Source organism: Amphibalanus amphitrite, unplaced genomic scaffold, assembly GCF_019059575.1.
Source record: "Amphibalanus amphitrite isolate SeventyFive unplaced genomic scaffold, NRLGWU_Aamphi_draft 000052F_arrow, whole genome shotgun sequence".
Lineage (NCBI taxonomy): Eukaryota > Metazoa > Arthropoda > Thecostraca > Balanomorpha > Balanidae > Amphibalanus > Amphibalanus amphitrite.
In genome coordinates, this window is record NW_024881548.1 from 300,597 (window position 1) to 444,651 (window position 144,055).

The 144,055-nt window shown below is 50.7% G+C and overlaps 3 protein-coding genes across 11 annotated transcripts; 1 reads left to right on the forward strand and 2 right to left on the reverse strand.

The window, feature by feature from the left end:
- Nucleotides 1-4,217: 4,217 nt before the first annotated feature.
- LOC122377902 (RNA-binding protein MEX3D-like) lies at nt 4,218-27,812 on the reverse strand. Its single transcript, XM_043358481.1, has 3 exons — nt 26,996-27,812; nt 16,941-17,027; nt 4,218-7,180 (listed from the first exon to the last, which is right to left on the reverse strand). The coding sequence occupies exons 1-3, from the start codon at nt 27,561-27,563 to the stop codon at nt 6,192-6,194; spliced, it is 1,644 nt and encodes a 547-aa protein (XP_043214416.1). The 5' UTR covers nt 27,564-27,812; the 3' UTR covers nt 4,218-6,191.
- A 2,001-nt stretch (nt 27,813-29,813) lies between these two features.
- On the forward strand, nt 29,814-41,739 carry LOC122377904. The gene is made up of 10 exons (XM_043358491.1): nt 29,814-30,031; nt 34,539-34,646; nt 34,985-35,970; nt 36,247-36,411; nt 36,686-37,141; nt 37,348-37,531; nt 37,921-38,108; nt 38,424-38,675; nt 40,262-40,426; nt 40,765-41,739. The coding sequence occupies exons 2-10, from the start codon at nt 34,547-34,549 to the stop codon at nt 41,020-41,022; spliced, it is 2,754 nt and encodes a 917-aa protein (XP_043214426.1). The 5' UTR covers nt 29,814-30,031; nt 34,539-34,546; the 3' UTR covers nt 41,023-41,739.
- Nucleotides 41,730-104,365, reverse strand: LOC122377903 (mucin-5AC-like). Of its 9 annotated transcripts, none has more exons than XM_043358483.1 (20): nt 103,686-104,042; nt 89,299-89,489; nt 56,656-56,830; nt 55,794-55,970; nt 53,931-54,066; nt 52,938-53,017; nt 49,630-51,108; nt 48,781-49,225; nt 48,424-48,473; nt 47,777-47,974; nt 46,606-46,761; nt 45,778-46,293; nt 45,365-45,457; nt 45,005-45,108; nt 44,444-44,669; nt 44,023-44,152; nt 43,631-43,793; nt 43,176-43,320; nt 42,688-42,886; nt 41,730-42,409 (listed from the first exon to the last, which is right to left on the reverse strand). In XM_043358483.1, exons 2-20 carry the CDS (start codon nt 89,339-89,341, stop codon nt 42,275-42,277), a joined length of 4,650 nt encoding a protein of 1,549 aa, XP_043214418.1. In that variant the 5' UTR covers nt 89,342-89,489; nt 103,686-104,042; the 3' UTR covers nt 41,730-42,274. The 9 variants fall into 9 exon arrangements, with proteins under 9 accessions (XP_043214418.1, XP_043214417.1, XP_043214422.1 ...); XM_043358482.1 differs by lacking the exon at nt 103,686-104,042 and adding an exon at nt 90,014-90,119; XM_043358487.1 differs by lacking the exon at nt 49,630-51,108.
- Between the last annotated feature and the right edge of the window lie 39,690 nt (nt 104,366-144,055).

Below are 144,055 nucleotides of genomic sequence, written 5' to 3' on the forward strand. Positions count from 1 at the left end.
TTCGGTTCTTACTATATTCGTCGTCATCAAGTTCATCAAAAGCGTTACGGTCTTCGTCGAGGTTGCCTTTCTTCGCTGGATAAATAACGCCTACCTCTTCTAATTCAGCAATGCCTTTTAGCCGTTTGGTAGACACTGGTACTGTCGGCTTTCTGTCGTCCGTTAATCTTGCTACACGATTCACGAAGTTGTATGGTGCATGTACTGCGCTGATACAGCGGCAGCTTACAAATCTGATACCATACCTCCGCGTGTCATTATATGCTCGTGCTCAAGTAAAACACGAGGATGACAAGACACACTGCTCTTAGGCGTCAGACCAGACCAGCTCTACATGTTTCGCCGTAGTCATTTTTTCACTTTGTTTCATGCTTCTCGTTAGGTGACGACCTCGATTCCTGCAGGGGTTCGGCTTTCGGCAGTGGCCATTCTGAGCAGCGAACACCCAACCCACGCCCATCCCCCGCCGCCGCCGGTGCCAGGTCAGCCGTCGCTGTGGGCCAGCGGCGGCCCGGCGCGTCTCCCGGCCCCCGGCGGCAGACGGCCAAAAAATAGCTCGGCTGCTGCCCTGCCAAGCGGCGCCCACCAGCCGACGACACGAGGGCCTTCTTTGGCGGTGTGCGGCCCTGTGTAGGCCCCGACGGCGCTCGGGCGGAGGGCGGCTACTGGCGGGGGGCTCTAGGTGGCAGCTCAGGTGGCCGGCGGGCGGCTGTAGGGCTGTGACGGCAGCTTCAGACCCGTCCTCTGACCTGGCCTAGCGACTGACCTGGGTGATGACTTTGGGACGCAAGGGCAGAGGGAATGATGGGCAAATGGACCGCCGGATGGCGTCTACCGAAGCGGTCATCGCCGCTGCCGTCAGCAGTCACTGACCCGTTTACCGTGGCTTCTCGACTGGGCTGCGTTTATGTTCTGATCCCTGATGGAGATTTGGAGGGCCATCAGCTATACCCACAAGCATCCTGCTTCTGTATTGGACGGCTGCTTTCGCCAGATAGCGGTCTGATTCATCGATCGAAAAGGACGGTCTGGTATTTCTCCGTTAGAGGCCTGCCTTTTCTCTCTTTGGAGACGAGAGCTAATGAATGTTTCGTGTCCCCTGGTTCTCTGTTAGTCCGTTTAGTGTTACTTGTCATCAGCCACCACTAAGGCGGGCCTCACCACTGATGGTCAAGTTGATGGCTTGGTTGGTTTCAAGCCCTCCGACTACCAGCTCTGACCTTTACCTGGCCTGTGAAGTGGCGTCCGGACGTTCGCATGAGTGAGGATACGCGAGAAGCGACCCCTCGCTATCGTCGTTTCATTTCAGGGTGCATGCGGCTGGATGACCTCGAGTTCTCAGGGTTTATTTAATTCAGTCGGGCTTATTCATTCATTGTCTAACATGTGCCTACACAGTCCCTTACTGAAAGTGCCGTTTCGTCTTCACCTTTTTAAGAAAACCATGCAAATATGAATGAATTCACGACCTCCCAAGTCCCAAGTAACATTAAATGTTTCATTCGTGGGCGAAAATCATAAGATCATAACGTATACATATGTACAAACCCCGGTTGAAGCTTCAGTGGCACCTAATTCGGCATGCGTCATTGGTCAATGAAACCATTAAAAAAAAAAGATGGGTGCCGAAGAGTAGATGAGACCTTTAACCGGGGCTTCAACTTTATGATATGAAATAAGGCGTGCGCGGTGCCAACATCAGTGTTCCACCATCAATCCAACAAAGCTTATCACCAACCAGACCCAGCCCGCGAACTGGTGCAGTGGTTCGACACCTGACCCGCCACCGGTCACCGGTCGCTGGCGCTGTTTTCGGCGGCCGTAACCGAACACCCGGCGGGCCGGGCGGCGGGCGTCCCTCCGTCGGCAGCAGACGCGGAAGTCGGCTCGTCGGGTGCAGCATGCGACGCGGGATCAATATTGGGGCGTGTGCGTGCCCCGCTCCGCCGGCGGCGGCGGCCCCTGACGCCAGTTTCCAGGGTGACCGGTGGCGGCGGCGCGGCGGTGAGGGGTCCTCCGGTCGATACGACCCGGGCGGCGACACTAGCGCCGCCACTCGGCCGCCGCCCGCAGCGCTCCGCAGCGGGGGGGGGGGGGGGGGGACGGCTGCCACGCGAGGCGACGAGAACAAGGGAGGGTTGATAACCAGCGGCGGCGCGCTGCAGCCCACGGCGCCCCTGGAGCTCAGGCCAGAAACGCCGGCTCTGGAACCGCCAGAGCCTATCTTGAGGTAGTCTCGACCTCCACTCTCTTCGCGTGTCGCTCTGTCTCGCGTCGTCGTCGCGTGCCAGGAACCATCAGCAATCGTGCCATTATATAAAACAGATTCACGGCATTATATAACTGAATTAGTTGACATCGTTTTCCACAGCCCCACTCTGCCCCCCCCCCTCACGGCCATCCTGTCGTTCCCTGCTCCGTGCCTCGTTTACCGAGTGGCAGAACACGACTAATGTGGGCTATCCCCGCTGTCGGCGCCGTGAATACAGAGAGAGAGAGACGGTGGGTGTGCGGCACCGTCCTTCTCACTTGACATTCGGCGATGGGTCAGGTCAGGAACCCTTGTCGATAAATCCTGGCGAGCTGTGATCGACATTATGGTTGACATATTTAGTGGACAGTTGCCGTCCCCCAACCGTCTGGGAACGGCAGGGAGTGGCATCGATCGCCGCAATCAACCGGCCGCTGACGTTCACACCGCCCGTCGACCGAGCCTCCAGCGAGTGGGCCCTACCTCACCAGCCGAGCGACGCCCGTACCAAGACGCACTACACGCGCCTTATCCAACCAGCCAGTAACTTAATGCCTCACAGAGCAGCCCACTATCGGTTAGGGCAGATGACACTTGATAATATGCATTGTGAGACGATTACACCGCTCTTGAAGTCCCCCGGTGAGTGTATCACTCTAAAGCAGGCCACGGCTTGGCACACGAGCTGTAGGTTCGAGCGTAATTTGCTTTTGTACTCGGCTTTCTCGCACAGACCCGCACGCAGAAGTTGTTGCAGCGAGCTGGAAAAGTGGGAGGATGAAAATAGCAGAGTTCTTTCAATGCAGTTCAGAGCCCGTGGTTGAAAAAAAAAAAACACCCGAAGATCCTGGCAACATTCAGCGCTTATGCCCACAGAACAGTATGCTGCTGGAACAGGAAAGTTTTCCTTCAGCAACTTCGCAGAATTTTAAAGTCGTTTATTGTTTCACGCTTTGTTGTAGTTCCAACTCTAATCGAAAAACTAGCTACTTCCAAGTTTCTTAATCTTATGCTACCAGTAAAACGCCTTTTGGGCGATGAACGAGCGAGCGAGATAGTGAGCCCTGCACGTGCGGAAGGGCGAGAGGGTGCTTCCAACGGGCTTGCGCAAAGCACCCTTCTAACCGGTCGCTAGCGGTGTGCCAAATTTGAACGCAATCGGCTCAGCCGTTCCTGAGATCTGGAAGCGGCATTCTGCACGTGCGCACGTGCAAACGGGTCCAAAATGACTTTTGCACGGCACCCTACTAACCTGTCCCCAACCGTGTACTAAATTTGAGGGCAATCGCCCCAGCCGTTCTCGAGATCTGGAAACGCCCCCTGCACGTGCGCACGTGCAGTAGCACCCTAACCGCAATACATGGGAATGCATTGCCTGGTGGGTGCCTACTTGTATGCCAAGTTTCAGCGAAATCGCCCCAGTAATTACCGAGTTACTGAAATGGGAACAAATTTGGCACCTCTTATTGTTGTATTTTGCACGTGCACTGGGGGGTGACCCACATGCATCGAGAGTATCCTATTTTGGGAAGAAGAGATGCTGCTACCCTACAAAAATTACCGCAAGTCAATCGCCCAAGCGGCTGCTGAGATATGAGCCTCTCAAAATCACTACTTTTGCAAAACAGCTTGAACACCCTTGACTTTTCACGTGGCACGTGCCACGACGGTGACTGAGATGTATCAAAAGTAGTCAATTACGGGGTAGAAGGGATGGGGCTACCCAACAAAAAAGACCGCAGGCCAATCGGTCCAGCGGTTGCTGAGATATAAGCCTCTCAAAAGCGTTACAGGCCGGGCCGGGCCGGGCCGGGCCGGGCCGGGCCGGGCCGCTCATACTGAGATTTTTCCGTTATATTGAAAAGACTCACTTCGCTCGCTGCGCTCGCTCGCTCGTAACTACTCGTGGTGAGACCCGATACATATGATCGTTTTCTATGTGAACGTTCGTCATAGTAAATCCACGTAGAATTTACATTGTATTATGTCTTGAAAATAAAACAGTAGCAAAATGTGAAAAATCAACACACATTAATATAAGTACACTCGGTTCAAACCGTGTAGTAGATGCTCCAAAATACATTCGACATCAGTAATAAAATATATGCAAGGTTTAACATGGCATGCCTCAAACCCTGCTGTCCAACTGAGCAAGATCTTTTACACCGAAAAGCAAGTTTGTACAACCAAACCTCTCACAACGCACATACCAAGGGCGTTGGTGGCCTCATAGGTTGAAAATGGGATGAAGTTATCATTTATCTAAGTAAGTCACAATGGGTGTTATGTACAAGGTGAGACTCTACGACCAACATCGGTATTGCATTATTATGTAATTTAACATCCTCGGTATAAATATAGATATTTGTTCGATAAATTGTTTTAGAATAGCCATGGAATGTGCATTAATGGCCGCTAGATATAAGTTATAACTACATATAAATATAGTGGAGTATTATGTGGGTCGACATCTCGACACTCAATGGTTAACGATAAATTATTATCAGGTACTAGTTGGGGCCTACAGCGCCTCAACAGCTACACAAGCGTATTACTCGTTGATCATGTGGAAGGGTGACTGGCCACCAACGCCCGCTAACATTCAGTAGACTTTCACATCGACTCTAGCTGTCGGGGAGTATGTACAGGAGCGGCGCGGCCGCGGCCGGGGGGCTGTCCGGTGAGCAGTGAGCGCCGAGCGGTCGGTCGGTGGCCGCGCTGGATCGTGTCGACGCGTCCCCTCGCCGCGGTCGATACGACCCCGCCACCCTGCCCTGTCGGCCGCGACGGCACGGGTGCGGCCCCAGCCGACTCACGGACAGCCCCCCGGACACACGGCCCGCAGACAGACAGACAAGTCACGGCCCGAGGACCGCAGAGGAGAGAGAGGACGCTCACTACCGCACATGCAGAGCTACCGACCTGGCCGCCACGAGACAAACCGCGGTCAGACTGCCACACTTTGATTCCCGGCTGAATTAGACGATATTTGCATATTTTGGGAAGCAATGAAGGCCTAGTTATTGCCGTTTGAGTCCACGGTGGTGCAAAATAACTCCATTGTCGTGCTTTAGGCGTCAACAATGTAAAAAAGTACAAAAGGCGAAGTTACTGGGAGGACCCACGCCACGAACACAGGGCACTGCGTACTATCGTTACTCTAAGATACAAACTCCAATCGTAATGCCACTCTGGACACCTAAACGGACAACACAAAGGTATGCCACACCAATTTTGGAAGACTAAATCTTTCACTGGCAACCAAGCTCGTGTGGAGCAATTATCACAAAAATAAACATCTACATTTCTACACTGACTCACATCCCTGTATGAAAATAATCTCGCCCTTACTCACGACATACGCAACATATACTAGTTTTGTAGGAAAATAAAATAGTTTGTGCTCTACAATACGCACTGGGGCCGCCGTGCCGGCGGCGCGGCGCGGCTCTCGCCGTCCCCGGCACCCCTCCCCCACCTCCGCCCCACGGCGGCGGCGGCGGCGGCGGCGATATGTGGGCCCATCGGGAGCGACGCGACGGCACCGCGGGCCGACCGGCCGCGATCGATGGAAGGGGAGAACGCTGGCCGCCCGCCAGCCGGCCAAGACAGAAATATCGACGCGCCAGACGCCAGCGCGCCCGGCCCCGACGGCAGGGAGGCGCGTGCCGCTGCGTCGCGCCGAGCCGGGGAGGCGCCAGCGGCGGCGGCAGGGGCTGAGGCCACGGTGGTCGATTAACGGGGCGCAGGTCAAGGAGTATTCTACAAACCAGAGTCAAAAGTAAAACTTGTCAGTCCGCCGGACTTCGGTCCGACGTCTTTGTGCGTGGCTCTCGTCGAGCGATCAAACTGCGACGATCTTTGCCGCTAGTGACCCGCGCAGCCGTCTGACCCGAGTCAGGTCAGTCGGTCGGCCGGTCGGCCCAGCGAGCCGGCAGGGTCACTCAGAGCAGCCAGAGAGGCTGGTCGGGCTGGTGCGTTTGGAGCCGATCGGACCGAAGGCGGCGCCGTCGAGCGGCGGAGGCGGGGTGGCCGTCTCCACACCCGAGTCAGAGTTGAGCGTCTCCGAGGATCCCTTGGAGGAGGCGCGGCGCGCCGGCGGCAGCGGCCCGCCCTCCCAGCCCAGCGTCGGCGGCAGGCCGAACAGGAGACCGCCCAGCGCGCGCGGAGCCGCCGCGTCGTCCGAGCGGCGCCGGTCGCCCGGAGCGTCCGCGGGGTCGGCTGCTGGCAGGCTGGCCGTCCGGCCTCGGGCGTCCACGGCCCAGTTCGCCGCCGCCGCCGAGTCAGGCAACGAGAGGCCGCGCAGCGAGGCGCTCAGGCCCGCCAGCGGGTCGGCCGGGCCCGAGAACGGCGGTGGCGGCTGCTTGGGCGGGGGCGGAGGTCCCGGCGGCGGCACGCCGGTCCACGTTCCGCCCAGATTGGCGTCGCCCATGGCTCCGAAGAGCGGCGTCGGCTCGGTGGCCGCCGGCGGTCGGTATGTGGTCGGCTCGCTCATTCCCAGGAAGGAGAGAGCCGACGGGGCGCCGAACGACCCGCCACCACCGCTGCCGCCGCCAGACGCCGCCGTCTCGCTGCGGAACTTGTCGACGCGGCTGCTGATGTGCGCCGTGATGGCCTCCCGCGCAGTCTCCACGTCACACGGCTGCCCGACCACCTCGAAGATGGGCCGGTGGCGGCGCGACGGCGTCGTGATGTACGTGTTGGTGTCCTGCTGGATGCGTTTGATGGTGGCGCCCTTCTGACCCACCACCAGGCCCACAAACTCGTACGGCACCTCCACGGAGACGGTGACATCGCCCTCGCGTTTGGGCGGTCCGAGGGCGGGCGCTGGACCGGCCGGGTTCTGGCGGCGCGCCTCGCGCAGCTGGCTGAAGTGTTCGGCCGCCGCCAGGATCTTCTGCTTGGCGAACGCCACGTCCTCCTTCCGACCTGCGGCAGAGAGAGGGAGGGAGAGAGTGGTCAGAGACGGGGAGAGAGTGGTCAGACACTGAGGGAGAGGGCAGTCAGAGACGGAGGGAGAGAGCGGTTAGAGGGATGGAGCGGCGATAAAAGACGGAGCTCCGATCTGGGGAGAGAAATGGGAGCGAGGGGACGGAGCTGCAGCCATGACCCGAGATCCTCCCCCCCCCTCCCGTCGGTGGGGCGAGACGGGGCTCCATTCCTCTGATGGTGATGGCAGTCGCGGGGTGGGGGGTGGGGGGTGGGAGGGGGAGAGAAATGGGCCGTCGCCGCCAGGCCGTCCCATCATCCAGCGGCCTCGGCTCGCAGTCATCGCCACCGACGAACACGTCATGGCGTCACCGCCGAGATAGAGCCGACGGATGACGTCAGCGACGGATGACGGAGGTGCGAGGCCCGCTGACGCCCCCCCCCCATCCCCTCCTGGACGGGGTCAAAGAGGACGGGCGTTAGTGGCGCAGCGTGCCGCCCTACGTTCCAGACATCGATCGATGTCGGCGTCTCGGCCGAACTCTCCCACCGACCGACGGCAGAGTACGAACTTTCGAGACAAACGGCGAGGTAATAAACTTAATCTGTTGGTGACAAACAGAGCTCTCCGATTGCTCCAGCGGAGTTCAGCCAGCGGGCTGCCGGGGTACCTCGGGGCGTCAGGAGCGCGACAAAACGCTATTTGTGAGCCCCCCGGGTTCAATAATGCCTTATCGTCTAAGTGAATTTCTTGTGCTTGGTAGAGGCCAAACAACGCTTTATCATTTTTTTTTAACTGCCATGTGTTTGGGCGAAAGGCCAATGGAGAAAATTAACTTCGCGATCTTGGATATTGGCTATTCTTGTAGTTAAATTATTGATATCCCGGGCGCCCATGGTTATTTGTAATTCTGAATGACAGCATTAGGTACTATTTTCCAAAACATTCAACCGCGAGATGAAAAAGATGGGCATGATAAAAAACGAAAGATCGACACTTCTGAATTGGCAGGTTTTTGCAGGACATCGAACCCAAACAGTCATCGGGCGCAATCCCTTTAATTTCTGAACTATATATGTACTTCTACTTCAATTTCAGTGTAGCGACTAGCGAGCCTCGTATAAACCCGCCCGCATGTCACATGATTCGCCCGTTCAAGGCCCGCAGCACCAGGTCGGTGCCCGGTGCCCGGGTGGATCAACTGCCAGAGACGGAGTTACAAAGGAAGACAGACTCTCCCGGGCCCCGGCATACAGCTCCCGACCCGGCCACGAGCTGAGCTATCCGAGCCAGCAGCTCCCCTGGGTGGCGACCGCACGACACACGGCTTATTCTAACCTCCTATACAGCAGCGCCAAATGTTTGCCAGTTGTTCAGCCGCGGACATACCAGGTCGCTAGATACATACCGCCCAGAATTTAGATAGTACGTGTAATGAGAAAATCGCAGCGGAGCCAGAAATCAACTACTACATCGCTACTTTGAAGATGTGAGAAGAATATTATTCACCCTCTCCGGCCGCGGGCCGGGGGGCGAGTGTCACTTCCCCTTGACGCTTTTTTCGCGATTGCCCAAAACGCGCTCGCCATAGAGAGCTGAAAGTTAGCAGACGTGACCTTTAATTTAAGCCGGATCTTGTGACATTAACCCACATGTTAAGGTCAGGTCAGGTCACTAACCTATGACGTCATAAGTGAACCTCCGCAATGTCCTAAAATGTCGCGACTTTACAATGCCCCCAGTGACAGGGACTCTTTCGCAGAGATGTGAAACTTAGGTACAACCAGACTACCAAACTTGGTGACCTTTCGGATCCTCGCCCCTCACAACTTGTATGCCTTGGATCTTTATTACGATCACCTGAGATCAGGTCGGTCACGTCACCTCACCATGAGCTAGCGAATCGGGAAAGCCACCAACGGACTTAGATAGATCTGCTGAATCGAATGCTACGCAGCATGGCTTCCTCAATCCAACTTTGTGACCTGAGAAGCTGTTACCCGACTTTGATCTGAAATCAACACCATAAGTAAAACAAAAAATCATTCGACACGCCCGACCATGACGAACACGGTGGCGCTAAAAATCGCGCATATGACTCCATTTTTGGCTAAGCTTTTCACCAAATACCGAACTCATATTTACCTTAGAGCAGATGACCAGACCTCAGAAGTGACCGGTTCGTCTGAGACCTTATTAAACTCGAAAATCAGTCGTTGCATCCCCTAACGGTGCTACTCGATTTTTCCGCGACACAGTAGCTCAATTTGGGGGAAAAACGGCGAAGAAGGTTCCGCTCATGCCTCTCGGCCCCTACCGGTATGAATAAAACCGATAGGAAGGTCCGGTTAGGGGGTTGAATATCATTGAAAGTAACCAGACTGACCCAGCATGTGATAAAAATGAATATTGATTAGAAATGTACAGGAGCTGACGTTTCGCGGTTAAAACTGCAGCACTTTGCGCAGATAAAAAAAGCACATCAACCCATTACGAATAAACGTCTAACGTTTATGTGTTTATTAGACGAAGCACTAAGCAGCTTTGTCCGCTGGATTCCTTACATCCAGGCCAATTCGATGTTCTTCGGGAGGAAATCCCCAGTGTGAGCTATTCTGGGACGCTGCCAATCGGATTGCTGAGCAAATTGGCGGACCTGTATCCCAGTCTATTCGATCAGGCTGCCTCATGTCGTCACCGTGTCCCTTATGCAATATGCATAGCACAGAACATCAGCAACGGGCCGGACATTCAATCAGAATGGTGCGCTTCCTTGAGTTGCAACAATGGACGATTGGCCGACTAGTCGTCCTAAAAATAACATACCCGTGCAAATATCCGGGTACACCTTAGCATGTGACTAGTAAAAGTCATTTATTATCTCCGCTGATGACCATTTTCCTAATGGTTACGATTGTAATGGAAGTTTGGGGAATCTGTTCAGAGACCGTTCGTCTTTTCTACACTATTTGTTACGCACGATCTCAGATTAATTGAAAGTTAAGTTCCCAACATCCGTGCCTTTAAAATAAGTAGCGTATGAATGCCTACTGGATAACTCAGCTCACGAGTCACGATATAAAGTCATCCCTGCCATCGCTATAAATGTCGAGCATTGGAATAGTGAATACGTATTTGATTATGTTCTAAATAGTGTTTTCAACCATTGCTTAAACATTTCCAAATTTATTGCATTGAACCAAACGAAAAAATAATTATCCTATAGGTTCTATTGTCTACAATCCTAAAAAAAACGATTAAGCTTAAAGGAAAAGGGCCACCTTTAACATGGGGATTGAAACTGAGATAGCCATCTTGTAGCCATATTGTAGCCCGTGTCCGAAAACCCATCTGTCTGCCTCCTTACGGCCGATTTCGGCCTCCATTCGTAGTTATCGGCAATTTTAAAAGAAAATACGCCAGGAATGCGTCCTTATCCCAGGAATGCGTTCTTATCCGACAATACAGCCACCCGCGGCGAGGCTTTGGTTTTTTACCAATCAGCTTCAACCAGCTCAGCTTTAACCAATCAGCTTATCTGACACAATCCGACGAGTCTGTCTTCTGAACGCTGATTGGCTTGAGTGTGACGTCATCGCTATGCCATCATACAGTAGGTGCCGTAGAGAGTATCAACATTCAACATAGTACCAATATGTTAAATAGTTTTAAATACTTTTTCGCGAATTGTGCACTTCTGGCACCAGTTTTAAAAAGAAAATGAAAAATAATAATGTCAAAATGAAGAACAACGATATCTTCATATTTCACGAAGGTGGCCCTTTTCCTTTAACCCGCGCCCTGGTGGGGGGAGGGGGGCTATTTTTTGCAACCCCTCTCGTATCTCCGAAACTACTGGATGGATGTGCGAATCTCGAACGGCGTTCGATAGCACTGTTAAAACTGTCGAGACAAGATTAATTTCATTGACCTCGGGGTCACCGATGACATTACAGGACAGGTCAAAGCTAAAATTGTTCACCGTTCGCGGGTCTTCTAAGGAATGCGTTGAATCCAGACATGTGCTTAGATCCGGAAAAATGGATCTGAGATCCGATCCCATGGATCCCGATCCGAGATCCATTCAGATCATAGATCCAACCCCTCAATTTTGTCGAGAGATCTACTGGGATCATAGATCTGACCCTTCAATTTGTCGCTAGATCCACTCGGATCATAGATCTGGCTCCCCAATTTTGTCGTGAGATCCATTGGGATCATAGCTCATAGGTGCTCAAAATGTTAACAACTTTCTTTCATAAGAAGTTATGAATACCAAAGTATGGTTAGAAACAAACAATCTTATACAAAGGCCATATTAGTAAAGGCATCCAGTTACATTATACAGAATACAAAATAAAGGAGGCTCATGACGGTCACAACTTGAGAAAATTGAGTGACATGAAGATTGTTCACAGTTCACATACCAACAGAAAAGTTTGCATTAACCCGCGCACCGACGGGGGGGGCGGATATCCGCCCCCCCTGAGGTTTTTCGCGAATAGCGGGAAAACCGCGGCGCGTAGCGCCGCGAAATTTTGTATGACTATTCCCTTATCAATTTTACACATGGTGTGCAAGTTTGAACCTCCTACCTTTCAAGGTCAGGTCACCAGGTCACTTTGAATGACCCAACCTCAAGTCACTTTTTTGCAACTTTGTCACCGTGCCAGAGCTACAGTAGATGTCGGAGGCCTTTGAAAGTCGCAGGATGTTATTAGGTCATTAGTAGCTACAATTTGTATATCTCGGAATTTTGATATCGGTGACCTAAGGTCAGGTCAATTTCGCGACCTCCCCATTATAAGTCAATGGGGGAAAAATCAACTCCCTGTTTTTACCACTAAAACGGGTCGGAATGGCCCCATATACCATACATGACTTCATATACGATCAACCTTCACTACCTTGAGGTCTGTTTTGCTGTTGGGCAGCTGTGAGGTCATGTGACGTCATCAAAGGTCACCAAAGGTTTTTGGCCAATAACTCCGTACAGGAACAAGATACAGACGCGTGGATGGTCTCATTGTGTTCAGCTCGTCAAGACGCATCGAATGATATCCATGATGACCTCGAGGTCACGTGACCTGAGGTCAACCTTTGACCTTGACCTTTCGAGGTCAACATATATATCATTCGATGCGGATTGACGAGAGGATCACGATGATGCCCTTAGTTTGTTCCTATCATGACTAATTCGAAAGTTATTCGAGAAAAACTCTCTCCATATTTAGCGCCGCCATTTTGACTTTTTCGACCCCTGTGACGTCATCTTTGACCTGACCTGAAAATGACCTTAGTAAAAATTGTAGATCTTGACCGTGCGTATCCGATGCCGTTTACCGCTTGTCGCTATCTTGCTTCGTTCTCGAGATCTCAGGGGGGGCGGTCATCCGCCCCCCCCCCCCCCCCGTCGGTACTAAGTTGGCGCAGACCCCCGTCGGTGCGCGGGTTAACAATTAAAGGTAGTGTGCCACCTTTGAAAGATTTCCCATTTTATTTTTCCTAGGATAAGAAGCTTCTGTTTTTACCTAATATCGCAAAAAAATAAAAAATGGTCCTGGAATAGTGTCTTTTTCGCCTAAAAGTTTTTCGGTTTTTAGATGTGTATAACAACTGTAGTGGGCTCACCTGCAAACAGGCGTCGGGCAACAATCGCGAATGCGGCGCACTTGTGACAATAAGCAAAGGTCATTATAGTGTTACGACCATACGACGTACGGGAATGAGTTATCAGCTGTCTAATCGTAGACAACACAATGTCGAGCCTTAAACTGTAAGCCCGTATTGGTATTGTTTCTTTTATTTGGCTGTCGAACATTATTTATGGTTTGAAATATGATTTTATGTAAAATAATTGATATGAAAAAGCCGTCTCTTAAGTTATGACCCCATTTCACCACACGCAAGTGGCAGAAATGACAATGATCAGCTGACGCATTTTTCTTGGCCGAAGTCAGAGCGCGCGGCCCGACGCACCACGCGTATTTGGAAATTCCGACCTCGACGAGCATCAGAAGCCACCTAACAGGCGTGTTCGAAACCGCAGGAGATGATGATGAACGGGTTTATCGAAACTTGATTGGATGAGCATATCGGTAATAGCGATTTCAGTGTGTGCATTTATTGTTCATAGTGGTGTGAAATGTGGTTGGGGTACGACCGACAACCCGTCGGGGCGAATTTCGCACTGGGGTACTCAAAATTTGAAGAATTTAAGACGTTTCCATGAGTTTTGAAGGTATGGATAAGTTCTAAAAATCCGGTTCTCCTTATCTGGGCCATTAACTCCATACGGTCCAAGAAAGCTGGCACACTACCTTTAACATAGAGGTAAGTCAAAGTAATGACTAATGAACAATGCATAACTAGGTACCTACCACATCACAATTCATGTTAGAATCTACATAATGATATTGATAAGACAAGCTTGCATTAGACAACCATGAGGCTTTCCAGTTTCCAGCTACCACAATTGATTGATAAACAATAAAAGATGATACTAACACATGTGGCTTGGTTAGGTAAAGGTATTTCAATCTACCTATTGAAAGAAAAATTTGATAAAATAAACTGAGATATAAACAAAAGCATAAAAATATTCAACAGCCTGCGGAAGCGATGGGAAGCGAAATACCAATTTGAATTGTAATGGCCTTGGATATTTACCGTAAAATGATAATTCAGTATCTAAATAGAACTCGTGACGTCATTTCAAATAACAAATGAGCTAGGCGTTCTACCTTCAAGTTTAAAGGGACCCTCCCACCTTCAAAAAAGTTAATGAATTGGCATGAAAGTGATGTCGCTCGGTTCAGAAAGAGCAAAAATGAATATCTACCAAATTTCATCGAAAAATATTCACCGGTTTTCAAGATATTAGACTTTTACTTTTGTTTACTTTTTGGGATCTCCGCTGTTCCTAGCGACTTTATTTGAAAGTGTGGCATTTGTTGCGCGCAAAGCAGCATATACCACCGCATGCTGCCAAACGTTTTAGTAAAAGATTTAAAAATCGTTAGATCTCCGCTGACGTCACAAATTCTAAGGGGGCATACCAATGCATTAGCCCCTTAGAATCCGAAAACTGCAAGTTTGAAATTCCATATCTCCGAATTAAAGCATTTATCGATGTTGTGAATGCCCAAACCGGTATTTTCAGGCCATGGCCACCAATTTGGCTATCTCAACTCAAAACTAATGTTAAGGTGGGAGGGTCCCTTTAATGAAAATGAATAAAAAATCAAACTGGAAATTCAAAAGTCTGGATTTTTTTAAGAATGTTCATTTTTTCTGCCTCACATAATTTTACGATACAATTGTTTGTGAATATCATCTTTGTAGCGTTGAATTTAATGACGTAAACGTAAGCTGAAACGGTATTTCATGGCCCTGAGCGGTGTGCGCCTTGCATCTTTATTTTGTTCACTTTTTAAAAGAATATTAATATCTTACGTCATTAGTTTAAAGGGCCTATTACGGGGAATCTTTTGGAATCATTACGGTTTTGGTCAAATTAAGATTTTTCATTGGTCAAACGATAATGACGTCATACAACCATATTACCAAAACGTGAGCTGTGAATTTCGTTTGTCTTTTTTTTTGGGAGGCTCTCTCATAACAAAAGCACAGCATGGTACCACACGTGGCACGATGCCAAAAGTAGGTAATTTGGGTAATCTGAAGAAGTTGGTGCCATTTTTGAACTTGTAATTTTATTAGGAAAGTATTAGAGGTTGGTTGCTAATCTTACTAAATCGAAATTGTGTTGCACATACTAATAGCTCATACGAACATTCTGGATTGGGATTTCATACCTGGCAGAAGTGGATTGCTGGATTATTTTTAACAAAACTGACCTATTTGGCTTCCAGGTTTGATTTCCTAACATCTATCCATAGGCAGCGGAACAGGGGGGGGGGGGGGTGGCACCAGGGTACAGTGCCCCCATAGATTTTGGCATTTTAACATTAGCCCTACTGGCGTTGCATGGAAAGAATGGGACCAAAATGAAAATCTGCAGTGCCCTGCTGCCACTGCATCTGTCTGTACTGTTTGTTCATTGAATTAAAGTGGCTGTAGCTTGTTGATAAGATTGTCATCAGTGCTGTCATGAAAAAGTTACAATTGGTCACAAAAAGTAGCAATATGCATGTTCTTGGTTTATTTTAAATGTAGTACACATGTTGTTTATTTAAATTCAAATTTAATGATGATACCTAATGATTACAAGTGGTCTTAAGTCCAATAACCATGTCCACAAGTGATAATTCTCAATTGTATTGCACTGTAAGGTGTACAATTATGTAGGATAAGGGTTTCATTGGCTACATGTTGTCGTGAGATCCATACAGATCATAGGTCCTCCACAAATTTTTGCCCGCTGGATCCACAGAAATCATAGATCCAACCCCTAAATTTTGTCGAGAGATCCATTCGGATCATAGATCCAACCCCTGAATTTTGTCGAGAGATCCACTCGGAGCATAGATCCAACCCCTCTATTTTGTCGAGAGATCCAGTGAGATCATAGATCCAGCTCTCAGATCCAAGCACATGTCTGGTTGAATCATCGAGTAAAACACATTTTATCGAAAACCATCGATAGGGCGTCGGTGGCCTAATACATATGTTGCTAAAAGAGGTCACTGTTACCAGGTCAGGTCAAAGGGGTCAGGTCACCAAGGGTCCACACATGAACCCAACTTTACTAGGGTCGTGCGATGCATGTTTTATGGCCAATTTTTCATTTCCAACTCAATGGTGTTGGTTAGACGACCATTGGTTTGACGGTTTGACGATTAGACGGCATCCGATAGCTCTTGTAACGCACCTTCTGGAAAAGGCTCTTAGATTTGGCCTAAGATCAACGGGTTAGCCTGTCTCTCTAGGAGGACAAAAACTCTAAAAATAGCCGTTTTTACATGAGATGTTTTCCGGTGATAACTTTTGACTCGAGAACGGTACGACATTTATTATGAAAGCATCGTGTTCTTCTCGTCGAGACACGTGGAATTAACAATAATATGACCATTAAAGGTCATTTTGAAAATTCAACCTTAGGTCAATGTCACGACCAGACCGGAAAAGGTCATGCTGCATATCATTATCAGTCGATCCGTCTCGTCGACCTGAACGCATCTAAGGTGTTTCTATCGCTCTAGCATGTCTCTATCAAGAGGTACTGCCAAAATACTTCTGGGGACCTTCCATGACCTGAGATGACGTCAGGGACATAAGGAAGGTCGCGGGTGGTGTCAATTTTACCTGTATCACGATTCACGATGTTTGAATGTTTAGAATGAGGTTTGTCCAAAAAAGGCGCCTTTCAATTTTCTCCCATCGACCTATGCCTAATGGAGAGATAGCAAAACTGCAAAGGTCAGGTTCTCCGGCCCTAACCCCCGGCCCTGCGCGGGTTAAATCATATGCCATGACAACTAACCAGTGAAAGCATGACGATCCAGGCGCCAAAACTGACCTTTGGCGCTGCACATTGACTAAAATAATTAATAATATGATAAGACTCGATACAACGCTACCCAAGTCATCGCGCTGACGTGAGGATTCACGACATGTGACCGATGAGCAGCAAACAACTGATTGAAAAATTGTTCAAACCTGAACAGATAGGTAATGAACCCGCATATATGATTGAGCTTTTTGTGACTTACCTACGTCTACATTATAGCGACCCCGAGTGCACACTGCTCAAGACTGACCGGTAATGACCTATAGGGCAGGGTCATGCTGACTTACCTGTGATTACGAACACCGGCTCTTCGTCTCGTTTCGGCGTTTTGATGTAGGTGTTCGTTTCGGCACGAATGTTCTTGATCTTCCCACCTGCGACGAGAGAAAGGTTGTAAAAACATAACCAGCGTGAGTAAAGCTCCCACGAGTGGCTATCACAGCAGCACAAACCTGAAATAGCAAACGGCATCGTCCGCTGCGATAACACATCGTCGATAATAGTTGTGTAAGAGACGTGAAGTAATCTAGGATGAGCCGAAGGATTGGTAACGGATTAGAATGGATAGGTAATGGCATTTGAATGCACTGTAGGGACGAGCAAATACCTGAGTTGTACCCACATTTAGTAAAACTGGACGATTCAATGTGCCAGTTGGTATCGAAAAATGCGCAGTATTTTCCCATGTCAAAAAATATCACCCAAAAATAGAAACGGATGCGAGACGCATTATACACTGAACATTTGCCACCCAAAGCAAGAAATTCAGGGTCCCGTGAGACGTGACAATGACGAAACCACTTTGTTGGAGGCTGTTTTACCTAGCGTCCGCTCGGCTCTTCCCCGTCGGAAAAATGGGCTAATGCTCGACATTTCATAACAAACGGCTGCACCAACCCCGTGCTAACACCATCTCCAAAACCAGGGTGTGCAAAAAAGTGGAGTCTGAGGTACGTTAGTGGTCGATTCGTGCTAAAATGAATGCGAGGTAGCTGCCAAGGCCCGTTCGATAATTGGTGACAAACGTAACACTCGCCGTAATTCGATCGTCGATTGGCGACAGGCTACACGCTTAGCTACTGAAAAGGGTCAGCATTGCACACGAATGGCGCTATCTTAGACCACGCTACATCGACGTGTCAACAGGGTACATATTAGAGTTGCAAAATTTCCCTACCGCACTACCGGCATGCCGGTAATTTTTCACTACCGCAGGTTTATTCGTGGTATCTGGCATGTCTTGCCGGTAGCATGCCGGTATTTTTGATTTTGTGCAAAAAAAAATATCAGCAAATGATTCAAACTTTGGACACTAAGAGGCTCTCAAATTGTAGTAACAGCAATATTAGCCACTGAAAGATACATTTTGTGGGAGAAGTTCCATTGCTAAGTGTAGGCGCACATGGACCTCAGCATTTCACACAATTCACAGGCTTGGTTATAATTAGAATTGTCAAGAATCTATTGTGGTCTATAAAAGGAAGAATACTCATTCATGTTGCAAAAGCATGATAAACTAGTAAGTCTAATGCCTAATGGTAGGTAATACGTATATCACAATAAAATAAAATAAATTTTCATGACAACATTCCCTAGGGGAATAGGCAGAATCACAACACCAAAAAAACACAATGTTTGGAAACTGGCCTTGAGTCCTGAGATCCTGAAATGTGGTCTGAGAAACTCTACAAAGAATTTGACACTGAAAATCCAACTGAAAAGGCAGGTGTTAGGTAGCCCTAAGCCTGACTTTGGTCCCATAATTAAATGAAAATGGATTTGAACTGGCATTTTGTCTTATCTTTACAAGAAAACACATCATGCACGCAAAATTGACATAAAGTGGCGCAAACAATTAGACAACCAAGGATTTACTTTTAAGATTCTCTCTCCCCTAATGAATGGATGTAATCTGATGACGTAATATTTATTCATTTACCTTTTTGGTTGAATAACTGAAGAGAAATAAATTTCTTTGTAGTGAATTACACTACAATGTCGATTTCATTATAATATAATATTGGTTGGATAATTTTTATTAATATAATCATTCACGAGGCAGTGGCTTGCAGTCGTTAAAGGGACCCTCCCACCTTCAAAAAAGTTAATGAATTGGCACGAAAGTGATGTCGCTCGGTTCAGAAAGAGCGAAAACGAATATCTACCAAATTTCATCGAAAAATATTCACCGGTTTTCAAGATATTAGACTTTTACTTTTGTTTACTTTTTGGGATCTCCGCTGTTCCTAGCGACTTTATTTGAAAGTGCGGCATTTGTTGCGCGCAAAGCAGCATAGCATATTTACGTCTGGACAACGAGTTGCGTTGGAGAGGCCGGAAATAGTGGCGATTTCAGGACCGCAATAATGGACCGTCATTGGAATGATTCTTTTTTAAACGTGCACGGTTTTTAGCCGAAATTTAGTTCTTACTACAAAATATTTTGTAATTGGATTTTGGTCGAGAATGAATACCATCAGGGCTTATTTTTTACTGTCATTGTATTTTGTCCAGAAGCATATAGTGCTGTTTTATTGCAGTTTTTGCGCGTTTGTTACAAAATATGAAGCGAACCTGCAAAAAAGTTCCAAGGTAACGTTGATGTATATCGCAAAATATCATATTGACCTCAAGTTCATCCGTTCCTTCCATGATTGACTAGACAGTTTTACACATTTCAATTTTATCTTGGATCAATCAGAGGTGTCCGTGTGATCAGTGCCAACTGCCAGAGGTTAACTTGAAGGGGAGCTATGATAATTGCTCTTGTCCATGTCCCTCCACTCACACTAAGAAGAAGTTATTAAATATTTTGGTTTGTGTATTCCAAGAGGAGAGAGAAGTGGGAACTATTTTATTTGTGGCTTCATGTCGAATTGAAGATGGATCATTAAATTTTCAAGGCGTTGATTAACCAAGCATTTAGTCTTTCTCATACATAAGCAGTGGCTAGGAAGAAAAAGTTAATCATACCTTGTCCTGAAGTTCAGTCATCTTACTTCAACTCAAACTTTGCAGCAAGATCCCCAAGGACAGAGGATATATTGTATACCCATCCTGTAAATCAAAGTATTTTTGTGCCTGCAAAGGCTTAAGTTATTTGTTGTGTGCTCGGAGTGAGGCTATGGGCGTTTTGTTGAATGTTTATGCGGAAATTGAATATACCTAACTGTGACCCTGTGATTGTTTGTATATTTACTACAGTCAAACAGCATATTCAAATAATTTACTCACCTAGCTCATCTCATAGCTGTACCCCGCAGGATTTGTACTTATTGATGTCTCGAGCAGGAACAAAGCATTAAACTAGCTTAGTAATCATTTTCCACATTTTTCTGAGCGTCAAACATGGCATACAGCAGTGCAGAGCAGCTTCAGAGAAGAAACACTTAAAATGCACAGACTCGCACCAGCCACCCAATGAGCCAGTTCCTCATTTGGCTGCTGTTACCCTGGATGTGGTTTGGCAAGGTGAGCTAACTGTTGTCAAGTTGAAGGTTAGCAGGTAAGATTGAGTTAGGGTGAGTACTGAGTACCTAGTACCTGTAACTGGGTGCTAATGCTATGCAGGTCTTGGGTAAGTTGCAAATAAGTGTGATGATTGAGGTTAGGTCAGGTTAGTCAGGTATGAATTGATCAGGTCACATTTTTTATGAACACTTGGCAAATTAGAAAAAAAAACTAGCATGACCTAATCTTAGCTAACCCAACTATACCTACATAACTACTAAACTACTGAGCACCTACCTAAATTGTGCCTACATCTCATACCAAGTCAAAATAAAGTTCCTTTCTGGAAGATTACCCTCAGTCCCTCAGTACTTTTTATCCCAGCCCTGTGAAAACTTAATACTTCTAAGTTCTGAGTCCCTTCTGGCCATCCACAGAAAGAAATGCTGACAGCTTTGCTTGTGTATATTAGACCAATAATCACCATCACGAATGACTATGAACACATGACATGATCACATCATTGCATGGATTTTCACATTGACAATTTTACTTAAATCCTTTTTTCAAGAAATGCAAAGTAATGATGAACATCAAATTAAACATTAAGCTGATTTAGTGATCCAAGCTTTCTTCTCCAGTAGCAATAGAATGATCGCATGTTTCATTTGCCAGACACTGAGTACCTAATGCACATTACCATCTGGATCTGCATAGCAAAGTAAAGCTGCCTGGGTTCGTTCATTCTAGAATTTTTCACTTGATAGTTAGCACTCATTGATCTTGCTGCTGTAAGTTATATTTCAATATGGGGGATAATTTTTTCAGTACCTAAATTTCAGTTATTTTGCACTATCATAAGTTCAGTTTGCACTATCGTCTTTTCGCAGGCAATTCCTGTCAAACACAGGTATATCCGGTCATTCTGCACTATTTTAGTTAGTATAGAGGCGATGCCAGATCTGGCATAATAAATGGGTGTGTCGTAGCTCATTTTGCACTAAATCCGGTATGTGAGCACTATTCATGATTTCACTGCCGAGCACGAGCTACTGCTATGACCACAGTATTCTTGAGCCTTGAGGTATTTATTTTTTATGTTGTACGTAAGTTAGACATCAAAGTATGATTCTCCATTCAGCGTATTACTTCCACGATGAAAACTGAATTGGAGCAAGTTTTGTTGCATAGGTCCTGCCCTCTACGCAATACACCACGCCCGGTGCTGCCCCCTAACGACTAATAGGCATGCTGGGTATATATTAGGTAAATTTGTGGACAAAAATGCGCATCGGTTAGGTTCGTGGGACAAAATCATGTACTGTACGCAAATGTACGGTACACGGTCTGCCCACCGGCTTCATCTGGCTCACGATGCAGCGTGACCACTCATGCTCCTCAGCAAAGTACCACCCCTCGAAATGAGAGCTGGCTAGGCGTTAGGCCGCTGAACGATAAAACGCTGCTGCGAAATGCTACAATCAAGATCCATCTAGTTGATGTGCGTCAATGACAGACACGTCCCTTCCACGACACGTACGGAAGGGACGTCGAGCGCTTCCTACTAAGCATGGGAAAATGCCACCGCACATTATAAGCATTTGCTACTGCAATGCTGTACCTACAGCTGCTACAATCTACATGCCCATAGCGCCGTTAGATAACCTGACAGGATAAAGACAGCAGCACTGGCGGACCAGTACGCTTGGGCGGACGGTAGGACCCAACATCCTCGCGGAAATCGTCATCACTCTCCAATCTCCATGCTAAGAACCTCGCTCAGTTCACTCTTGGACAAGAAAAGGCAGGATGATCGGCACACGCTGAGGCTGTACGTAAATCAATCTATCCAAATTCCTTGCCAAATCCGTCCAAGAAGCGCGCCTTGCGTCCTATCGGTCCTCTCAAAACGCATGCGCCGAAACAGACGCTAATCGACCTGGCAACAAGCAATCTGTAGCTAGTACAGACTAGTATTGTAGTTTATTTCTCCATAATATACTAAAATCTTTCTAGATTTAGTAGGGATGCCTAAACATCTACCAAAAATAGTGCGAAATGACTACCATTAGGTGCCATTCAAACTAAAAGTACTGCGAATTAGACTAAAAGTAGTGCTTAAGTCCCTTAAATAGGTGTTATAACTGGTTAGGTGCTAAATGACCCTGTTATACCTCAAATTAACTGGAGATGCCTAGCTTTGCCGAAAATACCACAAAATGACCGGTTTTTAGTGCTGAGAAAATTACCATCCTTTCAATATTCATACCAATACATCAATACGCGTTCATCAGCCAACATTTACTGGCTTGATACTGCGCGTGCTCTTCAGTATTGATCTCCTGCAATACCTATTATAGCTTGTTTTCGGCCAATAAGCTCTTTTAATTTTACTTTTTTTCTTGCTGATAAGTGAGCCAGATCAACTTGCGTTTATCAACCAACATTTCCTAGCTTCAACCTGATATTACTCAGGACTCAGGACTCTTTAGTCTCCTGTATACTTCAACTTCAACTTGGGATTGTTTTCAGTCAACATGCTTCTTTAATATGATATAATTCAGTCACAAGGGATTCAAAACTTCCAACAAAACGACATACTAGAGTTCGAAAATCACCAGATAAACTTGAAAAATGCCTTGGAACGGAGCAGAACGGAGCCAAGTGGTGCTCCATTTGTTTGTTTACAATAATTGTAGTGCTGATGTATTGTTTTAGGACTCTAGCGGTCGGCTTATAAAAAAATGAAACATTTTTACAAAATCTGTATGGCAATTAATATTTTTCTGAAAGAACTAAAATATTCAAGAGCCAAACACTATGAAATACAGGAATCGGAACGAAAAAGTAACCCAAAAATCCAGCCTAATAACCGGCTCCTAAAACTGCGGCAAAATCAGCACTTTTCCCCGCAACTCGTTGTCCAGACGTAAATATGCAGCAGCATATACCACCGCGTGCTACCAAACGTTTTAGTAAAAGATTTAAAAATCGTTAGATCTCCGCTGACGTCACAAATTCTAAGGGGGCATACCAATGCACTAGCCCTTAGAATCCGAAAACTGCAAGTTTGAAATTCCATATCTCCGAATTAAAGCATTTGTCGATGTTGTGAGTGCCCAAACCGGTATTTGCAGGCCATGGCCACCAATTTGGCTATCTCAACTCAAAACTAATGTTAAGGTGGGAGTGTCCCTTTAAACATTTTTTTTTTTTTGCAGCGTTTTAATCAGCTGGTGAAAAGTCTCTGTTATGGCGCATCTGTTTCGAAATCGATAACCTTGTGTTTGTTCCCGCTTGAGGTTGGAGAGGATGGAAGATATCGTTTTTATACATATTATTTGGTGACTATTCTCAGGACCAGTGAGTTATTAACACATTTTTTACATGATTCGTATCTTATTCACGAACCAGCAAGCCATAGTGGATAGGAAAAAGTATATGTTGATCTCGCTTCCTCAGTAAGGCAGATGGCCGAATCTGTACTTGTTTACCTATGTTTTGACCATCTAGATTTTAAACATTTGGCTGGTGCCTGCAACATTTTAGGAGAATATGGAAAAGTAGAACACCTGTGAAATGTAAATGTGATTACTGCTCACTGTCCAGTCTTCAAAAACACATTTCAGTACTTCAAGTCCTTTTTGTCCTCACCTTTTTGATGAATGTAATAGTTTTTTTTGTAGGCAATACTTCTTTGATTACAGGTGATATTTTAACAGCTTTAGACTGGAATTGAGTTTCAAAATTGTGGGTATTTGTGGGGCCAACTTAGCCAAAATCAGCCTGCTGGTATTGGTGGTTGGACAATGGATGGCTGTTGGGTGGGAGGGGTACTGAAACTGCCAAAATGTGGCACTCTTCCAGGGGTAAGCTAGAATCAAGAATGCAGGTTTTTTAGTATGCCGGTAATTTGGCGGTTTTTTTTGCTTGGGGCGTGGTAGCATGCCGGTATCCCAGAAAATTTTTGTGGGGCGGGGCGGTGCCGGTAGCAGCCTTTGGGGAAAACTTTGCAACTCTAGTACATATCAATAAAGTTTCAGACCCAAAGTCGTTCAAGGTCAGGTCACCAGGTCACGTCATCACTAGGACCTTATCTCATGAAAAGTTATCATGCTCGCTATAGCTAAAGCCTATACGGCTATGCGCCGAATCGCTTTGAACCTTTCAGCGATTGGAGGGTAAAGACATGTATATTTAGTAAAAAAAAAAAAAAAACGTATGTCTCTGACATTTCATATTGGTTACCTAAGGTCAGGTCAATTTCGCGACATCCATAATAAATCAATGGGATATAATTGAACTGCACCTCATTTAAACGAACGTCACACTTACCATTGTCACACATAGGGTGACAGGTGAACACTGAATGACTAATTGGAAAATTGCACCCGTGACCCCTCTCTATCCTATACCCCTGAGGTCGTGGCAGGTATTAGTCTCCAGCAGTTTTTCGACAATAACTTTTGATAGAAACATGCTAAAGCGATGAAATAACATTAGCTATATTCACCTAGACGATGCACTACTGGCATTATTGCTACTGGCAAAGCCTATTTCCAACATCCACGGTGCACGCCTTACTATATAGTTACTGTGAACGTTTTTATGCTGATTAGGAAGATCCCAATGACCAATAGGATCCATCGTCCTCTATCCAAATGACCCGATAATTTACATTCAGCATGATGCAACAAACATGTAAGAGCTCAATCGTAAAAACAAGGTGGGATTAAAACTAAAGCAAAAAACCTGCAATAGGTGCGCAGTCATGCAGTAACTGTTCTATGAAGTGTTAGTGATTATCTATTTTTATAACACATTGCCCATTGCACAATGCGCATAGAAAACTTACGCATACCGTCCATAACCTAGGATTCAATTTGTACCTCAAAGCGAGCTCATCAATCAGAGAAATTGCGGTCACACTACAGTTCACTCGAGTCAGATCAAGGCCGCTGAGCGCTGATCCTTTGATCCACCCCCGACCGCTGCTAACACAGACCGGCCGAGCTATCCGGACTGGGCCGCCAAGTGCCGGGTCGCCGGCCCTCTCCCTCCCCCTTCCCGTCTCTGTCTCTGTCTCTGTCTCACGCACCTCCCCGCGGCGCCCGGAGCCCAGACGGTACTCGCCGTCCGGCGTCCGGCGCCCGCGGTGCGATAGGGTTCAAGGGCAACCCAGTGCGGTGTCTGGGCGGCCGGCCGCGGCCACATGGCGTGAACGTGAGACTGCGCACCACCAGGCGGGGGCGGGGGCGGCGGCCCGCACCTGGCCGGCCGCCCGGGACCCGCTGATCGTCTCCCATTACCGTGATGACTCGGTGGGGATTCGGCGGCATTATAGTCCGGGTCACGCCGCCGGGGACCGGTCAAAGTGGCTGGCCGGGAGGCACCACGGACAGTGACACAGGAACTGCCGGACTGGGCCGGGAGGCGGGAGGGCCGGCTGGCGGACCCGGACGGATATCCCGGCCGTATCAATCCGTATCTGACCGCGACGACCGAGAAACTCTGGACCCCGAGTCGGTCTGCGATAAACGGTCACAGGACCCGACCCAAAATAACACCGATAAGAGAAGAACGACGGGACGTCGGTCTTCCTGTATCCTGTAATGGCCTGTATGAAAACTGAGATACCAATCCGTGCGACCGACCACGATCACCAAGTCAAGTGGGACTATGCCCGCGACTGTACAAAGGTTAAGAAGCATGCCACCACAACATTTAAAACAGCACCAGCCTGTTACAAAGTGGTGGAAATAGCTCATGTCTATTTGGCATCCATACAGCTTGCTTACGGGCTACGGCTCCAACCTCAAGTGTAGGTATACCGAATTAATGAGTTTGCATAAAATAAATAATTATCGCCGAACAAGCTAGTGATCAGGGATTGAGAATAATTTCTACCAATTTTGAAAGAGGAAACAGGGACGGAAACAGAAAATATTAAAATAAGCATTCATCACCCCCTTTACTAACCCTGACCCGCACCCCGTAAGAAGAAAGCGGTAGCCGACAGCCGTTTAGAATGTAGGTATGTGGCCTGGAGGCATTCCGGGTCCCCGATAGTCACGTGGTACGAGGTCACCTCTGAGTGACCACGCTGAGCCTCTCGACTCTCAAGTGGGTTGACGATCGCAACTGAGTTTAAGATTGCGCCGGATACCGTGCTGTTAGTGATAGGAGAAGACGGGAGCGCAGAACAGAAGTGATGTGAGAAGACGTGAACGCAGAAGTCGTTTTTACTCTATAGTTCTTCTGAATGCTTGAGACGAGGTGTTAGTATCACTGATGTTAGTTGTCGGACTTTCGTCCCCGTCTTGAGTTGAGATGTTAGTTTCACAACGTTTCGGCCAGTTACTTCTCCGGCCGTCGTCAGGTGTTCTTTGGCCCTTAGAAGGACCTGGATGTTGGTGGCGTTGCGCCGTACGCGTCATACCGTTCGAAAGCTCCTGTAGTCAGCGGGAATCGAACTCGGGTTTCCCCGGTGATAGTCCACGGTTCTAACCACTCCACTGTCGAGGCAGACAGTGGAGTGGTTACCACTCCACTGTCTGCCTCGACAGTGGAGTGGTTAGAACCGTGGACTATCACCGGGGAAACCCGAGTTCGATTCCCGCTGACTACAGGAGCTTTCGAACGGTATGACGCGTACGGCGCAACGCCACCAACATCCAGGTCCTTCTAAGGGCCAAAGAAAACCTGACGACGGCCGGAGAAGTAACTGGCCGAAACGTTGTGAAACTAACATCTCAACTCAAGACGGGGACGAAAGTCCGACAACTAACATCGTTTTTACTCCTTCCAAAGACTGATACGGCACAGCACAGCGGCACACACAACAGCGACCGACGAACAGACGAGGTCAAACAAAAAATGAATCGTTACTCACCCTTTTTCCCGACGATTTCGGCCACGTGTTCAGAAGAAGGCACCGGTACGCATTCGGTCGTGTTTGCTTTCATACGTGAGCCTTGCGGCTGAACACACTCGGAGTAACAGTCAACGTAAAACTGGTTGCGAATCTCATCCAAGTTGCGACCACAAGGTGCTGTAAATTGTCCAAAGTACTTTGAATCATTCCTCAAATCATAGTCACGTTGAACCTCGCGGACTAAACGGGCCGTTTTCTCTTCAAGCCAAATGCCGGGTCCAGCGCCGTTTCGCTCGTTCGGAGGGAGATGTGAATTTAGCACAACGTAATCTTCGTTGTTTGGAGAAATTTTGCCAAACATAATGTCCTTGATGAAGTTGTCCACACCGCTGCACTGGCTATCTCCGTAGAACGACTCGCACTGCTCCGCCAGCCACCGGACGGCGCGCAGGTAGGACCGATAGTACGGCGAGCACGAATCGACAAGGCCGCAGTCCCGCGAGCTTCCTACAGTATCCCTCGAAAAACCGTTAAAAATGTTGCTCTTGAACTGCTCGTTTTTGGCCAGACTCACAAACCCATCCATAGCCCGGTGACGAACAGTTGAGCACGCCGCGACCACTCACACACAGCACACAGACCGCTCGGCCGCCGTTCCGAGCACCGAGTGGCGGGCGTAAATAAAACGCCGAGCGCCCGCGGCGGCGGCCGGCGGGCCCGGCGCTCATTGGCTGAAACGCCGCCGCTGCCGAGAGACGACCAATCAACGAGCTAACGTGTGAGGCACGTGGTTTTCGGCGCAGGTTTCAGATACCTTATGATGCCGAGAATTGTCCTGAGGTCATCTTGGGTGACCCAAGCTGGGTCATGAATTGAAAGGTCACCAGCAGTCATTTTACAATACTTCGAACTAAGCTTCGAACAGCTGCATACTAAAGCGATGCAAATGCTTTGAATGTGTTGAACGGCACGGGTCACGGGTCAATTCACTTGAAATACATATGCATCGTGACCAAGTCATGCATTTGACCTTAGGTCAAACTTTACAGCTGGCCTTTTAAGATTGAAATGCAGTTCACCTGTATTGGACGCGTCTCGACGAGAGAAACGCGATGTCGAATAGAATCAATGCCGTGGTGATGGGATCTGATATATCACCGTGCGCCAAAAAAATGAATAAATAAAATAAAATAAAATAAAATAAAATAAAATAAAATAAAAAAATAAAATAAAATAAAATAAAATAAAAATGAAATCATTCATAATAATAATTTACTTTTCCCATAACTTTTAACGCCCTTTTGAACACCGCGGTGCGTCGCTTGTGGTCCAGGAGCAGGCATAAAACCTTTTTCTATGCATATGTAACTACCAATAACGCCTTACGTACTCCGCCCCCCCCGTCCCTCGCACCGATGTTTACGATCGAAACAACGCCCACAAAGTCGACCCGAGTCTCAGCGTCCATTCCCTGTCAGCTCTCGCCCTTCTCATATTGCATTGGCACGGCGGCGCGGCTGCATTTGGGGAAGAAGGAGGTGTCCTCACGGTCGGGTCGTCTGCACGTGCCACTCAGCCGTCCACCGAAGACTTGGATCGCCTGAACGGTGCAGTGATCGGGTCACCGTCCAGTGCCGCGTGCAACCGTTCGGCATCTGAGTGCTAAAAACTTGAAGATGCGTGACAAGCCCCGGATAAAAACTGAATGAAAAGCTCTGGTGTGTGGGTGGGGCCGGGATGGGACGGATTGAGGAGGTCATGACTCCCAGAAACCCGCCCTAAGTTTGCCTCGAACCTTCCCAAATGAAGTTCAGGCTTAGCTTTCAGACAGCACCTTGGTGTTTTAGTATGAACTCTTTCTCGCTAAACAGCTTATCGTGTAAAAAGTATCGACAGTACACTCGGTGAATTTAAATATGCAGGGTTGAGGGTGGGGAGCATAATCGGGAATAAATATCAAACGTGTTTAATTAGTCATAAATCGAAAAATAGGTATATACAGCTCTAAGCACTATTTTAACAGTATGCCATCAATCGGTCACCTTTTGCCTACTATTCATCCCATATGACCATTGACCACCCTCCGCGTCGATGACCTTCTCAAGACTGGTCCACTAGCACGTGCACGCACGTGCAGTCTCCTGATTGTCCAATAACTATGCATAAATATTCGATAAGCTGGTAATTGCCTAAATATTAAGTACTCTTTATTTGCGTATGATCAGCATGTGGTGCTCTTTTCCTCTTAACGCTCGGAATAGTCACACAATTGATAGTAATTCAAATATTTCAAAGATAAAGCCTAAGTTTTCTAGGATTTTCTCTGGCGGAGGCATGAGAAATAACGTCAGCTAGCGCAATTTTTATTTTAGTGCTGGTGTCCCTTTCCGTTCTCAAAGCTTTTTTTTTTTTTTTTTTTTTTTTTGCTCGGTCGGCCTAGTGCCATACCCGAGCAGGGGGCAGTTACTCCGGCAATTTTCGCCGGGCAGCAAGTCTTACGTTAAACCGGTTTATGTGAACCCGGTAGCAAAAACAACGTGGGATCCTATCTTAATGTGGAATCAAAGCTAAGGGAGGTACTTACGTGTATAGCCAAAGAGCCGAGATGTCTGGAGTCGCAAACACAACAGTGGGAATGACTTTTATTAACAATACATAATAGACATGAACACTTGTGAGCTGGTGTCAGTGTAATGGAGCCGGGAAGCTTTCATCGCACTGACACAAGGTATAAGACCTTCTAGGCTCCAGCCCCCCGGCGGGGCCTTGTTGTGGGGTGTAATGGTCGGGAGAATTTGACCTTGTGATGATTACAAATACTGCGTGCTTGCGACAAGAAAAGCAAATGACCCGTAAGGCTGAAAAGTGTATGTTTTTAAAAGAAATATCGCCCTTGCTGTATTAGCTGACTTTCACTGCCAAAAATCACAAAAGTACGAGTTTAACTTTGATTCGTGTTTGATTCATTCATTGCAATGAATTACGACTCATTGCTGTGAAAACTAGACATTGATATCAATATTGGCTGTTTGGAAAAATCTACATCCTTGCAAGGTAAAAACATCCAAACTTCAGCTTGACTCAAATGGTTTTGGTGATGATATGGCTCGTTGATATGAATGTTGCATTCGATTTTTCAAATAAAATTTGCATAATTGTCTGTACATATTAGTGCAGCTTCCTCTAAGCATCAATGTTTAAGTTTATCTTTATTGTTTCTGTTGCTGGAAATTCATGTTCAGCATTTTCAAATACTTAGGTAGGTAGCTAATTCTTAAATATCCATCTTTTAATTTTTCTATAAATGCCATTTTACCTACGTGTTCATGTCCATCTCCTACCGTGTTTATGTCAATAAATAACATAGCTATCATACGTCGCCAGCTGATTTTATCCAGTTGTTAGAAAGGGTTGGCAAGTGAGTAGTGGTGGTTCAGACCTTTACTTACTAATAGACACATTTCAGTAGGCGGAACTATGGTCAAGCGTACCCATTTTCGGGAACGCATTATCGTTCCCATGTTTGGGAACAATAAACCCAAATATGGGAACGCCATGTAGGCATTATTTAAAACAAGAAAAAGAACCGTTAAATGACGTCCAAAAATATAAAACGATCGTGAACCGCCTGATATTTGTCTCAATATTGTTGGGAAAGAGTTTGATATTGTAAGGCCCATCGTAGTTTCAAATCGTTCCCCTATTTCTAAAGCAGTCCATCATCCGGGCCGCGAGCCCAAATTTGGGAACGCTCTCGTACACTGGCGCTGCAAGCGTTCCTTATTATGGGAACGGCGTACCCAAAATTGGGAACGATTTCACCGACGCCTTTCAGGGGCTCTTTTCATGAACAAGCATCACGTCCAACGCCGCAAATTATTGTTAACGCAACAATCATCAGATGACCTTTCCGGCAAGACCGTCGCATGTTTCGCCCGGTCTTCTGCGCTTTTATTCCCGTCGATCTCGCAGCGGGCACGCCCCCCTCTGCAGAATTACGTAATTCACAACGCTCAGCGATGTTCAACAAGGTCTTCCATACCTATATCCACCGTCCGCGCCGAGGGTGGAGACATGTCAAGCACCTGTCTGTTTATCACCGATAGTTGACGAGCACAAGGAAGTATCCAAAAAATGGGAACGCTGAATATGTTACACCCTCAAAACACCTAGTCCCAATGAAAATCTTTTTTCCTTTCTTGATGAGTGTAAGTGGCAAAAGGCCTGGTAGGATGGGCATGAGGAATGATCGAAATCAGCATAAAAGTTATAAATAAGCCACACAGAGCGACCTATATAAGAGAAATTCCCCCAAAACGATCACGCTTAGAAACACGGAAGACAAAAACCACGCCCATGACGCTCCTTATAAACAACTCTAAACAGCTAGCATCCAAATAAAATATGTCTTTCTGGGATGATAAAATACAGCTGAATAATTTTAAACCACTGAAACTGAGTTTACAACAGTAGTTCGGTAAAATCACTGACGTTCCATGCGGTCGTGCGCCCCGACACCAAATGTCACCAATATTAGGGTAGCCTGGGGCAAGACGCCCCAGATAATTTATTTTGCTACATAAATTTTGTCCCACATCACCTGGGAGGCCAAATTTGTGCTCAATGCGTTTTGGACATTTTACTTTAAATTGCACCCCTCAAATTCATTCACTTATGATCGGACTCCAAGCTAGGAAGTGATTTGTGAAGCAACTGCAAATGGGGCATTTTGCCCCAACCCCAGGGCAAAACGCCCCACGGCCTGGGGCAAGTAGCCCCATACTTAAGATTAAAGATTCAACATGGTAGTTGGCTAAATCTTATGTGAGAGGTCCGTTAGACCTCTGGAGGAACGGCACTGAAGTTAGCACATTCCATCCTGTCAGGTGTTCAGCTATGACACTATTGTATGAGCAGGTTTTTCACCTACCTCATAAGACCAAATAATAAATTATTGCAATGCAAATGTTAACCAATACTTCCTTTGCCATCCAGTTGCTGAGAAAAATACACATGAAGACATAGAAATTTACTGTTCGCCAGCTACCGAACATTAGAAAGTGGGTAGCCCGAACAACACATGAGGTAAAACGCCCCAGGGGCTTTTTGCCCCGCGACCTACTGGGGCGTTTTACCCCATCACGTAGTTCGGTCAGAGAACAACGCCTTGCACTCCAGCAAGACATAATTTAACACGAACCAACCCGGCATGATAAGCGTTAGACAATAGTTGTTCAAAATACATAAAAGTCGTTAACCTGATGTGGACCATAAAAGAACGCCATGATACATAATCTGATGACAAAACATAAAAATCACTCAAAAAACACATTTTTGGCTATATCTGCCGAAAGAGTCGTCACAATTTCTTTCCAGTCTGCTCATATAATGATCATATAGTGCACGTTTTATAGAAGAGATGATGTTCCCCCAGAACTCTGCCAGTTCCGAGAAACATCGGTGAGGCGTTTTACCTCGGCGGGGCGACTTGCCCCGGTCTACCCTACCCCGGACTGTCCGCGTGTTCGCTTGCATATGTCAGCATCTGGTGTCGCTAGTATGAAACTTCATAACCAGGCGAAAATTATTATACTTGACCTCAAAATGTAAAAAACACTTCATTTTCCTTAAAATTGCAAGTTAAATGTAGTATAACCCATGTTTTCACCATTCCGTCATTTCAAAAAATCATTAAAAATATCATTCGACGGTCAATTTCCTTGTGCAACGGTCAGATTAAAGATAATTTTATAGAGACTTAGTAGATACTTAAATTAGCGTGCACTTTTTTGAGACGTGATGCACTAATGAGTTTTAGTGGGCGAACGGCCGAAAAATTACCTTCCGTTCCCATAAATGGGAACGCCCGTTCCCATATTTGGGAACTCCGTTCCCAAAAATGGGAACGTTCCTATATTTGGGTACTCATGACCATAGTTCCACCTACTGATTTCCTTTGGTGTGAATCTAGTTCTTTATGCATTGATTTGCAAGTAACATGGAGACCATCATGAAAATACTGAATGGGCAATTTATTCTGCTATATCACAATTATACCAGGCATATTACAAAGAGTGAAATCGCACTAACAACACCATTTCAATGTTTATGTGCAATATGTCTGAAGTGTGTCATATCTAAATGAAACTGCCAAGTGCCAAATACTGAAGTCATAGCATAAGTGATAAGATAGATATAAGGTACCATATAATTGAATGTATCTTAACCCTAGAACGCCTAGGGGGGGGGGGGTTGTATCAACCCCCCCCCCTGAGGTTTTTTCGAAGTGCACGCTAAACGGCTTGTCGTAGCGGGCTGAAATTTTCAATACCCTCTCGGGCAACCTTTGCACATCTTTTGCCGAAAAAAATTGATCGGGTCATGTCAGGTCACGGAGTTATGACGTCATAAGAGGTACAGCCTCCGGCCGACAGTTACCTACCAAACGTGTGCGCCGAATCCCTAGGTTTTCTGCCGGTGATACCCACATTGTTTGATGGATCATGATGAAACTTCCCATGCATGTTGGGGCAAGCATTGGCTATCGTGTGGTGCAAGAAAATTGACCGGGTCAGGTCAGGTCACGGAGCTATGACGTCACAAGAGGAACAGCGTCCGGTACTATTTTTGAAAAGCGCCCGAACCACTATTTTGCTAATTCTTGTCACCTCAATGGGAATATGCAGCAATATTAGCTTCTATAGGGAGCAATGGACCTCCCAAATCCAAAAATACAATCAGATTTCAAAAATTTAAATTTTTAATTTTTCGAATTTCTGCCGCCGACTGTGACCTTGCCGACTTCCGGCGCTCCCAACGCGCCATTTTTAGAGCTAGGGAAACGAAATACATACCAAACGATAGAGAATTGATCAAGGAACACGATAGTGAAGGTTTCAAGTCGATATCTCCCACCGTTTTGCCGCAATCGTTGCGCAAAGTTGAAAAAGTTTGATTTTTTTCGGAAAATTTGACCTTTGACCGGTCATAAGTAGGTCAAATGTTGACCTAGGACCAAAAAATATACCACCAATCGCGAGATCTCGTTGAGAGCAATCCGTTGGTTTTTTCCGCTAAGCTCTACGACCTTCCGTTTCGAAACGCCAGGGGGGGGGGGTCGTAAACCCCCCCCCGGTCGTTCGTGTTATGAGAAATGGCCTGGTCGTGCGAGGGTTAACATTTTAGTGATCAAGGATCAGAATCACTAATCAGGATTCAGGATCCTCTTGGGTAAGGATTTGTCCGTTTCTGCTCAAAAGAAAGGAGCACCTTGATATGTATCAGTAACTCCACTCCTGACTCCTGAGCCCTATTCAGTCACCTTATTTACCAGCATGATGCAAATCTGGTGAAGTGCTTACACATCTCAGCCCCATGGGTGAATACTGAATATCATGCCTCTGCTATTCACCAATTAAAGGTTGAGAGAGACTTGCAGGCCCAGCTTACATCTATGGAATATGACAAAAACCAGCAGCATGCTGATAACATAGTGCCTGAACACTTAAAACAGTGCTATTGACTGCAATGCAATTTTACAAACACATGCCTTTCTTTGTAGGTTGAAAAATGGACCTAGATGTGGACTTCTGTCCACTTCTTGCCCAGATTCAGGGCTACCTCCTCCAGCATCTTAATGAAGATAAAACAAATTTCAAAGATGATCTTGGTAAGTGCATATTTTGAATGACAACATTTTACATAACTATGTTTGACAATGACATTTATTTCTTGAGAATGACATTTACTTCTGACACATTTTTCTTAATTTGATTGTCTGATTTGCTTAGGTGTTGTTTCACATAATCTCAGTGAAATGACATAAGTTCCATCATGTTGATGCTTTGATGTGTAGAATTCATAATTGAATGACTTAATAACTGAATAGCAGCCATTTCTATTCTTGTCTAGGGTATCTTGCTATATATATTCAAATATGCTTGAAAATGTGTTTTAACTGTCAATGAAGTGTAACATATTCATTATTCGCTGTGCTTTTCATTACAGCTCAATTAGCAGAACCATTTGCAGTCCATGTAAGCCGCTGCCTGTCCAAGGAAGATGCAGACACCAGCTCTGTGCAGAGCCTGCATGACCTGCTGTTGGCCAGCTCCGGCCTGGTGCCACTCGACCCCAGCTGTCCACACGCCCAGTCTGTGCTGGCCAAGCTGCAGGGCGCGCGACTACCGGCCGCCCTGTACCTGTCTGCGCTGCCGGTCGGCCTGGAGCCGGCCCTGCTGCGGCGGCTGAGCCTCACCGAGCGTCCGGCCGAGCTGCGCGCCGCCCTGGTGGCCGCCGTGAGCCGGGAGCCGGTCCGGTGGCCGGCCGTGCCGCCGCTGCTCGCCGCCTGTCTGCAGACTGCCGAGCCGGCCGCCGACGTGGACAGACTACTGACGCTGCTGGTGGCCGCCCCGGTCACCGCCGACGGCCGGCCGGCGCTGGCGCTCACCGCCTGTCTGCTCGTCCTGCTGGAACACCTGCTCGAGTCCCAGCAGCCTCCGGACGCCGGCACGGCCGCAGCGGCCGCGGCGGCCGTCTCAGCTGCCACTGAGCTCTACCGGCGTGTGACGCTCAACGAGTGGCTCGAGTGGGCCGAGCGAGACGCGGCCGTGGTCACCGGCGGCGCCACGGTGCAGGCCGCTCTCTCCGAGACTCTGCATGACGTCACGTCTCTGGTGGAGGACGCCCGCCGTGAGGGGCGCGCCGCGCTGCTGCCGGCCGCCACGGACGCTCTACTGGAGACGGTTCGTCCTTACGCCGGCCAGGAGACTGTATCACGTCAGGAGCGGCTGCGCGTGGTGGCCGAGCGCGGTCGCAGGAGTCGGCGTCACTTCCGCGCGCTGCTGGATGAGTTTGATGTGACTGACGAGGAGTTGGTGCGGTGTCTGGAGAGCTGTCCCGACCTGATCGTCAGTGACGACCTCTGGAGACTGCTGACGGTGCTGGAAGAGTCTGCCGGCCAGCCCTCCGAACTCCGGGACAGGGTGGTCAAGGTAAGACTCCACTTCAGTAGGTCAGTTTTCTGCATTCTGGAGATGTTGATATTGTCTCATTAGCTTTTCACGGAACATCAGTTATTCTTTTTTTGCTGTCAAAGACACTTTTTAAAAAGTCATTTAGTCAAAGCTCAAAAATCAAAGCCGGATTTAGAGTGGATGTAAATCCATGAGCAGGCTGCTGGTAACCTAACAAAAATATCACGTTTATGAGGTGTAGCGAGTCCTGTAATCTGACAGCTCCTTTTGACGCGCTCGTTTCCCGTCTCACAGGTACTGGTCGCTGAGCTGCTGAAGGATGCTGAGGCCGAGCAGCGCCGCCGGCTGGTGGAGCACGTGCTGAGTACAGCTCCTGCGCTGCGCACCTCCTGCTGGGAACAGGAGCTGAGGACTGCGTCGGCCCAGATGGCAGGCGGCGACGGGAACTCCATCAGTGAGGTGAGAACGGCGGGTGGGAATAGCTCAAAGAAAGGGTAAAATGGTGCTAAGGGACCGTCCACTTAATCGCATTACATGCCCAATCACATCCCATAGCATTAATCAGACACTGTAATTTAACTCACCAGATACCCTGGTCAAATTGTTTAGATTCTGTCCTGCTCTCCCTACGTCGAAATCCATGCTGGCATGAGCGAGTTTCGGTTATTTGGTTTTCGGCGCCTATTAATTGACGCGTTCTACTGTCTCACTATCCGTCTGTACGCTCTTCCAGACCTCTGTGGAGCAGGTGTGCGGTCTGCTGCTGCAGTCGCCACGCCCCCTGCTACACTCTCTGGTACAACAGACCGCAGAGAGTGGCGGTAAGGCGACTATAATGGCCGCCCTGCTGCCGGCACTGAACCGCCGCCTGCCGCTGCGGCTGCTGCGCGCCGAGACGGGCGCTGAGAAACCTAAGGAGAACGCTGCTACTGCTGAAACCGACAAAACTAAAGATAACGCCGCTACCACTGCCGACCCTACCAAAGGAACCTCTGAGACATCGCTAGGACTTATAGAGGCGCTGATCATGGACCAGCTGTCTGAGACGTCGGAGCTGAAGCCGTTCCGGCAGCTGACGCAGCTGCTGGTGGCAGCTGTCGGCTGCCAGCTGACAGCTGTGGATGAGCGTCTGGCGGGCCGCGTCACCGCCCTGCCAGTGCCAAAGCGGCTCACGCTGCATCTTGTGCAGGTGAGATAGGTGGGACTGTGTAGTGTCAGTGTGTAATGTGTCTGTATTTGCTGATTCAGGAACTGACACAACGTGGATGACTTGTGTGGCGTGGTGTGGACGTAACGGGTATCTGGCTGAGTCCGGCACAAAATCATTCTGTTTTTTTTTTCGGACATTGGGTGTACCCCTTTTTCATTAATGACTCCCCGCCCTGTTCCCTGTAGGAGCTGCTCGGCAGCGCTGCGCCGCGCTCGGCCGCCTGGTGCTGTCCGCTGGCGCAGTTTGCCGCTGTCGCACTGGACGAGACTCTGGACCTGGACTCTGAGGAGACGGCGCCAGAGGCGGCCGTGGACCAGAGACAGAGAGCGCTGCACTGCTTCAGACTACTGGGCGACGTCGACCAGCTGGGTAAGGTGCTGGAGGGTGGGTGCTAGGTAGGACGTGCTGTATATTGTATAAGAAGTGGGGCTTGTGAGACAGCTTAAATGAAATGCATCAGACACCACTCCATCCGTTTCCGGACAGAATGCAACTTACGCTGCGCGAACAAAACAAAAACCGACATCAAAGTCGTATCAGTAGCACTGGACTTATTGGCCTTGCAATGCAGGCTGTGGCAGCTTTGGTCGCCCTCGACCTCCGTCTGATTGCGGTAGCGCTCTGTGATCTTTGTCTCTGACCTAATCGTCCTGTGCAGCATCCTGCAGTATCTGATATGTGACCCTTCCCTCCCTTTGTCTTCACAGACACCTCTGGCGCGCTGTCGGCCCTCTCTAACCCCTTGACTTCCCCCACAGACGCCACGGGCGCGCTGTCGGCCCTCTCGCGCCGCTGCCACCCGGTCACCCAGCAGTACGTCAGTCGGCTGCTACTCCGCCAGTCGCCGCCGGTCGACCACGATCCACTGCTGCTCTGTTTGACCGAGGAGGCGGCGCCCGCCTGGCACCCCGACCAGCACACGCTCATCAAGGCCACGCTGGCGTCGGTACGGACCGTGGAGGGTTTTGAAGGGGAGGGACTTCAGCTGACGTGGGGCTGGTTGTCCGTTGTACCTTAATCGCAGCTGGACTGTTACCGATGTTTTTTTTATGTCCCCACTAGTCGGTTTCTTATGCCATTTTTCATTCATTCTTGCCTGTGCTATCAGTGAGTTTCGCGTTATTCCCGTTGAATTGCCTGGCAAATCTTTTCGTTTCATTCTGATCAAATTATTTTCCCTGTACTCTGTTGAAGTTGTTCGCCCTTCCCGTTCTTAGCAGTGCATGTAGCAACTCACCTCCCCCTCTCCCCTCCCCCACAGTACCTGCCGTACCTCTGTGAGGACGAGTGGCGGCGGCTGCACGACGCGCTGCTCCAGTACAGCAGCGGCCGCGCCCCGCTCGCCGGGCAGGCGCCGGCCGAGCAGCGGCCCCTGGCCCGCTCAGTGTGGTACTACGGCGACCTGATGACCCTCTGGACCACTGCCGTGGACGGGGTAACGCCGGAGGAGTCACTGCTGCTGGCTGCGCCGAGGGTCACCGTCTGCCTCCGGGCCATCGCCGTACAGGTCAAGGTCAGTGGAGCTGGAGTGAATGACACGGGGTAAACGCTGGTAGTGTAAAAGCTGTATTTTCCTAGCCTCAGAGAAGTGAGAAAAGTAGTCCTAGTAAGGGTGGTTGTTTTAAGGTTTGATGTGTTTCTATTTAGGTAGTCACTTCTACGCTGACTTCTTGGCATCTTGATTGAGATATCCCTGTTGGAGATATGTAAGACATGCAATGTGTTCCTGTACAACGTTTAGCGTACTGACTGGGTGTTAAGAAACTTTTTAGCCCTGTACTTCGACCTTTATTGACAGGTCTTCAAAGGAGCAATGAAGGTCATTCATTGCCCCTTTGAAGACCTGTCAATAAAGGTCGCAGTACAGTGCTAAAATAGTTACTTACCACCCAGAGTCAGTCTGCTAAGCGATTTATTATCATTAATATATCTGGGTTTAAACATGACTTAACGCTCGCCGGACCTATTGGTTTTCTACATACGCGCCGGCCGAGGGGGGGGGGGGGCGGGTACGACCCCCCCCCTCGCCGTTTCGCCCCTGGTGGAGCTAGCGCGTCGCGGAAAAAACGAGCGTGTGCGCCGTTACGAGACGCAGAGATTGGTACCCGATTTTAAGGTCCTAGGTCAACCGGTGACCTCTGAGGTCAGGTCAAGTGCCCCAAGGTACGGTTCAGTTTTTGGTGAATAACTTCGCAAAAAACGGCCGCAGAGCGCCGATTTTGGCAGCATCGTGTTCGCCTCGCTCAGGCGCGTCGAATGATATACTTTTCGTCCGGGTCAGGTCAACTTGGGGTTTGACCTCAGGTCAAGGTCAGGTCAGCACCCCAAGGTCACGAAGTTGGTCGAAAGAGGTCATGTCGCATATCATTCGATTCGGCAGGCCTTCCTGAGTCCATTGGTGGCTTTCCCGACTCGCTAGCTCAATTTGATCAAGAGTTATTGACGAAAAACTAATATGACCTTGATGACGTCATAAATGACGTCACGAAAGGTCAACATTGCAAAAGTGACGCATCTAACCTTGCAAGGAGTGCATAAAATCACGATTCTGTGTGCTTGAGATAGTTGGAGATCATTCCCGGCGCCAGAATAGCAGTTTTCATTTTTCCCCATTGACTTATAATGGTGAGGTCACGAAAATAACCTGACCTCATATGACCTTAAGGAAAAATCCGAGATATACAAGTTGTGGGACTCATAATGGATATTAGATCCTGCAAGTTTCATTTCCCTGTGACATCTCCTCTGGCAGTGAGGGCGTTGCGAAGTTGCGACATCTGAAGACCGTGCAGAGGTTCACTTGTGACGTCATAGGTCAGTGACCTGACCTGACCCAAAAATGCGGTTGGTGTCAAAAGATCCGGCTTGGATCAAAGGTCAGGTATGCCAAGTTTCAGCTCTCTATCGCCAGCGTGTTCGGAGCTATCGCGAAAAAACCCTATGGGGGGGGGGGGGGGGCGGCACCCGCCCCTCCCCCTCGGCCGGCGAGGGTTAACAGTCTCATATGTTCCTGTACGTTTGCAGAAGTCGCTGGAGCGTCAGTCTCCGACTGTCCGGGCTGAGATATGTAAGATGTGATGCATGCTAATCTGTCCACAGAGATCGCTGGAGCGCCTTTCCTCCGACTGCCCCGACGAGTACTGTGACGAGCTCTCGGCCGTGTTTCTGCCGCTGACACACCTGATGACGCTGGTCTCCGACCCGGCCGCCCGCGACTCTCTGGACATGCTGGCCCTCTACGTGACGGCAGAGTTCATCAAACAGGTGGGTGGTAGGGGGACGGGGCTGGTCTGATGGCCAGTTTAACAGGACCATGTCCTTCGGCTCGAACAGTAAACAAAGTACTACCTATATCAAAAGCAGTGATGTGCGGGAATACGCTCTCTGATGGTAGTCCAAATAGCGAACCACTTTATTGTTTCAAGTCAGTTGCATTGAAGGTTTCATCTTCAGGATGTGGCATAACGATTAATAAGTTGCTTTTATATTTCTGATAGCGTTAATATTCAAGTTTTCTGAGAGGATTCTTAGCCATACGTTTGACCGTAATCACAGGCCTCACCCCAGTCCAGTGCCTTACTTCTGTTCTCTCCCGCCGTCAGCTCACCAGCCGTATGGAGCAGAAGAGTGCTGAACTGCCGCCGAAGGAAGAGACACCACCTGCCGACGATACGGTCCCCGTCTCCCCCTGCATGGACTGGGAGCTGCAGCAGATGGATGCCTCCGCCAGTACCCTGTCTCAGTTCGTCGTGGGGTGCTTCAACATCCCCAACGACTCGCCGGTGAAGAAGCGGGTGCTGCAGCACATCAGCGGCTCGGTGCTGGGCAGCCTGACACCCCAGCAAGGAGTGGCCGGCTGAGGTCAGTCCGTCCAGGCACCCCTGGTGGCTAGGGCGGCTCTGCTCTAGTCACGCCTGGTGACTGAGGCGGCCCACGCAGTTACCGTCTGGTGGCTGAGGCTCCTCCAGTCACCCACCCTTGGGGGCCAAGGCAGTCCTTACAGTCACCTCCGGTGATGGCTGGACTTGTCTCGCCGTCACTGAGTACGGAGATAGCTGTGCACGGAGTACGGAGACAAGTGGTCCGTCCGCCGCCGCGCAGTGTCTGAAGGTCAGTCTTCGGGGACGGGGTGGGTGGCAGCCTCCACCAGACAGCTGAGGTGGAGCGTGTTGCGCACGTGAATCTCGCCCAGGGAGCCGCACTGCCGCAGTGTGAGAAGGAGTTAGAGGGTAGGGTTTGATAGGCCGAGTGGGCTGTGCTAATAATGCATCGAATAGTCTGCGCTCGCGGCGTGGGCTTAAGGCTTTCAAATTTCAATGCTCAGTTGGTTTGTTGGATACAACTTAGTTCTTCAGCGCTGTGTGGTGTGACGGTGTTTCAAATCGAGCGTATGATAGGATTACGTACAAGGTATGCCAATAGTTGCTATTGTTTGTACAATTACTTTGTTTTGCACTTGCCTGTGCAAAGTGCAAGGCCAAATATTCATACAGTACCCAACAGCTGACTCTGCCTCCCCAATCAGTATTCCGTCTTCCCCGTGACGTTTTCCGAATAAACGACTGAGTTTTCACTAACCTTTATTTATCAAGCTGTTTATCACATCATAATATGTGTCTCAGCCCTGCTATATCGATATTTCACTATGCATTTTCGCACATAGGGTGAAGGTATCTACATAATGCTGAATGCCTTGGTACACCGATCAATGGACCAAGTAGTTACCTTTCTCAATCGACCGTCCATAGCGGACCGGTCTGATTCTCTCCGCTGGGAATGTCGGACCGACGAACAGTAGGGCTCTGACCGCTCCGCCACCCGTCACGGGGGCGTCTGCGTCACAATCGGGTCGGGGCGTCTCGGGCGCGGCGCCCCGGCTCGCCCGGCAGCTCAGTATCACGATAATTGGCACGCGAGAGACAACCGGACGGCGACGCGGCGCTCTCACACACTCGCTCTCACTCTGACACTCATTGACACACTCTGACACTCCTGACACGCGCGCGGGACGCCCGGCCGGCACCGGCGTGTCGGGCTTCAAACACACGACACTCGGCCGGCCGCGCTGTCTCTGTATAAGTTAGGAAGAGGCGCAGCGCCGGTAGGCACCGCTCAGGGCCTGCTCACGCCCGTCTTGCCCGTCCACGGGTACTTCTCCGGGCACGGCTGGCACGTGTTCATGTAACGCACGCCCGACTTGTGCCACAGGTTACACTTCCTGGCCTTGGTGCAGCGCGCCGGCCGCTCCTGAAATGGGAGATGGTTTAAAGTCAGCATGGTTTAAAATGTACCGCTTCATAAATTGAATCAAGGACAGAGAAGGACATCAATTAACTACAAAACATCCTACATCGCACTTAGGAGGATCGGCATAAACCGTGTTATGAGCTTTATAGGTAAGCGATAATGTGTGTCGACTGCACAAAGTCTCCAAAATCAAGTCGTGCGGCTACGCCGCTCGATCTCGGTTCGATCTCCGTCCGACCTTTGCTCGAGCTCCGTCCCCGATCTTTCTCCGCTCTTACCGGGTAGTCGCAGCCAAACGGCTGGAAGCTGTTGACGGTGCTGAGCGGCTGCGGGTCACGCATCCACTGGATGGCCTGCCAGTTGGTGACCAGCCACACGTCATCCATGCTGGAGATGGTGTCCAGGAAGGCCATGAAGCCCTCCTTGTGATGTTCGGTTGTGAACCAGGCCGCGTGGAAGTACAGCGGGAACACGGCCCTGGAATGAAGCCGAGGTTAGGCTCGGGCTGAGCCAGAAATCCAACGTGGGACGAGGCGGATATTCGTTAAAGGTTCGATAGGAGATCCGGTAAGAATGATGCAGAGTCGGTAAAACTGTAAGCGCAGAAGTTGAAGGGAACTCTGGCAGCTGTGGCATTCCCCAATATTCATATTATATTATAAGGAAAGTGACAGTTTGGCAAGACATCGCCTAGATTTTCACCAAGTTCCATGCGTCACTCATCTCGTCCGGCTGAATGAGACGGACCCTGAAGGCTCCAACTCACCTGTTGGAGCTGTAGTGGCGCTCGAAGTTCTTGATGAGCATCTTGTAGACGTCCTCGGCGGACTTGGGCGGCGAGCAGGCGTCCACCATGGAGCACCGTCCTCCGTTCAGGTCCTGCCACATCACCATCGGCACCTCCCAAACGCCTGGAGACGCAAGAAGAGAGCTCGGTCAAAGAACGGGTCAACCCTTTTGTTCGCTACCCTACTGCTTCGCGACATCGTCGATCTGGCTTTGTCGAAGGTATTTGTGACACATGCTGATGAAGTTAAAGCAATGAGTGGCATCGACGGGACACGAAACTTTGGCACAGGAAAAGATCCTCTACAAGTATTGCTATGGCATTCAAGAAAGCTACCAGCTGATAACCAGTAAACACTTAAACCATCCAACCCACACCTATCATGGTGTCCTTAGTCCCAGCACCTGACCCCCTCCAATCCTACCGCCACTGACCTGGGAACGAGTGGCTGGGGCAGGGCGGGATCATGCAGTCGTGGTGGATCTTGTAGTCGAGCGTGTACGGCCAGCTGGGCGGGTTGTTCTCGTACACCGGCATCGACGAGTCGTACGTAAAGTTGTTGTTGTACAACATCTTGAACATACGGTTTCCGCCGATCTGAGGGGAGGAGAGAACAGGCGTGAAGTATTTGCCAGAACAGAACGGAGATTCTCCTCATTTGCACACTCCAATCGCACAGCGAAGAACCACCTATCAAAGTAAATGCTTCTTTAGGTATCGAAACGCAAGAATGAGGATAGGATGCGAAAGGTCACCACACAATCAGTCAAATATGCGGCTCATGAAGTCTGAATCGCTCCATCCAGTGCTCTCCGCTGCCACTCACCGAGAGGAAGGGCGCGCGCATGCCTCGGATGTCCTCCATGCGGACGCCGCCGTAGGCCGCCAGGATCTCACGCTGTCCGGCAATTTCCCGCTCCCACTTAGAAGTGGAGAACTGCTCACCGAAACTGTGACTGTGAACCGAAACGAAAGGACGTCTTAGAGGTTGTAAGGCGCGTCACGAGCTACCTGTACCCTGCATCAGGCAACATCCCGGTGACCCAAATATATACCTCTCACAGTCTTCAATCTATAACTCAGTAACCCAGTAAACGCATTCACCATCCCTCTGCCCTCACCACCATGACCATATTCCCAGCTAAAACCTCCTTCATCACCGCCAAAGAAGCCCGGCAGGTACCCAACTACCCACCTTGCTAAGCTCTTACCCCATTGACCATCAGGGCCCACCCCTCGGCGCTCACCTGATGGAGTGCGAGGCGATCTCGTGTCCGTCGGCGTACAGGTTCTGCACCTGCTGGTAGTCGGTCCACTCGTGCGACACGTAGAACGTGGCAGAGATAGGGCAGCCGTTCGGGTTGACGCGGTTGTTCTCGAACATGTCCTTGTACAGGCCCTTGTTGAGGTCGTTGACCGAGTCGTCGAAGGTGAGCAGCACCAGCTGCGGCACGCTGGCCGTTTCCAGACCACCTGCATTGTGGATGGAGGTCAGCTGAAGGACATGAGTCGTTCCGCTATTGCGACCGGTTGCGCCACAAGAAATGAGTTGAACAAGCACTGGTGCAGCTAGCTAATAACAAGAATCCGAAATGGTGCTGATATGCAAACAATAAACAAGCATGTGTGCTAGATGTTCATGAGTGTTCAAAGAAGTGTTCGCTCCTGTCATGGCTACTGGCCCCGCTTCATGGGCTAAGCATCCAGCAATAAACGCTGATCTCAGTATGCTTGTCACCATTCTTTCGCTCCCCATCGCCTCATCCAGTAGCCCGATGCTATAGGCGAGTCAGGGACTTTATACGCACCTGGCGTGGCGGTGCCTCCGCAGTTGCAGTCAGGCAGCTTGCAGCGGGCGTCACAGCGCTCGGCGGGATCGTCGGGGATCGGCGTGGCGTACACCGGGTCAGGCCTGTGGCAGCAGAGGTCGGGTCAGTTCGGGCCATGCTAGACAATCGGAACGTTCCGTGAGGTTGAAACATGGAGTTTTGCGACGTTCGTATTCAGGCTGAAAATGCCCCACTCGTATTGGTTGAAACTGAGGCCTGAATGGCTCACAAAGATTGAAACTGTGTTACCTAGAACGTGGTGGTGGTATTTACCTGGAATGAATGATCGCGAACAATATTGGGGATGTTACTACCCAGAATGGCAGTAGGGCTACTCACCTGCGCGGCGGGTGCTCCCAGATGTTGACCACCTTGCTGCTCTTGCTCTTGCTCTTGCCAGAGTTCTTGGGGCGCTTCGGGAACGTGACTCCGCTGTAACGACAGGCATAGTCAACGGTCAGTGCTCAGAGTTGAGGTGGCGAGAGTGTGGGGAGCAACAGTTCACCTACGGCATTGAGTGTATTCAAAAGAATTCACTCAAAGATTTGCTTCTCCCTAATATTGGAACCTTTCGGCTTTCCATTCCCCAGTTATCATGAATGGTTCATACCACCTTTATCTTCCCGCATGGGACTTGATTAAAGGTTATCGTATCCTCTTCGCTTTCCGTCAAACTCATTCCCTATCCTCTCTGTCTCCTTGTCGGCCCTTATACCCCACCCCACCGCTCCGGCCCTCCCAGCGCTGCTTACTTGGGCTGGCGGCGCGAGCTGCTGCCGGAGTCGATGGAACGCAGGCCGTTGGTCGGGCGACGGCGACGGCTGGAGCTGGATGACGTCTTCGAGCCACGCACAGAGCCGCGGGACGGCGTCTTCGGCGCCTCGACCAGCGAGCCGCGAGTCGAGCCCAGCGTCGAGCCGCGAGTGGAGCCCAGGGTTGAGCCGCGAGTCGAACCGCGAGTCGAGCCTAGGGTTGAGGTACGAGTCGAGCCCAGGGTCGAAGTGCGTGTTGAGCCGAACGAGCTTTCCGAGCTAGTACGGGTCGAACCGGAGCTGGTACGGGTCGAACCGAACGAGTTCTCGGAGCTGGTGCGGGTCGAGCCGAAGCCGTCGCTGGCTGGCGCGGATGCGCGTGTGGAGGTTTGTCCGAAGGTCGACTGGAAAGTGGATCCGCGGCTGGGGGCGCTGAACGTCGAGCCGGCGGTGGATCCGCGCGTCGAGCTCAGGTCAGTGGTGGGAGGCTGGCGGAAGCTGTCCGTGGCGCTGAAACTGGGGACGAGGAGCAGACGTCAGATGGAGCTACGAGCAACGCTGGATACAATGAACACTGTCCAAAAGCCACGAGGCTAGGAAAATAAAATGAATTATTTAGAAATTACTGGCACCTGCTCTACTGGAGCAGTAATAATGACCGTTCATCACGCCGGAAATATAATTTTCCCAGTCTTATCTAGTAATCAATTATCTTTTTCGCAATGTATCACAGTCGTTTCATCGCCCGATAGTCTACGTACCACATGACTCGAGCCCTTCAGCAGTCTGCGTACCTACAGTGTCTACAAGCTGAGTCTACATACGCACCTGAACCTGCTCGGCTGCCGTGTGGTGGTCGAGGTTCGGAGGGGTGGGGAGGTCGTGCGGGAGGATCCGCCCCGTCCCCGTCCTCGCGAGCCAGGCCGCGCCTCCGAGCCGAAGCCGGAGACGCTGCTGACGGTCGGTCGTGTCGGATTCCAGTCACTAGAACGGGCAGCATGCGTGGCCCTCAGACGGGGCCATGTACGGAGGCAGGTGACCGGGCAGCGACGGTCCCGGAGCGCCGAGACACCGCAAAGACACCGCAGACAGTGAGGCAGAGACAGTCGCAGACATGCATCAAACAGGTGTTCACTTCGTGGGGAGATCATTGGCAACTATAGGCGGCAATCCATTCCATCCCCCGAACCACAATCACCCGGGGTAACCCCAACCCAGATAGATGAATAGGTGGGCAGATTCAGATGTTACGAACGACATCGCATTCCACAGGCACCCGCGGTAGCGCGTATCCATCAAAACAGTCCACATTTGCATGAGGGCGGTAAGACGTTAGTAAACGATTGTGTAGGTGTTCCCTAGAAACCGCATGAATCATTGCAGTAATGGTTATCATGTGAGGGATGATAAAGAATGGGTTCCGTAATAATGTTATCAAGCAAATTTGTTTCCCATGGTGTCTGCCGTTTTCAATGCCACTGTTTTGACATGCAATTACGGATGAAACATTGGCGTTCTATCACAGTGGCGGTGTGTTTCCCGGGACGAGCTCCGGGTAGCGGCGGTCATGCAGCGTTTATCGCGGTACGGAGGGGCTCACGCCCTCCATTGTCATGCCTTGTCGGATGGCCTCGCACCACCCTTCACATGCAATGCGGTGGCAGTCCCGCGCCATCGGCGGACAGCACGGCTTTAATCGCATGCTCTGACGGGGCGTTTATGGTATCAGTCGGGGGCACATGGCCTCTTCGTCAGCAAGTAGCGCGTCAAGGACAGGTGCATGCTCTGTCAGTGGACTTGATGTTATCTCCGAAGCTTATCCGCAACGTCCTATTCGTCATTGTGTTGCAGGCCAAGCTGAATAACGTCGTACGCTAGACCTATTTCTTAAAAAAAAACTTAAAAGGGATCTAATTGGCCAAAAGCTTATAAAAGAAAACAATAAAACCCTGCCCAAGCATATATTGTCCGACCTACTGTGTTTGGTCTCAGTCTGTACCTGGGGTCAGGGTCAGGTCGGTCAGTGACGGGCGACACCGTCGTTGTCGTTGTCGCCTTTTTCCTCGGCCGGATGCGTCGCCTGCGTCCGGGCGGCTTGGTCGGTTTGGTCTCGTCGCCAGTTTCGTCCGTCGTTTTCGTCTTTGTCGGCTTACGCGACTTGGTCCGCTGACGCTTCCGCGACCTCAGTCTGGTCAGACTATGGGGAAGCCAGGGTTACCGAGCGGGCATGTCCTATGTGGATAACGTCACGAACTCACGACCATGTCACATTCATGTCACAATGTCATTGATGTCATATCCGATCGTGAATAGGAGACAAGTGAATTGTGTCATTCTTTTAGCACCGAGTTCCTTTGAGTGTTCGGGTAAAAATGAGTCATGACTTGGTCAAATATTATATGCATAATGTAGACGGCATGTATCTGACACGCTCTTGTGGATTAGATCAGTCAGGTTACGAACTATTCGTCACTCGGGTCAGATGTCTAGCACCCTTTTCAGTGTCGTGTCGCTCTCGTCCCGCCCTGTTACCCTCGAGGTCTGGCCAGTTCTAAGGGAAGAAGGGAAAACTCCAGGCTGGGGCAATAGGTAGCCTAGTCAGTAGTGGCAGAGGGTAGAAAATAAAGATATACGGTAGCTACTCACCGGGGCGGGCTCAGGGTCGTGCGCTGCGGGAACTCGGTGCGGGCGGGCGTCTGCAGAAAAAAAGAAAATGGGCATTGTTAACGGATTAAATTGAAGATAAAGTATATCGGATACATCTTATGCCACGAAGGTTGAGGTCCTAAAATGCAAATATTGCTTACACAATATATGTATCAAATATTGCAGCTTGATCGCAGCAATTGATATCCCTATGCTCATGACATTTACCGAATTCGTTACCGATCGTCGAGTTTCCGGTCCCGTCTGCAATTTACGCTAATATAACAAACCTCTCACTCCCGTCCCGTCCCATCCGTTCCTCTCCCATCATCATCATCCCACCCACTCCCTACTCACGGCCTCGGTGGTGGTGGGCGGGGCCGGCTGGCGGCTCGGCGAGTCGGGCACCTCGTCCTCATACAGCACCTCCTCGTCGTCATAGATGTAGTAGACGTCGTAGATGGTGTCGTTGACGTAGGCCACGTAGGCCGGCTCGGTGTAGGTCTGCACGTCGGGCGAGGCCGGGGTCGGCGCCGGCACCGGCGGACGGCCCGTGCTCACCGTCTGCACCGTCAGCGACGACGGAGGGAACGGCGACGGCGACGGAGACGACGGGAAGCGGTTGGACGAGACGAAGGTGGACGGGGCGGAGGGGGCCGGCGGCGGCGCGAACGTCGACGACGGACGCGGCGGCTCGCGCTCCGGGAAACGGGTGCCCGTGTCGCCGAAGGAGAAGGAAGAGAGGGTGGAGATGCGGATCGGTGGCGCGGCCGTCGCCTTGGCGCGCAGCTCAGAGTTGTCCCTGCAGAGGGAGGGGAGGGGGAGGCGTCAGACGGGTGATAATATCGTGCACAGTGACGGACAGGGCACACAAGCGGGCAAACGTGATGTGAAGTGCATGCTGAGCTCGCGCATTTTTACTCGGCGGTAAAAGGCAAATCAGTTGCAATTAAATGGAATTTCCTCTGAACCGGCTCAGAATCGTTACAATTGAATCAAAATTGAAAGGTTAGGTGGCCCCTTCATAATGTTAACGTTATCCGATGGATATATCGACGAAGGCTATCGATTACTTTCCACAATGGCCTATCACGATGCAAGTCAAATGTCGGGCTCGGTAATTCGTCTGTCACGGTCCCTCCCGTCATGTCCCCTGATCGGGCCCACCCAGCAGACTGGCAGCGCCCCAAGCGGCGGCACTGTTACCTGCCGTATCCGCCGGTGGGTGTCAGGCCAGGTCGAGTCGCCGGTCCGTAGTAAGAGTCATAGTCGTACGGGTCGTACAAGTCAGGTCGTCGAGGCCGCGAGTAAGGCGACAGGGGCAGACTAGGTCTGGAGTCAAAGTAAATTCCCTGATCTCGGTTATACGACGGCCCCTGGTCATATGAAGGCTCCCTTTCGTATGTAGGTTCTCGCTCGTACGCAGGTTCCCGTTCATACGAGGGCTCCCGCTCGTAGGAAGGCCGAGTCTGGTTCTTGGCTGGTTCCGGAAGCGGTGCTGCAAACGGCGGGAACCAGCTGTCCAACTCAGCGGGCGCGAACGGGGACACCACGGTCGGCGGTTCACGGTCGTGGTCCCGTCTCTGGTCCCGGTCCCGGTCGGAGGAGGGCGACGGGGTCACGGCCGGTCGGTAGGTGGTCACTTTAGGCGGCTCGGTGGCCGGCGCCGCCGTCGGGTACAGGTCTCCGTACCCCTCCGAGTACGGCACGGCAGGACGGTACGTCACAGGTGCTACGTACCCCTCCTCGACGGGGGCCGCTTCATACGGCTTGTACGTCGGCCGATCGTACTCATCTTTGTCGTATTTGTACGCCGAGTCCCGGTATTCGTCATTATTGTACTTGTAAGGTGATTCATTATACTGCTGCCCTTCATATTTGTTATACTCTGCTTCCCTATACTCGTCTTTTTCATATTTGTACGGTGCGTTAGGGTACTGGTCTTTGTATTTGTACGGTGTCGACTGGTACGTCTTGTACGGGGGCGACTGAGCAGAGGGTCTAAAATCCTCCTCATCTTGATGCGAATCTCCAGCTGGTGGGCTGCGCACTACCTCTTTGGTTTTGCTGTTGAAGATCTGAGTCTGGAAATCGTCTTCGTACACCCCGTACGGATTTCTGAACTGCTGGTTGTATGACGGGTTGTACGGACTCCGGTACGGGTTATCGTACGGCCGGTAGTACGGCCGGTCGTAGAAGCTCTGCGGCCCGTAGTAGTCGCGGTCCAGGTACTCCTGTTGACTGTTGGTCGGCCGGGACGGTGTGAACGGGGCGGAGAACTGGCCCCGTCCGGAGCCGAACCCGTTCGCCGGGAAGGCGTGTGCCACGGAGCGCTGTCGGTGGTGTTTGAGCACGGCGAACGGATCGGCGCCGCCGCGCAGGGGAGCCGGGATGAAGGGTCGCGACAGCCGGCGGCCGCTGCGCCGACCGGAGGCGGCTGCCCGCTGCGGCGGCGGCAGCTGCAGAAACAGACGGCCGGCAGACTCGGCCTCTAACACCGGATCCTCCTCCAGTGAGACGTTATAGTCCAGCGCGCCCACCCGGGGCAGAAGTACCCCGCTGGGCAGACTCGGAGCTTCGTCAGCGCCGGTGGAGTCAGCAGTCGCGTCAGTCGAGTCAGAGTCAGCGTCAGCGGTGTCAGGCTTGTCGGGCGGCCGAGTCGTGTCGTTTGCACGAGGGGCGACTCTAAAATAGAGACGGGAGGGAGGGTGAGTGGCTGTCGGCACCGGGCGGGGGCGGAGAGGGGCGGGGCGACCCGGCTCGCGTGCCCATCAGTCCTGGGAGCGCAGCGGGCGGCCGCTGCCGCGGCAAGGTCAAGTGTTGTTACACATGGTCGGGCGCGGTGCCGGCTGGGTCGGGGTGCAGGGTCAACAGTGGGCGGCGGCGCCGGGGCTGTCCAGACACACACACAGCGGCTGTGTCGACCTACCCGAGCCGAGCGGCTGAACCCCCCTGGGTGGCCCCGCAGTCAGGTCACGGCACAACAAAGCGGTTTATGAGCGAGCGGCGGCGGAATTGTGACGTGCCGCACGGGCGTCTCGATTGATGGTGTGTATTCACGGGTTCAGTTCGTTTGTTTCGTTTACGTTTCTTTATTGCCACTTATCTAGGTCAGTTAGGTCGATCTACGCGTTGCGTTGCGAAATAAATTTGATCGTTTTGTGGAGATAAATTCATCACAGTGACGTTCCGATTAAACATTAGTGAATTAATGTTCCCAATGATATAGTGTCGGTTAGATCAGCGCACAATTATCACAGGCGGTGTCCTGTAGGCGACCGATGCGGCCAACTCAGCAGAACTGACTGCCCTCGGCTGGCCCGTCGTGTGTCACGGCTAGGCCGTCGTGCGCTCTGTTCCCGGTGGCGTGGGCTGAGACACTGGTCAGCTAATGTCGTGTAGCCCCGTCGACTCGTGACCCCGTGTCCCGCCCTCCCCGCTGAGTTCGAACGCTAACCTGGCCTCCAACTCACTGGAGAGAGTTTGAGGGCCAGCGCAAGGTAGCTTACTAACAAGGTGTTAAGTAGGTTTAGCTGCAATAATTATCGCGTCATTACTCATGGGCTCGATAAAACTGAGTTTATCATAGCACGAATATTATGAAAGTAATAGCAAACTCACAGTTTTCCCACGATGAGAGATTTTCGCACTTACTCGAAAGCAATAGCTCATTTCTGAATCAGGTGTGCCATCAAGAGAAACTACAGAATGTTCCCGCTAACCGTTTTCTACCGACCAGACTGGGCATTTCACACGCGTGTCATCGTGCCTGTAAACCCACCACAAGTCTTCGAGTGTCTAAACGTTTTCAGTTTCCACTCACCCGTCCCGTATCCCAGAGTTACTAACATGTTCCGCGCAGTTAACTTAGCGTGTAACTCTCGCGAAACGTCGGTATGTCTACCTGTCTGTCTATCTGTATAGACAGTAGACACAGCTGCAGATCTCTGTTTGCCTGCTTCGTCGTGCTGTTGACTCCTGCCCTCTGGTCAGCCCAGATAACTCAGTACATCCGTGCAGCGCGCCAATAACCCCAGGCTCAGATGGGAACCGGTCAGAGAGTGTCTTCATCTACGGTCGGTGAGCTAACACTTCCCTTTCCAGGATGTACAAATTCGGTGATTGGTATGGACAAAAGTCACGGCACATTTGCCGATAGCTAAACGGCGTTCTTACGCCAACACGATGAGGATGACAGCATAATAAGTGTTTTGTCTGAAAAAATGAGTTCTTCGCATAAGCATTGTTTGATGTCATGATGCCAACGTCAAGTTATTTACATTTGTGGCTTCGCTTGTTGGAAATGAACAGTGAGTGATCACTAAATAACTACATAAATAAATGCAAATAAATAACTTTATAAATAGGTTACATAATCAGCATTCCGTTTTAGCATAAGGTACTGTGGAAAGCGTGAGTCATGCTTAAGCGTGAGTCATGCTTAAGTATAAATGACGTTATTTGTGCTGAGTGGTGCCACGCGCCATGTATCCCGAGCTCGGTCCGGTACTCACTGCAGGCTCTGCTGAAAGCGTCCCCGTCCGCTGCTGCTGTCGGGGCTGAACAGCCGCTGCTGGCGACGCGCCACGATCTTCTGCGGGCGGTGCAGAGGGTGACCGGTCAGAGGGGTCCGGCGGGTCAGGTCACTGACAGGTCACGGTGAGGGGGGGCTTCATGATCAGCACTCACCACACACACGTCACTATAGGGCCGTCGCCCGTCAGCCTAGGTCAGGTCACTGAACACGATCCCATCAGATCTGTCTGTCGTCACCGTCTGATTACATCTGACCGTCCTATAATCAGGCTAGTTAGCCGGCCGGGCCGGGGTCACCGTATAGGTCATCCTGGTCGTGTCGCCAATAGCACGCACCGGCGCCGTTTGATGCATGGCAACGGTGACAGAGTGGCGAGTCTGACCAATTATCGGACGGAGCTGGGCGAGACAGAGCGCCCAGCGCTCCTCCAGTGGCCGTTGCAATACAGGTCAGCGGCAAAGCTGAGCCACTGTTCTTATGCAAACGGCGTCGTATGTCAACGATACGTGCCGTTCGACTCCACAGCTTGGCTCAATGTGACGGCCGGGATGGCTCGCCTCCCGCTATTTGGTGCCATTGACTCTGCTACAGCCACTGATTGCTAGTTAGGTAACCGCTCAGATGCCTGCAGCTGTCGCCATCCACTACTACTCTCTCCCTGCGAGTCTGGCGGCCCTCAGACCGTCTACTTACATCTAAAATATAAATGATGATAGAAACAGACATCTAAAATGATGTCTGTAGAGCGTAGACATCATTTTGCTTGCCGATCTTCTAGTTAAATTTTGGACATCAGAACATTCAGACTTTGAAATTTAGGTATCGCATTTTAATTGACCTTCTTTGCCTTTGACCCCATACAATGCCGCCCACAACCCGTCATCTCTCCCACAGCCCGCCGCTGTACCCTCGCCATGACCTCTTAGGGGTTACGTCGCTCTCTGCTTGCGCACCCTCCCAGAAAACTCACGTTTGTATCTCCCTCGAAGCGGACGTTGATGTCTCGGGAAGGCTGGCTCTCGATGCCTCCCAGCAGACGGGCCTGCTCGGCCAGGTCGCGGTCGCTGCTGTGCTGATCGTCCAGGTTGTTCCTCACGGGCACGGGCCTGAGAGGGTGACACGGACGGGGTCAGACGTTGTCAAACAGGGCCACACAAGGTGCTGCACAGTGTCATGAGTGCCATTCAGAGGATGATTTGGTTGGTAATCATATGCATTGAAATGAAGCCCATAATCACGAGATGAAAGAATCTCAGAATCGATAAAACAACGCGATTCACGAACTGTATTAGCCAATGCAGCTCGCACTTCGCCAATCGCATATCTCGATCATATTCAGAACACCCTTTTACATCTCATAAATCGCCAGGTGGTCCGCGGCTCTGCTCCCCCTGTGGCCAGAGGTCAGGCCAGGTCACCGGCCAGCGGTGGGCAGGGAGCGGGCGAGCAGCCAGGTGCGGCGTCGCCATCGATTATTCTGTTTGCCGAAGTTCTGGGCGTGGGCCGACAGGCGGCGGGGGCGGTGCCGCGCACGTAATGCCATGGTAAACGAGCTCGTTATCGACTTGTTTTGGCGTTTGGAGGAGCTGGGAGCGGATCGGACGTGGCCCCTCATTGGAGATGGTAATCGGAGGTGATGATGGCGTGTGATTCTATTCTCATCGCGGGCCGGGCAATCTGGCGTGTTTGAGGAGGGTCACTGGCGGGGGCAGAGGACCATGATATCGCCGAATCGGTCTGCGGGAGGCGCTGATCCCGCTGGGGTGTGGGACGTCCCTTCTTGGGTTTATCTGCGGGCGGCCGAGCCAGCAACAATGGTGGCCGTTTTGAAACGGCCCCGGTGGCCTCGCTACTTGAGACGCCGTTTGTGCGCCTGAACAGCAGTCGGTAAGCCAGTCCTTTGATTGTATAACTAGCGTAGTATAACGTCGACAAAGGTTGACGTCAAGTTGACATTTTGTGACATAAGGTCACCGGAGCGTGCTTAAAATATGCAAACACGAAAAAAAACAGAGGTCACGGTCAGCGTAAAATGTTTCGGGAGCTCTTACAGCTCGTTAGACATCAGACACCCAAAACCCTCGTCTATAGTCTGTCTTGTCAGTGTTGTCCATACAACCGGCTGGCAGGGATAACACCATGGGTATAAAAACCCAGAACAAAGGAGTTTTTGCACCGCGTACTAAAGCGGCGTAATCAAAACCCATTACCCTCGTGTGTTTTCAGCCACCACCCATGTGCCGAACGCGGGAAGGCTTCTATTGTTTCTCACAGACAGCATGGCTTAGCCTCACGGCGGGATATAGCGAGCCATTGTTGTGGTACCGGCTCCGTTTCAGTAGACATAGTCGCACTTGTACCGTGGCACGCGGATTAATAGCCAGCTGTTCTCGGGAGCCGATACCGGAGTAAGCCGGTGAGAACTGCATCCCTCAGACATTCGGGAAAGATAGACGTCGAGGAATTTCCAACACATTCTACTCATCATTTGGCCATGAACAGGCGCCAGCCGATAGATCGCCTGCTTGGCTCCACCTATCATTAATCTAAGTGGACCTATCCTCTCGACTGACTAGCTCGGCTAACCCGTCTTCCCACTGACCCGTCTCCCTCACTGACCAGCTCGGTGACCCGTCTCCCTAACAGACCTCAGCTGACCCGTCTCCCTCACTGACCCGTCTCCCGACTGGCCCATCTTCCCCACTGACCCGCTCCCCACGGACCCTTCTCCCTAACTGACCTCAGCTGACCCGTCTCCCTGACTGACCCATCTTCCCCACTGACCGGATCGGCTGACCCGTCCCCCCTCCACTGACCCGTCTCCCCGACTGACCTGCGGGAGGTGGTGGGGGCGGTCTGGCGGCCGCGGGAGGACGGCTGCCGTGCCCGGGACGGGGCCGCGCTGCTGGCGGCGGCCGTGGCGGCACCCGTCGATGAGGAGCGCGGCACGTCAACACCGCCAGCACACGACTCCACGTTACGGGGCCAGTCGCAGGTGAGCAGGTCATCACTGGAACAAACCACCGGTCAACAGTTACACGGGGAGGACAGAAAGAGGGGCTGGTCATCAACGAGACACAAAGAAGCTAACAGCCGCTAGGGAAACACTGACAGACTATCACTGAAATGCAGCTTTGAGGCAGCTGCTATGCATAGTGGACAACTCGTTTAAGCTTACCATGGCGAAATGAGCGAATAGCTTATAAAACAATACTTAATATAGCAAAGAGTTGATGTGGCTCTGTAGACAGACACCCCATGGAACCTAAATAGAGTTGTGGCTGAGGTGGCGACTGAGGCGACCTCAATTGCTCAATAGGGTCTGCCGGGCTAGGAGTCGGCCACTTAGCGAAAACTATGACCGTCAAAATATCACCCATTCAATTAAGGAATTCCTACGAGCCGTTTCGAGCGCCACTGGGAGACGCCGTGGGGACGCTTAAGGCCAAGCAGTCTACCCACGTGATCTCGACATTCTGGAAGTCGGCTCCCAAGTTCAGTGTCGCTGTGACGAGGCATTTTGTTCACTAATCATCTGGAGCGCTATATTTGGGTCACGGTCGAAAGGTTCCGGTGGCAATTAAGCCAGTTTAGAGCGGTAAGGACTCCATCACGAGCTGTATTGTTTGTAGTGGAGCGTGGAATGCGCGCAGGGCGGCGGCTCCGCCTTGCAGCCGCGTTGACCTGACACTGACCTGTATACGAGTCCGTTGGTGCACACTTCCTCCAGCGCTCCGCCGAACACACACACGTAGTATTTAGAACAGTCTACAGGGTGGGGATAGTATCCGAAGTCTTCAGGGCAGTCAAAGTCTTCAGACGCCTTGCGCCCCCCGGGAAACGACGATCTAAATTGTGCCGCTGACGCGCCTGGAACAGAAGAACAGTGTAATTGGACACCGCCCCGCGTCGGCACTGTCTAATTAGAGCACCAAGGTCGGGCAGAGCGGGGACGAGGAAGGGGGGTAGGTTACGGGCCACGCCCGGGTGCCGCCCGCTGAAGGCGACCGAGGTGATCCGTCTTGTGCAGCGGCATTCCGTTATTAGTGTCTGCTTCCGTGAAGGTGCTGACATGCATATCATGGTGATTGATAGTAGATGACATTGTTGTGACAAACAAGGATATAATGTGATTGATTGTAGAGACATTGTTGTGAAGAACAGGGCTATAACGGCTATCTTATCTGACACACAATACGGTCGATGAGCGAAGTCACTCGTGTTCAGCAAGCTACGGCCATGAAAGGAAAAGTAAACGTGACTTCATAGAGATTGGTCTCAGTCGGCCAGGTGAATAGTCGGAAAAAACCAGCGCCCAGAAGGAAGTTATCCGTAGGAGCAATTTCAATGCAGTGGACTACCCAACCAAACGTTAGCTCGCTGCGCAAGGATGATTGGTCTAGATACCGCACTTTCGCTGTCACCGCCCGTCCGCACCTTTGCAGTAGCCCTGCAGCCCGCCTGTCTATATCACGGATACTCGGTCCAGCATGTTTCCGGAATCCGTAGTCAAAGTCAATTTTCCGCGGCCGAGCGGGACGTGGGAGCCGGGACCGCGCTCTCTGCAGGGCTCGGGTCGGCCTACAGAGCAGACTGTTTTGCTGCACGGCCGAGCGCGGACACTTTCCTCCTCGAGAGCACGGTGCGCGGAGCCGCGCCGGGTCATGGTAAGCCGTCACGCGCGGGCACCGAGCCCGACGGACCTTGACTGAATCATGCTGTTCCACCAGGGGCCCCAGCGCCAGTTTCCCCGCTAGCTCGCGAACAGAGCTGAGGTTAGGTCTGCGACAGCAGCAGCAGCTTCGGCGGCGAGACGCTATGAGCAGTAATCGCGCTGGTTCCCCACGTGATGCGCGGGTGTCGTCTCGCTTTTTCTGCGCCACCAATCATCGAGCGTGTGCCATTGTTCGGGAGGCCGGCACTGCCCCTCATTCTTCTGTCGGCGGCTGCGGTGCGGCGACGGCTCGCTGTCGCCGCCGCCGCCGCTCCGACCGTGACCTCTGACCTGGGGTGACCGGCACGACCCGGTGTGACCTGGCAGCGGCCGAGTCGCACCGCCGCGCCGTGCGGTCGGCCCGCTGTGTCTCCGACCTCCCCGAGTGACCGCAGCCTTGGCTGGGCACCGCGCGCGCCGCGCCGGCGGTCGGCGGTCAGGTCACCGGTGCGGCGGTCGGTCGACTGCCTTTCGATGAGCCCACAGCCGGCCAGACGCAGCTCTTGTGTGACATCACGCGCCGTCGAGCGCCACCGCGCGTGCGTGTCCAACACGGCCCGCTTACGGTGTCATTGTTTTCACATTACGGCCCGGAATCGTAACAGGATTACCGCATAGCCGACATCGGTAGACCAACAATGGTCACCGGGCGGACGCAGTTCGACATTCCTCGCTCCCGTCACCGGCGGGCGGGCCCCGGAAGGTGACGGCAGCAGTGGTGGTGACGGCTGGCGCGGACCGTCACAGCCAACCGTCACAGAGAACCGTCACAGCTGTCGCGTGCCGCCGCGCGCAGTGCCAGTCACCACTGGGGCGGCCACACTCACGCTCGAGGTGGTCGCTCGAGCTGAACGGCACGCTCATTAGAGGCCATGAGACGGCCAGCGCCACGTTCGCACCAGCCCGAGAACCGCGCCGATTTCGCCGCAGTGGTTACACTTCTGCTCTGATGATGCATTGCCAGTGTGCGATCTCAGATTCAGGCCAGAAAAGTGCCGACTTGGGAAAATCAATACCTTACAATGGAAGTGTCACACGGTTTCACTACTGATATGATAAGTAAATTTTCACGCTTTCTGTCTTGACTAAAGGCATGTGCTAAATATCGTTTAGTTTAAAGAAAATGGGAGGCGGTGTAATAAAATACGTTGATCATCTGGGCTCAATTGCAATGCATAGTTATGACGCATAACGTGCCTACGTACCACGTACTTTTTAGATCAAACCACAGCATGCGTTCCTGTCAGACCGCACGGAGGGTGCATTCCCCGCCGCAGTTCGTTACGTGATTGCAAAGCTTTCGAAAAGTCCCACCTAAGCCCCACTTTCACTTTTATTCTGTTTTGGCTTATCTCGCCACGCCTGGATACAAATCTGTACACGCCGGTACATCTGTAATGTGTGTGTATTACGGCGCGTGTGTCTGCAACCGTGGCCCCGCCGTGTCACACGCTCAGATAAGGATCTTTGGCCGCGACCCAGGATCTGGTGGGCTGAGACGTGCCGACCCCAGGGCAGTGGCTCTGCCGGCAGCCGGCGGGATGAACAAGGTGTAAGAAATTCAGACAGATATTTTCCGAGGACCGGATAGATTGAGCGGGGACTGTAACTGCATTGGCACAAAGATGACGACCTCGGTTACCGAGAGACTGCAGAGTCGCACATGCGTCTAACACCAGAGACTGGATGGAGACTGTAGTAGCACATAAGTGCCTAACACTATGGACTGGAGAATACAATGGCGCATAGGCTCCTATCACCACGGACCGAGAGACCGCAGAGACCCAAGCGTGGCACCAGACTGGAGACTGCAGCCACGCACAAGTGACTAGCACCAGGGGCTGGAGACTGCAGCAACACACAGGTGTCTAGCACTAGGTATCGGGAGACTGCAGAAGCACACAAGTGTCTAACACCACGGAGACTGCAGTGACACGTGTGTGCCTAACACAAAGTACTGGGAGACTGCAACAGCACATAGGTGTCTAGCCTTGGGAACTGCAGCACGGCCAAGAACGTAACAACGTGCCCGTATAGAGTGCAGCAAGTAGTCGGAACACAACACAAAACGCTTGCAAACTGCGACAAGGCCAACGCCTCAGGTGTGAGAGTGCAACACAGTGTATGAAGATAACACCGTGCTACAGAAATGTAACAGAGGAGTGAGGACTGCTGGTAGACGTCGTGCCATTTGCAGGATCTGGTCCGGCTTTAGTATCCATGAATACTCGAGAGTAGCTGTCTGGACTGGGCAGCGGACCGGAAAGTGTTTGGAGACAAAACGACTGTAATAGTTGGTAACGAACTAACGGACCTGCTTGCCACACATGTAAATGCTATTAAGCACGAGGTCGTGCCCCCATCGGCTGCAGCATTTCATGCATAGGTCGGCAGGACTCAATTGCAAATGTTATATAAGCATTGGTAAGCGCCAGGAGAAACCTGGACCGATTGTAGATTTTCCTGGTTCCTAGGCCTCAAACAACAGGACTGGCATTTACAGCAGAAGCATGTATTACCATTTGGGTAGACACGGGACACTGGGCAGCACAAGTGTCTTGCTTGTTGTCTCTGCACCAGCGATAACTCGCTTCCCACCGCGGACTTGCGGCAGCTCCTTGCTTTAAATGGCACCGATAAAACCAGAGCCAACATGGTCTTGGCAATGAGAGTCGTGAGCTGTGCTGCACTACGCCCATTGTCGGGCCAGAGAGCTTGATTACGATCAAGCTTCACAATTTTGAATGTGTGTGTCTGTGTGTCTGCGTGCCCTAGCTTGCCACACTCCGCGCTGTCGACGCTAAGAGGCATCTCATTAGCATGGCCAGACTTGTGTCAGCTTAATCGAACATGGAGATTACCTGGGCGGCCCAGATTGAGACGGCTGGCGCGCACTCCGCGCCGCCCCGCGCGCGTCTGAATGGGCGCACCACCCATTCGCTCGTCATGTCAGCGCTCGACAGAGTCATAACGGCTGCCTATCGCCGACAGATCGGCGGGAGTGCCGCGGCCACACAGGTCGGCCGCTGAGCGCACTGACACACGCGCCGCGTCCGACGCCTGATGAAAGGCCGGTTTCCGGCGCTGCTTGCAAAACTGGCCAGACGGTAACGGCCCAGAGGCCGCCGGAGGGTAGGGCAGGGGTAGTGGTGGCGGGGTACCGCGGCGGAGGTTCTGTCAGTTCTGTAAGCACTCGTGACCGCCCGCGGAGCCCCGCTGTCCGACAGTCACGACAGGCGCGACCACGGGCCGAGCACGACCGGACACGGCCTGCAGCCGCGCGGTACGAAGGACCACGGCTTCGGTCGGCCCGATACGGCTCCGCCACGTCCCGATACGGCCCCACCGCGGCCCCATCACGGTCCTGCCACGGCCCGAGCCAGCCAGTCGCCGTCGACCCAGAGAATCGTCAGACTCAGCGTGGTCCGACGGCTCTCAGTGGTCTGAACAGGCAACACGTGCGGCTGGCGGTGTCGTGGGGCGACTGGACAGCTCGCCGACAGCGCGCCTTGCGCCACAGAATGGATAGCAGCCCTCCGACCGGCGGCTGCGATCTCAGGCTGACGCATGACCGAGTGGCCTGGGGCGGTGCACCAACCGACCGGCGGCCCGCGATCGCGGCTCGATCGGACGACTGCCCCGGTGACCCGGCGACCCGCCCGCCACCCAAGGTGTGTCAGCTGCGACCGGCCGGAGAGATACCGATCTACCGAGGGGCGATTTGTCTGGGTCAGAGTGTCCGCCGCGTGACCCGCCGACACGGGGCGGCGTTAAACACGCCAAATCAGCAGCTGCTGCGCATGGTGGGGGAGAAATAGTGGCGACACGGCTGCCGAAAAGGGACACAAAGGCCTTGAAATGTGCACAGATGTCCGAACAAATGGAGAGGGTGAACATTAAAAGCCACCCAATATGGCAAACACCATTTCATGTTTTATACAAAATGCTTCATTATCTATTAATTCGGTGCATCCAATTACAAAGTAGGTTAAAACCGATACAGTGGAGAAACACGCAAGCAGTCTGCTAATTATGTCTAGATGTGTTGTAAAACAATGACTTGTCAGAGCATTGTGTGAGTCAGCATAAAGTACGCCTCCAAGGCATCTCCATTACAAGGACGGCTAGGCATAACCTCTACATACTCTTCGAAAGGCATCATTTTGACATCAGTCTAGCACAGTTTTTATATATCCACTAAATGAGCAGCATTAATTCGAGTAGAAAATGCCCTTTTTGCAATAATTTACGGGATAATCCCTTCTAAAAGAACTTCCTGTCCTTTGATGACGCAGCGGTGTTCCCGCGTTGGAGAAAATAATGGTCCAAAGCACATCATCAATCATTCCAAGATGTAATAACCGAACGCGGCTAGAAAATAGCAGGCAAAACGCCATCCATCATATTTACAGAATTACCTACATGTGGCTGTTTGTGCCTGAACAAACTAGTGATAAAAGCCAACGTGTATCTTCGAAGATCACACGATAGAAATTATTATGTTGTGAGTGAGGACATAGTTTTATCTTACTTTGAAATAAGCTATAATCTCACTGCTTAAAAAGTTTTGTTTTAAGAAAAGAGACTGATACAGAGACCCGCGGGATTGCTTCAACGTATTTAATAGCCACTTGGTAAACATTTAATCATTCACTGAGATATGGCAGGTAAATTGAGATAAAAGAAGACAAATCAGCATATTTCTCCACTTTTCTTAGCAGATTGGTGGTGTTTACTTGGATTCACAAACTTAGCTCGTAAGGTAGCTATAGGGAGCGAATGATTCGTGGATCAAAGAGCGTTTTATAAAGAAGGCCAAGCTAGCTGCTAAGGCGAGTTGCACGTACCCGTGTCCTGCCTTCTAAACACCATGATTCTATACAACGTGGTCTTTCTACTCATAACATCCATCAACGTAATAGACAAGTGAAAGACCCGTCCTTGTTGTTCTCAACACTAGTAGCTAAGATAATTAGTAACCTCTGATCATTACTAGGCTATTGATGACAAGCAGGCCAGATAGTTAGTATACACTATACACTTCATACAGTCTAACAGCTAAACGAGTTGCTTTCATTTAAGCAATGATTGCTCAATAGCAGTCATTTATCAGAATCACATTCCTCCATTTTATTGTAATGATACCTACTCTTTCGGCTTCTTTGGTGCATTAGCAACAGTACTAATAATGCCTCCCTAGAATTCATCAGAGCTGTCCCAGTTTTTTGTTATCGTTCTGACCTTGGTACTGTCATCAACAGCCGGCAGTTGTGCCTTGTGGCCGGTGGCCGCGCACATTCCCTAGTAGCTCCGGTATGCGGTGGCCGCCGGGCCGGCCCGGCACAACTAGAGCACGCGCTGCATTTTTGCACCGCACCGCGACCGGCCACTCACCGGCACCCGAGTGTAACGCTGCGGGCGGGCGGCGCGGGCGCGACCTTGACCGGACCGCGGCGGCGCGCCGGCGCGGGAGAGGTCGCCGAGAGCGCGCTCTGATTAGGCTCTGTTCGGCGCGCGCTTTTGACCCGTTCGACCGTCTGCGGTGCTCTGTTGCCTCAGAGGCCGCGGTCAAGTGCCACCCACGACTTGTGTGAAGAGTCGGCCGGATGGCAGCCGGGCTGAGAGAAACTCAGGGCGGAGGGAGGCGCGTCCTGAGACGTCAACAGGACGCGTCTGACGTCTGACTGGTCAGGGACGATGTGCTCAGGATTGGGGGCGCAACTGGGGGAGAGGGACCTTCGTTCGGGGATTAGCCCTCGGCTGTGATGTGCCCTCAATGGGACGGTCGCGGTGGCTGAGCAACTGTGGTGTAACGGAGGATATTTGAAACCAGCCACGCAAAAGGAGTAAATCGATTGCGACACCAGCCTTTGTGTCACGCATAGTTGGATTTATTTTTGCTATGCTGTCCTAGAAAGTGTCATGGTAGCCACAATAGAAACCCCGTACACACAATGTACAGGGTTCAAAGTTGAGATGCATGGAAATATTTGTCATGTTAGAGCTAGGTGCTTCTCTAAAAAATATTTTAATATGTATCCTAATTATTTAAGAGCGTATGTATTACGCAAAATTATTGTTTGGTTGGAATATTTCTTAGTTTATAGGTGATGATGTTCTATGAATGCTAAAATTAAAAGTAAACCCGTGCTCAATACTTCACTCAAGACTTCTTCCTGTCATGTATACCTGCACATTCACTTCAGCACACTGGAAAGGAAAAGTGCACTGTCTCAGCCAACCAAGTCCGCTTTCGCCCGGTCCTCTCAGGAATGTTCCACGCTCTGGCCGTCTCCGAGTCTGTGTCCCAGCGTGGGGCGACCGTCACGCACCTCTCGACTGCCTCACCGTATGCAGATCAGAGTAGTACTTAGACACCGACAGGCGGCAATTAGCCCCCAAACCGCTCCACTCCAGGACATGGCGTGGCGTGACCTCCGCACTTTAGGTCGGGCGAGCCGGTGGGGGAGGGTGGGGCGGGGTGGGTGGGTGGGGAGGGTCGCCAGTGCCGGTCCCCCCAGTGACAGCCAGCTACTGTTAACGCCATTCCCCTTGAGACCCTAATTTTTCGCGATTATTTTTAAATGCGTGGAGGAATTTCAACCAAGCTCAGGACATGGCCGTTTCAAGACAGGCCGAAACTTTTACAATTTAGATATTTTATCGCCATTTCAATATTTCAGGCACTTGTCATTGACTCGTAATGTTAACTGTTTTTCCATCCTGGATAGAGGCTTTCTACGTCATATGACATTAGGCTCCGCCCACGACTACGGCATTGACCCGTGCCCATCAGCGACCTCTGTACAAACGACACCCCTGCCATCTGTGAAAGACTATGAATTTCGCTGACGCTTCACGTGCTATGAGTCAATTGCAGCAGACGGTCAAGTAAATGTTAGGCTCTTGTTGACTCTTGTATATAGGACCAAGAGGACCATCACTCCTCAACCTACTACTCAGTCGTGCTTCGAACAAACGTTAACGATTCCTAACAAATACGATTTTCGATGTAGGGTATCTGTTTGAAATACGAGCGAGCCGTATGATGTGAAGCTCAGGCAATTAACTTATTATTGCGTTGTTCGATGGTTGCATAGCGATGTACAAATCGGCAGCTACTTGGTGACATCCGACATCCCATTATCGCATTATCTGCAACGCCATAGGCTTTATATACAGGTGAATATTTCCTAACCTTATGTCAGTTATATGCCATCTGCCCGTCATATGCAGCTTATATATATATAAAAAAAAAAAAATATCAGCGAACATATCAGCATTGTAGAAGCAATGCGCATTGAGCATTTATGACTCCTTAGTCATCATGTCGCTCTCTGGGCACTGTCAGCCAAGACGCTACGCACAACTCCGCCGGCTTTCGGCACCGCTCGACCGTCGCCCGTCCCCGCTCCCCGCCACAGCGAGAGTGACCGCGCGCCGGCCCGAAACCGCCGCAGGCCAAGACCACAGAGGCGGGGCTTAGCTGTGACGTCATAACGTATCACAGACTGACTGGTGATAGCCTCTACACACCGGATGAAAATCTTGCTCGAAATTTAACATTACGAGTCAATGACAAGTGCCTGAAATATTGAAATGGCGATAAAATATCTAAATTGTAAAAGTTTCGGCCTGTCTTGAAACGGCCATGTCCTGAGCTTGGTTGAAATTCCTTCACGCATTTAAAAGTAATCGCGAAAAATTAGGGTCTCAAGCGGTCTGGCGTTAACAGTAGGCGGGCGCCGGTAGCGAGAAGCCACTAATATAATACGGCGGAGATCACCCGTGGCAGGCGATAAAGCGTCCCGGTGGAACCCCGCGACTGGTGCTCCGTAGGGTTGGACGGTGCCCGGGGGTGGTCAGAGCCGACCATAGAGCAGTTCCATCGACCTCCGAAATGGTTCGTATCCACGGTCAGCTGCAGCCGGCAGCTCCGAAACGAGGCCGGTTTTCACAACGGTCCATTAGCAGGATCTCCCCCTGAGATGACCGGTGTCATTCACATTCAGTGCACCGTCCAGAGTGCACGCTTGAATGGATTTATTAGAACGGTGCAAATGCGTGCACATAAAATACTTGGAGCAGTAAATGTAACTGACGTCATCATTATAAAGCAAGAAGATTCGATTAGAGTGATTCTGAATGTCCATGTAATAGCAAAGACATACCTGCGGTGTAGCTGTCGGAGCGACGTGCCCACAAACGTCAGCAATTTGTGCTGTGCGAGGAGCTCTGACGTAATCACAGAGCACGCAGCCACACATGAAGGAAAAGTTCCAAAAGAGACTTTCAGGTTAGATAAAGAGCAACTGTAAATTACTTTCAACCTTGAGATTCACCTGATGCGGGTGACGGACACGTGTGTTTTCCCATGATCATGAAAAAGTCATATTTTTACGGGCAACCTGCACGACATGCCCATCACAAATTTTATCATATCAGCACCCTGCAATAGCGATCAAGATGTTTGAAATTAATTTAACGCAGCTCCCATGATTTGGTGGCCTTCGATGCTGGAGAATAATTGATGGCACGTGCGGGGTACGAAACCTGAAACCATCTAAACCAACAGCCCCAGCCATCTACGATGAGTTTTGTATCACGGATGCTGATTACTGGCCGCCTAACGATGCGGTAGTGACTGCCCGCCGGCGCTGCACGCGATTTTACGCTCTGCCGACTGCGAGGCCGCCGCTGTCCTTCGCCGAGACGGTGGTCGAGGGCTCGTTACTGGAGTCGATGTGAGTGCGCCGAGGTGAATACGCCCGACCATGTCCGGGAGACGGGAGACAAAGCGGCCCACGTCGGTCGCTCGTTATGGCACCGTGCAGCCGCCAGTTCCCGTCCGTTGTTCATCGCACAGTAGCCTGACGCCGATCAGTCGCTGCAGGGTCGGACCGCATTGTCCTGCAGATATGCTCGTCATCAGGCTGCCCTCTTTTCTAGACCGGTCGACCGAGCTGGCTCCGCCTGATTGGACCGGCCGCCGGACCTGTCCGCTGTGGTTTTTCTGTCCGTCTAGCGGCGCTGTGCAGCGGTTGGTACCGGTCCGTTCGGCCGGGTGCCCCTGCCGGCCCCTCCCGGCCCCGCCCCGGCCCCTCCCTGCCCTCCCCCGCGGCCTGGAACTCGTCTGACGGGAAGAGCCCGCCACTTCCCAGAGGCGCCGCCGGGCACCGCGCTGGATGCGCGGCCTTGTCAGAGTCGCCGACCGGCCAGAGATGTCGGAGCTCGACTCGATGGCGGCGTCTTGGCCCCAGGGCAGGGCGCGTCCGCCCGCCAAACCACCGGACACAGCCAAGGCCAGCGACATAGCGTCTGATTCGCCACGGGCTCCATCTGCACGGACAGCCAACGGGCAGCCGAGAAAATCACCCCACAGATTTAATACAAATGGTGAACGTATGCGATTTTAATTGGAGCATGTTTTATGCGAATATTTCTAGGTACGCATAATGAGATTATGATGTTCCTCTGATGTTTCTCCTGCCTGGAGATTCTGGGTTATATGATGATTCCCGCCTGCCAGCCGGTGTATGTACGACGTGAACGGTTTCTCGGCCTAGGTTTAGTAAATATTCACTAGGGCGGGGCAGCTTCCAGTGGCCTTTGCCGGGGCCGACCGGTGCTCCGCAATCAACACAATCTGGACACTTCGCACGGACCGCTTCCTGGTGGATACCGGCACCTGGCACAGAGAGTGAGTGGTCCGGAAGTCCAGCGGTCGAGGACGCCTTCTCCAGGCAGTCCATTCTCCGGACATTGGCACTGATTACAGAGGCGTGGTGCTCCAGTCGTCAACGTGTTTGTGTTCCTGTCCTCTGTTTAGTAAATATTCACATGGAGTTAATTATAGAGCAATTATGTGATTATGTGACCGAGTGCAAATGAGGATAGGTCGGGGACCGAGCATGCCACCGGCAAGGTTATATGTTAGGTAAGGTCAATGAAGCTTCCAGTTAGATATATGACATTTTGATGACGCTGAAGACAAAAGTGTGACGGCGGGAGAAGAAATATCTTTCCCATAGACCACGTTTTACAAAACACATCCGTGGTCTTCAGTATTTGAGGGAGACCTATAACCGCAAGAGTAGCAGTGTTACGGATCTTACTGGAAGCCTGTTAATGGAAGCGATACTGTAGTATTCTAAAACCACAAGCAAACATCGGGCTGTTATGCGCTATTTACGACCAACTCAGCCACACGATCAGCACAGCCGTTGCAGGCGCTGTGCACGGGAGGGCGTTTCTCAATGGATCTCTCGTCGCTAAGAGCCTTCGATGGTGAATGTGGGCGTGCGTGAAGAGCCCGGAGGTGTGAGGCTGATGTCACGGGTCGGTGGCGACCGGTCCATCTGTCCTCTGTGCCGGCGGGGGACCTCACCGGGCGCCCGCCCTCTGTCCTCACTCCGACACGCCGACCAAACAGAGAAGGGTTAGAGACAAACAGGAGTGACGAGTCGGGAGGCGACTGGAGGCCGCCCGGTGTCGCCTCCTGAGTCCCCGAGGAGCAGAGAGGCGGACAGAAGATGGACAACAGAGCGACGGATGCCGACGGTGCACCAGACCGATACGGTAAGAAGGCAAACGGAGAGGACGGAGCTGCGGAAGGCGAGAGCGGCTGGCCAGCCACAGCCACTGTTGTTCTCTCATAGGTTCGCAAAGACGACTGAACGTGGATTATCATTTGTGATGGAGGAGCAGCGCTGCGATGTGACTGAAGTTAGTGACGCACAAAGACGACGGACGAACATCAAGGCCGCCATCCGGGCGGATCGTCTGAGATACGAGTAGCGACAGTGGCTCCAGACGTCACAAATGGTCTCCGCGTCGCAGATCGGCTGTTTGTTCGACTGATATGGGCCCGAAAATCTGAATAATCCAGGTTTTTGCACTGCCGTACTGGGAGGCATCTGATTCGTCTCCTTAATATGCACCTGTGCTGTGACTCGCATTCTTCATCGATCGAGCTTCCGAAAAACAGCGCACACATTATCCCAAATACCAGCGCACCTGCTGTGAATAGGGCAGGCAGCTTGCCTCGGCCACCACGCCAGTGTCACGACGACATGACATTCACTGTCACCGATGGCCGCCACCTGTCACCGCCGGCTATCATCTGGGCGACACATCGCCGATCGGCGGCGCCGCTCTCGGCTCATCGCCTCGCGAGCCGCCGCCACCGGCGATGGACCGAACACGCTCCCGTTTTCTACGTCAGCTGGTCGGGCGACGATCGGGGAGCAGACGGCAGCTTCAACGGTGACATCTGGGGCTGACGGCCGAGGTTTCCCGCCCGGCTCGCACGCCGATTGAGTCACCACCTCACAGTCTCCGCGTGAGTCGATGGCACGGCACATGGTGGACCCGACAGACACCAGAGCGATGCAGGTTTCTCCGATGAGGCAATGTTTTCTCTGCGGTCATGCCACCTACGTTTGGTGAAGGGATGTTGACTTTATTCTGAAGAGGTCCCATGACAACAAATGAGCAGATCTACTTCAGACAAATTCTGTTACATTTCGGCCAGCGGGCCAGAGCGGCCCGGTGGTTCACCTTGTCTCCGCTCTGCGACCCTCCGACCTTGCGTGCGGCGCGCGTGCCACCGTGACCACGCCAGGACAGCGGCCACGCCCTGGCAGCTCCAAGGTCAGGCGTCACTCGGGCCCGGCCCCGCCCTGTCCGCCGACCGTCCGGCGCTGTCCGACTGCTCCCAGATAACCGCGCTCCAGCAACGCTCCGCTGCCGCCGGACTGACCTCAGCTGCCCCGCCGGAGGTCAGTGGAGTCAGGCGTGGCCACCGGTGTCCGCTCTCGGGGTAAATTACCGCCGCGGCGCTCGATTCCGATCGGATCTTGGATCGCTCGCTGTGCGTCACCGGCGATTAGAACTACGCAACACTGAGAGGGGAGCGTGCAGGCAGGCCAGGGCCGATCCCGGGGGCGGATGTGACCAGGTGGTGGGTAATGCCAGGATCTGGAGCGTCCCTCGGCCCCACGCCAGGTCAGACAGACCGACTGCAGGGAGTCGGCTTTAGCGGCAGCCGGGGCTCACCCACTAGGCGGTGACTCATGCGGTTCGTGTGTGGGGCCATTTAAGGTCCACGAGCTGGCCCACGAGCCGTGATTGGAACCGTGACATGCTCGTGAGTGGAACCAAGTGCGGTCCTTGTTTGTAACCGTGAAAACTTCGTGATTGGAACATCGGACTGTCTATGAGCGGAACCAAATCCTTGGAACTCAATCTGACACCCACGAGTACCCGTTCGTTAGCGGTTCAGTGGCCGGGTGTGGAGACGCCCGGTACCCGGTACCGCTCGATCATTGAGGCCCCTCGGTCCGAGGGCCACCAGGATGTGCCGCTCGTGTTCTGAAGGGCGTGGCTGGTTCAGTCGGGAAGCCTCTCTCGCGGGGAGGAGGCGGCAGCGGTCCACCGCCATCGCCACCTTGGGATGCACCATCACCGCGGTGTGGTCCGTGCATTCAGAACCTCCCCCCCCTCCCCCCCCCCCCCACCGTCTGCAAGGAGGAGCCCCCCGCCACGCCTCGAGTCCCGGGACAGATAACGTCATCGGTATTTCACTCGGAATAACCGGTGCAAACGCTGCCCTTTATGCGGACTGATGCTAACTCAGGCATGCAATCCAGCGCGGACTGCCCGGAGAAAGAACACCGCGAGGTGTCCTTCAAAATACCACGGTGCACATTAGAAAGGCGGGGCTGAAATGAGATCACTAGTGGGGTTGCCAAGGTAGCTTCTTCGTCATTAAGTTTGGATTGCATGCGTATCTTAACGCTGCATTGCAGCATAATTGTGGCGATCACTTCACATTTCAGCATTCTTTTTGAAATATGGTAGCATTTATCGTACCTCTTTCTGTTTTATCAGCGGGATTACTCGGTCGATGTGAGACGTTTATGGGTTATCTAGTCGTTTGAACGGTGTGAACGCTTTCAGATTACACTTGCCATCCATGACGTAAGTCATAAAAACATCTCGAGGCGGCAGTATCCCTCATAAACTGCCGAGTGACTATGTTTGTAGTTGACAAACTGAACGCATACCTCGCTCTGAAGACAAACACGCTCGCACTTGTGACATTGATGCTCCATCAAACCGTGTAGGTCGGCGGCGGCGTCGGTGAAACCGCGTCGCTCGTCGCTATCGGCCTGTTCCCAGGGCGGAGTATCGCCGACACACTTGTGTCTCGCTAGGTCAGCGCCGAGGGCCGCGCCGCCGAGCTCCGACACGGTCTAGGTCACCAAAATGGCCTGAGAAACCGGGCCTGGACCACCACACCCGCTGATCAGCGGCGGGTCGCCATTGTGGGAACACAGCCCGACGAGGTCCGCTCGCGCCGGCCGCCCCAGCCGGGGATTTATCGTCTCCGGCGGCTCCGGACAGCGAACAGCGCCTGGCTCCTGTCTGGTGACAGAACGCGGCCGCAGAACTGGGTCGGAACTCTTTCTCGGGGATAAATGAGCTGCTGTGGACCGATTTGTCCCCGGGAGCCGCCGTTTCCGCTCGGTGTCTGCCCTTGGAGCCGCCGAGCGGCGCGCTGTGCGTTCCCATGCTGGGCGGAGCTGGCCGTTTCCTTGGCGGCCGGCGCGTTGCGACACCGCGTGATGGCCAGCCAAAGCTCCTGGACGGCCACTCAGTGACAAACACGGTCCGCACCCGCCCTCCGAACCATGGCGATCCTATCGCGCGCCGAGCCAATTTACGCCGCATATATTCCACAGCCGCGGGACGCCGACGATGGTGAAAATCCACCAGCAAGGTCAGAAAAATGAGCGCATTTAAATTCAGCATTTTGTGGAAGCAATCACATAAACTTCACGATCATTTTTTTTTATATTGATATATTAAAGCCAAGGCTTTCATTGCAAGCCCTGTTTAGTACAGCTTGGTTGGATATTAGTCACCTCAGCCTGAGTCACACTGAAGTGTCACCTATCACCACCTCTGCCGGAGCTGTCGATATGTCATCCTGACCGGCCGAGTCTGATTGTGTCCGTGTGTGCGTGGGTGAGGATGTCGGCCGGTGTTGTAACGGGCTCGTGCCGCGTGGGAGCAGCCCTCGCTCTTGTTTGTTCGGCCCCTCGCTCGGCGCACAATGCCGCTGTCGCCGGCTGGGCTCCCACTGAGCCGGTGTGGCTCTGATCCGCCACGTAGTTGGTCTCGATAATGGTCCATTACTGTGGGAGACGCAGTGCCGGCGGCGCCGCTCCGCCCATCGGTACCAGAATAAAGGTGGGAACGCGCTCTGCTTCAGACTCCCCGCAGTTACGCCGGCTAATACACGGTCTGGAAGGCCAATACCCACCAACAGGGTACAATTGACGTTATATAAACACATACACTGTGAGGTCGAGGATCGCACAGAGTACCAGAACTTCACTTAGTCGGGGTGAGCTCGTCATTCCCTCGAGGGGCCACGCTGAGATGAGTGGAATGAGAAACGACAGAACTGGGAGACGACGGTATGTGTTTATGTGCGCTTATCTAACCAAATCGTATGCACATCCTCCGGGGCACAGGCCGATAATCAGAATGACTGAATCACCGCCCACATCTGAACATGTCTCATTTGAGATGATGTATTGGACTCATCGGGATCAGCTTTCACTTGATGAGTGAGCTCGAAACGAGTGTGGAATATTAAGTGCAAAAAAAAAGTTCACATGGGAACAGCCGTACCAGACACAACAAAGATATTGGGGCGTTATTAGAGAATGCAACTTATGTTTCATGCTACCCTGTTTTAATATAAGTTTCATTGCATCCATCTCTTTTGTGTAACCGGCCTTTGCCGCATTTAGATGTCGTCTTTGTCGTCTTTGTTTCGGTCCTTTAAAACCGGGACTAACGGCGTCTCAAGTCGTGTCGTGAGAGCACCGTGTCGTCGCGTTGTGTCCTTCCGAGCCGGAACTGTCAGTGCGGTACTACATGGCACCACGGCAATGTACCATCGGCAGACACACACGCCAATTACAGTGGCATTATCGCCTCTACCGGGCTGCAGAGGTCGAGCCAGGGTCAGGGGCGGCTGGGTCACTGAAAAGGCCATGGGCGGGGCTGCCCAGGGACGTGTGTAGATTCACTTCTGCATGCTGTCGCTGAAGGGGATAGTGGGCGGTTTGCTGCTGAGAGCTGTTGGCTGTTCCCGGAGACAGAACGGAGCCAGAGGGGCTGGGCCGGCTGGAAATGGGCCTTCCCAATGGTAGCTGGGCCACACCGGCCCGAGCTAATGACACGGCCGGCCAAGGCTGGGCCGCCGCCGCAGCGCGGCCGCAGTCCGCCCCCGCCGGCACCGCCTCGGGCGCGGCCCTCGGAGCGTGGAACGCCTGTTTACCGAAGGATAACTCCACGGCCGAGTACGTCACGCCGCCGGAATTAAATTGTAACCGGACGGGAGCCAACTAGGAGCGTTACCAGACGGGGATTAAAGGTAGTTAATTAGGTCGTTGGGATTTTTATAGTGATTTCTTTCGGCATGCTAGGACTAAAAAACGACAGGCAACAACAACACCACCGCACAAACAAACTGACATTTTTACGTCTTGATTACAGGAACGCTTTTAAGAAGCCACCATAAAGATAACAAAGCGCAGCGTCCAATCAATCGGCTCGTAAACCTCGGGCTTCATCTGGCTAATGACGTCCTCGGAGTGACTGAGTGTGCCCCATATTGCAGCTGCTGCGACCGCCCAGGAGGCGGCGCTCGTCAGACCGTCTGGGTGGTATCCTCACGCCGGCCAGCACCCTGTGCGTGACCCCATCGGCGGCCGGCGTCTGCCAGTTCAATCAGCCGCTCAATCGGTCGGCGCCGCCAATCAGCATCACGAACGCGGCCTAAAAACAGACCCCCAGCGCCGACAGGGACGATCCGCTGCGGGCGAGCGGTTACAGAGGCCGGACGCTGCAATCGCTCGGCGCATGCATCGGCGGCAGCGATGCGAGCGTGTGGCAGTGAGCTCGATGGCAGCCCGCGGGACCGACCCTGAAATCTGCACCGAGGCCGGGGTCGCCGCTAAACGGACGATTCCCATTTTCCGTGGGAATCGTAGCGCGGCGCTGGTTGCGCCGGGAACCGGAGGCAGCCGGCCCGCTCAGCCTTGCGCCGTTTGTTCAGCGACTCGACTCGCCGAGAACGCTGGCGAGGCCGGCGCGGCGCGGCCCCGGTTCGGTACCGACCTGCTGGGAACGCCGCCCCCTAATGGTGGGACCCGCCCGACGGCAGCAGATGAAGCTGGCCCCGCCGACACGACGCTAATGTGGCCGCACATGACTGGTCTGAGAAGAACCAGCCCGTCTGCCGCCCGCGCCGCAGCTAAATCAGACGTTTTCAAGGATGAGGTCGGCACCGCCAGCTTAGCATGCAAATTGCAACTAGTTTGCGCCCAGTTTGGGCGGCGTCTCACTGCATGAACTGTAGACTCGGAATAGTGCTCGTCTGTGGTTCATGTTATGGAGATATAAAGCTTATTTATTTGATGCACTGCAAAGAGGACTTCTGTACCATCACATGCCAGAGAATGAAGTGAAGTTCAGCCAGCCAGTTGGGTTGGCGTTGCATGGAAATTGGGGCTCAAGCAACCTTCTTCAGGTTCCACCAAGTAGTTCATTGCAGCTTGCGAGGATCGGTTGTTCAACACCAATGGCTGTCAGATACCGTACAATTTACGGGGAGAGGCGAAAAGACGACGGGCCATGATGTGGCGGTTACGACCAGTTCTGCGAGACTTGTAGCACATGTAGTACAGATAATTAGTGGTCATTGAAACAATATGATAGTTTTTTCATTTAAGCGCATAGAGATAATAATGAGCTTGTGTAACTTGAAGATGTTTCAAGGGTCTCATCAATGTTGCACCACTAGTTATTAATTCGACTTGTGTATAGTGACTTCAAAAGCAGCTACATTTGACATTATAAGAACACCAATTATTGAAATATAGAGTAGAAATAGAGTAACCGTAAAGTGCTTTTGACCGTTTTGCAAGAGCAATCGTGATACAGTGAGAAAAAAAAAACAGATGCCTACCTAGAATGTTCATGTAAGCGTTAGGCATTCAAAAATAATTTATATTTTGATCCTCTTGTATGGAGCATGATATGATGCGCAGGGCATAATTACGGAGCGAGCGAAGCGAGCGGAGTCTTACGTAGAATAACGGAAATTTCTGAGTATGAGCGGCCGGCCGGCCGGCCGGCCGGCCGGCCGTGCGGACGCTTTTGCGAGGCTTATATCTCAGCAACCACTTGACCGATTTACACGCGGTAATTTTTGTAGGGTAGCTTCATTCCTTCTACCAAGTATTGGACTATTCCCGATGCATGTGGGTGACCCCTTATGCACGTGCCACGTGCAAAACGAAGAGGTGTCACTTTTGTAATTGTTGCAATATCTCGGTAACTACTTGGCCGATTGCGCTGAAACTTGGCATGTAGGTAGGCACCCACTAGGCACTGCATATCCATGTGCCAGAGTTGGGGTGCTGCTGCACGTGCGCACGTGCAGGGGTCGTTTCCAGATCTCGAGAACGGCTGGACCGATGGCGCTCAAATTTGGTACACGGTTAGGGACCAGTTAGTAGGGTGCCGTGCACAAGTCAGTTGGGACCCATTTAGCACGTGCGCACGTGCAGGGTGCCGCTCCCAGATCTTGAGAACGGCTGGGCCGATTGTGCTCAAATTTGGCACATCGCTAGAAACCGGTCAGTAGGGTGCCGTGCACAAGTCAGTTGGAGGTACCCCCTCGAAATTTCGCACGTGCAAGGCTCACCCTCTCGCTCGCTCCGTTAGTCGCCCCAAAAGGCGCTATACTGGTCTACTACTCCGCAAAATGTTTCTTATTATCCTTTGCCGCGGGTTGAGAGCAGCTGTAGGGACCGACTAGATCTCTCGACTGGAAATAGTGAGCTAGGTCAATGGCGTTGACCGCCCAATTAGACGGATCACAGGTAATTAGCTCCGGGACTGTAGTCCTGCAGGAGATTTCGTACTTGCACACTCTTTGTCTTCGGTGAACCTTAGGCACTGGCGTCAGACTTCAAAGAGCGGAGCTCAATGAAGACGGATTGACCAATCACGAGAGTGTGACTTGCAAGTGTCACGGGACCCGTAAACATCGTTTCAGGCTCGATGGTCGGCAACTAAACTCACATCATCTGTAATGTCGGGCGCGATGATTCGGCGCTGAGGTCAAGTGGAATCACTCGGCAGAAGCACCGCCAGTTTGCCAGATAATGGTCTTCATGAGGGTGAAAAAGGGCCGAGCACCGCTCCCACGCCGGTGCCCATCGGTCTTGGTGCGTGTCTCTGGGTGTATGTTGTTATTAGCGCCGCTGGAGGGCGGACCACCGCCGCTGCGGGCTGAGGATGGCCCGGCCCGGACCAGCTCTGGCATCCAGTCCTCGGCTCCGCCTAGGCATGGAGGATGTGTCACGCCCACACTGCGACCACTGACGGAGCGAATTGCTCATAAAGAGCGACAGCAAGGTCAGTCTACATCCCGGAACCATATCGTGCGCAGACTGACGTCGTTTGTAAGGATTATAGTGCCGGTAATAGAGCTATATGTTATTGATGTGGGGCAGATGACTTGTTAGATTAATGAATAGGGCTGCTTGGGAACATGAAGTGGAAACGTCATTCGATAATCCGGGTATAACAATCGTAGCTGATACCTATATCTTTAGCAGGTCCTTAACCAGAACCCTTGTAGCGCCGCGCTTAAGATCTTGGTCTAATCGCTAAGGATCCTCATAGACGTCAAGTAGCTGTTGTCCTTCTTCGATATAGGCTTTATAACATAACAGGTCAGCGTCCATAGCCCAATGGACTTATGTGTAAACAGCTGACGTCGGCTCCAATTTGGTACGGTTGCTGACAGCTGTTGTCCACGGACCACTGGCTTCCACGGCCGACGGCCGTTGGGGGGGGGGGGGGTCGGTGGAGGACACCCCCGTCGAACCGTGACACCAGATCCACGGTCCCACGGCAGGCGCAGGCTCACCGGCCCTCCCGCCGCTCATGTATGCGTGCGCTGCGGGCCGCCGGCCGGCCGGCGCAGACGGCGGCCGAAGGTCAGGGTGAGGTGGAGTAACGCGCTCGGTCGGGTTGCCCGGGGTCAGGTCAGAGGTCAGGCGAGCACCCGCCGCTGTGATGAGCGTCATACATCACGGCGCCCCGCCCGGCCGCAGTTACAACAGCCGCCGCCGACCGGGGCACGGGCCGGGCCGACGCACAACGCCGCCGAGACACTAATGGAGGCAATGGATCGTCCCGGCTCAGCCGGCTCCTCAGAGATAATCGGACACAATTTGTCGCTCACTTCACTCGGCTACAAGTAAACACGCCCCGCCTCATTAGTCCAGCATTATCTCCCCGGCTGGTTATCTCAGCTGCCTCGCCCCGATTGGGGACAATATCGCCGATTTCACGGAGCAGCCACTGAGTGTCTTATCCCGGGCAGGTGGGCGGCATGACACAGCCCATCAACATTCCAGCACGTTGTCCCCGCAGCTCCCGAGTGACCGATGAGGCTAATCGGCGCCGGACGCGTGTCGGCGTCTCAGTGTGTGGGTCCACAGAACCCCGCCGCCGCGCCGCCGCGGAGATGATAAATCACCGGTCGAGTGACCCAGACCCTGTCTGTGACAGCGCTAGTGGCGCGCGGCGACACCGGCCGACCCGCCGCTCATGGAAATGTATGGCCGCGATTAAGAAACAGACTGCTCGGCTGTCACCGGCGGCCGGCGCGGCGAGCGGCCTGTCAGCGAAACATTCAATCACGGCCCAGACGGACACTCGGTCTCAGCGGCGAGATGCCACCACGCTGTGATTTACCGGTGATGGCACGCGAATGAGCCTCTTAGCCGGCTAAGATCTCAAGCTTTGACGGCCGCGGTGGCTGGAAGCATAATAGCCTGAGCCTGTTGACAAACAAACTCCTTTAGTTGTGCCGCCGAGATGAACCTAGCCTGCGATTGTCATCTGGCGTTGTCGTGTTGGCACTTAGTACCAAATACGCCGTGAGAATCAGCGATGAAGCGGATAGTAGGCAAATATACGGCGACGGCGAAACGTTCGCCGATACGCGGCCTTTGTTCGGCTCTAAGTTCTGACGGCCGGTCACGGTTGGTCGGTCTGCTGACGGCCGCTGTTGCCACGACCGGTCCGCCTAAACACAGCCGTCACCAGCCGCCCCCGGAGTCTCCTGCGGTACTGGACACACCCTGCTGTCCCCGAGGAGAGAGAGAGAGAGAGAGAGAGAGAGAGAGAGAGAGAGAGAGAGAGAGAGAGAGAGAGAGAGAGAGAGGGAGGGAGGGAGAGAGAGACAGAGACAGAGACAGAGACAGAGACAGAGACAGAGACAGAGACAGAGACAGAGACAGAGACAGAGACAGAGACAGAGACAGAGATAGAGATAGAGAGACAGAGAGAGACAGAGGCAAAGACAAAGTAAGGAAGAAAACGAACAAGAAAGAAACATAGAAAGATAAAAGGAGGAAAATGACAGAAAGAATAAGAGAAAAAGGGAAGAACAAAAGAAAAGAAAGAAAGAAAGAAACAATAAAAAGAAAGAAGGAAAGACAGAAAGAAAGAAAGAAAGAAAGAGAAGGATAGAAAGAAAGAAAGAAAGACAGATATCGAGGCAAGGAGAGCACATTCAGAGACACAAGCGCCGGTGACAGGCGTGGCCTCCGCGCGGCTCCCACGGTTGCGAGGGCGGAACCTGCTCCGAGCCACCCAGCGGGCGTGCCGCCAAGGTTCCCCGCCCGAGAGACGGAGTCGACCATGAGCCAGCGCGAGGCACCGGGACGGAACTGGACCGGCACACGCCACTTCCGCCCCCGACAGCGAGGAGCTGGGAGCAGCCGAGTGTGCGTCGACGTCACACGGTCATACTCCGGTGACCGGTAGCACGAACTGTGGTGCAACTACCAGACCGGCGGCTTCGCCTTATATACTGCATAGCCAATCTGCTCGTGCGTCCGGGACTGCCGACTCAGAATTAAGAAACACAGGTTTGCCAATGAGCCGATGAAATAATGGCCCCTGAATCGCTGATCACCAATAGGCATGGGTGTTAACGTAGCTTAGGGGCAAACCTGAAACCATGACAGGCATTGGTAGTAGGGGAGAGTGGGGCACATTCGTGCATGGGGCACATTCGTTTTCAGCATTTTATGGGAACACGAGTGACTGCACGAGCTCAAGGTAAATTATGGAAATATGTCTTTCATTGCCGCCCTTCGTTCACCGTAGAAGACAACACTGTATCTGCTGTCATGCTTGATTAAAACGCAAATTTGTAATATTCGTGAGCTTTCCAAACTTTTCTCATATCATCCATTTTCGTGATCCTGACTCGGAAATGTGGTTCAGTTTTTCAAAATTGGGGGTGAAGAAGCCCACTCTATTCACGGAACTGCTGCAAACTTGTTTGTTGAAAAAGTGTCATTTTTTCAAAAAGAAATTTTGAAATATATTACTAATAACGTTGTGGGGCAGGTTCGTGTACGCACTGCCTGGGGGCATATTCGTGCAATTTTTTTTTTTTTAGTTTTTGCGATTTATGACTTTATCTGTAGTAGGTTTCTCTAATGACGCTCGCCTGACTCAGTCTCGACTGCTTGCGACGTCGTGACGAGCAATTCATGCGAACTTGGCGAGGTCACGGAGGCCGGCAGTTGGCACATTCTTGTTGGCCAGCCCATTCTTTCTACATTTGTTGTGCGATGCATTCTTGTCGAAAGGAATCAAGTGAAATGACCCCCTGCCAATTTCCTTTGGTAAATTTCTGGCAATGCCCGGTAATTTCTCGAATTTTGCCGGGTGAACGGAAGTGCCCCATCTCTTGAACGAATGTGCCCCATAGGTGGGGCAGTTTCGTGCAAATGTTCAGAGTTAATAAAAGTCATTTTTTTCTAATGGAAGCAATAATTTTATAGGATAACTTTTAAAGAGGAAAACTATCTGCAATAGTTCCTTTCCATACTACAATCAACAATTTTGCCATTGCACTAACCAAAGAACAGATATATGGGTTTATCCATTTTTTGCACGAATGTGCCCCACTCTCCCCTACGGTCATGTCGGCGGTTTTGAAATCGGCCCAGCAGCTGGCATCAGGAAAATACCCGAGCTGAACAAAGAAAGTGCTGCCGCTGAAATGCTCCAAGATTGTAAGTGAAAATCCATTGGATTAGATAAGTTTGAAACATAGACATAAAAGCGTTTTCATTTGAAACTGAGAGGTTTAATGGGTTTTAAATGTTTGGCTAAATATTCGTCCCACTTGATGCTCCTCAAGGATGTCCCGCTGTGCACGCACCGATTGGCAAAGTCGTTTCATTATAATACCCAGTTTTAATGATCTCTTGGGTAGCCTGGTTACAACATCATACAAAAAGCGTCCACGGGGTACGCTAATTACCTTTGCTCTCCTAATTTTCTCGTCGTCAGCGCGCTGGGAACACCAGGGAGCTCTCTGCGGGGAGCGGGCCCGAGTAGCGGCGGGCACCTGGCGAGCCGAGCGGGCCGTCTTGGGCCGCCCTCCGGGTCACGGGGGCACTGGAGTGCCGCAACAGGACACGGCCGACCGACTGCCGCCGGCGCAGGGACGCACAGGGACGACCCGGCTGACAGAACACACAGCGGACCAGGACGACCCGGCTGACAGGACACACAGCGGACCAGGCCGACCCGGCTGACAGGCCATTAGGCACCGAACGAGCACTGGCCAAAAGTAAAAAAAAAAAAACGGCACAACCAAAGAGACTACAAAAACAAATATGTTGTAATAATGCAAAGTTTCTTTCTGTAGATCTACCAGATACGTTAAATGAATCGTGGGTCGTTCAAGAAGTCAAGAAGCATTTATCCTCAAGTATACGAGATACACGGTCTACGAAGCAGAACAATGCGAGTTCGGGAGCCAGTGAGGTGCACTCCGCACCATACGGCGCTCCGATCCGCCTCGTTTCGTAATCTTGACGCCCATAGTTACGTGCAATACGCGCCCCATAAGGCGTGATTGAGGCGGTGCTCCACCCATAGCAGCTCGATGGCTGAGTGGCGTAAATCATACCACCACCGATACCCAGACACCGGCGTGCTCCGCGCCCTTGACACTCCCGTGGCCGCTGCGGGTTGTGGCGGTTGACTCAGTATCGGAGGCCGACCTGATTTCACGCCGGATACCGCGTGATAAATCTCAATCCAGCGTCCCTGGGCGACCCCCAGCAGTTCGGCGACCGATCCGGGCACAAGCTGCCCAGCGTGTCGCCCGTCGCCCGCCGCCCACCACCTCCGTCCTAGGGGCGAGATCCACGGAACCTGGGGCCGGACACGAGCCGTGACCGAGTGACCAGCATCAGAGACGATCGATCGCTTGTTAACCGGTCCGCATCGGGATCTTCTCGGAGAAACGCGGCCGCCGTGGCTGCAGCCGCGCCGTTTCTGTGTCATCTGAGGCGGCCAGCGGAGCGTGACCGCGAGCTGGGCGCTGGCCGACCAGCGGCGACTGCAGCCGACCGCTGGGCGCGCCGGGAAGCCAGCGCTGGTTAGCGGCCGGCCAAAGGGAGCCAGCGGAGCGTGCACCCGGCATCTGGCGGCGACGTCACCCAAACCATTTTCACCGGCGGATGTCGCCTCCGTGGTGGCGGTCCCTCTTCTCCGACACCGTCCGACCATTGTGTCAGAGAAAGCATGACAGACACGTCCGCTCAGCACTGCCGGCAGCTGTGGGATGAAGGGGAGCGACGGCCGACGGCCGGCAGACTGATAAATGTCCTGCCGGGCCGCTCCAGTTGCTGACCTTTGACCCAGAGTGGTTGCGATATGTGCTCCGTGGTCGAACTCCTCCGCCTTTTGACAAATTAACCCACTAATCACGATAAGAGCAAATGGAGCCGCACGAAACGCATGCATCAGAGGTGCTGCACAGAACTGCCCGCGTTACGATTCGACCTGGTTACAAGGTAACGAGCTGCCTCATTCTCCAGGCAGGGACACACTGAGGGCAGAATATGGGCTAATGGCACGTCACTCATACCCACGCGCATTGTCTATGCAAACGACTGCGAGCAAAGCATGCTAGTGAAGCCCACAACAATTAAATTCAATTCCGGTTGCATTGAAGTGGCCGCGTTTTAAACACGCTCGGCACCCGCCTCAGTACCAGCGGTGTCAAGGAAGTGATTAGGGAATGATACAGGGCTGGTCGCGAAGGCCGGTGGTCGTGATCACCGATTGTTTGCCGGCCTGGGTGTGGTGCACTGCGCACGGTCGCCCGGTGCATTGTGCACGGTGCACGGGCCGTGCACTCGGTGTATGGCAGGAGGGCGGAGAATGAGGCTGAATTACGGGCGGGTGCGACTGAGTGGCCGTGTCGCCAGGCTGGGCCATCTGTCTGGCCCACCTGCCTGGAGCCACAGCAGGCCACCTCTGCAGACAGGGCTGGGGTATCGGTCTTCCCTAGCGACTACCGTGTCTGCTGGTCCTACCGAGTCGCGAACGGCCGAGGGCGTCTTCCGCACAGGTGTGGACAGAACAACACCGGACAGACTTCAGCTCCAGGGTCGGGCACGACAAACAGTCGGCGGACCAACGGAGGACGGCACAGCAGGACACCAGAGCACCAGAGCAGCACAACAGATGGTGCTCGTCGGATCGTTAGTCACCAGCTCTGATGCTGCGATGCCAGATTGTGTAACACGCGCTCTCGCACTGGAGACGCTCCAGCGTAACGAAGATAAATACATTAGCCCATCGAACGGCCGCAAATGTGAATGTGTGGAAATTATTGGGTCAGCTGTACTTGGCTGCGATCGGATCGGTCATTTATAACACCAACAAATGACCGGATCAAAAGACGCGAAAGTGAGAAAGCAGGAGACTGCGCTGTATGTTTTGCGCGCGGAGAGAAGCGGATGCAGACAGAGGCGGCTCAGGGGAAGTGTTGGCGCCTGGGTACGATGTCGGTTAGATTCGGTGGCCGCGGTGGCCGCAGGGGTGGGGCGGTGCGGGCCGGTCGGCGAGAGCAGCCCGCTCAGAGCCGGCGGCGGACAGACACCGATGCTCAGCGGAGCGAGACGACGACGACGTCGTCCGCAGAGGTGGTGTACCCACTACCTACACCCGATGGGAGAGTGGTCACCGCCGGTCAGTGGCCGCACTGGCCGGTTTCTCCCGTCCAAAGGGACGATTGGTGGCCGAGACATTAGGGAGAAGCGTTCACTAGGGAGCAGCCAAGCGAGGAGAATTGAGAACCCACGAGCAGACAATGTGAACAAGACGCGGAGATGAGACCGTTAGAAACTTGAAATGGATAGTAACTATGGAGAAAGCATTACTTAGTAAGCATGATCGGTGATATTAGACGCCCGATGCGCAAAAGAAGCATTTTCAAATGAAAATGCTTCGTATTAGTCACAGCAACAGTATGCTATTTTCTTCAGTCTATAGCTGTCATTGGAACTTTCAGAAACCTTGACACTTGTCCGTAGTTTTACTTGACCGCGACGTTTTTTAATTCACAAAAACCATGAGGCCGCAAGGACAAGGGAATCAAATGTAAAACGTAGACAATGGAAGTATTATTTCAACTGTCACGTCGAAGACCCACACAAATGGATTTTCCATTCGCTTGTTTCACGTTTTCATCTATCACTGCAGCTCCCCTGTTAATTTTTTAGGGCTTGTCATTCCGTCTGTGCGCATACCTGAGAGTTGACCCACATCTTTTTTTAACATTATATAGCTTATCAATTCAGTTTCAATTTTAACACCTTAGATCATTTGTTTTCAGATGGTCAATACATCTTTTCTGTATGCTAAATTGAATATCGTATTTCTCCCGATTATGCTATGCTCTGTGATAAAAAGGATAGGCAAGCAATAATACATATGCTCCTCTAGTTTGATTACCTACCTTACTTTGACTTAGAACCATCTTTATCAACGTTATCCCTACAAACTATTTGTCATTAAGTCACAATATCCATAAACTATTTCTCTTAACACGCGCAGTGGAAGGGGGGGGGGGGCGGATTTCGCCCACCCCTCCTGTTTTTCGCCAATAACTCGCGCCGCAAGCATAATATAAATGTGAAATTTCGGCTACCTGTCCAGAATTGAATTGCAGATCTTCTCGTGCAAGAAGTAAGAAAATCGGTTCACAACTTTTCTAGTAATAGCAGTGTAAAGTCAAACATCCTGCCGCCGCGGCGGCGCGGCGGCGCGGCGGCGCGGCGGCCGGCGCTAGCCGTTACGCGCCGCCTGAATTGTAGACTGTGCCGGGGCGGGACGGTTCCGTCTTTACATCGCGCTCCTTACCGCTGATTATATTAGATTCGCGTCAAATTCGGTGAGAAGACTGAGAAATGTACAGGGAATCACATGATCAAAGAATTTTGAAAATCGGCCGGTAACAACTTGAGTTATGAGTGTGTAAACACAAAATTGTGATTGCCGCGTTTCCCGCGTCGGCCGATGCCGCCTCAGCCGGCGACATCTTACCCTTCGCAGGCTTCTAACTGCCATATTTATTGTTGGATTATCTAGAAATTCACCATACATACTCAAAAATGTTTACTCTTTCGTATAGTGAAAGATTAAAAAAAATCAGCCGGTAACTTTTTGAGTTATCGGCGTGTAAACGCAAAAAAAGACGCTAAAATGGCAGATTTGACCACATTTGACCTCATTTGACCTTGAAGATATTGACCTAGGGTCATGAAATTCACACACAACAGAGTTCCCCATAGCCCCCACCTACCCTCCAAATTTCGTCTTTCTAGCTCCAGTGGGAGCTGAGATCTTAGGGGGGGGCGACATCCGCCCCCCCCTTCCACTGGGCGTAGTACTCGCAACCCTTCCACTGCGCGTGTTAATGTGCAATGCCTCTGGATTGAATAGCCTCATGGCCGTCAATCCCAGCAGTGGACGGCGCTGGAAGAGCCATTCTGTCATTGAGTGCGGTATTTTGTAACCGGCCCGCAATCATCTGCGCCAGTGAGCCGCTACGGACTCTTGTCAGCGCCGTGACGGTCCAATTACCCAGCGGTGTCCTGCCGACATCTCATTTGTCAGGTGTGTGTGGTCAGACGGGGCACGCGCCGCGGACAGACACGGCCTGACGAGTCATGGATGGAGCACCGCTGTTGAACTGACCGGTCGGACAGGCAGATGGATGGGTGGAGGTGAGCGAAAAAACAACACTCAGTCATGGTAGTGACAGCGCGTTGGGGAAACGTGGAATATTCTAAATAAGGAAATAGAAATGCGAACAGATCTGCCAAAATAGACGGGAAACTTAAAACATTCCTATTACCCTAAACCCTAATTCCTTAATTAAAACATTTAGTTAGTTAATTCCTAGACACTTAGGGAAAACCCTAAATGTTTTAATTACTGAGCAACATCAATAGGCTTTTTCGCGAATTTCTGTAGACTCGTGATGTGACTCAGACCCTCTCCATCAGCGGTTCTGTCGGCCGATTCGCCGCGGCTGTGGCGAAGTGCGGCGCCGGCTGCCGTCGGTGCCACCAACATCGCCGTCAGGCAGCGTCATCGGAGCGCGCCGGGGGCTCAGAGCCGCCGCGGGACCCAATTTCGTCCAATGGCCGACCTTCGCGGCACGCTGAATCAATTAACCGGCGCAGTCAGCGTTCGACTCACGGCGCCTTTATCCGATATGGCTGCTCCAGGTGGGTGGCTTTTTTAGAGACTCGTCCTGAGATCCGGCCGGCTCTGAGGTAAGATCGACGTGCCTGCGCTATATCGAGCCCGAGACAGTGCAACGTCGAGCCTTCCGCACGCTTTTTATCTACAGTTTAGTAGCAGGTTTGATGTCGGTAACACAAAATGAATTTAGCCGGCATATCTGACCGATAATAATCTGGCTACTTTCGTCATTCACAGTCCACAGAGCATTGCGACTTCTCCTTTCTTCTCTTATCTACCTCTAGGTAGCCACGGGGGGTTATCGGTGATCCGTCTCGATTGTGATAGCCGTGAACATCGACCTAATAAAAACGGATTAGTGTCAAAACGCCATCGGCTGTTGAGTAGCGTGGAAACCGAATATAGAAAGTGTCCTACGAAAGTGAAAAGCTGCCTAGCAGTTACTGGTTGCACGGTTGACAACATGACCTGTACCCTGGCCTGGGTGGTGTGACCGAAATCTATGTAAAAACAGTCGATAGACCGGAAAGTGAGCCTGCCACTATGGACCAATATTGTGTTTTTCTGTTCTCCACAGGTTCTCGTTGGAGTAAGTTTTTCTTCCGACTCCTGAGCTGTCAGCGCAGCAAGAACGGCTCCCCCGTAGTCACAGTAATGAGACGAGTTAAGGGCGTCAAACGGGCACGCAACTTGTGCAACAATTGGTCTCGGTATCTCATCGATCAGCAGACTGAGAACCGGTTCAATGGCGTTTTCAGTGTGACAGTGCTAAAAGCGGGACAATTCGTGAGGTTCAGCTTACAAACATTCGAAGCTGTTGACGGTAAGTTATGTGACGGAGCAAGTCATATCAGTTCTACATTCTGATCTCAGAAGCTTTCGGAATATGAATGCCATTGTTTGTAGTTGGCGGTACGTTTGAAGTTTCTTGTCCTTGGAATAGGACCGCACTACTTATGCTGGTATTTAGGGGTCTCGTCAACCATTCGGGGTGGACGGACTCGGCCAGAGCCAGTCAAAGACACGAGGACACCAAACTGTCTGCAGGCGTCAGGCTTCAGTCTGGGGCAAAAGCGGCACGCGCCACATGAAGCGTGTCCGTGTGAACTGCTGCTTTCCGTCTCAACTAGTTCAACGTTGGCGGAAAGTTCTTCTTTCGGCGAGGACGTTTGATGCTTTGATACAGCCGAGTCTTTCCTCCACACCGTTCGTGCAAAGCCGAGATATTCAACCTTCAGCTGTCTGTTTCTAATTCGCAACCAACCATTCCCTATTATCGATTTCCCAGGCTTTTGCAACTTGGTGCACACCATGGCTGACCCCACCCCTTCACTTCCATAGGGCAGGGGATTTTATGAGCGGCGCGGCGGTCGGTATACGCTTTCTGCGGTTCTTCTGCCAGCACGGCCGACCGACCGCACTCACCGCTGACGGCACATCCCAGGAACGTGACACAGCTTGGGTAATCTGGTGTCGGCCGTGGTTCGACCCGCCGGAGAGGATTATAAGGAAACTGCAACGGATAATGCACAATTATCGGAGACTGCAACGAAGGCGCTAGGCAAACACCGAAGACTGCGACGGAGACTAGGCGCATATTGGAAACTGCAACGAAAACTAGGTAGATATCAGAGACTGCATTGCAGACTGGGCACATATCACTTATCAGAGACTGCGGTGAAGGCTAGGAAAGTATCGGAAAATTCAACGAAGGCTTGGCAGCGTTAGGAAACTGAATGGAAAGACAAGAATGTATCATACTATCATAGTCTGCAGTTCTGTGGAGAACGGGCACGATCGCCGTCGCTCGCCGCTTGCCGCTCACAGACTATGATTTTGATTGATGGCAGACATATTGACGTTTGAAATGGCCGTTTGTTGAAATTGACAAATCACGTCATTGCAAGAATAGGCTTGGCACAATCGGTTTTGTTCTGCGGCTCATTTTTATTGGGATGAATGAGATGCTGAGCTATAACCCCGTCGGCACGACAAATCATTCTACATACAGCCACTGCGGCCAAACGGCTGTGTGAGCTCATACTTGATTAAACTCGAGATATCTCAGCGATCCGCCTCCGAGGCGGTAACTATGGAGCTATGATCATGAGCAGGCTCTGGAGCACAATGTATGCGCCCCTCCTGATGCAACTCAGCCCCGAGACCCACGCACCGGCCGGTTGTTTTGGCCATCGGGCTGGCGCCGTTGACCTAATCTGACCGGCGCATGGTCTGTGTGCTCTGTCAAAGGCCGGCCGGGCCGGCCAGCTCGCGCCCCCGATTCACGCGCACTGGGGGCGCACGCGCGTGTGCGTGTGTGTTGCCCAACTTGATGAAGTGCATGGAACTGTACCGGAGCTCTGTCTCACGGTCACCCAGAGACCGACGCCCGTTTTATGGGGCCCGGCCAGCACAGCGGGTATGAGATATTTGGAGCATTTATCTGCGGTACGGATTAGCGGTGGATTGTCAAGCTGCGACGGGAGGGAAGGCGGTGCATCTTATCATAACCGTCTAGGGACCATAGTAATCCACTCAAGAACAGGTTCTGGACGATGGGTGAGATTATGGGTCTGTCGTGCAAAACTGACCTACACCAACGGATTCACTTTCAAGATGTTTTTGTCGTGACGTCGAAAGAGTGATGTCATACGCGAGATTACAAGTCAGAATAGCATGATCGTTCTCTAAACACTTTGACAGTGAGTGTCCATTCAGATGACATGTGTTCGGCGTCTGAAAGGAACTGTTTATTCCAGTGATGGACGGGGTTATCAGATACCGAGGATAGTTTGAATGGGACACTACAATACACTCAGCATTCCTTTTACGTCTGAACCATACTAACTCTAGCAAAGGACAGTGTTCCTTACATTGTGATTTTGAATAACAAAAATGCTTACTTTAGAATATACAGTATCGCCTTTAAAGGGACCCTCCCACCTTAACATTAGATTTGAGTTGAGATAGCCAAAATGGGGTCCCTGGCTCACAATTACCGGTTTCGGCACTCACAACATCGAGAAATACCTTAAATCGGAAATATTGAATTTCAAAATTGCAGCATTTTGATTCAGAGGGGCTAATGCTTAGGAATACCCCTCTGAATGTGTGACGTCAGCGCAAATATCTAACGATTTTTAAATGTTTGACTAAAACGTTTTGTAGCACGCGGTGGTATATGCTATTTGCGCGCAACATCTGCCGCAAACGCCGCACTTCTAAAATAAAGTCGCTAGAAACAGCAGAGATCCCAATAAAAGTAAACAAAAGTAAAAGTCTAATATCTTGAAAACCGGTGAATATTTTTCGGTGAAATTTGGTAGATATTCGTTTTCGCTCTTTCTGAACCGAGCGACATCACTTTCATGCCAATTCATAAACAATTTTGAAGGTGGGAGGGTCCCTTTAATGCGAAACAACTCAAACTTATAAACGCTAATTTTTATCATAAAATTGCTTAGATGATAAAACAATATGAATCAGGGCTGCGGAGTCGGAGTCGGATTCGGGAGTTGGAGTCGGTCGGAGTCGACAATTCTGCCCGGAGTCGGAGTCGGAGTCGGAGCTGGTTTTTGAAAGCCGGAGTCGGAGTCGGAGTCGGATTCGCCGAAAATCCATCGACTCCGCAGCCCTGATATGAATGACACTATGCTTCCATAAAAGAATTATTCCCTATCAAGCATGAATTTAACTATTTGAAAAGACGTGTCTTTCTGGATTTGGCCACTAACAATTATGCAGTTTGTATCGTCAATCTGGATAAATCGAAAATCTAAGGAATAAGGTTGAACGACTCATGCAGAAGAAATATTGAAGTTAAACACCCGCTATACGTGCACAGATAATAACTAAATTCAAAATGTTCCTGCTAATGGCGTTTGACAAGGGATCTGGCAGCGTGTTTCGTGCCAAGACTTACCGATGACGGCCAGCAGCAGAACGGCGTGAGTCCAGCTCCTCATCTTGTGTGTCTGTGTTTCTCTCTGTGTGTTCACTGTGAGTCCAAAACTGACCGCGGCACTGACACTCGGCCGAAAATCTTTCACTTCCGAATGCTAAATCGGCCACTAAGAGCAGAGTTCCGGCGTGTTGTGCGCGCTGGTCAGAATCCTGAAACAGATAGGACAGACGGTTAGAAATATCACCGACCAGACACCATGACAATCTGCTCATCCTATTACTCAGAATTGGTTTACCTATGAGCCGATACGGAGTAAATTGAGTTAACTGCGTGGTCGAAATTCAAATCCTGTCTATTATTCGGCGTCTGTGATTGTTTGTAGGCGGTGTGTGGGAAAACAGAGTGGCAATTAAGCTGCTACCGGCAGCTGCTGGTCGTCAGTCTCTCTGCGTGCCGCCGTCAGCAGGGAAAGTGCCACTACCGGCTGCCATCAGCCGCCTGCAGGCTGACTGACACACTGATAATAGCCCAGAAACAGAGCCGGGTGGAAACTCTACCGGTCGACAACAACACAGCCGCCACAGCCGGGGGCGATTCTAAGGACCGACGCCTCCGGCCGAACCGCCCGTGCCACAGACAGCAGCGGCTGACCGCGCCTTATCCCACCGCGTCGAGAAAGACGTCCGTTCGTCCGTCCGCCCGCCCTCCCTATCAGCTCTCCCGTCCGACTCACGGTGCCCTGCGTGCGCCGTGCGGCGCGGTGGGTCGAGCTCGGCTGCCTCCTGCCTCGAACAGCGCCGCCGCTCGACTGACGGGCCACAGAGAAAGGCGCCGCCGGCTCGGCTCCGGCCGCGCGCCGCTGCCGACGGCCGCCACCTTGGGCTCTGGCCACCAGGGTCAGCGGCTGGCAAGGTCACGGGCCGAGCAGCGCACGAGGGCCCGCGGCGGCGACCGGCCGCCGGCCGACCGCCGCCGCCCAGGAAGTGACTACTGGCCGATGCCGCGCGGCTGGAGTGGCTCGGAATGCGGCCAAAAGTCGGCACTAATGAGTCTGCCAGGCGAGGAGAGGATGGAGGAAAAAGGATGATTAATTACAGCAATATTGCCTGATTTTATCCATATCTCCCTGAACCCGCGGGTACATCAAAGCCTTGGTCGATAACAAATTAGGTTGTTATGGAAACGTTGTGGATTAGGCGAGGACGTGATGAAACGCAAACTCCATGCCTAGCTTGTTGGGATTTTTTTTTATATCTGTCTCATTTGTATTTAAGAACAATAATATTCTACCCGAATTCCAGCTCACCACAAACATTTTCCAGCCCAGAAACTCACGCTGCAAGACTTCACACATTTCTCGAGACTAGCTCTAATGGACTGTGTCAGCTCTTAGATTCACATATCTTTCTAGTTGAGGTTTATTTGCCATTGGGTCTACAGTGCAGGGATATTTCTATCTCGCACTCCTCTGAGATGCAAAGATAAGAATTTGTTATCTCTGCATCTCTCTGAGATGCAAAGATAAGGTCTCGAGGGTTCATAGCCAAAAATCAAGAGTTCAACTGATGATGGGTCAATAACCGAACGGCATTTTTAATGGCTGTTTATGTATGAAACTTCTGAAATGAAAACAAACTACTCTTAATCTTTTTTTACATATATTAATACATTTAAATATAATATTGAATTAATTAAGAATAAACCTCAACATAGAAAGATATAGGATTCCTCATGGCTCACTCGTGGAAGATCGGATATCTTTTCCTCGCGTGTTACAGAAAAACCTCGCTCCTTCGTCGCTCGGTTTTTCAGTAACCCGCTTGGAAAAGATATCCTTATCTTCCACTCGGAGCCATGAAGAATCCTCTATATCTCTAGTGCATCGTTTGCAAGTACACTTCAGCAAGGTCTGGTCTCCACCAACACCATTCTTCATTTAGGGCTTAAATGAGATGTCAAAACATTGTGTTAGTTTTGTTAAGTGCTGCGGCTGTTCATTTTTCATCGGGCTTATCCAATTCCATCGAGAAAAGTCATTAGGCTCCCCTCACCTTTCACCTTTGTTTGCGCCACCCAATCCTTTACCAAATATGCAGTCCATTCGAACTATGAAGCTGTTATTGACTTTTTGTGCGCGGCAAATGACAAAAAAATGTCTTGAATTCCTTGGCAGTTATCATACCATGCCTATTCCGTACCATAGTATACCTATATTCCGTCCGACTGACATAACAATGTACGGTATTTCACTCATGCCCTATTTTGACCGTCGCGACCCAGGCACAGCCCTCAGTGATTGCTCTTATTCACTTATTGGCATTTTACAGTGACACTTGATTGGTGCTGTGTCTCCCCAACAGTGATGCTCGATTGCCACCTCTTCAGCACCCAGCAGTGACGCACCACCATCTCCCAAAACACGCCGTGACATTTTATAAGCTTCGCGTCGCTCTTCCCAGCCCATCTTTCGCCGGTCGAGATGTGCCGCATGGCTGGAGAGCGGGGAAAATCTTCACACAGCCTCCGGACGTCAACGGTGCGAGACGACCACACCGTGGGCGCTCGACTCTCGTTCACTCGGTGGTGCTCTTTGGGTGCCTGAATAACCTGGTGCGAATGTTCTGGGAAGATTAAACGCCTGCATCTAAAAGTTGTTGAGGGACAATATGGAGAAACTATTGCAGGTAAATTTAAGTCCGAGTATGATCCAATATTCCTCTCGGATAAAAATGTTACGGTTACAAAAAGATGTCATGAAGCCAATGCCTATATGTACATTCCTCTGACAGTGTATTGTATTGATTGTGGCATTAAGAACATTGAAATAATGCACCTGTTTCGGAATCATACTGTTTCTCCCACGCATCACCGAACAATCTAACTATTGGTTTGCCGCCAATGGTTGGAGTTATATACAACTGGCATCACAAACTTGTGGGAATCGCTAGAATCATTTTTCGTCGTTGAAGCAACAAAAGATCCGTATTCAAGTTAATTAAGGGTCTATAATGTAATGTCACGCTTAATGGTGCCACTATTCGGCAGTCACAGTAGCCAGTTTATCATGTCTGAAATGCCACCGAAGGTCGCCTATCATCTCAATGGAGCGGGCTGACCCACAGTCACAATCGGCCGGACGTGTCGGCCACAATACTGGGTGACGGCGCCCTTTCTCCCATGCACTCGGGACCTGCCGTCGGGTCACGCTGGTCGGTGGAAGCTCTTTACAGAGCCGCAGCCGCTGCCGGCGGGCACTGCTCTATAGATCACCACCGTGACACGGCAGAAGCGCTGCGGTCTCCGGCTGTCAGAACTGCCGGCCGTGAGATACCCACTGCGGCCCCGCCCCGGCAGCCCCGCCCGGTGCGGGCCCAATGCCCATAACTCGCCCCGTGCAGCCTCGGCGCGGGTCCCGGGAGCGTGAGACGCCGGTCCGGGGGGCGGCGGCGGGGGTCCGGACTCCGGAGACCCCGGAGCCGTGGCCCAGAGATGGAGGACGCTGCGGCACATCCGGGGTCTGACGGCCACGCCCCGGCGCGGCACGGCGCGGCGCCGGGCGGAGCTCTCCGGCCCTGGCAGTCCGTCTAATGGCACCGGGTAGCGCCACTGGACGTCTTGTGACGTCAGCATTCCACAGAGATACCGGATGCCAGTCCAGGTGACCACACACAAACGGCGGAAGGAAATTCACTGTGTAACTCAGGTTCAGTGGCCGCAGCAGTTCGCTGTGTCTGTTTCAGTTCACGACAATGAGCACCTTCAGTTTAATTTCAAATGACAAATCAGTCATTCACAGGTAACCACAATTACATCGATACCTTTTCCGTCTGACATTAAAATTTATCATAATTGCATGTTCACTGAATGCAATCGTTCCGGTAAATTCTTACTTTAAGTAGCGCTGCCACTCATCCATAGATAAAAAGCTTTTATGTTCGGAGCCAGTTTACTACATCTAAATCACTTATTGGAAAGACACGAAGCAAGGAATGGTGGCCGGTAGGTATCACCCAGCCACAGTCAGGCGTGGAGAGCTCTGGAAGCTGTGGGCTAAATGATTTGGGCGCGGCGTTTCACCGTAATCCATCGTCACTGTGGCTCACAGCTCACTCGATGAAAGCAACAGATGGCTGCTCCGTGGTGCCGGTAAACAAGTGTAGGAAAACTCGCCGCAGGTGGCTTTCAGTTAATTGGGAGACGTGAAATATGTGTCCATAAACTCATTAGGAGCACCTGAAGCAAAGTAATATGGGGCAGATGAACGTTGAAATGTCTAACACGAGCGGAAAGCTTACGATCATTATGGCCAGAAGCAGATATATGTATGTACATTTCAACACCAGCCCTATAGTCAAGCCAGCGGTGATCTTCACACTTACATACAAGATCATACGAAGCGCGACCATGTAAAATCACTTCCTCACATTTAATCAGCCAGAATTTAAATGCATAACGGACACTGCATCCCACACTGCAGCCCATCACAGAGGCGCAAAAACGAGTCTCTCCTTCCGTGACTGAGTCTGGGCGGGCTGTTTTCTGCTCATCAGTCAGGCTGAGCGGCCGCCGGTAACGAGCAACCGTCACGAACGCGTCGCGTAACGCCACGTCACCCGTCACGTCACCGGCGCTGCCTGTCGACAGTGACGGCCGGAGGTGCCGACAGACGAGTCGGAGCCGCCGTGGATCGCTCCGTGTCATCCGATACGACCGCCGACGGGGATGCCACCCGAGACCGCAGCGACCGACAGCGACCCCCCCCCCCCCCCACCCCCTACACCGCCGCGCCGTTGCCGCCGACCCTGGCTCGACGGCACGACACTCGTCGGCTGGGGGCCGCGTGCGTTCGCACACCCCAGTTGAGATGATCACGCCCAGTCACATCGGCACCGCGCCCCATAAAAACGGAGTCACAGTTGGAATAAGGCGACCTCACAATGGGGAGTAGCGCGACCTTGCCAAACGGACCCTCCCTATTACTTAATCATCTTCGGAATGTGCACTAATTAATTGATTCACCGCGGACTGATTAATTGGAGCCGGTGGCGATCGAATGGGAGCAGCCTGCGGCGGGGGCGCTTATCGGACCCTGCACTATTCAGTTGGACCCGGCGCAGAGCGTAGGCCGCCATTGTAATTCAGCGAATCAAGGACCATTCAACGCACCGCGGCACTGTGCCACTCAGCAGAAAATGAGAGCGACGATTCAACCGAATCATCGACACGAGCCAGACAGACAGCGTGACTGGAACGATTTCTTCCACGGCTGGAACGATTACTGTGAATAGTCACGAAATGGCAAGCCAACCAAAATGAATATAGTGCATGACAAACATTGTTGTCATGATTGTTTGCAGAAATGAGCAGCTGTTAGCGACTTTTAACTCGAGGCGAGCTACATACAGTAGAGTCACATCGCTCACGGCTACAATCGGCCATCTGCCATACCTCGGGTCACAGGTGACCAGCATCTGACCACCGCGGTGGTCACGGCGGCCATATTACGGTGACCAATGACCACAACCGGCCTTGTGCCCCGTCTGACGGTCCGTGCCGCACAGATTCGTGCCCCGCCAGCTTCGAGGGCACAGTAGGGCCTGGAGACCGCACATGTCGATCACACTGAGACAGTGGGATAGTATTTTGGAAACAGTCTATCCGCAGGAAGACCTAGGATCCGATCCCAACTGTCACAGCGCGGTCACGAACCGACCTTCTGCGTCCGTCTACGGTCTCAGTCCGACTGTCTCGGTGTGTCGGGCCGGGCCGGGGCGGAGTCGATGTGACTGGGTCAGGTCTGGCCCTGATGACCCGGCGTGGGTCCGTGTCACAGCGAACACCCACCGCCAGCCCCGCCCTGAGCGACACCATTCAGCTGTCTCACCGGCGCGCGCCGTGTCACCAGAGGTCAAGGTCAACGGATGACCCGGTGACCCGCCGTCCCAACTGTCGCAGGGCTGCCTTTCAGGCCAAGTGTTAAGAGAGTCTTGGGAGGTCCGTGCCAGCGGAAGCAAGCTACAACAGTGAGCCACGACAGGTAACGGATGCAGGATGCAGACGCTGTCCCGGAAGCTTAAAGAAGCCGCTATCTCTGCAACATTAACGCTGATTGAAGGATCGCATGCACCGTTAGATCAGAGTCACGCAGTCCAGTGCATGTTTAACTGCTCTGTGAGCTGCAAGAAGGGTTCGTTTGCTGATGGGGGCGACTGTCGAGGGCCGCGCCAGCCGGCGACTGACGAGGTCCTGATGGCTGATGGTTATAAAAGTGGTGCTGATGCCATGCTAAACTGGCGGTAATAAGATCATAGGATCTTATCAGGCACACATCGACATAATTGATACAATGATACGGTTAACATAATTATTTGCCTCTTTCTTTTACATTATTTATGTGCTTAAATATCCGTATACGCATTACATTCTACTCGTACTTTGTCAAGTACGGACCTTATTAACATTCCACGAAACAAATGTTCAATTATCCTCATGGCGAAACAAAAAGCTGACCTTGCTGCATGCATCTGGGTCAAAGTTTGAATCCGTTTATAGATACGAGAACCAGTCGAACTCGAACAATCGCTCATTACAAATGGCATAATATCTCCATCTCGGTAATTTACGGAGAAGAAAAACGAGCACCGAACGACGCCGAGTGCTCGGGGCACACAGGAACTCGAGCGCAATCATTTCAGGCTGGGTCTGATGAAGAAAATCATAACACACTTCATTGGGCACCGCGCCGAGGGTGAACATCGGGAAACGTCATCAACTAACCATTAGTCGACCGAGAGAAAGATGATAGATCTCTACCCTTCAGATGACTGATCCGATACGCCTGGCTTGGTCCTCAAGAAAACATCCCGGTGAGTGTAAAAGTCGTTATTTCACACACGAGTGGCGCTGGCTGGCAGCTGAGATATACCATTGAGGCGTTTTCTTTGGCGACTCGACATCAGCAGGGCGCAGAGACAGGTCACAGAAGGAAAGGGATTTGTGGATGGTCACGGCAATGCCATGGTATGAATCGGGCACTTCCTGGCTAGCCATCCCTAACGGTGACGGCTTTCTTTAAATGAACGGCGAAGCAATGGCTTGGTTTTACCCTTCAGTGCTCTCCTTAACTTCCTCACTATCCCTTTCAGTCTCTGTCTGTGGCTCTCCAGCTCTTTCTTCTTTTTCTTTTTTCGCTCCGCATTGTCCTTCTCTCTCTCTCTCTCTCTCTCTCTCTCTCTCTCTCTCTCTCTCTCTCTCTCTCTCTCTCTCTCTCTCTCTCTCTCTCTCTCTCTCTCTCTCTCTCTCTCTCTCTCTCTCTCTCTCTCTCTCTCTCTCTCTCTCTCTCTCTCTCTCTCTCTCTCTCTCTCTCTCTCTATCCCTTCCTTTTCCATTATCTCTCCCCAACATGTAGTTTTGATGCCATACCTACATGATATACATTGATATAGTCAACTTTGTCTTTCAATCATTCAATGATGTGATATCATATTTCTTCAATCTTTTGCACGTAAAATACCTGATTGATTTGAATTTAATCGTATTCAACTCAACCAAGAGGCAAGAGCCAAAAGACGAAACCTCCAATAAGCACGTTCGTCATTTGCACATCTCAGAACACTATGGGCATAAGTACATACGTACATGATGCCTAGAAATAGGTAATTATAACTTTGGAAGCTTCTAAATGTCGATAATGTTTCAAGTGCAATGACCAAGTATACTCAATTCTTCGGTAGCTCGCAACATGTAGCAGCGACGATCACGTGACCATGTTCAGCGTTCAGTGCTCGCGCCCCATGCAGTGTGCAGGAATGACTAAATTTTCATTGTCAGAATTATAAATGTTTTTTATCAAACACAATCCAGTCCCTAATTGAAGACATGATTCATGTGCGTTCGTTTGGCCGCAAGTTCATTGGACTGCGATCAATGTCTGGATCGGCCTGATGAGCCGTCAGATACCTGGGTGAGCTCTATTCCGGCCAGTGCAGCCGCGGTCAGTGCTCAGCCTGCAGGCTGCAGACGAGAGGGCACTGGCCCGTGAAACAGGCGCTCTCTCGAACGCCGTACCATTCTGCATCGGATCACTGGCAGACGGTCCAGTCTGTAAGGCAATGGTGCGCGGCCGGCAGGAATTAGTGAGAGCGGCAGATGAAAGCTTGTGTTATACTTTGGCGATGTCATTTCCGTTGCCGAAAAAAAATGTGACAATTGTTTGAGAAAGAGCAGTATATGTTTTTTGCCCTTCAGTTATCATAAGTTCTATAAAACGAGTTTTGATTTCTGATGTAATCAGTTGCGCTGTTGTGTTGTAGGTATTTAGGCATTTGCTTTACAGATTATATGTTTCAAGTCAGGTTCAGGGTTGTATACGACTCAATCAATAGCAATCAATTCAATCACGACAAATTTGGGAAACCAATCAAATCAATCAAGTCAGAGCAGTTTTCGGGAATTGATTCAATCGACTCAAACGCGACAATGAAAGGAATCAATCAACTCAATCAAACGACTCAAACCAAGATATACATTAGGTTTTTTGCCCCACCAACTTGGAAAAGTGTCCATAGCGGTCTGGTGTACCTACCTACCTACCTACCTACAGAAGAAACAAAAATATTGTCATTTAGAATTATAAATTGCCATGCCATTCAAAGTTTCTTTGTAATAAGGAAGGATACCTAGTGATGGACAGGTGGATCATGATATTGAGGTTCAATGGGTAGAATTGGAGCAGAAGTTTCATTTAATGGGTGCAAAATAACCCAGTAGTTGACTTCAACAAACGCCCCTTAACCCAAATCACCACCTTTCACCTAAAAGTTGTCAATTTAATTTTGGCCATATTCCAGCTAAGTCATCAGGCCATCTACCCCATGTAAAGCCCCCCGTCTGTCTCTTATGTGAGTTATGCGGAGCTCTTCTGAATTGAACCCTGAACATAATGAACCTAGCTAGGTTACATGCCACACTGACACCATATTGATATGAAAGTGTTGAAAATGTGCTACAAATTTGACAACTTCATTAGGTATGCTTTATGAAGACAGCAGGAAAGCAGGTAGGTACCTACTTACCTGCCTAGATGTGTCACTGGCTACCAACAGTACCAACGAAGGTAGATAGGTTATATGTGAAGAATTCAAAACATTTTATTGCAATACAATTTGAAACTGTTAGGACTGGGGGATAGGGATGAGCATTAAAAATATATTTAAAAGGAAATGGAAAGGACAGGGACTCTGGAACCACAGGATAAGTTAAGGACAAAGGAAGAAGAACAAGGAAAATTTAATGCCGTTGGTGCGACTGCGAAAAAAAAAACAAAGAAAACGTTTTGCCAAGAAGTATGCTAAGCTTTTATAAATCCTTATTCTACGTCTTTTGATTTTTTGGTAAGATGACGTCATTGATTATCATGTAGTATGGTAGATCATCATAAAATAAATCGGTTGTACAACACCAATTTCGTTTTAATTATTATTTCATTTGAAATAAAACCACTTAATAATATTCGGTAAAATATTTTAAGGAAAATGAAATATATTAAATATGTTATGCCTAGGCTCTCAGGAGAAAAGGATCAACAAACGTTCTGCTGCAAATTAAACAATGCAGCAAATTAGCTATTAATGTAAACGTAATTAGCGAGACGAAAACGGCGCTTTTGTTTCAGTTATTTTTGTAGGGGTTTCAGATATTTATAGAGTTCAGTGCAAGGCCATATATAGGTTCAGTGGGTTGTTTCTGAGGAGATGTGGAGATGTGAATTAGTAATTAATCACACTTTTTTAGTATATAGGGCCTTGCACTTTATCATCTGGATTAAAAAAAAAGTTTCCTGCTGAGTGCAATAAGGTAGGTAGGTGCATCGCCAGGTTCTATCACAGGATTGGATCAGTTATTGCAGTTGAAAGTCAAAGTTGGCTGTTCATGTTTAGGCCCTGTTCTTTATTTGGCCATCTACCCCATATTGCAGTTGTGATGACAAGCAGTTTTCAGTGTAGTTTTGTGATCTTTGATGTCATCAATTGGTGTCATTATTTTTCGTCAACTAAAACTTATTTCAACTTTCCATTCAATCGACTCAATCATACGAGTCACTCTAATTTTCGGGAATCAAATCAGTCAACCAGTCGCTAAAGTCAAACGAGTCAGTCAACCAGTCATCTCGAAAAGTCAATCGACTCAATCCAATCAACTCAAAATACGCGTTGAATCAAGTCAATCAATTCAATCGACTTGATTGGTATACAACCCTGGTCAGGTTTTACTAATCATTACGTGGACCTGAAGCTATTTTGCAACGGCAGATGTGAGCACTGCTATAACTCCAGAACTATTAGATGGCAGCAATAAAACGATATTGCATCAGTGAAATTTCTGATGCGCAGAATGCAAGGTAAAAGGTGTAGCTGAAAACTGCATTATGCAGCAAAAATCTGTGAGAAAAGCGGATTACTTTCCAAAATCCAAATGATTTCATTCACCATTCAACCAATGGCTAGGGAACTGGGAAGCAATCGTATAACGTTTAGACTTTACTTTTCTCCACTTTTAATTAGTTCTTAACAGCTGTTACACGGCCGGCCGGCCGGCCGGCCGTGCGGACGCTTTTGCGAGGCTTCACTGTAAAAAATATTGACGAGCTATGTGTCAAAACAAGGGTCTCGAAACAGTCACCAGGTTGTCAATGCTTCCGGTACCTACCACTTGACTAGTTACCGCTTAGTTAGCTTACAGGCTGAGAACTATCCAGGTCGTTATGATCCGGTATTGTGATGATACCCTAGGTGTACCTTTGTTTTGAAGTGCTGAATTAACTATCAAGGTTGTTTGACGTTTGTTTTCGCCTCAATCCGAAACGAGGAAGACCCTCATCAAATTATTAGGTGAAAGCCAGCCTCAGGATGATCAAAATACTAGGGGTAGTTTTGTCATAGTAATCTGTGAAGGGTGAGGAACAAGCCGTAACAATGCACTCGTCACTAAACCAGCCTGAGATTATTCGCCAGGTAGCTGCTGCGTTTCCCTACTTGCTGAATCATGTTAGCAACTTTCCATTTCCAGACACTTTTTACGGCAAATAAATTGTTGGGTTATTTGGAAGGTGAATGACAATTTTATTTCTATAAGTCAATGCATTTGTATTTCCGATTGCCCTAAAACTTTTTTTTTAATCGTTTGCGGTAGGTTTTTATTGTTCGCAATAAAGTTGCGCACCTGTGAATCCTTCACTTAATGCGTTCCCGGCTTCCCGGCGCCAGTTGCGCTGTGCCGTGCCGCGTTCGGTCGGAGGTGCGCGAGTCTGTGCAGTGCGAGTGTTTATCACTGGGCAAACCTGTATCGTTTCCATTTGTGCAGTGTCTAGTTATGAAGAATTGCTTGCCGATATATGATCTGCAGTGATCGACGTTCTGATTCAATAACTTGCCATAAGCCATTATTCTCAACTAAATCGCGCAGAGACGTTTGCAAAGTTGTCGGGGGGGGGGGACAAGAGCGATTTTAAATGAATTGCTCTCCATGCAGTGCAATAGGACTTTGGTTTAATTTTTCAAAAGTTGTGGAGCCGCCCCCGGTGTCCGGCCTGGCCAACTCTCTCAAGAACCGACAGCTAACGGATCACTGAAGTTTCACTACGACGATTTCCGCCAAAGTTATGAAGAAAAGGCAAGTGCAAGAAGTACAAAACTTCTCTTGGTAATCAAAACTTAGGTTTGGCAAATTCCAAACCCTAAGTCACTACAATTGTGGATATAAATAAGCTGGTTATTGACGGCCAAGCTCTGGCCAATCTGAGGTTCAGACCTATCATCAAGTTCATGAGGCAGCTGCGGTTGGGCGGCTCACGGGCTCCACTGCATAGGCTCAGACAGGTACTCTACAAAATGTCTTCTGTGTTCTTAGGTTCAGATCTATCGATATGTGCATGCTTCTGATTCGATTGATAACTGTTAACGGGCGCTGGAAGTGAAAGGTTCGCTTGATATACGAAAGGTGCATTGCAAGAAAGCATATTATTTCAGAAATACACTTTCATTTTATCTTGAGCGTTTTTGGAATGGGCCGGATGAATTCGTCATCAAACTGGTAAGAGATTTCGTTTGAAGACCACCGATATTTAATAATATGATGGTCTTCAAACGAATTCGCTGGCAAATTCGATGACTGGATTGGGCGGCGTAGGATCTGCTGGTCATCTGACTATGGGTTGAGCAATACGTTAGTTTTGACCTAGTTTGAGCTTCATTCGTTAAGTAGGAACAAGACGATGCTTCTTTTGAGCATCGTCACTAAACAAGCCGCCCTCGTTTTGACATTGTTTTTCGTTATTATTGTTACTAGGTAGGTTGTTATCATACACAGCATTAACGAGGACCTGCTTCCAAAACAAGGCAGAAACGCTCCAGCTATTTTTGGGACGTGGTAAAAACTAACCGACACCTGGTAACTGTCATCTGACGAACACAAAACAAGCCAGGGGCTCGCACCGTGTGTCAAAAGTAGGATGCAAAACTAGCCTGTACCCCCGACATTTAGCGTTGAGAATCATTTGACGAGGGGCTAGTCAATATTTTTTACAGTGTTATCTCTCAGCAACCACTTGACCGATTTACATGCGGTAAATTTTGTAGGGTAGCTTCATTCCTTCCTGACATCTCTCAAGAGTAACAATATCAGTGGTAATGTATTCTTTTGCATTTACAGGGAAAATTCAATCAATCGTAAAATACATAGTCTATCAATATGCCAAGGAAGACGAGGAAATAATGCAAATCGATAATTGATGCAAGCAAACGGAATACTAAAACAATGGCGCCATCAGCAGCAGGTTCGGTCACTGTCGATACGATCGAGATGTTAGGCCGTCTTCTAGAGACAATTACGAGAAAGTCAGAACATCAAAGTGAAGTCATTTTTCCTCGTCCCAGGCAAGTTTGATTACGCTTTCAAGTTTCTACGGTGACTAGGGTAGTGTGGGGTAATTTGAACATATTTTTACGTCTTCTCCGTTGTACCAAGTTCCAGCTCAACCCTGGATGAAGAAAAACTGCTTCAGTAGCGCAAGTGTCACTTGCTTTCACCATGCAAGCCTCATTTTTGGACGAGCCGAGCATACCTTGAAAAGCATAGCCTCACTTCTCCACCAAGTCACGGTGTGTTCAAATTGCCCCACTGTGGGGTAATTTGAACATACTGCCTTTACCTGTCATAAAAACGATAGTCTCGCCAGCACCGATGTTGTTTGACCCATAAACAAATAGGCAGAACAATTCTAAACACACCTTCACTTGAAAAATCAACACAACAACAAAAATAACAGTTGCAGAGTATCAATATCTGCACGCTGCACACCGGTCAGTTGACAAAATTCGCCTCTCTTCAATTAACAGAACGTCTATCATTTTTGTTCGATAAAAACTCTCCCAACCTTGCTGCATCTGTTATAGTGGTGCCAATCGAAACCTGGACATTTTGAGTTCTGATTTTGTCCAATGTCCAATTTGGAACTGGTTGGACAAAGGTAGCAGACTGGACAACATTGGACGATGGCTTGCTACACTTCAGCGCTTTTTATTACGTAACGTGCATAGCATTGATTGGCGAATGGAAAGCTTGTTAAGCTCTCAATATAATGAACACTTTTCGGCTGGTAAAATTACATTATAAGCAATTTAAATGACAGTTTTGAGTGTTGATTAATGCGTAATTTTCAGACATATTTGGACAAATGGCTACCTTTAACATTTTTGAACGGAAATCAACGAAAATGCCGGACATTAGACGGATATTAGACGTAAATTTTATAAAACTGGCATCACTTATCTGCTACTGCTTTGGGTCGAAAATATTGGCAAAAAAAAAGAACTGGGAGCGTTGTTTTTTTCGGAGCTATCCCTGTCTTCACTGAAATTCTCATACTATGTTCAAATTACCCCACGCTAAAAGTTATTTTGCCATATCTAAAAACAAGTTTCAAAAGCAAATTTCTTGGATTGAAGGCATTGATTAGGTCATTGTACAACAAAAGCCGTTGCGTATTAGACGCTAGCAATGCAAGATTTTGCGCTGCAATGAAGTTGCAATGACGTGATTTTAAGCGTTTTTACTTGCGAAATTGATTTTTTACAGTGTGCGTCAACATCTTCATTCCCTGAAACTTAAAACCCCGTTCATATGATAGCCCTTTTAGTTATGATAATTTCCCTCATTGGTCTTATTGTCATGCCATTTATGGATTTTCCGTAATTTTGTGTTTTTTACACTATGTTCAAATTGCCCCACATGTTCAAATTACCCCACCCTACCCTATACTGTGAGGCTGAACTTAGTCTTGACCACCCTTCGAAACGGTCCCCTAGAGTTGACGGCAATTGGTATAGGTCATACGGAGATGAACATACCTGAGCTATCGCCGCGGTATCATCCAGTGGCGTCCTTGACAGCCATCTCGACCCAGTAGCTGCCGAGCAGTCACCGCTCCCCGGACTGACCCACCGCCCCGGCCTCGGCGACGTTCCACAGCTCCCTGTCACCCGGGCTCTCAGGGGACTCTTCAAACTGCCAGCCGCCCTCTTCGGCACGTGAAGCAGCGAGCACGTGCGGCACGTCCCAGTGCAGGATCGCCGATCGACTGGCACCGTTTCTCCGTCAGTCTTGGCTCTGCGCTGTCGGTCCGTCGAGAAAGTGGCCGGTGCTCACCGCCGCGTGCCCACTGAGGTGTGAAAACAGACCGACTCTCGGCCGGCGGTCCCGCCCGGGCCCCTGAGACAGGCACGGCCTGCTGACCCGGTCACCGCGGCCCGGTCACTCCGTGCAGGCCACTGCAGGAGGGAGGGAGGGGTCACTGCACGGTGGACAGCCTGCAAGGGACAGGTCACGGCAGTCGCGCACGATTTGTTGCACTTTCGGACGGAGGCTGGCGGTTTGAGTGAAAACACTGCGACTAACAGAGTGCCTTGTGGTAGCCCGTACGCTATGCTGGAAGACACATGGCTTGGAATAACTGGTTAGAAGAGTTTGAGAACCGACGGACTCTCGCGCTTGGCATGGGAGAGGATGCGCTCAATTGGATACCACAGACTTTTCTCGTACATACGTCACTTTCGAGCATCATTCTGGCACACCAGCCACATGCTGCTTCAGCGTGGTTTCTCAACGAAATTTTGATAAGCACTAAACCTGCCGCAATCCTGACGATTGGCTCGGTAGTAAATGTATTCTGGCAATGAGATAATCTTTCGTTGAAACTATAATGTAATTAAACAATGGCAAGCTATTCAATATGCACTAGCATTGCATGAATTCCTACGACAGTGTGCAGGCCAGTGATCGCACGGTACCGGGTCCCGACTTGCTTTATAATTGTGCCAGCTTTTGTCCTAGCGCTACTATAAATATAAGTTAGGAAAAAACTTCTTAACTTCACAGGCATTGTTTCTACAGTTGCCAAAGTAGACCAAGTATTTTTGCCACACTGTGACTGCGCTAATGAGCGGTCAAAAAACTGTCTATACATTCTTGCGTTCGAAATAAAAAATACCAGAAGCAGTCATCTGGAAGCGATTATATATTTTTTTTTGCATTTAGAGAACGTGGTCTTACCAGACCGCTAAAATATTGATCAAGCTTGTTTTAGATACGGTATAATAAACATTTTATGTCTTAAGGCTAAAAATATATATTGTCTTTAAAAACGCGCCAGCCAAAGCGGAAGCACAATTAATCTTACATCGCTTCCGTCTGCTGTGATTGTATTACGGTTTAATAAACATTTTATGTCTTTAAGCTAAGATAGGGTCTTTAAAAACACGCCAGCTAACTCGGAAGGAACAGTAATCTTACATCGCGTCCGTCTGCTGTGACTGTATTATGATGTTATAGGTGGAATTGGTTAGTGAAGATCAAAGGGAATGCGACCTTTAACATCTGAAGGTATGACGGGTATATTCTAATGAATAAGCCTACATTAAAACAGCTATATTTGTATGCGTAGGTGCTTCCAGGGAGAGTGAACGACTTCAGGCTAGCAGATGCTTGCAAATATAACTAAAATGGATGTGCGGTTAAATTATTCTAGTCACACATCCCTCAGGAGTCAGGAGATAAAAACAGAACACCATTGGTATTTACCGCAAGGTCATATCGGCACCATCCACAGGCTATCCATCACAGGCAGTTCATAATCTGTATCTGTTAATACGCAGGGACGCCGAATCCAATGACACTCAAACACTCTTAGCATCCGTCATTTCTTTAGAAGAATTGTCATGGAATTGTCATGGATGGCAAAACATTAGCAGAGTGTTTCTCGCAGGTATCGTTCTTTTCACAAATATCAAAATGCTACTCCGACGTCCATAACCAGAGTAACAGGGCCTGACTAAACTAAAAAATAGCACCCTCTCCCGCACCCCGCTTAGTGTCCTTGACCACTGATGTTTCTCTCCTCCCTGCTCGACTACCATGATTGACCGCTCTAGTTAGACAGGCCCCGCCCCGCCGTGTCAGCGCCGTCTGATCACCCTGTCCCTCCGTCTCCGTCAGGTGCTGACAAGGTCAAACGGTCCTAGGACCGGCCCAAAGGCTGTCATATCCGCTGGCGGCGGTGCCTGGACTCCTGATCTCATGTAGACGGCGTTGGGCTGACCGATGTCAGCCTCAGACCATGGTGGTCCCGTGCCAGCATCCTCAGACATATAGCTCTTCAGACGGGCATCCCGGATATACATTTTGTATACAGTGTTCCCGGACCAGTGAAACCCGTGAAACCTAAACCAGTAAAACTCCGACCAGTGGTCATCAGAAAGGTGTAAGTACTGCACAGACCAGTGGTCTCGACCAGAGCTCCTCAGACTGGCGTCCCCAAATTAGCTCCTCCTACCTAAACTAGACCCAGACTCATCGCGAATTCGAAGGGATAGCGGGACGTCTGAGAGACATTTCTGAAACCTGCGCATTGTCTACCGCATATTAGCTAGTCTGCAACAGTAAACCACATTCTCCAGACCAGACGTTTTGCTGTACCTATACTCCCGTCAGAGACGGCAAAAACTTGATTTCAATGAGTGTTACATAATCTGGATTTTGATATGCGGTGGTTTCATCCTGTCATTTCATCTCAGTTGATGCATTTGAGGACGCAGTTTTGAGCGACGTCCAGTCGATTCCAAGATAAAGGATTTTTGCGGTGACTAAGAAGGAGTTCGAGGTGGTATGGAAGGTATGCTAATCACTATCAGTACAGCATTTAACGGTCGTCGCTGATTTGCGGTACAGACACATATGTAGCTTTGTTTCATCTTTCTGGTGGATTCTGCTAGCAGGTCCCAGTTGACACAAATATTGCATTGCAAGATCATATATCAAATGGGTCAGCTGTATTAGTATACTCGGAGCATTGTTGAGCATCCCAGATGAGCTAAAATAAGCAACATACCTAATCAACATAAGCCATAAGTGGGACTGAGATGAATGGGACTCGCATACTCGGGTAGTGACTAGTGATAACTGCATGGTCGCATACCTTCCGCTAAATGAGGTAGCAGTTCAAGGCAGTCAGACCGATCTTCCTGTTCCACCTTGGGAAACAATAGCAGTTTTTGCGACGGTACCTATCTGGCGAATGCACCGAACATGACCAACTCGAACCAATTCCCTTTTACAACAAATATCTTCATATCATAAATTTATTCCTATGTTTTATTAAAAAATAATGGTTGATAGTTCGCTATATAAGATATATTAGCAGCTTATGCAACCAAACTGAAAACTATTAGAAAGCGGTTATAACATAATTTTACCAGCTCGCATCAACTTTGGCCAACTGTGTATACCACATAACCGTCATGAAAACGGCGAAAAAAAAACTACAGCGAGTAAAATCAAGCTCACCCTTCCGGCGAAAATCTCCTCCCGTGACGCTACTGTTAGCTCGTGGTTTCTCGCCAGTTGTCTGCTGCACTTTGTCAATCATCGTTCCTCGTCACTGGCAAGTCGTCAGTCATCCTCTGTCAGCCGATCAGTGATCAGCGGCATCGCTGATCATCCGTATCGGGTCGACATCGACCAGTCAGCGTCCCTAGATCCGGCCAGGGAGGAGCAGACTGTCACCCCGTCACCGCCCCCTGTCATCCGGCAGCGGAGGACCCTCGACTGTCATCCTGTCACCACCCGACGGCGAGCGCGGCGCACGGCGGCGAAACGCGGCGCGCTCCACTTGTGTCAAGCAGGCTGATGGCGGAAAACGGATCGTGTCGCAGCTGTCTCCATGTGAATCTCGACATCGGCGACAACGGCGCGGGGTGAGCTATTGACGCTCACCAATTGTTTCACCGAAGAGACTTCGTCACATCCTGACACGCGGTGATCGGTCCCTCTCAATCAGGCATAAAATCAATAAAGGAATAGTCAACGTTGTGCCGTCATATCCTTGCGTTGCCATGTGCTAGACGGATGAAATTCAGACGGCGAAAGATTCCCTCCATGAGACAGACGAGTGTGTCGGGTGTCCGTTACAAAACGCCCCGGGTGGCGAGCCACGCCGGCGTTCCGTGCCGCTACGCGCCGAAAACAGGACCCGTGTGTCATAACAGGCCGCTTTACTAATGAGTCAAGGACAGCCAGGCTCGGCCCGCTTTGACGACAAATGATATAGTTACCGAGACCTTCGCCACTACGGTCAGGAGATAAGGCTGACTTTTTATGTGCATTGATATAACTTGCCCAGAACGAAAATAGAATGCCTACATACCTCACCTATTATGTAAGTGCGTCATTGCGTCACTTTATCTTTCTTCATGATTGCTTGGATTCCGCAGACTTTAACCTATTTGTATGTAGGTATATCTAGTTTTCAACGAAATAGCTGCAGGCATCAGTCTTTTTTACTTCATCCTACTAGGGGTAGGAAGCCTATAACCCTTCATATTCAGATACTGAGGCACCTGGCAAATGAACAAGAAAAATCATCGAGCCACACCACGCATACATTATGAAAGACAGACAAGCTGTACACCGTAATTAAATCAGTTTGAAGTGGCAAGACTCCCTCAGTCACACCAAAGTCTCCTTCCAGGCATATCCCACATGTCGAGCAGGCTGCGTCAGCGGCAGTCGACCCGACTGCAGTGCCCGGGGCGACGGCGCCTCGACCGTTCCATCATGACCTCATAGAGCTCGGTGGAGCGGCCTGACAGATGAAGACGGATCCGGGCCGATCTGAATGGGACCGGAGAGCGGCGCCGGGCCCCACGCGCACTGAGGGATTTGTGGTGCACACTCGCAGTCATCTTGGTATAGCTGGTGTAGGTATACTGATCCCATGCGCACACAGACGAAATGTCGGTATTGTGGCTAAGTTTTGAAATATTGCATTGTCCAGACTAGAGACCTGCAGGGACTTGGGTCACTTTGTAATGAAGTCCGTCGCAGACTATCACATTGGGTCCCACAATGTGGATGGAGCAATGACCTGCGAGACCAGAACAAGCGTGGCGTCCGGTAGCCTAGAATCCACCGCGCTGTTTTGCCGCATCATTACGAGAAGTCCATGGCTGGTCGTTCTGATCACGATGACCAAGACAGACGGACCTCCGGACAGTCACTATAGGCTCTCCGATGTGACCTAAAGAGGGTCATCAAATGGGAACAGCGGAGAGTATCAACAATCAGTCTGCCTTTTATCAGCCTGGCAGCAGTAGCTCAGAGCCGACTTCTTCACACCTTGTTAACAGACAAAGAATCTTATGAAGACAGAAGACAAAAATACCGAAGCAAGCATATACCTATTGGCTATCTTCTTGACCAGCAGTCTTACCGGAAAAAGGGAATACGAAAACTAGGGCACGCCCGTCTGCAACATATATGACCTCACAGCTACGTCATAGTTCTGGAATGCACCCTCCTTGTGGGGGAGGAATAGCTTAACCCTCGCCCGTAAACGGCGATTTGCCACCTTCGCCCATGCAGGGGGGGGGGGGTTGGTGCAACCCCCCCCTTGGCGTTTGAAAACGGAGCGTCGTAGAGCTTAGCGGAAAAGACCAACGGATTGCTCTCGCCGAGATCTCGCGATTGGTGGTATATTTTTTGGTCCTAGGTCAACATTTGACCTACTTTTGACCGGTCTAAGGTCAAATTTTCGGAAAAATAGACTTTTTTCAACTTTCCGCGGCGATTGCGGCAAAACGGTGGGAGATATCGACTTGAAACCTTCACTATAGTGTTCCTTGATCAATTCTCTATCGTTTGGTATGTATTTCGTTTCCCTAGCTCTAAAAATGACGCGTTGGGAGCGCCGGAAGTCGGCAAGGTCACAGTCGGCGGCAGAAATTCGAAAAATCAAAATTTAAATTTTTGAAATCTGATTGTATTTTTGGATTTTGGAGGTCCATTTGCTCCCTATAGAAGCTAATATTGCTGCATATTCCCATTGAGGTGACAAGAATTAGCAAAATAGTGGTTCGGGCGCTTTTCAAAAATAGTACCGGACGCTGTTCCTCTTGTGACGTCATAGCTCCGTGACCTGACCTGACCCGGTCAAGTTTCTTATACCATATGATAGCCAATACTTGCCTGAACATGCATGGGAAGTTTCATCACGATCCATCAACCGATCTCCGTACCACCGGCAGGAAACCTCGGGCGTTGGCACTCAGTTTGTGAAAATCCGGCCGGAGGCTGTTCCCTTTGTGACGTCATAACTCCGTGACCTGACATGACCCGGTCAAATTTTTTTATCAAAAGATGCGCAAGGTTTGCCCCATAAGGTACCCAAAATTTGGCGGCGCTGCGCGCCGACGTTTTTGCACTATTTCCGAAAAGCCTCAGGGGGGGGGGGATGGGCGAGGGTTAAGATGGCCATGACCGCCTGTGTTGGGAATATATATTCCCGACCGGGGCTGGGAAAATGCGTTTTATTCACCGAGGTTTTTGTGCGGAGGACCGAGTGCCGGTAGGCACGAGGTCCGTAGCAAAAAACCGAGGTGAATAAAACTGCATTTTCACAGCCCAAGGTTGGGACAGTGTTGCCGTCCTGGTACTATAGTACCAGATCTGGTACGTTTTCGACCTTTCTGGTACGGAGGTACGCCTAAACGAAATCTGGTACTTTTTCGCCGAAATGCATTTTTTGGCATTTTAATATCTCTTTCCATCTAAAAAAAAACTTAGTCAGGAGGGATGGTGTTTCTAACTTTCTCATCATAATGTCTCATGCATCGGATTCGGAATTATTGATACATATTCCTGTTGTGTGCGCTATAGTAAACAAGTGGAAAATTCGCGTTCCACGCCGGCTGCCAAGGACGGTCCGCCGGCTACAGGCTGACCGCTGAGGCAGTTGTTGTGTCCATGAAGGCAATATAAGAGGTTGTGTCGTGAGTTGGGAATTGACCGGGCCCAAATGCAACGATTTATGGTACGGCTCGTAAGCTGAGATACCAATAACCAATAGTTGGGAATTGTAGTTGTATTGTGAACAGTGAAATGTGAGTTCCGTCGACGGTCGAAGGGCTAAGGAAAGAGGCTAGTTTGAATCACTGTCCCAAAATTGTGCGATTTCGTTGGAAAACTAAATCAAAATGACACCCAGCAAATAATTTTCCATTCTCACTGGCATATTACTGTGGCAATTTTCGGATTCTGGGTGCAAGCTAGGATCCTGGGTGCAATCGCCAGTCTCAACTGGAGTGCCCCCTCTCGAAGGCTGGATTTCGATTTCTCTATTTTTAGGCCAATTTTAAGTACCTAGGTATAGGACAATTTGGGAGCTTTCAGAAGAGCGCCTTTCTGCCTTTCAAGGGGCGACGCGGCGAGACGAATGGGTCGAACTACTGGGTCAAATGAGTCATAAATTACTTGCTGGCATGAACATACCGAAATTTTGGCTATTTTTAAGTACTGAATTAATAACAATTTGACCTACTACGATCTGGTACGGTACGCAGCCAGAAACAGCCAATCTGGTACGATTTGGATGCGATCCTGGTACGCTGTAAAATCTGGCCGCGGCAACACTGGGTTGGGAAGAGATTTACCACATGCCGTACCGGCGCAACAGTTATCATATTCATTTGATATTTTACACTTTAATCTTAATATTGTGTTAATATTATAATAGTACTATGTTCATGTTTATAGTCACCGTGATTATTTTTTGTGTTTTTCATTATTGGGCTGCGTTGGTCACGAAAGATGAAATTCCTACTTCCCCCTTATTTAGGGTTTGAAAAAGCTGAGGATGAAGATGGTGAAGCGCCAGAAGTTAGAATAAAGATATGGAGTCCAGCAGGAGTGAGGAAACCGTGAGGAAAACTGAAAATTGGGTGAAACGCTGAATCAAACGCGTCTTGGATCCCAGCTGGAACAATATCAAATGTTTCATTGTGGCACGTTGAGATGTTTCACGCATTTAAATTGTTCGTTTTTTGCGTGCATTATGTAGAAATAATGATTATTCCGACCATGTTCTACAGCAATAAATACATTGGCACTGGAACGATAACCTTGTTTAGTTGAATTACGTTGACAGCAAAAGTAAGTAAACACGCAGTCACTTGCTTTTGCTGTTGCTGTTAGTGAACACACAATCCGTAAATATCTTCTTTGAAATTGGTTCTTCCGCTCAGAATATTCAGTAAAATTTTGTCTGGGAAAATCAAAAAGCCCTAGGGCCGAATCGTTTCCCAAATACCTTCAACATTAGCCGAGGCGGGCCGAAGCCATTTCCCAAATGCACGTGCTAATGTTAAAGGGATATCTCGGCATGTGGTAAATACGACAGCTAACCGAACACTGAGGGATGCGATATGAGGTGCAGCGCATGCGTCACTTATTGCCCGGAAACGGAAAAGTTGGAATGTATAGCGCCTTGAGACTTACGTATATTGCAGCTCAGTTTACGAGCTAATGCACTGGGTAATATAGACCGAGATATAGATGACCGAGGCTTCCAAAGAGGGTTGGGCAATGGGCAGCTCTTTTCGAAGACATAGCCGATGATGACGACGCTATTTTACGGCTCTCCCGGCACACCGCTGAACGGTGTTATTACGGTCAAACTGGTTCGATAAATGCACGTCCAATGGAACAGCTAACCGCAGAAGCCTACCGCATACGAGGCGAATCGTTGAAAAATTTGAATGCTTCGGGGCGATCCACGCCGCCGGAATGTTCAAAAAATGCATTGATGCGTGCGGTATTAGCTTTAGCTTTGTTTTATTTAATGTGCAGCGGCGGTTTCCAGACAGGCGGCCCTGCAATGAGCAAAAAATGAAGCAATGCTAATTGCATCGATTGTCATTGACCTTCATTTTGAATGGTTCTTCCAATAAGTCGAGTTCGGAGTCGAGATTGTGGAGTGGAACAAACTACCTGAAATCTACTGCTATTTAGACAACGGTGGGAACGCCAGTCAAGTGGCAACTGTTCAGGACCTTGACTTGATCTCAGATAAAAAGACAATCAGGTGCTAGCCATCACAAGCACTGTCTTTGTTCAAATCGACTGCGAAGTGAATGGCGACGGAGTTACGCTCTGCTAACCCATTGAACGCTGGAACTAACCACGCCCGCGGCACACCTGTGCCTCATATTCAGACGTCCAGCGCGTTCTGAAGGTTCAGGGTCGGCTCAGTGAGTGGCACCCTATATCGGGACACGGACGTTGGTGTCTGATACGGATCTGGACATTTGATAGACGTGGTACGAATTGTGTTCAGCTTGAAATCTAACAGCTTACACCTTTGGCAGAAATAAGATGCACCATCATCTATCTGTTCGTAAGTTGCCAAGTAATGCAATAAATATGGAAAACATACGCGTATGGCTGTTTCTTTCTCTGTCATTTGTCTCGTACAAATGAAGCAATTGTAATAGCAAGGCTACTCGATTCAACACATAGATGCATCAACATGCTGAGCAAATTTTACATTTCACGTGGACGAAGTTTTATCAGCGTGTATCTGCAAAATAAACAAAGATTATATGGAACAGGTAGTGTTGGTAGGACCCAACATTACATAACGAACACTGATATCTACACCTGTTCCTGTTAGATATAAGCCGCGTATCATGTTCGATGTTATCTCCTCAGGTCAGCAGCGACAAGAAATTATCCACCGGAAACCTTTACACAGGCACGCTGTTCCGCTTCAGTTGAGGTTTCGCAGACCAGCAATTGCACTGCACACATGTCCGCAGCGTGCAGTACCACAGAACACACCGCGGGCTGGGGCCAGGGAGAGCCCCTCGGCAGCGCTCAGCAGGAAAACCACGGCGTCGGCGCCCCTCGCCAGTCCAGTGGCAGTGGATGCAGGGATCGATTGACTGGCAGATCGCGGGCTGATCGGTGACAAATGGAGGTCAGTGGTCAGCGCGAGCACGTCAAACGGATCCGAACAGAGTGCGGAAAAGTCGGTAAATCTAGAATGCTGCAGGGACCAGTCCGCCTTCTGGGGAAGTGGGCTTGGGTGGAGATTCCAGCTCGCTCTCGAAATTCCGTTGGTGGTTTTCCTGATCATTCGAATGGCTGTTCAATGAATGTGCATTGTCGAATTCTTTCGCATTGTATGTTGATACAGTTATCATTTTCCTTTCAGATATCAATAAAAGATTCAGTGCAGAAAAAAACACTGACGAGCAAAGCGGATAGAAACCTTCTGCTTCCAATAGTTTTATTTAAGTATAAATATTTTGCAATGAATCGAACAGGGGCAACTGGTTCAAATTTCGAGGGATAGAAACTCGATTATTATTTGGCATTCGTTAACTCGTACCTTCACCTACCTGGTTAGATACTAGCAATAAGATCTAGGCTTATTCGAAGGGAGCTTGTTCTGTTTCTTTATCGCAAATGGCCCTCTGAACTACGTTGTGTAACTATCCCTTATCCAAACCTACCCCTTTAGCTGCATCCACTTAAACTGTGAGGTCTACCACTGATATTTGCGCTCGCTAATAAAAGTACATGTAAGTGGCAGGGACTGACATCGGTTAGCTATCCGCCCCGATGTAGTCGCATCACAGCACCAGTGCCCGTTATAACAGCTCCCACCGTGTTACACTCGCGTCACAAATGAGCCAATCGTCGGATGACTGGTCATTGGTCAAGGAGCTGCGCCCCGGCCGGCCGGGCGGCCCGCCGGGCCACCTGCCAGAGAGCTCCACCCATACTGTGGGAATGGCCCCGGCGCGGTGACTGCAGGCAGTATACAGGCCCAGCGGGAGACGGGGATAAGAAGTGGGCAGCAGCTGGCGTCAGAGACCCAGTGGCAGCCCAGGTGTCATGACACCTAAGCCTGACTCATCATTAGGTGTCATTAAGCCTGACTCTGCAGAGTCAGGCTTAATCGAGATCCGGCGCGGTCAATAACAACTGCAGGAGGTGGCTACTGGCTGTATCAAACGGCAGTCTCATCACACTACATATGTAGTGTGGGACGCTACGTGCTTTACTATCGCGGAACAATACCTTGTTTCAGCTGCAGCTCACATCATGCCAAGGACACATACCAAATGTCATTGCCAACGGCACAAGAACAGATAAGTGTCAGTCATTCAATGACAAACCAATGTTGGTTTGATTGGGTGATGCATCAGAAAACTAAATTAACTTAGCATGGCCCCGCTTCGAGCAAAACGTCCTGCAGACAACTCTGAACCGGCATTTCTGCAGCTCCCATAGAAGCAAAGATAACTGGGCGAACAATGGCTGTCAGGAAGCCTGGTGAGACAAAGGCGTGAAACTCCAATAATTGATATCGTCTTACCAATCGCTAGATGTTATCGGTATAAGCAGCAGGCACACCGGGTTGACAGTCATTAACGCGCACAGTGCTCCTCAGTCGGTAAAAAGATGCAGAGTTGAGCAACACAGCGGCCAGTTTCCAAACGCCGGGGCACCCGGAGACGGATCAGCTGAGCTGGCATTGTGTAACGGGTCACGGCGCGTTCGAGTCCGTCCTGTGAGCCGATATGTGATCCATTGACGTGGAATAGCGGAGCTTAACTCGCCCGGAACACTTAGTACAAAACTGTGACAGCTGGTGATGAGGTTTGGACGGCCTACAACGAAAATTTGTATGCTGGCACTGACTCATGAATGCATAATAGCAAGATCTGTTTAGCAATGGCGCGAGAATGTTATTTTTTCCGGTTACGATCGTTTCTGTAGGGCATCTAGTATGTTCGTGTACGAAAGAATTGACAATTTTGTCGCTATGTATCGGAAATCTGTAGTTAGGTTTATTATTCGCCTTTAATACACAACCAATCGTATTGTATTAGCTTTGCTTAGCAGTGCTTTAGCCTGCTCTCCTTCTGTAAAAAAAATGTGACATTCGGTGCAATATATGCGATAAGTATAGGTACATACCTACCTAAAGTGTACGTATGTCTTCTTTTGGACTCCGTATCTGTAAAAAAAGAAATCTCTCTCTCTCTCTCTCTCTCTCTCTCTCTCTCTCTCTCTCTCTCTCTCTCTCTCTCTCTCTCTCTCTCTCTCTCTCTCACTCACTCACTCACTCACTCACTCACTCTCACTCTAATGTGCTCAGTCAGCTCTCAGTCATAGAAATTGGTCTGGCCTGTGTTGTGTCATTATGACACATGTGGTTCACTTCATTTTACTGAAGATCGCGATTAGGTGAAGCGAACAGAAAATGACATCCTATATCCTCGGAAGATATTTGGACAACCGTTGCGTAAGTATACCTATTGTCTGTGAGCGAACGGTAATACATTTATCGGTTGTAGCTGATTGAATGAATAGCGTTGAATGTTAAAAACTTAGTGAAAACTCAAGGCTCCCCACTAACTGAGCACATAAAGGATTGATTGACACGTCTTTTAAAGAGCTTGAAATGGGGTTAAAATAAGAAATGCAAGCAGAACGTGAAGAGCGCAAAAGTGAATGCGTGGATGAGGGATTATGCTATCTGTACCTACTGGTAATCATATTCGAAGACGAAGAGCCTTTCTAATATACGTCTCATATATTTTTAGTTCAAACGACTCTTAGCTCCAGATTTTCACGCAATTTGAATTGTCTGGCTGCGAGGTGGGGGATAGAGTGCTTTGCTGATACACGGCAGCGGTATTTGCAAACCATCTAAGAACCTGAATGTGTTACACTGTTACAGCGTCATATGAACATGTTGTAAAGTAACATTGGTACATTCAGCTCTTCTGCCCTTTCACACTCCAGCGATTTTTATTTAGTTGTCCGAGCAGAAATCCCTGGTGTTTCAGGCTAACCTAGCGGTTCGTGCGCAATTTACCTTCTTATGTCTCTGACTTGACACACCCACAAACATGTACACAACACTAAGCTGCCCGGAATGCGAGGTCACACCAAGGTGCCGGCCCGAAATTCAGCGCTAGAGAAAAACGCCGCGCGCAGGAACGGACGCACTGGTACGGCGGTAGGTCTACATGGCAACCCACCCGCAGAAGAACCGCTAACGTGGACATTGCACTTTCTCGTGAGATCGTCGACCATTCTGGGAAATGGGTACTGTAGAACGTGGACCCGAAATGGAGTTTGCAAGTTGGGACGGTGAAAAATCGTAGGTACAGGTCTCGCGAGATTAAGCGGTAGGTTTTGCACTTTTACATTTCCGGTTATATCTCAGAAACTAATCCATCTACGATGAAGCCATTTTACACGATCATGGCCGGCTTGTTACCCAACAAGTCGATCGCATCTTCAACACTTAAAAGCTTAAGACGACGAAGATATAGCCTGAAGTACACTAAATTTTCTAGGTGCAAAACCTACCGCTAAAACCCGCGAGACCTGTACCTACAAAGAATACAGCTGCGTAGAAGGGTCGGTGCGTTCGATGACTGATGGACAACCGATTATCCCATTGTCAGCATCGGTTCCAGATGCTTCATCAATTTCAGAAATCGGTGAGAAGAGCAGCGAAGGGAAAACGAGACCAATTTGTAAATCATGTCAGAAGAGCAAAAATATTGTGAAAATGTATAAGAGACAAGCCATTGTGGCTTCAGCCTTCATTCGGTTAGAAGCAAGCAGATGATTACATATAAATGAATGGTGACTGGTCAGTCTTGTGTTAAATGAATGGTCACTGGTCACTGGTCAGTCTTGTGTAAAGTGTAAAAGTCCAAAACTGTAAAAAGTTTATGTAACGGAAGTTAGCAGGGATTCAGCAGGAGTTCAGCAGGTATTCAGCAGGGATCAACGGCCCCTACGATTTCGCTGAATTTTGGTGGAGAGGTGCAGAATGGTGTCTTCTATCGACAATCCTGTGCCAAAATGCGGAGAATCCATCAGGAGGGCCACAAATAAAAAAAAACAGTATGTCCTCAGGGCACAATCGACGAACTTTGAAAACCCTACTTCTAGCCGTCAAAACAGCTAAAAATGCACGTCATTCGAAAGAGGAAGTCTATTGTGACGAAATTTCTAACTGGTTCGAGTTAGCCTAACCCGACTTACCATAACGTTCCACGCAATCATTCATATCATTAAAAGCTTTCTCATTTTCTGAGTCTGCAAGCATTTGGCCAACTTAAGAGAAGTAGGTATTCCTCTTAAATGACCGATTAAATCAAGCGATTTCAAATTAGCCACTTTTATGCTAAATAAGTGTTTCCCTAATAAATGCGATATCTTCGCGGCCTTCCGGTGCACGAGTCCTTCCCGAAGAAAAATGGGCGTCTCCGACTCCCGCAGTGCCGTGGTTGATTAGCCTTAATGGGGCCAACAAACACGCGTAAAAGCGTAACACCTTCACTTGCTGAAAGGAACACCGTTGATTTATTATCCACACACGCACTGATTGCATATGCACCAAGGGCATCCGGCATGCTCGAGGGTTGACCTGGCGTCGGCCGACCCTGGGCAACAGTCAGGCCACCGTGGTCGCTATATTCCAGATCGTAAACTGCAGCCCAGTTCGGTTGCATGCGCGGCTGCTCACGCTGCGGGTTTGTTGTCGCCTGCGACTCTGTGTAGGTGCATACATAAGGTCACTGAAGCCAAGAGGGGGTGGGTAACATGTGGCTTGAGTAATGAGGTGGAGCACGACATTTAAATGTGGGGTTAGAGACGATCGTTCTATAAACACGAGCGCCTGTTTGTTCCTGCTTCATTGTTTGTTGTGGCGGCGTTCAATGCATTATTTAACACCTCCAGGGATGTCCCGGATTCCTCGTAAAGGGCGTGCCCCAACGAATACATACAATGGGCATTTGTGATTGCATGACGATAGATAGAGGATAGGCTGTAAGAATAGACGCTGTACCTTTTCTTTGATAATCTACAGGCATAACGGAAGTCATCGTTGCACAAAGAGGAAAGTAGTATGGACGCAAAAATCATCATTGATGATGATGGTCAGGGACTGTGTCTGTGTGGACCCTTTGACGCTACATACAACTCAACACTTCAATAATGTTTTGAAGCCTACTACACCGCACACGTCTTATTTTCTCGATCCCGAACACACTGAAATTCGGCGTTTTCAAGTCGATTCAGACATTCAGTTGACAGGAGCTAACACCGCGCAGTTTGACCTTGACATTTTATTTCGATGTTATCTATCTCGGTGCGACGTTTATGGTTGAACCTGAGATCGTCCTCCAGAATCTAAATCGGATCTAAAAAGTCGTAAATGTAACCGGAGCCTCATAAGGAATTTGATCGTCTCATTTTAACGGGAAAGAAACCGCGATGTTCTACATCTGCACTAAATGCTTCTGTCCGCAAACAGAATAAAAGTCGCTGTCCAAAAGTTGTCGGCAATCGTCTCATACTTGATCCTGATGCCTACGCTCCAATGTAGCGAAACAGCTAAGCTACATGGATCACCCCATGTGATTGCATAATATTCATTCTCAATACGTAATAATTAACCCTCGCCCTGGCAGGGGGGGTCGATGCGACCCCCACCCTAAGGTTTTTCGAAGATAGCGTAAAAACGGCGGCGCGCAGCGCCGCCAAATTTGGCACAGCCTATGGGACAACCTTTTTACATATGATCTGAAAATTTCAGGTCCGGGTGACCTTGGGTCAGGTCACCAGGTCAGAAAAACCGGTACAAGGTCATGGTCAAATTTCAATTTTCTTTTTGCACTTGTCCAACTCACAGTTTTGCACTGATTTCCTTCAAACTTTCAGAATGTGCTAAGTTCACCGAGTTGTATAACATATAGTTCGTTTTTTTTTTAGGTCACTGACCTGAGGTCAGTTAGAGGTCATTACGTCGTAATGTTAAGCCTATGGGAAAATACTAAATTCGGAAAATACTGGAGATATCCGCTTCGATCTATCACTTTTGTGCTTTGAAACCACAGTAGGTACTTAACAGCAGGTCACTTGGTGCTTCTTTGTTTGGTGTACTTATCCATGGGTCAGGTCAAATGAGGTCAATTGAGGTCAAATGACGTTTTTGCCAATAACTTGGCACATAATGACGCTAGAGCTTAAAAAATGGTGTCATTGTGTTCCTGGTGATCAGCCGAATCGAATGATATGCGACATGATGCAAGTTGGTCAACTTGAACTTAATTAATTAATTAAAGTTTACTTAAAAATTAAAGGAAACTTTAAGTTCACTTAAGCAAGCTAAAAAGTATATCATTCGACGCGCCTTGACGTGCTGGGTTCACTGGTGCTTTTCTTTTTGCTCTATCTTAATTAGATCAAAAGTTATAAGCGAAAAACTTTTTACCTGTTTTTATCGAAATTTTTGCATTTATACCCCCCAAACCCCCCTAAATATTGACCTAGAGCAACCAAATTTGCACAGGGGCGAGAACTCCAGGAGGCCCACCTACCTACCAAATTTGGTGTTTCTAGGTGCCATAGGAGTCAATCGCGAGGGGGGGTCGCATCGACCCCCCCCCCCCTGCCAGGCCGTGTTATGAAAAATGCCCTGCCAGGGCGAGGGTTAATCTAATGGAAACTAACAGACTAACGACAATAAATGATGCAATGTTGAAATTTAAATCATTGTATTGTATCTCTAGCCCTCTATGGTTGAGTAAAAAACGACATATTTGTATGACGTCCAGGAAGTGGAAGGGAAGACACCCAAGTACAGTATCGCGAGCACCAGGAAGTATCTGTGGTGTCCGCGGTAGCCTCCCCGCCAGTGCCGGTAGCGGGACCGGTCCGTTCAGCCCCGCCCCTGGGGACCATTCAGCTGGGACCATCGGCGGTCACGTGCCCGCCTCCGGTCCGAGGTGGTAGTACTTCCGCAGCGGAGGATGCCACAGGACGGCACAGGGAAGACAGGAGCGACCCTGACCGACGATTGGCGATCAGAAGCGTAAGTATACTCACATTCGACGGTGTGACGGTGGATGTTGGACAGCGCAAAAACAGCAGCGCATCGATACTTGAATAGCAAACGCTGAAATCGTTTGCTGTTTTCTGAGAGCATGCGGAAAACGTCCGGTCCAGCAAAAACTAGATGGTGACAGTGTTGCATGCAAATAAGGTTGACCCCGTTCGTAATTCCGGAGTTATCGCGTAAGCGAGTATGCTCAATGACACCTTCAATCATTCATCTTACGAGTTATAATTGAAATCTAGCAGACGTATGCAGGCGTTTGAGCTCCATTGACACCACACTTGGCTCAAATAATAAGTTTCACCACAATCATGGCAATATAGCATTGAAAAGTCGGAACACTTTTGTTAGAGATGCATTGTAGAGACAATGAGCAATATAGAGACCGATATTGCAGTTTCACTACATATTTCTCCGAAGTTCTAAGATTTCAAGAATTTGTGTGATCCGGATTGGTTTTCAATTACTTGTTTCGCACTTAATGATGCATTCCATTTTGTTTTTCAAAGTAGGCATTGCGACTTAAATTTAGCCGTGAGCTGTTTAATAACGGAGATCCCTGACCGATATTTGTCAGCCGGCTGCCCTCGTCGTTTGTCGTTCTCGTCCGTCATCTCTCCTGCTGAGACCGACATCTCGGCTCGGAGTACCGTCCGGACCCCTCCCGGCCACCCCATCAGCTCTGTTTGTCGGCCGCCGGGGGCCAGAAAAACAGGGCGCCCCGCCGGCCTTGGAGCTGGGTGTGGTATCGGCCCGTGGCCGCGCGGCACCCAGCCGAGACGTGTGAGGTGCGCGCGGCGCCGTGAGACACGCGTCTGAGCGGCGACCTCCTCTGGCGGCGGCCGACCTGGAGCCGCTGATTTAGACCCGGATCGGCGGGCGGGGCCGCGCCGGTCACCGGAGCAGTCCCGGGGAGGCGGCCCTGTCCTCGCCCCAGTGGCGGCGGGCCTCCTTTGTGCCGCGCCGCCGTCACTCAGATCGCAGGCGCGCTCAGAGAGCTGGAGGACAGACGGCACAGCGGCTGCCACGCAGAGCTCCGCGCAGACCCGGCTTGGAAACGCTGTTTGGAAGTGTTACGCTCCAATGAAAAGGCAGATATTCCTTCGTTAATTTAGCGCCAACAGTCAACACTGGCCATTCATATTTATGTTTCAATACTACGCAACATAATACATATGTACGGAGACTCGAATATGACGGGTGACATTATTCATTTATCATCGTATACATGGATCAATGAAATGCGTAAAAAGATAAGACACACGCGAAGTTGTTCCTAATCATGTTGTGTTTCGATAAATCAATCTTACGTCCATTTTGACTGAACTTTCCCTTTACTAATAAAGAACAAACACGCCCATAAACCCACCTTGGATTCTCAATATTCAAAGCCTTTCCGCCGCACCATCCTGAACCTAATTTATCTCATCAGACATGGGTCTAACCAAGCGCTCCAGCCTCCAAGTATTTCGAAACACCTGACTAGACTATTTCATTGTGTCCAATGGAAGATCGCAATATGTTTGACTATCCATGATTGATCATTTATGAACAGACGTGAAGCGCTAACGATAGTAGATAGGCCAAACGCGACAATAATTTTTCCTGCACCCAAATTTGCTGGTAATTTGATTGTGAGCTTTTAAACATAAACCCTGGCGATGGGCTTGTCATTTGAATCATGCTTATCAGCTTGCTCCGACCACGAAAACGAAGCACTATCAGTCACCTGCTGCTGAAACACGATCAAATTATTTCATCGCTCCCTGAACATAAAATGACATTGCATGATTGAACATTAATCATCGAAATCTTAGCCAGCTGTTTCGAGGTCCAATGAAATTACTTTGTAGACACATTTAATCGTGGAAACAAGCAATTCTGACATGCATGTTCATGCCAGCAAACCCTCCACTGAATCCACCGTCCACATCTGAAAAATGAAAGCGGTGTCATGGGATGCATGCATGGGATGAAGCGAATTGACGCTCAACAGCCGCATAAATGTCGCCGATTAGTGGGATAACGTTAGCCGTTTTCACGATGGGCTATCCGGCGAATGCACCTAATTTGACCAAATCTGCACCTAATCTCTTTTACAGCAAATATCTTCATTTTATTATTTTTGTCAGTGTTTTAATCGATGATACCCTCTGATATATGACAAAGCAGGCATTTAAGCAATTAGTGCAACCCTAGCTGATAGCTCTACTAAAAGATACACGGAACTTAATTTGACCAAATCTGCACCTAATCTGCACCAAATGTGCACCAACTGTGTACCAGATGGCCGTCGTGAAAACGGCTATTGACGACTCCGGAAATTAATTCGCCTAGCACAATTACGACTGTCTGAGTGACCTATTTGTCCCGCTCCAGGAGCGCGCCGTACGGATGCAGCTGCCTGATCACCGCGCTGCTCTGATGGAGAACTGACCCGTCATCTCGCAGAGCGCTCCGACCCTGTCCGTGACCATACCGCGGTTCGTTGGGCGAGGCTGCCCTGTTCAGTGTTCAGGCACCGGACTTTGAGTGCCGTCATTCGCTCGTGACCGATGATGCAGCGGTTTGCTTGAGGCGCTGAAAGAAATGGGGACACTTAAATGGAAGAACCGAGTCAAAAAGGAAGTCGTTATTAAATAAGCCCGGCGGTTAAGTCTAGTATAAGAAACTAATTTACTGCAATTGATAAAGGAAGACATTTACAAGTCTGATTAATACATATTTCTTCAATGTTGAATTAAGTCCTAATTTCTGATTGACCTGACATTTTTCTTGGATAAGCTCAAGATAAATGCACAATTTCCACCGACGTCCTATTTTGCATTGAAGTATATAGCAATGCACGTACCTATATGCACATGGTGTATTTGTATTCAATTTCTCAGTAACCTCTAATGAAGATTCAGTCGTTCCAACTTGCCTTCGACGTTGCCTTAATGAGTCATACAGCCTGTTGGCGATCTATTTGAATAAATAAACTCCAGTGCGGGAACCAAATAACAAAACCATGCCTGTTAGATAAGAAAAGGGGGCAGGCACACAACCTTGTCAAAAGTTAATTGAGTTTTATAGGCTATCGTCGATGTTGAAATCTATGAAAAACGCATAGAAGAGTACCTGGTGAGTGGTGATCCATATAAATGGCAGCTTAATTTATTGATGACAAGCGAGTGATTTATAATAATTGGATCTAATTCCGAAAAATATACACACGGAGGCCATTCGCCATAGTGCACACAAAGGTAATGGAAGAGTTAATGACGACCATTGTAAAACAATTGGCGATTTGCGCCTAACAATTCAAGCAAGCCCAACCATAGCTCAAACCATCAACCAATAATAAAATAAACATATTTCTTCGAGTGCTTACATATTTTCACTGACAAATTGAACGGTCCGCTTTGTCTTCTTTTTGTTTTGCTTATTTTCCGTGGGTGAGAGGCTTATGAGCAATTGCTGTTGACAGAAACAATTGTTGTTGAGGCTGAAGGGTGAAGGAGAGTTGCTGACTTACAACAAATATTGTTGATCGTGGAAATTTGAGTGGACGATTGACGAAAGCAAGCTAATATTAGACCTCCGGGAGAGAAACGTCCATTAATACTCTCGGATTCACCAGTGTCTGCATAATCCATATTCGATTTAGGGCTAATGCGAAGACGTTTTCTCTGAATTCATGTCATTTCCTGCCGGTTTAGCGCCACAAAAAACTATAAAACTCCTCACAAACAGCTTCATGGACACTGAGAATTTAAAGCCTGTGACGTCAGATGATGTGTGCTGGTGACAGTGAGGTCAGTGATGTCTGGCAGTCGTCTGAAGCGCTGCCGCGGCCGTTACAATCGATCGAAGACGGACGGATGATGGCCGAGAGACGGCGGCCGGCGGAAGTGGCTGTCAGGCACCAACGCAGGATTCGGGTCACTCGATAAACCGCCTGCTTCGTTGTCCAGGCTGGATTTCCCTTACTGATTCCATCTCAGCTATAGCAGGTCAGCTATCAACTATCAAGGCTAAGTAAGCACTGAAGTGCCCGATCCTTAGCAAGCTACAGAATATAGAAGTTTGATTTGGTAATCCAGGAGGCTACATAAAATTTAAATAGAGATACGGAAGCTTCGTGAATCCGTATAAGGAAATTGTGCTATAGGTTCTATTCACCAGATAAATTTCAATAAGGGAAATTTGTATAACAAAGATCGCGAAAGTTACCTGATCTGCATCATCTTAGAGCTGTCAGGTTTATATCCTTGAAGCGCTTGTGGTTCATTTCCAGCTTCTCCATAGATGTACATCTAAATCCCAATGTCACTTGAGGTCACTCAGTCACCATCTCACTGCTGCCGGCCGGGGTGTGGTTCGTCCCCCCCCCCCCCACCATCACCACTCCCACCAGCCGCGGAGGACGCTTTGCGCCATATCCGCGTGCCATCAGACACCCCCTCCCCCCCCCCCCGACCGCCGCCCCGCGGACACCCCTCACGGCCAGTCGGTGGCAGTCCATGACGAATGGTGGCGCACAGGTGACGAATGGTGGCGCACATGACAGTGATGTCCGACAGGCGCCGCATACCTGCCCTCGGGATAGGACGCGCCCAGGAATAGTCATTTATGACAGGCCAAGGGTCGTGAATATTATGTTAGTTCCATTAAAACATAACAGGCGAGAGGGCGAGAAAAGGCCTAAGTGATATATAATTGATCATTATCAACCGAAAAGTAGCATAATGAGCTTGCCCCCAATATCCATTATCCAATGATTCGTCGAAAGTCAAAGGGTGTGAAAATTGGGCCTTTACTACTTGTCTTTCCCTAGCACGACGTTGTGAGATGAGCCGGCCAGAGCCGGCTCGTACGACGTTGTAAGACGGCGGCCAGAGCCCAAAATGTGAACAAGCCAAACAACGATAATTTTTTATTTGGCCTGACCTGTGACGTCATTGGTGACCTCGAGGTGAATGAAATTAGGTTTCACTCGACAGTTTTCCGGGGATATCAGACGCCATTTGAATGTTGACGATCGGCCCAGTAATTTCGGAGTTAGGAGGGGGGCTATGAATATAGCCCCCCCCCCCCCCCGGTAGGGCGTGCTATACGCAGACCCCAGTGGGGCGCGGTTTACCCGCGCATGACTGGTGGGCTCTACAGAGCCCCCTCCAGTTTTTCGGCAATATCTTCTAAACCGTTTGACAGATCACCACGAAACTTGCGGTACCCTCAGCAGCATCAATTTGACATCTTTTGTTAAAATTTAAACTTTCTAGTTACCACAATTTGGCCGGAAATGACGTCAGAGTGACGTCATGTCTGCCGATTTTGATGCAAAATATTGAATTACGGCAAACGCTCTTAAGAGCTCAGTTTTGAAGCTACATCAGATTGTTTTGCATGAGTGGACTACAAATACACGTATGTAGCTATCCAACTGCTATCTCGAATTTTCAAAATTTTGAAAATGCTGAAATATAGGTATTTACAATTGCAAAAAAAAATAGTTTTACTTTTTTTCAAAAAGTTGTTTATGTTTCGCAAAACCAGAATATACATATGTGATAGAACACACACTGATGAACCTAGCCAGTTTTAGCCCGATATCTTCAAAAATAGCCAAGGTATTTGCGTTATTGTCAAAATTTTACAGTTATATATTTTATAAACCATTTTTCAGTACGTTTTTGACATCGTACAGCAATATAAATGGCACCATTGTGTTCCTGAGCTCAAACTGCATCTGAAAGGCACCTTTTTTTGTTAAAAAATTTCATTTCAAAGTTTGACCTTTTCTCACCTGAAAGTGACCTGACCTCCGGTAAATTCACCTGAAAATGACCTCAAATGACACAGACGACATTGTTTTCGAAATCTACGAGTGAAATGGACCATAAAACATGCGTCACGTGACCGATACATGATGTACAATTCTCGTGACCTAGGATGACCTGGCCTTGATCTGAAAAAAAATCGAAGTAAAGGTTCGGTAGGATATCCAAGGCATATATTAAGGAGTGCGTAAACCAAAAATGAGCCAGATCAGACTTGTCAACCGGCGGTCAGAGCCTAAATTGTGAACAAGCGAAATTGCGGATAATTTTTATTTTGACCTCACCTGTGACGTCATCGGTGACTTTGAGGTCAATGAAAATAAGTTCCGCTCGACAATTTTGCCAGGGCTATCAGACGTCGTTTGAATTTTGACGATCGGCCTAGTAGTTTCGGAGATAGGAGGGGGGGGGGGCTTTGGAGAACCCCCTCCCCCCAAGTCACTCGCGTTATGGAAAATAACCCAGTCATGCGCGGGTTAAATCCGTTGAAACTGGACCAAGGCCAAATTTATTAAGTGCCATGCTTCCTATTTACGGCCTTTGGTAACATGTGGACTGTATGGCAAAACAACAATACCACCGCTGGCAAATGTTGAATGCATTGTTTATGCGAGCTTACCTACTCCTGTTCCTGGGAAAGTCAATATGAAAGCACTAAAATACGCAAAAACATATTTGCATTTATTAGCAATATCACGTAGCCAGTGAGGTGCAGCGAGTGCAGCGATATCCTATTTACAGCATTTATAGCGTCAGGCTAGGGAGCCGTGCATCGCCTCTTAATGCTGGGTACCTAGTTATATCTCACAGTGAACTGAACCCGGTGCTTTACTTTGCGCAGCTCTGTATGTAGGAACAATGGCCGGCGGTGTGCTGCGGCCAGTGTTATCTCATGGAGCAGCTCAGCAGCAGGCTCTATGTATGTAACCAAATTTATCGGTCTCGCCTATCTGGCACCTTTTCGGCCTTCCCTTTGTTTTGCAACCCACCGGACGCCACATGAGCCGGTCTAACGTAAAGTTTGTCTTTGCTTTGCTTCTTGGGCCGGAATAAAATAGCCGGCAATTAACTTAACCCGCGCGGGGCTGGGGTCTCCAGCCGAACGCGCGGGGCTGGGGGGGGGGTAAATTTTACCCCCCCTGTTATCTCCCGAACTAATGGTCCGATTTGGAAAATTCAAACGCCAATCGAAAGCTCTCATCACGAACTACTAAAAACATGTACTTAATTTAAAGTTTGAGGTCAAGGTCAAGGTCAGGTCAAGGGTACAAATTGCAAGTTTCTACAGTATCGGCCTTGCACCGTAGTTGCCGAAGAATGGAGTCATGGACTGAGACTGATCGCCCAAAACGTGTTCTTAGGCTACCAAGACAATATTCGTTGCATACAATATCATTCAGAGGTCAAGGTCAAGGTCAGGTCAGGTCAGGTCAGGTCACCAAAAAACAAAATATAGAAAAGGGCATGTGCGACACATGTTTTATAGGTCATTTTACTCATAGAATTCAATAGGCACACTCAATAAGTGATATGGACCACCTCTGGATGAATTTCAGGTCGAGGTCAGGTCAAGGTCAGGTCAAGTGAGGTCAAATTTTGAAGTTGGTTGTTAAGGTCTAAAAAGGTGTCTATCTGATGCAGTTTTTCACGGCGAATCGAATGGTGCTATTTTTGTTTTCGTACGAGGTCTAGAACTTCCAAAAAAGTCATTTTTCAAAAATTTTGTGTGTCGTGACGTCATAAAATTTTGAATAACTCCCACATTTTTGAACCGATTCTTCTAAAATTTGGTATGTAGGTGCACATAGACCACTTCTCTGACATATATTCCGGTTTTTTCGATAGACTCAAAATTTTGGATTTTATAATGATTTTCCCAAAAAAGTCAGTTTTTTGAAAAAAATTAGGCCAAAATCCAAAATTTTCAAAAAACCGAGATAGCCATTTGAAAGACAAAGTAAAATTACGTATAACCTTTTTTGTTACGTCTTGATTCCTTTAAAAATGAAGATGTTAGCGGCGTTTGAACTTTTGCCGTTTTTGAGGCGAAAATGGCGAACATGACGTCACTAAAACGTCAATTTCTCAAAAAATTTCCGATGGATTTCGCTCAAATTTTCAGGGAACGTGTCAAATTGATGTAAGAAAAGGTACTGAAAGTTTGGCGGCGCTGCGCGCCGCCGTTTTCGAGATATCGCAAAAATTCGCGAGGGGGGGTAAAATTTACCCCCCCCCCAGCCCCGCGCGGGTTAACGTAAAACAAAAGATCTGGCTAATTGCCAGCAAGTAACTTCCCTTCCCCTGCTATAGCCTTGTGCTAGTGGGGATGCAAAATTCAAAAACAAAAACAAAACAAAAACTCATGGAGCAGCGGCTCTAGGCCAGAGCTGAATGTCGGCCTGTTTCCGTGAACTGCGGGAAATGTCGCACTCACCGCTGCATCGCGCTGGCTGCACGAAGGGAAGGACACGCATACGTGTGACGTGTGAGTGGGACCAAGCTCCAGTGACTGGGTAGGTCTGGGTGGGTTATTGTGTGGAAGCGGTGTCTGCTTTTTTCAGCGGCTGATCAATGTGTGTGCGGGCGTTTCACGATGTAGTTAGGCAGCATCTATTAGAATATCGCGTGGATACAAAGTTCGGACTGGATTAAGGTAAAATACAAACTTAATAGGTTTCTAAAATCTAGCCAGATGAGCCAGATTAAGATATTCAATATGAAAACACGGGACCCGACCCGAGCGTAGTTTGTGTGTCTGTGTGTGACCCACATTTACCCCGCCGCCATATCAGGCCCTCCCCGTCCGAACTGACCCTCGGCACTGTCTGACTTCGGTCACGACGGCCGGCCATAAACGGACCAGCCGGTGCTCCGTCCATCATTTCCAGCGTCCGCAACCAGCCGAGTATCAACAACGCCTCGTGATTACACACTGGCCGCGGTGACCCCTCCCTGCATCAGCCGCGTCAGCCATCGCGCGCCACGCCCCTGTGAGAACGAACACACTCCAGAGGAAGTTTACACGAGACCTACATACAGAACCGTGCGCGTTTTGACCTCACGCGTTACCGGCGGTGTGATTGTCCAATGGGCGCCGCACCTTCCCTCGAGCTGGGGCTATAACCGGGAAGAGCCGGGTGTGGCTTTTGATATCCAGGGCGTCCCCTGCAGATAACGTCTCAGAAGCAAGCATAAAACAATGCAATTAAATTAAAAGACATGACGATCCCATTCACTTTACCTCGGTACCCAATCAAGGACATTTATAGCGGACCCAACTCTGGCAGAGACGCGCTGGACGATGCTCTCGACGAGCTGGCTGACAGCCTCAAACACGGAGAGCACCGAGAAGCCGAGCATGAGGCCGAGCACGCCGCCGGCCTCGCCGACCAGCGCCGAGACGCCGTAAGACCACAGCTCCCGGTACAGCTGCACCGGCTCGCCGCCGTAGTAGATCCGCATCGAGAACTGCCGCAGACAGGTCTCGTCCTGTCCGAGGCTGCTGCCCAGCGCGGCCAGGTACCGTCGCTGGCGACAGGGCCGCGGACACCGCTGGCGGCACTCCCCCATCGCCGCCTGAGCGCCGGCTGCCGTCGTGAACGCCCTCTGTACGGCCGAGTAGTTGGCAAAGTTACCGCAGAGCGCTGCTGTGGTCGGCATGTCGGTGACGCGGCAGTCGAGTCCGGTGGCGGCAGAGGCGGCCTCGGCGTGGCAGAGCAGGGAGCACCGGGCGCTGCTGTAACCTGGACGGGACTCGCAGGGCAGGTGGCGCTGGCTGACCCGTTCGATGTCCTCCAGGGTGACTCGGACCTCAGCCTGTCCGCCCGGTCGCACGTACAGCGGCTCCTGAGGCTGGATCCAGGGCAGGGACGGAGCTGTGCAGTCTCCGGCTCCAGGCGCCGACTGTCGAGCACGGTCGACCCCGCAGCCGACAGTCCTCCAGAGCCTCCTCTGCGCCAACAGCAGCCACATCCAGCAGATAGGGTATCGTTTCGTTGCCTTCTTCGTCCCAGGGAAGATCATACAAATATTTATTGGATTTGAAAATAAGTCGATCCAGAATACATCCGCTGAGGTTAGGGTTACAGAGTGTGATGGCCGGCGTCGGCAGCTGGTCCATGAAAACCGTGTCTCGGTGGCTGCTCACGGGCTCGGCCAGGAAGCGGGACAGGCAGTCGTGCACCTGTACCAGGGCATATTCGGCGGCCAGAATGCACACGGTCCAGTGGGGCAGACGGCGGCAGGGCGGCCACGGTGCGGCCATCTCCGGCTGGGAGCGGGTGGCGGGCCCGACTGGCCCGACTGCGGGGCGTTGCCACACACCCTGTGATCGACTCCGCACGGCTCTTTTGTGTTCATACGCATTGATCTAGGTACATATATGAACGTCGCCAAGGTCACTTAATGACGTTACGTATATCGTACATCGAATGCATTCCTGACATTGTTATGGGATGTTTGCCCATAAAACATGCCTGCGGTCGAACCGACCTTCCATCAGGCTATAAGTCATCGCTGTTTTGTTTGGCCACGCACATCGGTATAGTTTTTTTCTTCTTCTTCAAAATGGTGTTTGGCTCCAAGTGCATTTTCGAAGTTCTCACCTCAGTTTTGGCAACTTCTGCGTCTGGCTAAGAATTTCTTACCATAAAAAATGGTAAAAATGTACGATTTAAAATGAAGCTCGGTAAATAGGTGGAAATTGTCTTCAAAAATGAGCACACTATAATGACGTCACTTATGGCAGCGGTCAGCGGGCACCCAATGTCTGGACGATGGTGCAAAGTGGCACCAAATTTGAGGAAAACTTCGTTGTTCACTGTTACGTCGAGGTTAGAATCGGGTAAGCGGTTCTTCCCATTGTAGTTATACATTATATTGCAATGCATGTTCCACAGCATGACATCACCACTGTTCTCATGTCTTGTTCCAAAATGCACGTATGGAATTTATCGGGAATAACTCACAGTTATTTGAAAATATACAACCATTACCTTTCCTCGATATTGAATACGAAAAGTGCCGAAAATGTACCTTATTGCTTGAAAATATGTGATATTTAGGCCACTAGGCTTTTTCGAACACATATAATCAAGAATAATAGAGTCATAAAACATACCTATAGAATCAAGAAACCTTATTGATTACGAGCGAGCGAGCGCAGCGAGCGAAGCGAAGTCTTTTCAATATAAGGGAAAAATCTCAGTATGAGCGGCCCGGCCCGGCCCGGCCTGTAACGCTTTTGAGAGGCTTATATCTCAGCAACCGCTGGACGATTGCCCTGCGGTCTTTTTTGCTGGGTAGCCCCATCCCTTCTACCCCGTAATTGACTACTTTTGATACACCTCAGTGACCGTCGTGGCACGTGCCACGTGAAAAGTCAAGGGTGTTCAAGCAGTTTTGCAAAAGTAGTGATTTTGAGAGGCCCATATCTCAGCAGCGGCTTGAGCGATTGTCTTGCGGTAATTTTTATAGGGTAGCTGCATCCCTTCTACCAAAGGTCGGATACTCTTGATCTATGTGAGTGACCCCCAGTGCACGTGCAAAATACAACAATAAGAGGTGTCAAATTTGTTCCCATTTCAATAACTCGGTAATTACTGGGGCGATTTCGCTGAAACTTGGCATACAGGTAGGCACCCACCAGGCAATGCATTCCCATGTGTTCCGGTTAGGGTGCTACTGCACGTGCGCACGTGCAGGGGGCGCTTCCAGATCTCGAGAACGGCTGGACCGATTGCGCTCAAATTTGGTACACGGTTGGGGACCGGTTAGGAGGGTGCCGTGCAAAAGTCAGTTTGGACCCCGTTTGCACGTGCGCGGTGCGCACATGCAGAATGCCGCTTTCAGATCTCAGGAACGGCTGGGCCGATTGCGTTCAAATTTGGCACACCGCTAGCGACCGGTTAGAAGGGTGTTTTGCACAAGTCCGTTGGAAGAACCCTCTCGCCCTTCCGCAAGTGCAGGGCTCACTATCTCGCTCGCTCGTCCTTCGCCCAAAAGGCGTTTTACTGGTTATATATGTGAGCAAAACAGCGAGGGGGTTGTACCCCTTCGGCCGAGGCGGTAGAAAACCAATAAATCCGGCGAAGATTAATGCAGTTTTTTTTTTTGTCACTCTCCAAGCCGATGAGGGACGGGAACTATAGTGGAATGTGTGCGAATCAAAATGAAGTTTTATGTCAATAGTTTAGCTTTATATTTGTAATTATTTTCATTTGCCTCTGCCGACTTTCCTAACACCCAGAAAAAATAGGCATGCTAGGTCATAGAAAGAAGGATTTTATTCTCGGAAAAAATAGTGATGAAAAGAAAACAAGCATTTTGCCTTGCTGCAGATGACAGCCAACCTTCACATTGTAGTGCATCGCCGCACGTTCTCCGACGCGGCGCGGCACTACCGCCGCTGGCGACTGGCGAGCGCTCCGACGCGGGGCGGCGCCACCGTCGACCTCAACGTGGCGCTGCTGTCGCAACTGACGCGAGGCGCAGGTTCAGCGATATCCGCCAGATGGCTCTGCTCCACTTGTTCATTTTCTATGTCCGATTTATTAATGTTTTAGAAATGTATGTTTGTGTGTATGTATCATAATGTTCATCGTCGTGTGGGCATTCACGCACTCTTCTAGAAAGTATCTCTCGCTCTGATATACGTTTTCTCACTGCTTTGTACTGTCCTTAACTTTGCCAAAACGAACTATGGTTTCATCGTTGTGTTCACTACATAGCTTGCTCATGCTGTTTCAAATACATCGCTATCCTTGGCCGATCTAAGTGTTTGGGGGAGACGGCTCCACATCAGGGAACTTCCCAGCCCGTCGTTGTGTGGAATCCCAAGTTGCGAATCCCAAACACTGGAACGGCTTCATCCGGCTTAGAGCACGACTCGCCACGGCACCAGCCACAAATGGTGACCCCGACGTGATCGGTAGCTCAAGAAGTCATCGTCTCCGCCTCGGCAAGAAGAGGTCATCTTTGACCTGGCCTCCCCATCGCCTCGGCAAGAATGGGTGATCTTCACCCGGCTTCCGCTGCCGCGAACAGTGAATAGTGCGCTGGTGACGTGGCCTAGCCTCAGCGCAACGAGCGCCCAACGCAGTGCAGCGCAGCGAGCGCCAACGCAGTGCAGCGCAGCGAGCGCCAACACAGTGCAGCGCAGCGAGCGCCAGCACAGTGAGCACAGTGAGCGCGGCGAGCGCCTAGTGATTACCGACAGTCTTTCAGTGTGCCTCTAGTGTTAGTGTTTGCTGTATATAGTGACTATGCCGTCACCCATCGAGCCGGAGAGTGCCGCCCAGGACGCGCCGACGCGGCCATTCGCGTCGTTCCGGCTGCCAGCCTACGCACCTGAAGAAGCCGAGCTCTGGCTGGTGCAGGTCGAGTGTGCCTTCGCCGTCGCCGGCATCACGGATGACCACGACAAGTTCCGGCTGCTGGTGGCCAACCTGCCTGTCCATGTCGCTTCACAAGTTCGAGACGTGATAACAGCCGAGACCGGCTCGTTCTCAGAACTAAAAGGGGCCCTGAGCACGCGCCTGGCCCAGTCGCGCGCCTCACGCCTCGAGGCACTCCTCCGCGACCACCAGCTGGGCGACAGGAAGCCCACGCAGCTGTTGCGCAGCATGCAACACATGCTGGGCAGCGCGGGCCACGACCTCGGCCTTCTCAGGACGCTGTTCCTGCAGCGCCTGCCGCCGACGACCCGCGCCGCCCTCGCGCTGCTGCCGGAGGCCACTGGCATTGATGACCTGGCCAGCGCGGCCGACCGCTTCCAGGAGGCCTCTGGCGGCGCCGCCGTGACTGCTGTCTGCACGCCGACGGCCGGTGTCGCTGCCGCCTGTGGCCCGCCGGCCGGCCCTGGGGTCACGCTCGCCCCGCCGGCCAGCGCGGTGGCCGCCGCCGGACCGCCCGCCGCCTGCGGGTGCGGTAACGCCGGCATGGCCGCTGCCGTCACCGCCCTCACCGCTGCGGTAGCACGAATCGAAGCCGTGTTCCAGCGGGGCGGTGCCGACGCTCCTCGGCGTGGCCGCTCCCGCTCCCGTCCGCGCCGACCCGCACCTGCCTCGTCTGGCAGTTCTCAACCGGCATCGGTGACACCTGATGAAGGGTACTGCTGGTACCACCAGAAGTACGGCGCGGAGGCCCACCGCTGCAGACCGCCGTGCTCCTGGTCGGGAAACTAGCCCGCCTGTCCGCGCTAGCGCCAGCGGAGACGGGCCGGCCAACACTGGCGCCCCTCTTCTATGTCACCGACCTTGCCCGGAACTGGCGGTTCCTTGTCGACACCGGCGCACAGGTGAGTGTCGTCCCACCACGAGTCGTGGCCGACGGCACCACCGTGCAGCAGCCCGACGCGCCTCGACTGGAAGCAGCCAACGGCACAGAGATCAAGCTCCATGGCGTTATTTCGACTTCGGTGCGTTTCGGAACAGTGGACTACCCGTGGACATTCATGGTCGCCGACGTATCGATGCCGATCTTGGGAGCGGACTTTCTCGCCCATCATCGTCTGCTGGTGGACATGCGCCGTCAGCTCCTCCAGGCTGAACACGGCACAACGTGCGCCGTGGGCACCCGAGCCGACATCGGCTCCGTCGGAGTGCGCATGTGCGCGGCGCCCACTCTCGCAGACTTGTTTAAAGAGTTCCCTCGGGTGACAGCCACATCTGCGCAGCTCCTGCCCGTGCGCCATAACGTCACTCACCACATCGTGACACGTGGACCTCCTCGTGTAGGGCACCCTCGGCGTTTGCCGCCCGACCGCCTCCGCATCGCCCGTCAGGAGTTCGACAAGCTGATCAGCCTCGGGGTCGCCCGCCCATCCAAGAGCAGCTGGGCGTCGCCCCTCCACATGGAGCCTAAGAAGGAGCCCGGACAGTGGCGCCCGTGCGGCGACTACCGCGCCCTGAACGCCGCCACCGTCCCGGACCGGTATCCCATACCGTTCCTGCAGGACTTCTCCGCGAACCTGCACGGCTGTACCATCTTCTCGAAGATCGACCTCGTCCGCGCGTACCATCAGATCCCGGTCGAACCCGCTGACATCCCGAAGACGGCCATCGTCACACCGTTCGGGCTATTCGAGATGCAGCGGATGAGCTTCGGTCTTCGCAACGCCAGTCAGACATTCCAGCGCTTTATAGACGAGGTGATGCGCGGGCTGACGTGCTGCTACGTGTACATCGACGACATCCTCATCGCCAGCACGTCCGTCGAGCAGCACCGCCGTCACCTCCGTCAGGTACTGGAACGTCTCGACAAGTTCGGCGTCACGATCAACCCAAAGAAGTGCGTGCTGGGCGTCAACCGCATCAGCTTCCTCGGTCATGATGTGTCCCCGGACGGCATCGCCCCGCTGCCGGAGAAGGTCGCCGCAGTCCAGGAGTTTCCGCAGCCGACCACGCAACGCCAACTGCGCAGGTTCATCGGCCTGGTGACCTACTATCACCGGTTCCTGCCTGGTGCTGCCGGCCTCCTCCGACCGCTTCACCACCTGCTGGACCAGAAACGCAAACGCGCGGCGCCGGTGGAGTGGACGCCAACCGCTGAGGACGCCTTCCAACGCGTGAAGGCTGCCCTGGCTCAGGCCACGCAGCTCGCGCACCCCACTCCCGGCGCAGCGCTGAGTCTGCAGGTCGATGCCTCTGACACCGGCGTCGGCGCTGTCCTGCAGCAACACTCGCACGGGACCTGGACGCCGCTGGCTTTCTTCTCGAAGTCACTCCAACCAGCAGAGACACGCTACAGCACCTTCGGCCGCGAACTGCTCGGGGCGTATCTGGCGGTCAAGCACTTCCGGCACACTCTGGAAGGCCGCCAGTTCGCCATCTTCACCGACCACAAGGCCCTCGTGTCGGCAGTCTCGTCCGGGTCAGCCAGCTACTCGCCGAGGGAGATCCGGCACCTGGACTTCATCTCCCAGTTCACCACCGACATCAGGCACGTGCCTGGGAAAGAAAACGCAGCTGCGGACGCTCTGAGTCGAACAGTGGCGATGCTCTCAGCACCGTGCCCGCCAGTCGACGACTTCGACGAGCTCGCAGCCTGCCAGCAAGAGGACGAAGAGCTGGCGCGCTTCCGCTCGACAGAGCACGGGCTCAAACTCAGAGACGCCCGGCTCCCCAGCGGCCGCACGCTGGTCATCGACGAGTCCCAGGGTGTACCGCGGCCGTGGATCCCGGCACCGCTCCGGCGCGCCTACTTCCGGCACGTGCACGATCTGGCCCACCCGGGAGTGCGCGCCACCGTCGACCTGGTCACGCGGCGTTTCGTGTGGCCGTCGGTGAAGAAGGACGCCGCACTCTGGGCGCGCACCTGCGTCCCGTGCCAGCGCACCAAAGTCCACCGGCACACGACAGCGCCGCCCGCCTCGTTCCCGCCACCTGCCGACAGGTTTCGACAAGTGCACGCCGACCTGGTCGGCCCGCTGCCGCCGTCTGAGGGCTACTCGTATCTTCTGACGGTGGTGGACCGGTACAGTCGCTGGCCGGAGGCGATCCCGCTGCGTGGCATCACGGCGCGAGAGGTCGCCCGGGCGCTGATCTCCGGCTGGATCTCTCGGTTCGGCGTCCCGGACGAGATCATCACCGACCGGGGCAGCCAATTCGAGTCGGCGCTCTGGGCTGAGCTGTCCACTCTCCTGGGCTGCGCGCGGCGCCGGACCACCGCGTACCACCCCCAGGCCAACGGGATGGTGGAGCGCCTGCACCGGCAGCTTAAGGCCGCGCTGCGCGCCGCCGCGCCCGCCCGCTGGACGGAGGCTCTTCCTTTGGCGCTGCTCGGAATCCGCTCGGCGCTCAAACAAGACCTGGGCTGCAGCACTGCCGAGCTGGTGTACGGAGCGCCGCTCCGCCTACCTGGTGAACTCATCACCCCGTCCGCCACCGCGCCTCCTACGCCGGAATCATTCGCCGCCGAGCTTCAGCGCACCATGGCGGCACTGCGCCCGACGGCACCACGACCAGCACCAAGCGCGCCGTCGTACGTGCCGCGCGCGCTGGACCACGCCTCGCACGTGTTCGTGCGCCACGACGCAGTGAAGCCGCCGCTTGCCCCGCGTTATGACGGACCATACAAGGTGCTACACAGATCGTCGAAGACGGTCACTGTGGACCGAGGAGGTCGTTCAGACGTTATCTCTATCGACCGAGTCAAACCGGCGCACTTGGAACGGCCCCCGCCTGCTCCAACTCCGACAGCATCGCCGTCTGCGGTCCAGGACACGGCGCGTTCCGCCGACTCGGCAACACCGGCCTCCGGCCCAGAGCTCCTCCTGCCAGTGCCTCGCGCACCGAAGCCGCCGCTTCCGCCACCGCGTGGCGACCTGCCGCTACAGCCGCCGCCTCCGCCCGCGCCCCCACCGCCGTGCCTACGGACGACCCGCTCCGGCCGTGCTGTACGGCCACCAACGCGTTTTCTTAACGTCACGTTCGCAGTGCCGTCTCTAGGGGGAGGGTGATGTAGTGCATCGCCGCACGTTCTCCGACGCGGCGCGGCACTACCGCCGCTGGCGACTGGCGAGCGCTCCGACGCGGGGCGGCGCCACCGTCGACCTCAACGTGGCGCTGCTGTCGCAACTGACGCGAGGCGCAGGTTCAGCGATATCCGCCAGATGGCTCTGCTCCACTTGTTCATTTTCTATGTCCGATTTATTAATGTTTTAGAAATGTATGTTTGTGTGTATGTATCATAATGTTCATCGTCGTGTGGGCATTCACGCACTCTTCTAGAAAGTATCTCTCGCTCTGATATACGTTTTCTCACTGCTTTGTACTGTCCTTAACTTTGCCAAAACGAACTATGGTTTCATCGTTGTGTTCACTACATAGCTTGCTCATGCTGTTTCAAATACATCGCTATCCTTGGCCGATCTAAGTGTTTGGGGGAGACGGCTCCACATCAGGGAACTTCCCAGCCCGTCGTTGTGTGGAATCCCAAGTTGCGAATCCCAAACACTGGAACGGCTTCATCCGGCTTAGAGCACGACTCGCCACGGCACCAGCCACAACATGGTTGGTGCTATTCATTCTCCAAAGTAGCTACCTAATGAGCTCAGTAACTCATTTTAAGCCGCGTATGTTTCCAAGAAAAATTGCTAAAAGGAAGATGCATGCCTGCATGAAAGCTGCATGGCCATGAGGCCGTATCCTGCTCGATTTTCAGGATTATGCAGCCGCCGGAAAGCACGATCGATCTTGGGCTGTGTAATGTGTACCAACCAGCCTGGTTATATCGACCTGGCCATTCGGCGAAAGCCCGTCCCTCGCAGGAAACAAAGCGCAAGTGAGGCTCCAGACCTCAAAAGGTGGACACCTTGGGCGCGAGGACAATGCGTCGTATTAACGGCTCTTGAAGTTTCATGCTGCACCGTGTCAAAGCAAAGCGACTGAAACGGCGAACCTAGCGTCAGTGCATGAACTTTCCGTCAGCCTGAATCGACCAAGACTGGGGCTGGGTAGTGGGTAGGTATATATGAGCAACAGCGGAGTTGGTCACAGAGTGTGTGTGCCGGCCTGCAGTCGGGCCAGTCGGGCCCGCCACCCGCTCCCAGCCGAAGATGGCCGCACCGTGGCCGCCCTGCCGCCGTCTGCCCCACTGGACCGTGTGCATTCTGGCCGCCGGATATGCCCTGGTACAGGTGCACTACTGCCTGTCCCGCTTCCTGGCCGAGCCCGTGAGCAGCCACCGAGACACGGTTTTCATGGACCAGCTGCCGACGCCGGCCATCACACTCTGTAACCCCATCCTAGATGGACCGACGGTGTATTACATAGCTCCTGAAGATGACAATATGGGCATGTCTGACCTTCCCTGGCACGAGTTCGGCAACGAAACGATACCCTATCTGCTGGATGTGGCTGCTGTTGGCGCAGAGGAGGCTCTGGAGAACTGTTGGCTGCGGGGTCGACCGTGCTCGACAGTCGGCGCCTGGAGCCGGAGACTGCACAGCTCGGTCGGCGACTGTTTCACCTTTACACCGAACACCAGCGAGCCCATCCAGGTGGGAGACGGCTACGAGGTCACATTTCTCCTTCCTAGCAATGTCTACGGAGAGATAAAAGAAAAACAAATCATGCATGCCTTGATCGGAGAAAAATTTATTGATCTCACACATGAGCTTGGCAACATGCGCATCTCCGTATTTGTGCACCCTGCGGACGAGCCGTTTTCGTCCCTGCCCTGGATCCAGCCTCAGGAGCCGCTGTACGTGCGATCGGGCGAACGGGCTGAGGTCCGAGTTACCCTGGAGGACATTGAACGGGTCAGCCAGCGCCACCTGCCCTGCGAGTCCCGTCCAGGTTACAGCAGCGCCCGATGCTCCCTGCTCTGCCACGCCGAGGCCGCCTCTGCCGCCACCGGACTCGACTGCCGCGTCACCGACATGCCGACCACAGCAGCGCTCTGCGGTAACTTTGCCAACTACTCGGCCGTACAGAGGGCGTTCACGACGGCAGCCGGCGCTCAGGCGGCGATGGGGGAGTGCCGCCAGCGGTGTCCGCGGCCCTGTCGCCAGCGACGGTACCTGGCCGCGCTGGGCAGCAGCCTCGGACAGGACGAGACCTGTCTGCGGCAGTTCTCGATGCGGATCTACTACGGCGGCGAGCCGGTGCAGCTGTACCGGGAGCTGTGGTCTTACGGCGTCTCGGCGCTGGTCGGCGAGGCCGGCGGCGTGCTCGGCCTCATGCTCGGCTTCTCGGTGCTCTCCGTGTTTGAGGCTGTCAGCCAGCTCGTCGAGAGCATCGCTCAGCGCGTCTCTGCCAGAGTCCGCTTTAATGTCCTGAGTTAGGGTAGACCAGGGCAAGGCGCACCCCTTAACGTTTGACTCGTGATAGGGAATAAATTAAGGGACAACGAAGGACAGCTTAGCGCTCATGTCAACCACTGAATATTTCTCTTCAAACCTCACGGACAAAATTCATGACTCACTCACTGGTAGCGTGTCAAAAGGGAAAGTGCTAAAAGTAAAAAAAAAAATGGGCGTTTTACCTAAGTACCGGGGCAAGGCGCCCTCATCCGAGGGGCAAAGAAGTAATTAGCATAACAAGCATTCCTGTGTGAAAACAAGCCTCTGCTATAGCCTTAGCACTGCGTTAAGTAGGTATCTAAAAATTGTTGCTCGTGACTGTAAGCCATAAATCAAGTTTGCATTCGTTTGCACTAGCCATACGATTGGCAGCACTTCGAAATGATCCACTTAGGTATTGTCACCTGCAGTCACGGTGAATAAATCAAATTCATGGTGGTTAGGAAATGTTGATATCTGTTCCTGGCTGAGTGACTGCAGTGAAATGGCCCGGCCCATGCCCCTCTCGGCTCCCACTTTCCTCCTACGCGACGATTACATATATATGTTACAGGCAAAGTGAAAACTCGGGCATTTTGCAAAATGCCTAGGCAATTTGCAAAATGCCTGACCCGCCAGGCATTTTGCAAAATGCCCAGGCAGTTTGCAAACTGCCTGACCCACCAGGCATTTTGCAAACTGCCTAGGCATTTTACAAAATGCCTGACCCGCCAGGCATTTTGCAAAATGCCTGGGAGTGGGTTTTCATATATTCCACCGTTTTTGTTGACTACAGGCGTTGATCATAAACGTTCCACTGTGACTGACCCCACAACACATTTCACATGTGTTGTGGGCACATGTGACACATTCCACGGTCACGAATACAGGGTGTCACGAAAATGTTGCGAGATGTTGTGCTTGTGTCCCGAAATGTATTGCATCGTAGTTGCGTTAGTGTTCTCCAGCACCTCGCTGACAAGTTATCAGCGGCCACATGGTCTGTCCCCGCGGCACATGGTGAAGCTCAAATAGGCCTCTGTAGCCCATCATGCCCCAAACGAGAATCCCCAGTGCCCAGTGAGTGCTTCACCGTCTCGACGGTGCAGCGCCTCTGAGCTGCTGTTGGCCCAGAACTGCTTGTCGGGACGGTTAGTGACTAAGAAGAGCTCTAATAGCCGTTTTCACGACGGGCTATCCGGCGAGTGCACCTAATTTGACCAAATCTGCACCTAATCTCTTTTTATTTATGAATTTATTTCAGTGTTTTAACCGATGATGCTCTCTGATAATATGACAAAGGAGGCATATAAGCAATTAGTACCTACAACCCTAGCTGATAGCTACTATAAGAGACACTGAAGTCTGAACCTCATTTGACCAAATATGCACTTAATCTGCACCAGATGTTAACCAAATGTGTACCAGATGGACGTCGTGAAAACGGCTAATATCGCCTCACGGCCTCATCATTAAAAAGTATGAATCTCTAGTCCTGAATGGTCCAGATTTGGTGGGTTTTGTCGAAATCCAGCTGCACCACTAATGTATGACGATAAGTCAGGGTTGCAGCCTGATGTTGAGCGGCTTCAGCTTCATGGTTAAAATCTTCAGATACCGGGGGATGGCCGATTTAGATGCCCTGGTGCCGGACCCGTTCAAATTACATCCATTCAGCACTCAGGAGGGGCATGGAGGGACAAGACCGCGTCAACCGCGTATCAAGTTCGTGACACTCTGAATACCTACGTGTCGAGATGGAGCCAACGCTGAATGGACATGAGCCACCGTCTCCGTACCTTTCGTATAGGTATACGGAGTTGTAGCCGTGTGTATAAAAGCTGCGATGTCCAGTATTCTGCCCTCGTGGGCAACTGTTCCGGCAGAGACGATTGATAATGTACGTAAACGTGTAACAATCAAATTTTCGCAAATTGGAAGAGTATTCTTTTCTGATCAATATCCACCCATAGTATTTTCAAAAAGCCACCAAGAGCTCTTAGAAACAGTACAATCATTGTACCGAGCGCATGTTTACCCACGAAACCACGCCCGGTGCTCGGCACCCGACGACCGCTGGGGCTCAGTGACCTGAACTCGGCTGCGCTACCCGGAGAACGCAGTGTCCCCTCGCTTGGTGCGCATTGACAGCATGAACTTTTGTAAGCGGCAGTTACAAATGATGCTTACCTATACATCGTCGCTAGTGCGAGTTTGATGCCAGGCATTTTGCAAAATGCCTGGGAAAATATTTCAGGCAGTTTGCAAAATGCCTGGTGGGTCAGGCAGTTTGCAAACTGCCTGGGCATTTTGCAAAATGCCTGGCCGGTCAGGCATTTTGCAAATTGCCTAGGCATTTTGCAAAATGCCTGACTGGCTAGGCATTTTGCAAAATGCCCAGGCAATTTGCAAAATGCCTGATCGGCCAGGCATTTTGCAAAATGCCTAGGCAGTTTGCAAACTGCCTGGCCCACCAGGCATTTTGCAAACTGCCTGAAATTATTTTCTCAGGCAGTTTGCAAAATGCCTGACATCGAACTCACACCAGCGACGATGCGTAAGCATCATTGTAAGTGCCGCCAACAGGGGTTAATCACAAGCGATACGCACCAAGTGGGAGGACACACAGTGAGACATTCTCCGGGTAGCGCTGCCGAGTTCAAGGTCACTGAGCCCCAGGCAGCGCGAGCGGCCCGGCCGCCGCGCCGGCTACCGCTACCGGGCGCCCGGCGCGGTTTTAACGGTAAACACGCGTTAATACGGTTATGTTTTTAAGAGCCTTGATGACTCTGGAAATACTTTGTGTGGATATTGATCAGAAAAGAATGTTCTTTCGATGTATGGTAGCTTGTTTGGCGAGTCACACGTCTACATTACCAGTATAACGCCTTTTGGGGCGACTAACGGAGCGAGCGAGAGGGTGGGCCTTGCACGTGCGAAATTGCGAGGGGGTACCTCCAACTGACTTGTGCACGGCACCCTACTAACCGGTCTCTAGCGACGTGCCAAATTTGGGCACAATCGGCCCAGCCGTTCTCGAGATCTGGAAGCGGCACCCTGCACGTGCGCACGTGCAAAATGGGTCCCAACTGACTTGTGCACGGCACCCTACTAACCGGTCCCTAACTGTGTACCAAATTTGAGCGCAATCGGTCGAGCCGTTCTCGAGATCTGGAAACGACCCCTGCACGTGCGCACGTGCAGCAGCACCCCAACTCTGGCACATGTATATGCAGTGCCTAGTGGGTGCCTACCTACATGCCAACTTTCAGCGCAATCGGCCAAGTAGTTACCGAGATATTGCAACAATTACAAAAGTGACACCTCTTCGTTTTGCACGTGGCACGTGCATAAGGGGTCACCCACATGCATCGGGAATAGTCCAATACTTGGTAGAAGGAATGAAGCTACCCTACAAAAATTGCCGCGTGTAAATCGGTCAAGTGGTTGCTGAGATATAAGCCTCGCAAAAGCGTGACCACGGCCGGCCGGCCGCTCATACTCAGAAATTTCCGTTAATCTAAGGAAAGACTACGCTCGCTTCGCTCGCTCCGTAATTAATGCATTGTGACTGTGTACAGATGAACATGCCCGTTGCATGTAAAACTTGTAATTTGTAAGGCCTAAGCGTCTTTTTATTACAAATGTGTGCACGTGGGTCGTGGATGACCAAAAACTTGCTTTTCTGGAAAAGCGGAAAAGCCACATGTTCTTGTTGTCTATGGAATGTATCTCATTCCAATGCATTGCCATTGTTTTTTAAATGCTGTTTTCCTGAAATGTACCAAAAATGGCTGATTTCTCAAGATATAGACTATTTCTTTCCACGTGACACGTGATTAA

What these genes read in the sequence shown, in the direction of transcription:
- LOC122377902 (XM_043358481.1), bottom strand. Translation starts at nt 27,563, where the DNA reads ATGGATGGGTTTGTGAGTCTGGCCAAAAACGAGCAGTTCAAGAGCAAC. An exon ending in CGAAATCGTCGGGAAAAAGG is followed by an intron (nt 17,028 to 26,995) that starts GTGAGTAACGAT and finishes CTCTCGTCGCAG; the next exon opens with GTGGGAAGATCAAGAACATT. An exon ending in GCCGGTGTTCGTAATCACAG is followed by an intron (nt 7,181 to 16,940) that starts GTAAGTCAGCAT and finishes TCTCTGCCGCAG; the next exon opens with GTCGGAAGGAGGACGTGGCG.
- LOC122377904 (XM_043358491.1), top strand. Translation starts at nt 34,547, where the DNA reads ATGGACCTAGATGTGGACTTCTGTCCACTTCTTGCCCAGATTCAGGGC. An exon ending in AAATTTCAAAGATGATCTTG is followed by an intron (nt 34,647 to 34,984) that starts GTAAGTGCATAT and finishes TTTTCATTACAG; the next exon opens with CTCAATTAGCAGAACCATTT. An exon ending in TCAAGGCCACGCTGGCGTCG is followed by an intron (nt 38,109 to 38,423) that starts GTACGGACCGTG and finishes CCTCCCCCACAG; the next exon opens with TACCTGCCGTACCTCTGTGA.
- LOC122377903 (XM_043358483.1), bottom strand. Translation starts at nt 89,341, where the DNA reads ATGAGGAGCTGGACTCACGCCGTTCTGCTGCTGGCCGTCATCG. An exon ending in GCCCCCACCACCTCCCGCAG is followed by an intron (nt 54,067 to 55,793) that starts GTCAGTCGGGGA and finishes TCACCCTCTCAG; the next exon opens with GCCCGTGCCCGTGAGGAACA. An exon ending in TGGGAGCACCCGCCGCGCAG is followed by an intron (nt 45,109 to 45,364) that starts GTGAGTAGCCCT and finishes CTGCTGCCACAG; the next exon opens with GCCTGACCCGGTGTACGCCA.